Here is a 144,179-nt window from a genome sequence, read left to right on the forward strand (position 1 = left end):
TCATGTTTCTGTAGGAGTGACACTTTAGCTGAAGCAAAGTTGACATTTATAAGGGATAGGCAGAGAAGCCTGGTGTTGTTTTGTCATCTTGTCTACTGTATTTAACTTATTTTACTATCACTATGTCATTGTCTTTTATGCCTCTTAGTGTCTTTAATAAGATCTTTTCTGTTTATCTTATTCCGCCTGAGGAGGCTGCATCGATTTCATTGTGCACATATAAGGAAAATAAAGATAATCTATCACCACAAGTTGTGTGTCTTGCCATGTTGGCAGCATGTAGAGTCAAGAGTTTACAGGAATAAAGGAAAGCATAGCAATTTAGACAAAATATTAATCATTTTTGTCCAGGAGGAACAGGCTATGTATTATCTCTCCTCTAAATTTTGATCATCTCTGGTTTGCCACTGTAACAGACTATACCCACCTGTGCTCTTTTATGGGGCACTGCTAACCTCAGGCTTTCCCATTAACCTATTTCTAATATTGCTCCTCCCTAAACCAGCATCAACCTTGAACTTTTTCCTCAAAGACACACTGAGGTCAATTTAATTCCTCTAAATAGCTAAATCAGAGCTTTTATTTTGAAAAGCAACAAGCATGTGCACCTTATTGTCTGAAATCATTTGAAGAACATTTTAATACTTAATGCTGAGTCATAAAATGATGCAACCTGATGAAACACACAGCACAAGGGAATGTTACAGGATTAACAAGTTGTGCATTTGTTATGAGCACTGTAAAAGTCTTAACCTCAGGCTATAGGTTTTTTTTTTTTCTTCTTCTTCAGTCACCTGCAACAGACTTTGGGATTCCTCAGCCAAGATTTCCTCTTTACAAGGTTGAGACTCCAGGATGCTGTAGGACAGGTCCAATCCAATCCCAGAAATATCCCTGGTCATGTGGTACAGGGCTTCGCTGTGGATGGAGGAAGATTCACTGAGGGCCGTGGCCACTCGGCTGAAGCCCACGCCATTGGTCCATGACTCTGAAAGACATTCATTTTGGAAATAAAGTGGAATGCATATGATTTTGATCAACAGCTCAACGTCTTCACTGAATATCTGGTCATTTTGGTCCACAAGAGGCAACTTCCCACTACAGAACCTGTTTACCAGAAATGATGTATCACTAAAACTCTTAGAGTTGGAGGTGGTACAGCGGCACAATCACAGCAGTGTGCTCTGTTTACTCTGTGAATTCCCGCCAGGGACCAAACACTAAACTGAAACAGGGTGAATTTAGAGCTTCTTGGATGATTCACTTGTATTGACTCAGGTGCATTTTCACATCTTGTCCTTCGCAGCATTCTTTTATTTATCTAGGCAAAGTCAACCAGTGGTAAAATGCCACATTTAATAACGGATGGACTTACTACATCAATTTGATAGTTCTAAATTACAATACAAATTGAGATTTCACACATCAGTGTGATGCACTGGCAGGAGCATGTGCAATACCTCAAACTGTTTTCTTTTTCAAAAACACAACAGCGAACTGCTGTTTAAATGCTCATACATCAATGATCAAATAATGGACTTTTTAGTGTAATCATCTAACAATAATGGGGCATTTAAGTAGCTATTTCAATTGAAGACTTCTATTTAAAAAAGAGCAGAGTGGTCTACTAGAGTCTGGTTGAGGTCCGATATATTAAATATATTAAGCTATTATTTTTCAGTGTTTTAGCTGAAGTGTTGACATCCATAAGATAAGATTTGTGGATTAAAAAAAAACATCTCAGACTTGTCTGTGGTTCCAAGTCCAGAGAAATGGGGAGGGTGGAGAAAGCTTAAAAACTGTAAAAACTGTAGCCAAATCAATCATGCAAGTCATGGAGTGGACCTCCATGATTTCTCAGTCCATGGAGAAATGCTCCCAGTCTGTTTTCGGTCTTTAAAACCAGCTGTCAGGACTTCTAGAACTTTGTGTTGTCACAACAAAGCAGTCATCACCCTCAGTCAGGACCAGCCCACCTGAACCAACTTTGCAGGATTTGGATTTGGTGAAATCTGTTATATTTCATATTGGATCATACAGACATCAATAAATCAATAAAGAGAGGTTCAGATCCTCTCCTCTAATAGGCTAACTGACTGTTGTGAACGAAGCTCCAGACAAGAGGCCTGAGAGAGACGTAAAACTACACTAAGACCTTTCTAGGTTGTTAAATGCTTTGATAGAACTTCTAAATCTAAACACTTTAGAACAACAAAGTTTAAAATGTGGGACCTTTAAGAGAGTGAGCCGTATTATTCATCCCAATCACAAGATCCATTTATGCCACAGTCTCATAATTTCTGTCTCTGTCAACATTTTCAGTTTCCACTCAACATTATTTGGCTCCACTAATATGCAAAGAGGCCCAGAGAAGCTTTGTCTCAACCCGTGCAAATTGATGTGTCAGTCAATCACGAAGTCTGTCTCAAAGCACTTTACAAAGGAAAAGCCTCCGTAGAGCTGAATCCTCAACAATTGATCACCAAACACAAAGAACACAATAAAGCACCAGGAAACAAAAGAAATAAAGTAAACGAGTGAAAGGAAATGTAAAGAAATGTAAAAGTCTTCTTTCTGTATGTGTGGAGGGAAAACAAATACACTAATGGGTTACTTGTTGCTCAGCCACTTCTGTGATTTCTCCAAAAGCTTCCTGTCAGTGCAGCGGTGATAAAACATACATGACTCCTTTATCAATCTGAATGCTGTGTTGTCAGAAGCTGCAACAGATTGCCATTTTTTGTAATAAGGTTAGTGTGTGTGTGTATGTGTGGTTATTTTAGGGATACAGACAGCTGTAGCCATAGTAACGCACCAGGCCACGTGCTGTGCTCTCATTTCAGTACCATGTTCAGACTATCATTTGCTCTCACATCCACACACAGTTGTACAACACTTAAACATTGACTTAAACATGAAACAACTTTAGAGCCATGCAATCTGTCAGCCAGGTCAAGAGGGGAGATAGATCATGTTTTTTTTTTTTTATATAAAGAGAGATTTTCTGTCAACAGTGGTGCTTTTGTATCTTTTAGCTCACTTGACAGCAGTACAGTAGCCTCGAGGTTAGAGAGGCAGGCCTGGAACTGGAAGGTCGCCAGTCTAGTAGGAGGGGAATGAATGAGAAAATCCCTCTTGTATAAAGATTAAGCAGAGAATCGCAGGAAGATTTCTGTTAGATATCTCCAGATTTCAAAGCATAATAGCTAATAAGAGGAAGTCCGACCGAAACAAGAAGAACATCATCTCTCTGACAAGTCAGTCATTGCGCTGTGTTACCTCTCGGAGCGTGCGTACAAATTTGTTTTTTCTTATTTTGTTGTTGGTGTTGTTCTGGAATTACATCCAATAATGTAAAGGGTGTCCCTGCTTTCATTTAATTGGGAGCCAGCAGTGGACACACTTAACTTAGTTCCCTTAAAATGTTGCCTTCAGTCAAAGTCTTCTCCCACCTTGTTTCTCAAAATGATTGTGTAATAGAAAGACTGTCTCTCTTCACACTAATTTCTAATGGCAGCGACAAAGGGCATCTTTCAGGGAGCAGCTAATGGGCAGCAACACAGCACGGAGACTCGATGCTGATGCTTTTATCACATGTTGTCTCAGCTCTGGCTCGCTGACTGTATGGAAGCTTCTGCCAGGACGTGGCTGAACGGACTTTTAACCCCTTCTGGCGTGCTTGCACATTATCAAGCACCCTAAATAGACCAAAATATGAATGTATAATGACGAGGCTTTCAGTACTCTGAAGACAGATCACCGTCTTCTTCCAAAATCACGAAAGATGGAGTTGTTCATGATTTTGAAATCATTTAATAATGATTGATGTCCATATGAAGATATAGTTGTGGTTTCAGAAATGGCCGACAATGTCGGTGTAGTTTTACATCTCTCTCTCACGGAGTTTGAGAAACACCAGGCTGTTTTGTGTTGGTCTGTTGTGATTGGCTGATTGTAGTGATATTATTATATAATAATATTATATTATTATATAAGTGATATGTTGGCTTCCTGATTGTGCATCGTTTGATCACAATCAGGAAAGTTTTCTGCCGAGCAAATTGAAACAATGAAATCACTTCTTGGCGTTGCTGGTGTTATTTTAACAGATAAAAAAAATTGCACAGTTGATTTTGGTGGCCTGGGTTCAAAGGACCTGCGCATTTGTGACATCACAAAGTTATAAAATTTCTGACTTTGTGTTTGATTTTCGAAAGGTCTGTCAGCATTTCTTTTTCAGTTGAATGTTTTCATGCTTTCACAGTATTGATATTGAAATCACTTGCGGTTTATGATTTTACAAACATTGCGTAATGGACTAATGGCTGCTGGGTGAGTTTAACACTAGATGACTGTTTTGATGTTCATCAGCTGAAACCTTTTTTCATTCATTCATTCATTCATTCATTTTCTCTTTTATGTTATGTTCATACAAGCAGGGCTTTGTGACATCACAACTACTATATAGGCCAATCATGGCCCGGTACACAACTCACACAAGTGTGATACGGAGCGCACAATGGACCTTTCAGTAAGGATATTTCCACCTAGCCCACAGAATATTTTCGATAAGAGTTTTATTTAATGTGCAAAGCAAAGTAGATGTTTTTTTTGTTTTTTTTATCCAAAGAATTAGATGATCAGACTCAAGTTATTATGATAGATTATTTTTATGCGTTCAAACTAACTTGGAGGAGGGTCTTAATTTCCCTTCCAACAGCACATTTGGGAGTTTTCACATTTACCATTTGTGTGTGCAACAGCCTGAAGGCCATTATTTTTTATTAACTGACTATCTCTCATCAACAAGGATTCAGTATTATAATGATTTTATTAGACCCTAGGTGCTCCACAGTCATTACTCTGCTACCTTCAACATCTCGTGCCTGTATCATTTCAAAAGGTGTCCCTCTGCGCTGCCAAATGAAATGTTTGGGCACTGCAGCGTTGCTTAACCTGAAGTCGTCCTTTGAGCTGCAGGCACTATAGTCTACAGCGGCGGCTGATTCCTTCAGCCTGTTGTTCAGGGTGGATGAGCATGTCAGTTCAGCAGTGCCCTGCTGCTTCACTAGGGCCAAAAGAGTAATTCATTTCAGGCACAACAGTTTCCTCACCTCACTCACAGTAAAGCACAGCAGCAGTCAGCCTCGTGAACAAACCTGGATTAGCTGCAGAAGGCTTACTGCGAGGGAGCATGTGTCTTTAAGAACTGAATGTTTGAACTGTTCAGACATGGTGAAGTACAGTAGTTCCCATAGGAGACGCCAGCAGAATGAGACTGTTTTCGTCCAGAAGAGTCTCAACACATAATCAAATTAAACTACAGCAGCTTCACATGCAACTGTATACCACCCTGCTGTAAAGAGCTGGCTGCTGACCCCCACAGGGCCTGCTGACACACACACACAGAGGAAACAGGGAAGGGATAATCAACAGGTTACTCTACTGTGGTCCTGTCTAGTATGTCTTTTTTGTTGCTGGGGAAAAGGAGGGACAGGCCACACAAAGACCAAAGAACAGGGTTTCCTGTAGTTTCTGTGTAGCTCACCTGGACGGGTGGAGGAGGGGGATCTGCGGAGAGCCATCGCACCTCAACCCTGAGTGAGTCCGGGTGAGAGACGGGCAGTCAGTCAGCCATGCTGGTTTGCTGTCAGGAGCAGGTGAGAGGAAAACACCAACTCTGACTCACAAGATCAACTCACAGCTCAGTGGACGCTTAGCTCTGCCAGGATAATACTCCACTCCAACTGGCTGACCAGGGAGCAAAACCTCCACAACTCAGCTTATTGTGTACACTCACTCGCTGCTAAGTGTGCACCGCACAGCAGACTCCTGGGTAACACACCAGCTGGCTGAGCCTCACAGAGACAAGTGGAGATTATTGGGCCCTCTAATGTGCATTAATTACTGCACCTTCTGTTGAGGTTTAGCTGCAAACCTGAGGGATCCTAAGGGTTCATGGAGCTTAAGACCAGGGAACAGCTACCTCAGCAAAAATGAAAGTTAAACAATAGGGAGCTTCACCCAAGAAAGAGCGTGAAGAGCACTAGAGAAGATTAAGAAAAACTAACCCAAGTGTTATAAAGGAGGTTGGACAAATGGAAGGGCCCTTTATGGGTTATTGCTTTAAAGCCCATTTATATTTTTGCTCTTCAACGGGAAAAATTACCCAGATATTCACTAATGAAAATTTCTATGTCCAGTTGAGTTCAAATATTCATCCTCGTCCTAATGTTCTTTTTTTGATTTTGAATTAGACCTCTGATATAAGGTGCATACAAGATTCCCTTTTTATTCTAAAAAAAAAACAAAAAACAAAACATCAGCAAATACCTGTACTTCTTCATATGTTTTTTTTTAAAAGAAGGTTGGGCACTATCAGATGTCTAATTGAGGCTTCCTTCAGATATTAAACATTGAACATGAACATTAATCTACTCACCAGTCCAACGTTACAGTGTTGCTCTGTTTATAGTCACACTACAAACAGACTGGTGACCACACTGTCCAAGAGGTCAGAGCTAAAGCGAACCACAAGATGAAGTTTAGTGGTGGCAACATCATCATGCCTTCACAGAAGCTGAGAAGGAGCTCAAAGCCTGATGAGTGAGATCAGGTGGAAGGTGCAGAGTTGGAGGTCTCTCTGAAGGCAACATTAGTGCCTTCAACATGTTTTGGGTGATCGTGGCCAGACAGTGGGGATCAGCAGAGTAATGGGGTGGCATGTGGTCTTTTGACTTGATTGCAGAACACATAGGCTGCTGCATTCTGGACCGCCTGTTAGGGTTTGCGTGAGCACGGTGCCAGAGGAGCATTGCACCAGTCAAGGTGAGAGAAAACCAAGGCCTGGACCAACAGCTGGACCAAGACCTGGGCCAAGAGCTCTGATTGTGTTTAGTGGTGATCAGGTTGACAGTAACTTTGGGATTAGTCGTCAAAAGTATGTAACCTCTGTAGAACTTAGTGATAACATCACTCTTCAGATACACTGAAACATCTAATGCATCACTGTTCACAACAAACATGACTGTCTTTGCCACCACTGTGCTCATTTCTGCTGGTTCAAACTGTCACAACACAAATCCAAGCTGTAGCATACTTACAAGACAGCAAACAAAATGGCAGTGTGATGACCACCCCACTAAAATAAACACACAAAAAACTATTCAAACCCAGATTGTTATTGCAAATGCTTTGTGAAGAAGCAAACAACACATTTTCAGCGTGGCAGATCTGTAAACTGCAATGCTGTGAGAAACTGTGAAAGCAAACATTAGGACGGGGGGGGCAACTTTGAATCCACGGTAATTATACAGCACAGACCTCGAACACACGCCGGCGCTCAATCTCTTATTACCTTTAATCCACAGCATTTCAGGGTTGTCTGCTGCACATTGTGTGTCCTCCCCTTTTAATTGCTTGGCCAACGTGATCACTGACTAATTGTTGCACCTGAAGGTAACTGATGCTAAATACAGATAGAGTGTGAGAGGCAGTGTCATGTTGCACACAAGCAAGTGCGCACATCAGAAGCACACACTCCCCTGCATCCCCATCCTCTGTCAGTAAGGGTATCTGATGTGGCACACTGACCGGCAGCGCCCGCGCACACATGCAGGCACCTGAACACACCTCTGCGCTTGGTCTCTGGTTACGGCCAGTACAGATAAGTTCAGAGTGTTAAATATTAAAGGCTGTAATATTAACGGTTTGGTGGTGTCATCGAGGAAACCGCTAAGAGGTCAGGTTCAGACTACAGGCTGCTCCGTGACCGTGCGCTCCACCATCATGTTTCATAAAAACTTCCACAGCAAGAACTTCTCAAATGTTGACCTGCAGGAGTCACACACATTCAGCTGTAGCTCAAATGAGGACATACAATTGAGGATGTTCAGTTGGTCGTAGCAGGCTCCAGAGAATGAGACGACGTAACCCATGACACAAAGATGAGAGGGTTACAGGATTTTTTCAGCCATATTCTTGCTCTGTATTTTTAGAAGCCTGATCTAGATTTACCGAATCACATTTTAAGCAGGCTTTAGACAGGATCCAACATTCATCTTCCCTCAGATTAAGACAATGACAGTTAGCAGTAAAGTTTCTTTAAGTGCTTAACGTATATGAAACGGAACATGGATCTATTCATTCTCGGCTATCCTCCTATAGTCCAAGCAGATGCTGGGCAAAGCTAAACTGCTGTATTGTATTAACATCAAGATGTGAACTGAGAAGTGATTTATCTGGTCATAAAAACATAAGCATGAGCCTGACACAGTCAATGTGGTTTTACTTTCATGAGCATATTACTATTGTCCCATTTGCTCTGTTTAATCAGATTAGCTTTGTTTTTGTTTTTTTTTTAAGATAATTTGCTCTTTGGCAACAAAAGAAGATCAATTCCGCTCTGAAGTGTGTACATTAAATATAAGCCTACATAGCTGGGAGGTTTTTAGCTTTAGCACAAAGACTAGAAAAAGGGGGAACATTTATCCCATTCAGTGATGACAAATCCAACATTATGATGATTTGCATCCTGCCTGTTAAACCTATACAGAAAAACTGGGTCTATATATACCAAGAGGCCTGATAAACTGGAGCTGTTGAAATAACTAAGAAAGAAATATTCAATCTGTAACAAAAAAACAAAAACAAACAAACAAACAAAAAAAAAAAAAACTTCAGAACTTTCATGCAAACACACGGCAGTGGAGACGATACATAAGAAAGCAAAAAGACAAAAGAGTTAATCAAAATGCCAGGGTAAATTCCCCTTTCAGTACCATGGATAGCTCCACACAGACCGGCTTGCAAAAACATCTCAAAAACTCAATTTTGAATAGAAAAGAATGTCAAAATATAGTAGAATACAATAGAATGATGGCAAGGTAAGGGTGAAAAGTTCAGGTCCATATTTGATTTAACGTATATGTTAGTTGCTCTAATAACCTCCTCTACGACAAGCACTCCTTTGCGGTGTCTTCAGATTGTAAATATAAATACTCGAATAGAAGAACATTTATTCTAACCATCTAAAAACTAGTCAAAGGCACATGTGCATGCAGTGCAACTTCTTGGGCAGCTTCTTGGTAGCAGGAAGCAGCTCAGTTTATGTTTTACAACAAACATCAGTGATAGACTACGAACGAACATAAAAGCCAGCCGGATGAATGGAAACATCTTCTAAAGCTTCATTGTACACTTCACCCTCACACTGGAAATTCAAAGGAGAAGCATTAAATCTGTATCTGCACTCTAAAGGCAGCCATAAATAGTGATGTGCCTCACACCCACACATCATCATCATCGTATACATGCACACATCTCAGCATTTCCATTTCCATACATGTATAGTATGTACACAATCACATGCAGAAATTATACATGTGCACAATGTTTCAGTACTTGAGCGGACCCTCCTTGCCGTCCCCAGTTTTGAGCCTTCAGAACCACAGATTAAAAAAAGCCACAGCTTCACATGGACTAATTAACTCCAGTTAACCTCAACCCAAGTCCAGATCCCAAAATAAACACATTTGGGAAGTGAGGACAGGCCAGATGCCCTCACCCCGAACACATAACACTCAGATAGTTCTCTGCCAAGATGTACAGGAGCCCACTGAGGTACATGTACAGTCCATACAAGAGCAGGCGCGCACAGAGACACACACACACACACACACACATACACAAAGTGATTTCCCCCGTTGTCTGATCTGGTTCATGTCTTCCTGGAAAGGAACCAGAGATAATAGAGACAGAGGGTGAATCGATTGTCACTGCTCCAGTTCACTCCAGTTTCTTCCAGTTTCCTCCCACACCAGCCTCACACACCTGTCACCGCTGAGGAATTCACTCCGTAAAAGCTGCAGAGCACATTTATTCTGGAAACATGTTGCTTCGGTCAGTCGGAGTCAAAAGCAGAAACTTGAAGTGGATTCAAAATTTACTATCAATTAATTCAGCTCTCGGCAGCACGGTGGAATAGTGGTTAGCACTGTTGGCCTGCCCCACAACAAGAAGGTCATTGGTTCAATCCCTGAGCCTGGGGCCTTTTTAGCGGAGTTTGCGTGTTCCCCATGTGCATAAACTCATTGGGAAAGCTTCACTGAGGTGATAAAGTGAGAAGTAGGGCCATTCACTTTACAGAACGGGAGTCTACGCCTGCTTTTATTTACAGACTGTGATTCTGGCCTTCTAACATTTTACACTCTGCCGTACCTGTCTGGAGTACATAAAAATGAAATGATGTCTCCTGTGTTTGCAGGAAGGAAGAGGGAGGGAGGGATTGCTGTTACAGCTTTTGGCATTATAGCATTGCGTACTATAAATTTAGTTGGAAACAAATATTCTTTGAGCTGCTACTTTTAGTCAGTAATTTTGTTCAACACAGTCTAAAGGTAAACCTCCATGTGGTCTATGATGATTAATCCGGTCTACGTTCTGTGATAATACTGTGAAAGTATTGAAAGTATCAGTCCACCGTGAAATGCTCACAGTCTCTATTCAGAAGCTGAGCCTTAAAATCAGCTGTCAGGACTTCTGGGACTTTGTGATGTCACAACAAAACAATCACCGCCCTAATCCCAACACAAGTCTGCTCACTGAGCTGTTGTTAATTAGCTAATACAGCTACACTCAGATGGCTTTAGGTTCTTTTCACAAATATATCTTGCTGTGGATATCAACACTTTAGATAAGACGCAAGACAAGTGTAATTTTTTTATGTTTTTTTCATTTTTGAAATACATTTTCCATAGAGCTTGTTGCCAGGTGGAAACAAGCCATGTAATTTCTTCAATGAGCTCGTAGCTTGTTTGAAAACAAGTGTCTTTCTTTGCGTGTCAGGAAATCTAAAGCGAAAACATTTTTTTCTTTTTTAATGTGCAGTTGGCGTTCACAGCGGCATTAAATAAAGACATATATGAATGTTATGGTTTGGTATGAATTTTAAGGAAACTGCAGGGAGCTCTGCAATCCATGCACTGTACATCTCATTCTATTCATTGAATAGACTCATCTCTTGTCAGATCAGCTCCTCCACAGTTCACAGGCAGATGAATAGCTCACAATTACCTCAGTAACAATATAGAGAGGCTTCCAAGCTGCAGGGAATGAAGAGGTTTATCCATCTAATCCATTTAGACCCTCAACAGCCTGTTCCATCATAACATCTATCTGTTTCGATCCATAACACACTGACATGAAAGAGACTTACACCTCACACCCACTCTGGGAGGAGAGTGAGATCAAATCCGAAGGAGAAGAAGAAAAGAGTGGTGAGTGTGAAATAAAGTGAACGACAAAGTGGAGGAGGAAAGGTTGAGATTGGTTACTATGGGAAAACTGTGGGAGAAGGATTAGAGTCCTGCTCCATCTTGTGGTCAAAGTAAATTATTACAGCTGCTATTCAGCATCCGGCTCGGGCTCACTTTGATCCTCACGTAAAGGTGGAAGGTGCAATTCAGGAGAGAGCAATGTCAGTTATTTCTGAGTTGAACTATAAAATCTGACCAATAAATAACTCCAATGAAAAAAGTGTATTGATTGCACTTGCAACTTTAATTTTTTGATGCCATTATACAGAAAACCTAACATGTTCCAGTCATTTTACTTTCCAGAATCGATGATTTAAAGTGTTTACAGGAACAAAATTTTTATTATAAAAAAAAAAAAAAAGAGAAAAGAAAAAGAAACATAGAAGGCTTTCAATCAATCCAAGCTTAAAAAAATACTGACTGCTGACACTTCTTGTTACTTTTGTCTCCAACTTATGTTACAAATGAAATTAACATTTCTGTACTGAAATGTTTTTCTTTTATTACTTAAATAACAAATGTTATGATTGAATATTTTTGGCATGATGCAAAAAACCCAAGGGAGTTATGTACCTTTTTTGTCTGACAAAAATTGTTCATAAAAATCTTCCCTTGCTTGAAGATGTTATAATATATTATAATAAAAAATCTTTAAGAGATATTTGCAAATTTTCTAATAAGAAGTCAGGACAGCACTGACCAGCATGTGCTAAATGTCACAGGTATGTATGTTTGTAATGCTACAGATGTGTATAAATTAGCATAATTAACCTGGATTTTTATTATATGATTTTGGAATGGCTATCTCATGAGCACCAAATCTTTAAGATATGTAAGAATCCGTCAGTGCAAATAAAATGACATTGCTGCATAGATAATTCATTAGCTTTAATCTCTGGCTAGGAAAATACTATTGTTGCATATTATTCATCATAACCAAGTTCTCAGAATACTAAAGAATTTGCCAACTAATGAACAGTTCTGTAAAAATTCAATAAATAGTGACACCTGTCAAGTTTTAAAATGTGAATGATGCTAAGAACAAGAGAAAAGTGTTTCCTAGGTCGGAAAGGACTTTGAATTGTAATTTTACACTCATAATTCCCCGCAGTAAACCACTTTTCTACTCTCACTTGGCAAAGTCATTCAAGGTCCATCCAGCCTAAAGGCAGGCCTCCATGTGAGTTCAAATCAGCTCTAGCATCTATATTAATACAGTGAAAGTATCAAAAGTATCAGTCCAGGAACTGAGCTGAACTGACCTGCTGACAGGACATCGCAAACCTGAGCATTTACCTGAAGTCTGCTATATCCTCCATCAAATCGATGAGAAAACAGTCAGCCAATGAAGAGGACGAGATTCTCTCTATCTGGCCGAACGACCTGTTGTTACTAGAGCTCCAGAGAGAAGCCTGATGAGATATAAAACTTAAAACTACAAATGTATCCTTTTATGGAAAGCAACCCTTCAGATAAAACATGTAAGTTCAAGGCTGGGGCCTTTAACTGTGATCTATAACAGATTGATGTACTTGGGATGCTCAATTTATGTCACATACGTACAACAGTCCTTTTGACAGAGAACATATTTCCCCAAATTGCAGTCAATGCATTTCAAACCACACAATTATTGTGTAGCTCTAAATGTTTGGAAATGAGAGTAAATATAACTCTGAGAGCAGAAGAAGACTTGATTGTCAAACTGGTGCTAAATTAGGCAAAACTTTTTGTTCTGATGTTCCACAGTATTTACAGTCATCCCACGTCTCAACTATTCCTCTCATCATTCTTCACATCTGAGATGATCTGAAGTCTAAATGATAAAATCTGAACAAGATGACAATGAATTCCTCATCCACCCTAAGTGGACCGCTTCTCCACACCCTGCTTGATTCCCAGCACAAGGTGAACAAACCAGTTGATCTGAACCATCCAGCCTTTCTCCCTGCAAATCTCGATCTGGTCCAGCAGGTGGCGTTGGGCCTCATCCTCCACCCGGCCGACAGTCAACGCCTCACGGATGTACTCAATGTCCTCCTTACTGGTCAACTGGGGCATTCCTGTTCCAGACATAAGTGTGAGTATCAGTGTCTTATTATACCACATTTTTTGTTTGTTTAAAATCGGCAAACACGTTGCTACAAATGTCTTAATGAGCAAGTTTCAAATGAAAATTTCCCTCCCAAAGCTAAAAGCTGGGTAGAACTGTAACAGCCTAAATTCCATTGAAAGAAATGCTAAGGTGCTCATCTCTTCTGCTGTTAAAGGCACAGCATTAAAAAACAAGGCAGGAGGTCGTACCTGTCATCAGCATCATGGAGAAGAGGATGATGAGCAAGTTGGTGTGGTGCCGTAAGGCGAGGTACGCCTTTACACACACGTCCTGGCACAGAAATAAAAGGATGATATGTATATGTATAGAGTGCTGTATTTGCAAACATGCAGAGGAAAAGTATGGGCTGATATAACACATTCTTAAGCTGCCATGTTGGAGTGCTGTCTGGGTGTTGTGTGTGTGGGGATGTATCTGTGTACAGCAGACCCACAAACAGTGTATTCACATGAAAAGAAACAAAGAAAAAAAAAAAATAATAATAAGCTTTTGTGCACCTGGAATTTCTGGAAGTGGGGGCTACTTTTCTTTCCCGACGTTCCCATGACATACAGGAAGTCTGGCGTGAGCACGAAGGGAACCCACTCCTTACTGATTCCCATGAAGCTCTTGTAATTTCCCAGGATGTGACCAAAGTCAATGTGGAAGAGATTCCCTGCAGGGACAAAAGCAGATTTGTATTTGGATTTTCCTGAGGTCTCTGTTTAATGTCCGTTTTGTTTCCGGTAATTAAAGGCTGAACACGGAACAGACTGAGGCTTTGGCGGTTAATGCAGACTGCTGTAAATCACCTTTGATAGCCATGTCAGCCTGAACAAGAACAGTAGCCCAAGAGTCTCCAGGATGAGTTCAACCATAGTAATCCCGTGTTTTTTCCCGCTGCACTGGGATGACTGTAACGCTACATATATGTGCCCAAAGCCAAGGGATTTCATTTTGTCTTGTGAAACAATTTCTAACTTCTCTATAAGTATTTTTTTGTAGTATTATTATAATTGTGTTGTTATTTGATGCAGTCTTTTAAATCCTACAACGTGAACTTCTAAAAGAGAACATGGCAAATCAACGACTTAATTTCATAGCCATGGTTGAAACACGCTGAGTTGGAATTTTGTTCAGTGTTACCAGAGATGAAAATTTCAGTTCATTCTCCTTATAGGGAAAAAATGTAAAGTGAAATAGTTATAACGGGTGAACACGTGATGTCCTTTGTAAAGGGAGATAGCTGCGATGTGTCCTCGCACAGTCAAATGTTGTCATTACCAGATTCAGTGATCATGATGTTATCATTGTGGCGATCCCCGATTCCCAGGACATAGGTGGCCACGCAGTAGCCACCGCAGGAAAACAGGAACCTCTCCACAGCCTGCTGGAACTGCACAGACAGAAAAACTGTTTTGAGCTAATTCTCCATTTTTCTTCTTTTTTTTTTTCACCCTGCTGAAAATGGATCTAAAGGCGGGGCTTCAGAGCTGAAGTCTTCGGTTTGCCGGATTTCATTTATATGTTCTTGAGTAAGGTGTTCATTGGATTGGTTGTCATTTGGTGCTGCTCAAAGCTGTGCAAGTGACAGAAGAAAGCGACAAATTAAAATACAAGACAAAAAGAAAAAAAGAAAGCATTACTGTGTCGCCTTTCCTTTCCTGAACTGAAAGCACTGGGGGTGCAGGTGGTGTAGCTAAAAGTAGTTTGTGTGTGTGTGTGTGTGTGTGATTGTTATGGTGACAGGAAAAACTCTGAGGGTTGCTTCCTTCCTGTCTGTTGCTGCTACTTCCTCTCATGCTTGATAAACTAAGCAACAGCTGGAGACAAAACTGCTCTATCAGCACACTGAGCCTATGACACATTACTCTGTATGACACACAGGTTTACCGCTGATTAAGATGACCACCGGGGTAATGGCGGCTATCATCTCAGTATGGTGCATCCAAACAGGTACAGAGTGGTGTAACTGGATGAAGAATAGGTGTTTGCAGTCCACTCTACCTTGTCTTCACTGATACACTTGTCTCGCAGCCACTGATAAAGGATTTCATCTTTGAAAGCACCGGTGCTGCCAACGACACTCTGCTGGATGTTGGCGATGGTGGTGGCATCCTTCACAATCTCTATCATACCTTCAGAGATGGAAGACAGAGGCTGGGTTAGACATCACAGAAGAGCTGCGCAGTTTGGACACGTTTGCGTTCCACGCCTGTCCAGTTGCGTGACCGACCTATTCTGTTTCCGGTGGAGATGCAGCCGTACGGTAACAGACAGAGATCCAGAGACTCCGTCTCCCAGATGGACTCCATGATCAGCAGGATCTGAAGGACAACAGGAAATTAAGACTTCGCAAAAGTCTTTCTTTTATCTTTTTCTGTCACCTGTGTTTGAAACGTACCTGCAGGATAAGCATATCCTGTCTGAGGTCATCACCGTCTTTGAAGATGATGCCGATTGGGTCTTTGGAGAGAGTGGTGGGGTCGGCCCTTTTAAACTGCAGCCACAATGGCTTCTTCTTAGATGCCATCACTTTACATTGCTCAATCTGTACACACACATATTCATTCTGAAATTCAAGGAATTTTGTTGTTTCTGATGTGAAATCACTGTAGCCACCTTAGCATCAGCACCCCGAGGTCAACTGCTCTCATTTCTGTTTATTTCCCCACTTTCACAGAAGTGGGTTTGTATCTGAGTTCAATCAGGCATCAAATGGATTTAGAGATATTTAAATTAATGAGTGAAACTTGCAGAGATCAAAGTGTAACTCTCGTAGTCTCTGGCCGATCGGTTTTAGCTCAGACATAATCTCTGTACATGCAATGATATTGGAAAACATTCAATGACCAATGAAATTGTTCAAATTAAATTAAACGCATCCATACTAAATTCTTCAGATCAGTCATTTATTTTGCGCTACATGCACACACCCTTATCATGGAAAAAACACACGCGGCAATGCATATGATGCAGCTTTCAAGTTAAAGTCGATCGATCTGGTGAAAAGGCGAAATCTTTCTGTGTAACATAATTCCTGCCATATGCCATTTCCTCCCATATCTCCGACACCTGCGGCTTATAAACAAGTGCGGCCTGTATATGTACAAAACTGTTTTTCTTTTTAAATTTAGCGGGTGCGGCTTATGTTCAGGTGTGCTCTACAGTCCGGAAATTACAGTATATCAGGAGTAGTAGCCAAAGCTGACAACATCGAAGCAGGTGTCTGTGTCATCGTTTCTAAAAGTCCGGAGTGAAAATAGCAAAAGTGATCTTTTTAAAAACTAAGACATAGTCATGTGAGTGTGTCCTTGTGTATGATTTCTTTTTTCTACTGACAGTGTGTTGTCACTCACCATCAGGCCTCCAGCTCTCAATCCAGGATCATAAGGGACTCTGAAACTCTCTGGCAGACCAGAGAGTTGCAGAGTCTCCAGCTTCTGACGCAACTGAAACACCACTGACACACACGCGCACACACACACAGAGAGATAGACACAAATACAAACACACAGTAACACACGTCCACACACAAAAATATACTTCTTCAGTTTCACTCAAGTTTCACTTCCTGAATAATTGAATTTTTTTGGTTGTTACTATTGCACATTATAGAGAATAATTATTTTCTGGAACTGGCCAAAGCGGTGAAATGGAGCTACAGCAGTATGTATGTATGTGTAGCGTATGTCAGCGCCGCCCTCAGCTTAGAGCTGAGATGCCCTGAAGGCTGAGTTCCTCACCTTGTGCTGTGACATCATATTTGTCAGCAGACATGGTCTTCATCTCACGGGTGACTTTCTGTAGAGCCTCAGTCATCTCCACCTGCAGAACATCATTTCAGCTGGTCAGTGACTAAAAAAGCTGTTCAAAGGGTTTTTGCAGACAGCCAGTAAAACTGGCCAAAAGATGACATGAATCCCTTTTCTCTTAGTACAAAACCCCACACAATTGCAAGAGAATCAGGGCCAGCTTGTGCCTTGGAGCGCTTGGTCGGACAGCTTGCACATATTTCTACTCAATATTTAACCAAAACACTCTCACACTCACTCAGTTTTCTACCAGCGGGTGTTGGAGCCAATCCCAACCAACGACCCGGGAGAGGGCGGGGTACACCCCGGACACGTCGTCAGTCCATCCCAGGGCCAACACACAGAGACAGACAGAGACTAACAACCACTCATACTCGTTCATACCTACGGGAAATTTAAAGTAACCACCCAACCTAGACATGCATGTCTTTGGGAGGAACACAGAGAACCCAGAGGAAACCCACACAAGCGTGGGGACAACATGCATATTCCACACAGAGAGGCCCCTTGCTTCTTTTTCTTGCCGAGTGGCAGCAGCGCTAACCACTAACCAATCATGCTGCGCAGAACCAAAACAATAAATGCAAATACTTACAAACACAGCTGAGGCCACACTATCTAAACAATTAAATTTGATATGATTGTGATAAGCCATCAGTCAACAATCTAATAAGGTGTCTTTGCCTCTTGTGGAACTGTCACGCAAATGATAAGTTTGATGTTTGGACTGTGTGGGCAGACTGGCTGCAGCTACTGGAGGCACACTTAAAGCACCACAGCCTGGCCTGCTTGTTCCTTGAGTTGGCGGAGATCCATAGCTCTCCTGTAGCTGATGATGATTTTTCTGAGATTTTGTTAGGCTTCACAAAGGTCAAATTATTTGGGGGTTGGGCTGGCAATGAGGAAACTAGAACTGATCTCACACAGATGTAGTAGCTCCATGAGGAATCAGATTCTGTTCTTTGGCTGTTTATAAGTTTGTTTGATTTTTGTTTTTTTGTTTTTTAGGAAAGTTGGTTTGAAACTATTAATTTAGTCTTCTTCTGGTTATATTTGTTTTAAAACCATCAGTTCGATCTTTTAGTTAATCTCCCACATGATTTGTATTAGTATCATTTATCTAATTCAAATTAAGAACACATTACATCTGGTTCTGTGATTTCTTTCCTCTTACTGAAAATGAGTTGATTTGCCACATGGGAACTTTTTTATTTCATAATTATTCATTTTCAAAAGGAAAGATAAAGTTATGCAGCTTTATAAAACAACATTTGGTGAGTACCTTTGGACAAATTTGTTACTCACCTGTTTCTTGTAATCCTGCAACATGGCCTCTCCACAGCCTCTGAGGTAGGCCTCCAGCAGGACAGCATACCTCTGCTGGTAGTGCATGGACTGGGCAATTTCACTACGCAGGAACCAGAAGAGGAAATGACCAATACGTTTACTCTGTGGCGAGAACCCACAATGAGAAGCGATAGAGAGAGAGAGAGAGAGAGAAAGCCTGAGTTCCTCATGAAGAATTGTATATCACTCCAGGAGACAGATTAATGGGAACAAATATAGAAAAACCACATAAACACAATGGTTGACGATGTAAAAACAGACACAGATGTTAGTCACAGTTACCCTCAGAGCTCTCTTCAGCAGGAACCTCACGAGAGCACTGTCATGATAGGGTTCAAACTTGACCGCCTGCAGAAAACACACAAGAAATATTTATAGGTGTATTTAAAAAAAAAAAACCAAACCCAACAACATTCAAATATAAGCAGGATTTAGAAATGTTAGTTCATATTCATGCACATACACAATTTTGGGAGCACAAAATTGTGTATGCACAGCCTGCCTTCTGAGGTTTTTAAGAAGTCATGTAAAGTCAAGGTTTATTTATAAGGCACATTCAAATACAGCTTTCGTTGAGCCAAGTGCTGTTATGAAATGTATTAAATTCCCAGTCTCTAAAACATGATGTCTCACTCAACCACTGCCAAAAAGAAATTCATTGAGATGGATTTTCATGCGAAGATGAAGTGAGAGATCACTGTGTTTAAAAGAAAAAGGGATTTGTGAGTATTATTTAAGACAAGGTTGGATAAAAACTTTGCTTTTGCAGCTTTATGGCGTTTTGCTACTCCATTAGATTATTTCTCAGAATGTCTGAGGAAACTTGAAGATTGCTGTTTTGGGTATGTAAATGGAACAAAGTGCAAGAAAAATGTTTTGAAGTCTCAGAGATGCGGTCATTGCATTTAGGTTGAAACACTGCGACCAAATATACATTTGTTCCAGTAAGAATTTCACAGGCTGTCCTTAACAGCCTGAGGTCAATTAGGTCCTTGCGTGATGGGCAGTGAAAACACTGAGCTTGTGGGTTTCACACAGGGCTGCAAAAGTCAGACGTTCCCTGAAGCGAGCAGAAATGGGTCCAGCAAGTAAGAAGGTCAGGCAGACAGAGAGCAGACACATGAGTAACCAGCAAGAGCTGATTAGTGGATAATGACAATCCAAGCTAAATGTCATTTAAAAAAATCCTTCTGCTATAATTCGGCCTCCTACACAAACTACACAATGGCGTCGAGTTTTAATCAATAACCTTAAATCTAAAATGTCGAAACCAATGTCCTCATATTTCGTTTTTTCTCTGATAGGTTTTGTGGTTTTTCACACTAAAGTAAACGAACCTCCATTTAAAGTAGAGCAAATGACAGAATGTGCCTAGACTACATGTTGTGAGTCAGTGTGAGTAATTCCTTGTATATGCATATCTTGGAAAATTTACCTAAATGAAACCTGGCGAGATCAAGGAATCTATAGAATACAATGATGCAGTATGTGGAGGAAAGAGTCATTTTCCTATAACACTAAAGGACTCTTTGTTGGCAACAGCTAATAATTCATACCACTCATGCAAAGCTAACCACAGTCAAATATGGAAGCGCGTCAGAAGATGGACATGCTGCATGTGTATGCTGAGCCGCTCCTTTCCACGAGATTGGGGAATAGAGTAACTGTGGCTCAGGTGGAGCAGGTGATTTATTCTTTCTGCTGTGTGAGACAGATGTAATGCGCGTTACATTTAGTCACCAGCCTGTGATGTCAAAAAATATTAATATTAACTTGGGTTAATGTTAACTAAGGAGAGATTCAGAGGAGTACGCTACACTGAGAGAGTTTTTGGTTTGGTTGCTTAAGCCCAAAAATATATTTCCTCATGGAGATTAAGACTTCAAATAAAACACATAACATTTATAAAGCAGCCTGCCACTACAGCCGCCTTGTAAATTATTGAAGCAAATATTGTACAATGTGTCCCTGACACATCAAGTAAATAATAGTATGTTGAGGAAGTAGAGTAAAATTACCTCATGTAAAGGTGAACTTAAGTGCAGCACCTGAGTGGATATACTTGGGAGTAGGATTTTCAGCTGCATGACTTTTGACTAATAGCCATAATAAAAAGAAAAGACTCACTTGTACCAGCTGCAGAAGATACCTGAGTACATCGTCATCTTCCAGAGTCTCCAGCTTTCTGACAGCCATGGAGCGAACCTGAGCATCAGAGTAGTGACAGTCCAGCATCTGCATGGCCAGACCAACATCCAGACCACTGTACGGGAGCAAAAAGATCACAAGAGATGGGACTCTGAGCCCGCTGAGGGCTCATGCTTTTCACAAATGGATGCATAACCTTTACCTGCTGTCCCAGGCACTGCTGCGTTCCAGCAGATGGTGTGTCGTCAAAACATCTTCCTGCTTCCCCCATCTTACTGAGCTCAGTAGTTTAGGATAGGCCCTGAGGACAGGGACAGGTTGTTGAGCAAAAAGAGGAAAAACTGTAAGAATTTAACAGTTGGAGTTCATTTACTTCAAAATAAACAATAATAATTACCTGGGGTCACGCATACACTCCTGTCTGAAGTGCCAGAGCAACTCTTTGTCCTCAGGACTCAGTGGATGCAGAGGGTCGGTCGCCACAATGGCAGCAAACTGCTTCTTCAGATGGTTGGGCATTTCTCTCTGACCTCTCTCCCCTCCCTCAGCTTCCTCGGCCCCAGCCGGGACGTCGCGGCTCACATCTCTGCTCTTTGGCAGCACCACAGGGTAACAGTACTTGTCCAGTAAAATGGCGATGGCCATGGAGGAGGCCTTGTCTGGATTGGTTGCTGAGGTGAGCTTGTCTGCATTGATGCTGCTACTGCTCTCCTCACTCTTCTCCGGCATTTTCCACATATGGAGGATGAACTCACCCTGACGAAGCAGAGAGCGGTGGTCAATCAACAGCAGGTTGACGTAGTAAAGGAGCCGACTCTTGGTTTTTCCTGAAAAACAAGCAAATAGACGGACAGAGATAAATCTCACTCTGCACGCTGTCAAAATGACACCTGTGAAATGTTTGTGAAAAGACCTTACCGTCATAGTTGCCTCCTCCTGCGTTGTCCTGGAAGGAGTTCACCTTGGAGTTTGGAGTCTGAGGTTGCTTCCCACAGACGACCTAAATTATGCAACAGACCACAGAAAGATCAAAGATTCATCATTCTCTTTGACACCAGCGCGTAAAGAATCATTACAAATGATCCTAAAAAAGATTATGTGTGAATTTACCTGCAAGTTGAGGCGTGCCCCCTTTGGCAGGTCCTTGATTTTAATGTTAAACTCCAACCAGCTGTTCCACAGCACTTCCTCGTTGAAGGTTTTGGAGGTGGTCCTCTCCTGAAATATTAAATTCAGGGTTAAAGTATTCTCTCTGTCTATTTCTCTAATGTCTCTCAGATATGATTTTAAAAAATTTGCTTTTGGATTTTAATGGGAATGGATTCCTGAGGTAAAGCACTTTGGAACTTTGCTTTGTGATGGATAAAAGTTCACTCAGCTCATTATTGTGCTACTTCCCTTTCTATATAGTCGTCTGCATTGTCAACGGAAGCATCTGCCTTTCCCCTACAGGATTCAAATTGCACATCAAATATATTCCACAGTTCTGCTTTTCATTTTATCTCACTGAGACAGCTGCATCAGTATTGAGCGACTGCTGATGCAAAGTGAGAATTTGAAGCTAGTTCATATCAAGAAGATTCAACTGGTGAAGCAGACAAAGGAGACATGTTTGTCTGGATGAAATTTAACAGCCCCCACATGTTTAAAATGTTCCCCGTTATGTGCTGGAAAGTTGAATGAACATCCATGTATGTTTTGCTCACCTGGGCCAAAAGCTGCTGGCCATGAAAGATGCTGGCCTCTATGAAGACAATAAACTCTGGGACTTTGGGCAAGGATGGGATGTCGATGCCCAGCACCTTCACTCTGAACTTCCTGTTACAGTCCCACATGGAGACGGTAAAAACCCGCTCGTGGTCTTTCTCGTCGATGGTCAACTGCTCATGGGTGCCTGGAGAAGAAAAGGAAGGAGCAGGCTCAGGAAATTAGCCACTTCACTAAAACTGAAGCGATACAACTGGTTTTAATAACACAGGCTATCTGCCTCAGTTCAAGCCTCATGTTACCTGCTACTCCAGTGCAGTCATCCACCTGGGCCCAGTCCTCCTTCTGGACCAGATCCTGATTAGGATCGGGTGGCGTCTCCAGAACCAGGTGGATCTCTTCACCATTCTTCAGACACTGGCGGATCCAGTTGAAATTCTGGAGTGGTTTATCCCCGTACAGGTACTCCTCCCTGTGTGAGCGCAATACTGAAAAGCTTACTTTCAAAATTTAAAGTGGAAAATAATAACAACTATCGTGCCTAAAAACCCACTTCATCATAATCTTAGTAATTACTCTTTCACTTTTCATGGCAAACTTGATTATATCAACTACATGACTAGGTGTGAAGTGTGATGTTGGAGGGAATGGCAAACCTGCCACAAACACGAAGCACATAGTCGGTCTCACACATGTTTTCGGGGATACCCAGCAAAACTCTCTTATTTGCTGTCTTGGTGAAAAAACTTGCCAGCACCTAAACAAGTTGAAAATAACACAAAAACAGTGAAGAGAAGACATCACAAACACAGAAGAGATGAGAGGTGAACACATAAATATTGCTCATCGCTACATTCCTCTACCTGTGCCGGTGTGTCGTCAATGGAAACCTTGATGGTCTGGCTGGCTGTAGCAATGTGGATCACCACCAGGATATGGCCATTACTGACCTAAGAGGTGGAACAAAGTAGATAAATAGTGTTTATTGAAGCCTGTGTCCACGTTTTCCATATATATTCAATACATTTTTAAGCAGACATCTTGTTTTCTTGCCCTGCAAAGTCATTCTATAAAGAGGTAGACAGCAAAGAGTCTGTGCCACAAACCTTGCTGAGCAGATGCTCAGGCAGCGGCTTGCGGGTCACCCATGGGTCCATGGAGTAGAGCTTTGGATCACGGTCAGACAGCTCAATACGCCGCGGTGTCAGCAGCTTCCTGCGTGTGAACTCCAGCTCATCGTCATGAACGTTACTGACATCTGTCACATCGTAGCCAATCAGGTAGTTCAGGTAGCGCTGGTAGTGCAGTGACTCGTCTGAGGGTTGCGGTCGGGGCACCAGTTGGATCCGTCCCACATCCTTCTTCAGGGCTTTAGAAACACAACAGACACACTCAGACTAACTACTCCATCAGAAAGTAAAAGCCCCTGTCACTCGGTCAGCACCTCTCCAGTAGCGAATGCAGTCAAGCGTCTGGAAGACCTGGTGCTTGTCGTAGATCTCATACAAGTTGCCTTTCTTCTGGTAGAGCAGGATGCAGTGGTCAGGGGAAAACCGCTGGTAGAAGTCAGGACAGAGGTTTGAGGTCACCGCCTTCAGCCACAGCTGAGCTTTCACCTGAGAATGCATAAATATGCGCATCGATAGAGCAGACCGTAACCATAAACCAATGTATGAAATTACGACAACCACCCTGTCTAATGCACTCATGACTGCCAACCTGTTCAACGGTCCAGTTTCCGGCAACCTCCAGCTGCAGACTGTCAGGGCTGTTTCCACCCCGTGCCACAGTGGGCAGGATGAACTCCACAGTGATCTGGTCCATGGAGGTGCCAGAGGACGAGGTGATGGCCTTCTTTCTCCTCCTCCTCCGGATCTCTTCTCGCTGGAATTTAGGCTCGTCGTCACTCAGCTGGATCTGCTGCCCATCCATCACCTAGCTTGATGGGCACGAGAGACAGCATCTACTAGTTGTTCATCATAATTCTGTGATCCTGTTTGAATATCTCATAAACCTACACAATGCAAATTGAGTAATTAGAACTGCATATGCACTGTGACGCTGACGGACAGACACAGATTTGGAATAAAAACCACGTATAAGTCACTGATATACAGTCTTAACCTTTGGGGCAAACACAGAGTCTTTATTCTTGTTTGTAGTAGCACTGCTAGTCACAAGAAACCAGCAGTTTTATTTCTGCCCTCTAACGCACAACTGCAAAGGTGGGAGGTGGTGATTGCACAAAGAGAGGTACTATTTTCACCATTCCTTGATAATTTCCATATGCCCACAGTCAAACCTCCAAATGTCTGCATCTGTCTCTCCAGCAGTTCAAAAACCCAAATACACTATTCCTACAGTAAGAGGGGAAAAAGCACCGGATCCCCAAACACTGAAAACATGAAACTAGATAATGTCTGCTGTAAAGCCACTGATTGATTCACTCCAATTCAACTAGTCGGTTTATGGATTTGTGTGAGCTGGTTGGTCGCAGAATAATATTGAGAATTATAGATGGTGACAGGAAGCTTGTCGTATGAGTAATAGCTTTTGACTGAAATGTCATTGCTCTTCCGAGTAAGTTCAGATTCAGGCTCAGTGACATTTTGCGAGACACATGAGACATTAAAACATAACAAATTGATTGATTTTTGCAAAAGTTGCTCTCATTTGTTTACCTTCTACTGAAGAACTGCGACGGCTGAGAAGCACTGAAAGTAAATGATTTGTCTTTCCAGCATCTAGGGGAACAGCATGTGGCAGCCATGCTAACAGCGATATAACACAGTCGTCACCTTCACTGACTCGATCACAAGATTAATGGCTGGACTTTCTGCTTCTTTCGCATCAGCAGAGGAAGTTTTGAAAAGCAGGAAGCAAAACTCGACTCGGCATGGATGTTGCTAAAACCGCACAGAGAGCTCTTCAGACGACAATCTTACGATCTCCACTGAGTCCGTGTCAGCTCTTAAAACCAAAAACGACCCAGAAAGAGGGGGCATTTCCAACTGTTACCCCCCCCCCCCACCACCACCACCAGCAGCAGCCGGAGCAGGACTGCAGTCTGATCGCGGTGGATGTAACGGTGCAGCTGCCATAATAACGGAGGCGACCGGCGTCTGCGGAGTCAACCAAAAACAAACTTTTTTTTTTTTTTTTTTTTAAATCAATCACTCACCAATGGAGGCAGACGATGAAGGCAACGAAACCGAGAGCTGCGGACCAAAATGTCGGCATTTATGCTACATGAAGAGTCCAGCTACCGGAGGAGAAAAGCCCGGAGGTCCGCGAGCGGAGCGGGGATGGAGGAAATGCGGCGCTTCTTGTCAGAGCGGTTGTTAAACTCACCGGCTCAAAGTCCTGACTCACAACAACAACGCAACATCCGGTTCCCCTTCAAAATAAAACGTGCCAAGAACTCAATGGAAATGGCTCAAGTAGCCTCAAAAGTGCCTTTATTCGTTTTATAGAACCGCAGAATAAGGCAAACTAACAGCAATGTTGATATATTGCTATTGCTATTAATAATAACTATCATCAAAATTATCATGTTGATATTTAAACAGAAAAATAAGATTATTTAAGAGAGTGTTCTTGTTCCTGGACAATTAACAATATTTTACTAACACTCATTAATTTATACAATAAATTATCATTTGAAAGATAAATATTTCAGCTGCCTTGCTGCTTTAATTTGAAAGTACTACTCACTGCAGTCATTCATACCTTGATGTAGTTTTGTCCCGTGTACACTGAGAGGCAGTGAACACATGATTCTGCTGTCAGCTTTTTTATTTTTAATCATCAGCACCAGTAATGACTAGTGCATGCGGATAAACTCACTTCTGTACTGGCGAAAGTACTTTCATAAGATTGCTAATTTTAACTGTAAAAAAAAAAAAATCTAAAGACCCTGTGTAAACCGAATGTGGCATATGTTTGTCATTAAAAGCTGTATAAATTACAAAGAATATGGTCTCTTCTCTTCGTCTGAAACTGAGGAAGCTGGCTCAAAATACCTGTTGTACTAGTTAAACTAAACACATAACCTAGCTGAAATGCATTTGTCTTATGCTGCAACAAGGTGCATACCACTGTCTAGATTCTGCTTGTTTTCAGGCGTAGTTTGTTGTTTATTATTCGCACTCCATCTTTTTTCACTGCATATTGAGAATCCCACGCAAATTCTCAGAACTTGGAAATTGTTTAAAGTTTAGTAAAGCAAATTGAAAGACCTTCCGCACACTGTGAGAAACCTGGGTAATCATTTACTCCTATCACCATCTAATTCCGGTCATTTTGAGTATAACAAAGAGCTAATGAAGTGTTTTGTAATTGTCAGTGGCGCTTTCACTGTAACCCACCCAGTGTTTTATTGTTGTGGTGACCATAATGAAGAAAACAAGCCTGCACCGAACCGACCAATGACGGCGAGGGAAAGAGGAGATTGACGTCGGGCCTGGCCAATGGGGCCACTGATGAGATTGTGTTTATACCCGCCCCCTTTCCCGTACAAGGCGACTGTTACGGTGAGTTCAGGAAAGTTCATTGAAAACATTTATGGCTTTTAAAGCGTTGAACTTGGGAACTGGTAACACAATTTGAGCGATTTAACTTTGAACTTGTCACAGGGGGGATCACGCGAAGCTGACAACGCTTGTGCTTTGCGTTTAAAGCAGTTTTGTTCTCGCCCCGTAAAGCTTCATTGTTGACGTTCGCTGGTTGTTTTGTGGTAACTACCTTTGCGCAACAAGATGGCCTGTCCGTTTTAACGTTTTCTCACTCCGCTCCTCATTAGCACCGCTTACTCGCCAGTTTGAACACAAACTGTAAAGCTTGTGTGAGTTATCGTCGACGGAACTTGCGGAGTTCCAGCAGCACTTTTTGTTTCGTTACAGCAAATAAAGACAGTTTGGAGTTCGGCGTTGCTGCGTGCGAGAACGTTGGGGCTCGAACAGTGTACCGCCGGCGTACGTTGCCGCCGCAGTCCGCTCATTTTGGACGGTTAGCGCGCTGCTTTTGCTACGTTTTTAGCTTCTTCCATCAAATGTGTAATCTCCGTATTGAATGAATGGGCCTCTTGTGCGCATGCGTGTCAGATCTCAAAGTTTATAAACAAGAGGGCGTCACATGACGGAGACGTTATGAAATAGATGGAAATGCACCATGTAGTCATGTTTACATGTCGAGAAGCGACTATTTCGGGTGGTGAGTTTGAATCGGCATCGTCACTAAGCACAGAATTATGAGACTCTAGAGGAGCTTTCACAGTGTGTTTAAACTCTGTGTCACCCTGTATCTTTGCATGTCACCTCAACCTTGTACAGCTCAGTGACACACACACACGCGTTTGTGTGGTCATGAACCCACCTAGAAAATTCTGATTATGCCACCATAGATGTGATAACCGGCAGGGTAAATAGTTAAATATTCATTTATACGTTAAAGATGGTGCATAATTCAGTTCTCCGCATTCTTCAGTGACTGTGGGCATAATGGTGTGGGAGGTGGTGACCCCTGTTCTGCTGTCCAGTGACCCCAGAAATCACACGGCAGAGGAGACAGAGCCTCAGGCTGAACACACAGGTAACACATCTGTGCTGCATTATCACACAACTAACACATCTGACCCCGCTTTTATAGGAAAAAACTGGATCCTACACTACACTGTTGCTTGAGCGGAACACCCTCTTTGGATGCTGGAAGTCTGTGCCCTTCAGACTCATTAGCTCTAGCCCAGGCTGGAGTAACTTTCTTATTGCATAATTATTCATTGCAAACATTAGGAGCTGCTCCAGAGCTATATAAGACATACATGAGTAAACAGAGTAAAACTGGTGGAGTTTCCCTTTAACCATCAGAAAACTGAAATTAATAAACTTATTCCTATCTAGCAATTATTAATAAAGCAACTAGAAATTATAATTGCCATCATGATTATAAGAATAATAGTAGCTGGGAATAAGGATCGTGGACCAAAAGAATACTTTGAAAATATATAAAATCGATTTGAATGATGTTGCTTTTTAGAAAGGTTTGTATTTTAGGGTATATTATGCGATTCAAAAATGTCTGTCACGGTGTCTTTGTTAGTCTAAATCAGTCAATCCCAAACTAAATACGTTTCAACAACAAATTCTGAAAGTGCTCAGATGTGATGTATGATTCCTGCGCAGTGACACACTGTTTGTCTGCACTCACCTTCAGGAGTGATGATGGATACAGATGGCAACCAATCACATGACCTGCTCCACTGTGAGGAACGTCTCCCCTCTTCACCGGGACTCACCAACAGTGACAGTTTCATGGAATATGGTGCATAAGACACATTGAGTTAAACACAGCTAATGAAGTCATGATGGTGCATGTTGTTTGTTTGCGTTTTAAATCAGGCCTAAGATTCAATCAAATATTTGATGAATCAAATATTTCACCTGCTGTTCCTCTCCAATCAGACGACCTGCCGAAACTACAGGAGGCAGAGCCAACAACACTGCCTCTTTACCAGGTGGAAATGGGCGTGTCACACCAGGAGCGACCTGCACACGCACACAACCCGCAGCCTCCTGACACACGCTGGCTGACACAGCTGGCTCACATTGCCACTGGGCCGCAGAGCCCGTTGCTCCGGGAATCTCCTCAGAGCAGGCAGGTGCACTTTGCATCCCTTTGCCCTGGTACCATGTCATTCTAATGGATGAAAAACTACATCACCTCTTAAAACTCAATTCTGTCAGTCTGCTCTTTACTGTCATTTTGTCATGACTGTTGGTAGTTATTGCCATTTCTGTTGAAATTACTGTGTTTGCTATTTCACAGAAAAAAAAAAATTACACTATGATTTTTTGTTGGATTGGCAAACATGTTCATTTACATCTGAAGAGTATGATTTTGTCGCCCAGGGCAACGATGTCGTGACCCATTTAACCTTCAACAAAAAATTCAAAATGCAGCTTGTCTTTGTAGCTTTGGTAGCTTCTCCTTGTCGTTCCTGTCGCTTGAAAATTAAATTATACTTTCAATTACTTGCAGTTGACTGCCAGTGAGAAACAAGCTTACAAAAACTCAAAACATGTATTTTTGCCATACCTGTGGAATGCAGACCTTCTAGCAAATACCAAGAAAACAGAAAAACCAAAAGCTTCTAAACGAGTAATCCATCTGAACTGAATTAGCTAATAACCACGTGTGTTCTGTCATTCTCAGCTCCTCTGTGGCGTGCAAGTCAAGAACCAGCAGTGATCTACATTCCTACGCTCAGCCTCCTCCCTCACCTCTCCCCAGCAGCACCCTGACCCCCCCTAGAGGTCATGGCAGGGAGCGTCGACGCAGCAGGGTAGAACTAATGTTTGAATTTTTTTCATTTCATTTGTCACTCAATATCATTCAAGCAAACATGACATCACAAAGACAATCCGCTGCCACTCCTGTTATTACTGTGTCAGGGTATGAAACATTTGGCTCACAGTGTCCTGATGATGACTATTCTCATTTCCATAGACGAGCAGTGAATGTGGCTCAGGGGTGTCAACTAGATCCTCCCTCTCTGACGAGGAAGACATGGGCTGGAGCTTCTCGTGGCCCCCCACTGCCTGGCACTGTTTTCTCAAAGGTATACACAAACAGACAACCTTCATTATGGTTTTTACTATCTGTTTACCATAAATGTGAGAGCTGCTCTTGTCTTTTGTCAGGGACTCATCTACATTTCCACAGTGGCTGTAATGTTGAGTGGCAGAATGCTGAGGAGATGGATTCTGCTGAAGAGGACTCAAGTGACGAAGAGCAGTCCCGATCTCTAAAGGTCCATTTTTTAACAAGCCTGCAGAGACCCTTTTATCTGGGATGAGCCGATATTTACTGTATAAAATCTGCTGTTCTCTCTCTGACAGAGTTATGGCTCTGAGGGTCTGCAGCTGGTGGAACATTCAGAGATCGTGGTGTCCGGTCAGGCTGTGCTTCAGCTGACCTTTGACCCTGGCACATTTGGGCATGCCCTCATGACTGCCAGGTGCCAACTTGACCACCCCTTCTATGTCAAAAAAAAAGGTTGGTAATTATGAGACATCACTGACGCTGATTAGACAGCCATGACTTCTTCTCATATTCTCCGTCCTCCCACCAGGATGGTCCTCCTTTTACCCAAGCTTGACTGTGGTGCATTATGGGATACCATGCTATGAAATGGAAGTTGGAGATGTGTGCCTGCCTCCAGGACACAGAGATGCCAAACACACAGATGATTCACTGGTCTTTGATGCCTTTAGGAGGTAAAGCAGAGACACATTGTGTTGTTCACCACATTACACAAAAGACACAACCAGTGCAGAAGATTTGGTGTAAAATAAAAGTGGTTATGATTGTGTGACTTCAGTCACGACTTCACTCCTCTGGACTCCTCTGCGGTGTACGTGTTGAGCAGTATGGCCAGACGGCGGCGTGCCTCTCAGTCCAGTGGGGGAGCTGTTTCTCCAGACAGACAGATGACGCAAAGTGCAGGTACTGTGTTTCACATACCTTGATTTAAAGCAAGAACAAGCACTGTTTGCAGTTTTCAAACAAAACATAGAAACATGGTTTGGAGGCCACCGAGGACTGTCAGGTCAAGCTTTTTAAATTACCTTCTGCCTCAGATGAATGTTTGAAACCCGCAGATCTACACAGTTCCAGCCACTCCCCTCATCCAAAGCCAACTAAGAACCAGCATGCTGGGACACAGCGAGGTAGTAGTGCCTCACCCAGTAGGTGCAAGCGGCCAATGAACGCCTTCATGCTGTTTGCTAAGAAGTTCAGGGTAGAGTACACACATATGTACCCTGGCAAGGACAACAGGTATGTACGCCCTGTAATGCGCATTTGTAAAACCATGTTAAACGGAAATTTATGTGATGTGCATGTGTGCGTTTTTTGTAGAGCGATCAGTGTCCTCCTTGGTGAGCACTGGAAGAAAATGCGAAGTGAAGAGCGGCGGGTGTTCACCCTACAGGCCAAGGCTCTGGCTGACGAGCAAAAAAGACTAAACCCCGACTGCTGGAAACGCAAACGCACCAGTTCTGTAAGGGCGCATCAGCACATACACAGAAATGTACAAACCCATTGCTTTCTCCTCTTCTAATGCCTTTTCTTTGCCTAACAGAGTTGTCATGGAAATTAAGGCAACAGAGGAGAGAAGAGGACAACTGGCAGAGCCTGTAGGACAGTCTGACACACACACACACACACACACACACATGTGAAAGTGACAAAAGAGCTACGTGTAACCTAATATTTTTGCTTAAATTTTATATTTTGTTAACAAAGGACTTGCTTTAATCTTCCGAAGTGAGGATTTAATTCACATTCTCGCAAAAAAGGAGCAGCAGCGTCTACTTCTTTCAGAAAATGTCACTTTCCTCTGCCTTGCTTTTAGAAAGTACTGCTTGAGGAATAAATTAGTACATGTTCATACATGAAATGTGGTGGCGCGATGTCATACCAACTTCCAGATAGGAACTATTTCATAACAAAGCTAAGATGCAGATTGAGAGAGTTTTAGCTGCGACTGGAACTGTGACAATACAAAATGAGAGCGCCAGATCACTTTCTCTCTCTATATGCTTGAAACAGGTGGAGGATGTGGCGCCGTAGCATTTTAAATAGAAAATGTAGCTAGTATCCCCAAATTCTTTTTTATATATAAAGAAATATACAAAGTATTATTTTGCCTTTATTACTTCTATTTGCACTCACAAGACAACATATTAAACTTTCACCAATTCATCAAGTAAAATTCAGTTAATTAATGAAGTTAAGTAAACACGTGCACACTGCAAATAAGGGCCCCGCTGTTTATTTTATTGTTTATTTTATGTATAATTTTAGCAAATTGGAATATTTGTTTGGCCTCCATTTCTATCTGATCACTATTTTTAACATGAAAACTTTTTGTCGCTGGGCTGCTGGAGCCAATGCCAGGTCACACTGGGCGAGGGCGGGGTCACCCTGGACAGGTCATCACAGGGCCAACACACAGAGACACACAGAGACCAACAACCACTCACACTCACACTCAGACCTACAGACAGTTTAGAGTCACCAGTTAACCTAAACATGCATGTATGATTATGCTAAATACAGCCACTGTAGTCCTGGCAACAATAAGAACATTCCCCTCTTCTGCGCTCTGCTGTTATTTATGGGGGCTTTTATTTGAGAATCTATGGTAATTAGAAGGTTTTGTCGTAATGGCTCTGAATTCACATGACACTAACCCACCATCAGAACGCATGCAGTAGGGTTACATAAGGATATGAGTTGAATTTATTCGTCATCATGTCCACCGCTGGACTTTGGTTTCTGCCTCAGCAGCTACAGGGGGATGAAAATGATTCTGAATAATGTTATTGCTTTTCATGCTAACATAGGTGTGTGCCAAAAACATTTAAAGATGTGTTCAATTAAAGTTTCTCTGTACATTATCAAAAAAATTTAAATACAGGTGAATGGCGACGAGGGCTCATGCTACTCAAAAAAAAATGACTTCCACTCACACACAAGTTAACTAGACACATTTCAACTGAGACTTTTTCCAGGGTTTGACATAAAGCTGTTTATTCTGTGTCAAAATAGGAAAAGCAGCGGCAGGAATAAGTTCTTAATGTTTAGTGCCAGATAGACAGCCACAGTGGCTCAATGCGCTGCAGTGTAAACGCACATTCAGAAAACATCAATTTGATAACATATTTGCACACACACATTAATCAGCCGAACACACAAATGTATAACGACAAGCACGAATGGCAACAGAAGTGTTGACAGGAGACAAAAAAAAGTGGTGAACTAGACTGGGACAGGTGCACCGCTTTTTAGTGTCCTAAGGAAACACATCTGTCTTTTGTCAGTACCATTTGGTTGCGTTTGGAGTTTTTGTGATGTGGGTTGTCAAATTATTAATGCTTTCTGAATTTTCTTTTGAGTTTTTCTGTTTCCTGAAGTTGCAGTCCATTGAGTCCTGAGTGCTCCCATACAGATGAGATCAAATTCAGGCTAAGCTCACAAGATGAGCAGCATTGTTTTTCTAATCTTTCTGAATGTGTTTATATCCATCCCCTTAAATCTCTGTAAGCTTCGGTCTGAATAACAGAGGAAATCTAAACTGGAGTTTGAGTTTGTCATAGTTAGCGATTATATAATGAAACAGCCCAAGGCCCTCAAAGACTTTTTAGGAATTTGACATTGGTTTTAGACCCAAGCCTGGAGTTTCAGGCAGATGTATAAGCATCTACTGTGTTTGAGACAAAGACAACATCTCTTAGCACTGGGATGAACTAACTAGTCTGCTAATTCAATAAAACCCAGGGCAGAGCAGAAAATGAGTCTTTTTATGAAAATATTTAGCCAAATAATGAGTGCGCACTCAGTATTTGGTGTGCACACAAACACACAAACCCAAAATTAGATAAAAGTAGCTGTATTGACCTTTGTACAGAGTGTGATGGCAGGAATTTGCTTCAGGATTAGGTTTCTACCAAACGTACTTCCAGGATGGGCACTCACACTCTCACTGCATAACGAGGTTTCTTCTTAAAGCACTATATACACTTTATCTTTTGTGACTGCTACAGTATAATGTGTATTGACAAATATTAATATGATTATATATAAAATATATATTTTTGATTTTGACTTCATATATGTTAACCTTTCATGGTTGTGAATTGATTATTTGCCTTTTGTTTGTCTGTACTATATTGTCATGTACAGGCCCATCAGGGGAAACAATGCAATATTACACTATATTATAGTATAAATTAAAGCATGAGCATTAAAACTGTAATCCTCAGCATTTTGTGTCTTCACTTGTTTAGAGTTGATGAAAGAATTAAAGTTTCCTTATTCTATACTTTTTGGGTTTTAGCTGAAGTGTTGCTGTCCATAACAAGATGTTTTGGGGTTTTAGGGTTTTTTAGGGTTTGGGGTTTCTCTTCTGATTAGCTGACTGTTTTGTTGTTTTTTTTCCCCCCCGAGTGATTCACTAATAAAATAAGCAGTTTTTTAGGAAAAACGTAGACAAACCAACTCCTGCAAAGTTGGATGGTGCATCCAGGTGGGCTGCTGTTGGGGGGGGGGGGGGTGAGGACAGAAGTCGTTATAAGGTTACGTCTACCTTCACACAGAGAAAGAAACAAGCTTAAAACATAAAGGTTTGAAACAAGTCTTTAATTTTGTTGGTATGTACATACTGCACCAGTTCATATCTGGAGATAAATGTGTATACATTAAGCTGCTACTTAATCATAAAGCTAAAAAGAGACGGCATTAAAACTATAAACGTGATCAATATTTCCAGGCTAAAATTATCAAATAGGATCCACACAGTTATATATATATATATGTAAATGACTAGAAAATCACCTCTTATAGTAAAATAGAAAATATATAGAGGTACAATATAAACATACAGTAATTTGGCCTTCTGATGTATTCAGGGATATTTACACAGAAACAGCTGTTTCGAATCCCTCTCTGGTTTCACTGTAGCTGCCTCTGTGCTGCATCCCAAGACAGACTGCACAGTCGGAACACAGAAAAGACAGTCAAGCTGCAGTGCCGCTGGAAAGTGATTCAGACTGATTGATTGAGCCTGACGCAGTGGAAACATTTGAACCTCCTCAAAAATAAAAACAGTAACAGCAAGTGGCACGGGAGATGCAAAGAGAACGGCTATCTCAGCTGTTTGTCTTTCTTCACTCACTCACAGCTGATTTACCTCAAGTTGATTAATCTGCTAAAAAACATTTTCCTTCTACGAAAACAGCAGAATGAAGGATTAACTTAGACCAATTCAAGCCTGCAGAGAGTGTCTTGGCTTTGGGTGAGTTATCACTTTAAATTTCATTTTACACTGAACATCAGAGTCTGCTGACATTTCTCCATTTCCTCTCTCTGACCTTTAGGAACGAGACTAACAAGCACAACGAGACAACAAGATACCCTTTAAGAAAATAGATAAAAATCACACAGCATTATTTTGGCCTATTAGTCACACAGTATCAAAACAGATCCAAAGAACAATAACATGTATTACAAAAGGCACGGGGCACCAGAGACCATGGAGCCAGTGGCAACGGGACAAAGACGAGCAGTAAACACTGGCACACACTTTACTGTCACTAGTGAGGCCTCGGAGACCGGCTTGATTAAAACATGATTCTGAAGTCGAGTCTGCGGCAGCCGCTTCATGTGCAGAGCATTAAAGTAGGAAAACTTTGAGTCATGAAAATTTCATTTCTTGTATCTTATGGTTCATCTGTCATGTTTTTTCAGTTGTTCCTTTAATTATGTGTTTCGCCTGTATTTTTATTTTAAATCAATAATTCTGCTTTTCAATGGTAACAAAGGTAGAAAAATAACATGAAAGGAGAGAAACTGAAATAAAAGAATACATGTTGAGAATTTAAGGTTGTTTTTTTTTTCATTGGAAGTAAAAAAAAGAACTTCCATCATTAATTGAGGAAATATTGAGAGTGACATTTTTATGTTATGTTATTATGTATGTGTTATATAGTCTTATACAGTTCAATTTACATTTGGCCTCCTGTCAGACACCACTGCTTAAGGCTTAATGCCAACCAAAAACAGATACACAATTAAGATTATTTGTAGGTTTTTGCTAAAAAAAAAAAAAAAAAAAAGGCAGTGAAGCTTTGGTTCCACTTTTTAATAATCATCGTAAATGTTCACAGGTTTGTCGTTGTCTTACAAGTAATTATACATGTTCACGTTATTTCTAAACTTAAATGATCAACTTTGCTTCAGTTAATCAGATGTTAAGACGTGTGTATTGGTCCAGATGGTCTGCAGCCCTTTTTTATTATATACAATGCAAAGCCTGCTCCTCCAGAAACGGTTTAGTTAATGGCTTATAACTGATCTATCAACGATTATTACACGAGTTATAATGCCATTGCCTAACTGATGAAGCCCTTACAGAAGTCGCCTTTTTAGAAAGTGGTACCTTCTTGTGTCTGTGTCCACAAATGTGTCCCAGCTTGGTCTGCTGTGCATGCAAATGCCAACATTGGCAGTATGGTAAGCAGAGATGATGTGTCAAAAAAGCTGCTTCACAACTTCACTGAGTTTATGAAGCAGATGTGAAATTTGTTGTTCAAAATAATTTTGAACGTACTCACTGAACATACTGCACATGAACGCATCAGCAGGCTCAGTGATCACAGCTGATCACACATCACTCCTTTCACACTGTGTGTGCATGTGCTTATATGATGTGTGCTCTGTGTATGTGGTGTGTGTGTGTGTGCGTGCACGCGTGTCTACATGAGGGACTCCAGGCTCTCTGCAATGTTGGTCTGCCCCAGTGGTACAGAGCCGTTGGTCTCTGGGCTCTGCAGGGCTCTCTGGTCCTCCTGGCTGCTGACCAGACTGAGCACAGCCCGATAGAGATACTGGTACTGTTCCTGTTGGGGGGGGGCAGAAGCTGAGGGGGCTTTTTCTAACTAATGCTGATTTTCACACCACTTTCCCGACTGGTAAAATTTAAGAGATATAAAGGAATTGGAACATTCATTTGTGTTGTGTGTGTCTGTGTGTGCGCGGACACTTACTATGTCATTAAACACCCCGGGCCTCATGAGGTTGGTCATTCGAGCCACCTGGTAGACATCTACTGCTCCCTCCTCCTCCAGCTGGCTGGACAGGGTGGTGAGAGCACAGAACAGCCCTGATGTGGCACCTCCCAACCTACACACACACATGAATACACACACTGACGTAACAATGCAACGTATAGTAAACCATGGCGGCCAGAGTTTAGAACAATGTGCCCTTTGAAAGAAAAAAAGAGAACTGAGGCATGTGACCCGTTGTGCGTGAGCATTGTACTCACGGGTCGTGTACGATTGTAGGGCCGTCTGTGTGTCTGCTGCGCTCTCTCACTGTGCTGACCACATCAAAGCTGTTTCTGATGGGACTGTCAGGATTGGGCCAGCAGGTGGCGCTGTACTGACGCACCTCCAACACGTAGTTGTTCTTGTAGAGAGGAGGGATACGGATGTGGGACCAACACAGTGCAGTGAATGATTGTGGTGTACAAATGTGCAGTGTATGCAAAACGTGTGTGTGTTACCTGAGGAGACTCCACTATGAAGTCCTGAACCAAAAGTCTCTCATCATTGCACAGAGCCATATGCTCCTCCCCCAAGTATGACACACTGAACCCCTCAAAGCTCATTGGTTGGTCTTTACTGGGCCAGTACACACAACGCTCTCCCTCCTCACTCTGTCATGACAACATGGAGGAAGGTGTGTGTGTTTGTGTGCATTAATGTCAGACGTGTAATACACAGCATGCATGAATAGGTACGTGTGCTATACCTGGGTGTGTATGTCGGCCAGACAAACCACTGTGTGCGCGTTGTGTTCCCAGATCATCCTCCAGAAATCAGCCACCGTGCTGCTCAGAGGAGTCTGGCTCACGATGAACTCCTTGCTGTGGTGATGTCCCTGTGTAAACACACCACACACATTTTGGCCGCGTGTGAAAAACAGCACAGAGCCCTTCACTGAAATGCCAATGAACACAGCTGAAAAATGTGTTACCATGACGTAGGAGGCGTTTATGTAGCCTGTGGAGTTTGTTTCTGAGGTGTTCAGACTCACTCTGGATCTCTCCACTGGACAGAAACAGAAAGGCGTGTTTAAATCAAACATCTGACAGATAAAATGCAATTAACCAGTCAAAGCTACATTGATTATTGATTTGAGTCAATAAATGCAGGATTATGTGCATGACTGATTGATTTGACCCACCTTCATGCCCTCATCTAGTCAGCTGATATTCTGCTCTCTAACTGCTTCAGAAAGTGTTTGAGTTCAACAAATGGCAACAAACAAGCTGCAGTTTTTGTCCAGGAGCCTTGGGTTCTAATCCACTTCCAGACGTGCTTACCCGGCATCAGAGCTCTGGCTCTGTTTCTCTCAGCGTTGCCGTCTTTCAGGGCGGTGCTGTAGTCTGCGTGCTTCGCCTGGCGCTGACTGATCAACTGAAACACAACAAACACACTTGTTTTGTTCAGTGTGTAACTGACTGAGGTGTAAAGACCAAGTCACCACCTTCACTTCATGTTTAAACATTGAAGGGAAAAAGAGAAGTATTTTACTTTGAACTGCTTGTCCATGCGCGTCCTGCCTGACACCCCAGGGGTCAGAAGGTCAGAGACGTAGGTGTGGAGGAGGTCAGAGGTCACAGAGGTGTCACGGCTCAAGATGGCCTCCACCAGAGCATCATGGATGAAGACGTACTGCTCCTACAGGAGAGAGACAGATTGTTCTTAATAAGACTGACTAAAAGAACACTGTCAAAGTGTGTGTGTCTTACCTCTGTCTGAACCAGGAAGTTCCTCTGAGTCCGGACGTGTTTTAGGAAACCAAGAACATTGACCGTCCCTTGATCCTGGATCTGCTGCAGCATGCTGTCAATCACTATGTAGGTACCCGTCCTTCCTACACCAGCACTGTGACAGACACACAAACATACACTTCATGTCAGACGCATATGTGTATCCAGCATGTGACATATCTGATATCATAACTCTTTTTACCTGCAGTGCACCAGAACAGGTCCCATCTCTTGTGTCCGGGCCCAGGATGATGCTCTGATGAAGGACAGGACAGGCAGGGTGTATTCTGGGACGCCCATGTCTGGCCACTGTGTGTAGTGGTAATGAAGGACTGTGTGTTCCACTCTCTTCTGGGACACCTGGAGGACGATCATTATCTCTGTCATTCACTTTTATTTCATTAATGCAAAGTTTTAAAATAATAATGTGTGTATGCTGCCACATAGATGGTTCCGTGAATGACAAACACTTCAAAATATATTTGAATATAAACAGACACCTGCAGAAGCAAAAAACTGCAGCTCTAGCTTGCCAAGAGACAATGAGGACATTTCCAAGTTGCACTTTAACGTCAATTGCTGTTGCACCTGTTCTTAGATGATGATGATAATAACGATGTGTGTGTGTGACAGAGAGAGAGAAATGCACCTTGTTTGTGGTGTCTCTGACGGTGAAGGTTCGCAGAGTGTAGTAAGCCCGGGTCTTGCTGCTTTTCAGGGTGATCTGGTATGGTCCATATTCCTCCTGGTTCTCGTCGGGCCAGTACTGCTCACACTTTGTCTGCAGAGTAATGAGAAGGGAGAATGAGGGTAAGGGTTCCCGTCTGTGATGAAGGAAAAGGTCAATATTTCAGCCTTTACAGAGGCTTTCATCAGGAAGCTGTGAGCAAATAATCCTTAGGTAAGCTTCCTGTGTCCTGCTGGATGGAAGCCAGAGAACCCACAGGGAACTCACACTGAGACAATTACATCACATAATTGCAGCCTGGATTAGGTGTAAATGCAATGACTGTGGAGTGCACGTGACCTCCACATGCTGTTTCTGAAATATATATTTTGTGTAACAATATTAACAAACAAGACACATGCTTGCAGGCAGACCTGTTATTGGCTCATCCTATTTGAATCTTGGGAATTGATGCTGACTGCCTGCGCTCTTCATTCATTTATTCAGTTGTCATTTGCATTTACAACACAAGAGATTAGACTAAACACAAGAAGCAGCTGTATCATCTTCTGGTGCTGAGCAGGGGGTTGACAAATAGCACTCAGCGGTATTATGAGAACAGGTCAGGCTACCTGCTTAGCCTGCTAAGAAAAGATGTGATGGAAATAGGAGCAAAAACAGATGCGACACAGCAACAAAGGCTGATGTTGAACTACCAACGTTTTCTATTAATTGGTAGGGAGTAAGTGAAAACTTACATACAGCATCGTTAAAATGTGATATTTTGCACTTCTGGCAGCCACTGTCAGAAGCTGGTGAGGAACACTTTTTGCTTCAAATGCGTAATTTTATTTTGATAAATACCGTGTGAAGTGACAAATAAAGGATCTTGAATTTAAAAGTGCATGTGACCTTATTGCTGGAACTGAAAGTACAATGTAATTGTCTGGAACAAAATTAAAGTAGGTAATCACAAAAAAACATGACTACTCAGACTGTCAGATGTGTTGGATAGGATCAAGTCTTTCAGGTCTTTGTGCTGCAGGTGGTAGCAGAGGGACCCACCCTTCCTTTCTCCTTGAGGTTGGTGATCATGATGATAACGCCGACATTCTGCTGCCAGATCATCCTCCAGAAGTCCTCCCTGCCCGCTCTCAGAGGCCCCTGAGCTGCGATGTAGGCCCTCGTTCTCTCGTAACCCTGCATTGGAAACCACCATTTAGTATTGTGGGTGTACTGAAATGTGTAAGGTGTGTAACAGTTTCCACAAACAGCCACTCACATCAACAAAGTTAGCATTGATGTAGTCTCCACATTTTCCATCTCTGTCCAAGCTGTTGGAGAGCTTCACTCTGCTGTGGTCGTCTGGGAGAGAGAAACACAAGTCAGCGTCACTCTGGGCCTGCTCAGTTACAGTGCATGTCGATGTGAAATAGCAACTTACAGGCCAGGATGTTGATGTATCGGTTCTTGCTTTTGTTGTCGGGGTGATTGGAGCTGTCGGCGGTGATGCCCATGTCCACTGTGCAAGCTTGCACCTCCTGAAGCACAACACAACATGCAGTACAGCACAAGCAGGGATTGGGTTAACTGCTCAGAGGCTACACAAGCTAATGAGCGCAACAAGCACCCTGGATCGGGCAACAAATGCAACCATTTGTTTATTTGTTTCTCTTGGTATATTTTACTGTTCAATAAATTTTATTCATTTATTGATTTAGTTTATAATGTTACAATATAGTGCTAAAGTGGTTATGAATGAAGCTGTGATTAGAATTAAGTAGAGGATCTGTGAATGGAATAAAAGAGGGGGTATGAGGTAATGATGCTACAAGACCTCGATTTGTAAATCATTTTTATTTGCTTAATATGAAGTTCATCAAGTTAATTAAAGTGAATTCAACAATGTACGCTGGTAGCTTGATAGCAATTTGACTGACAAATACTTAAAAAAAAAAAAAAAAAAAAGATTGAAAATATCTTTGTGCATACACTTCCATTAAAGAAGGACACCTAAAGAGGCAAAAAACATCAGCTCTTGCTCTATTAAAAAGATTCCACTTAATATTACGCCTGAAAAACAGATGATTCACTCTACAAAAGGACAACAAAGGGTTAACATGAGGTCAGATATGAGGGACTTTATTTTCAACAAAACTCAAGGTTTTGCAGAGTTAAAAAAAAAGAAGAAAAGAGCACCTCTGCCGGTCAAGAGGGGTGATACTGTAGGTGTCTTACCTCATAGGATTCTTTGACAATCTAATGGAGGGTGGTGAGGATGCAGTAAGCACGACGATGGTGGTGGAGGTGGTGAAAGGAGAGTGGGAAAGGGGGCAAGATGACGGACAGACAGACAGACAAGGAGTCAGTGCAGGTACAGGAATATGGGGCTCAGATACACACAGAGAGGTCATGCTAAGTTGGATATACACTAAACCTTAAAGTAATGAAGCATCATTTTGATCCGTATCACGTGATGCTTCACTACTGTCTTTTTTCCTAAATCCACATTAAGACAGGACAAAAAAAGGTGGAGGCACACAAATACTTATATTATTAATATTATTAATATTCATTAATCCTGCTTATGTGTCTTACCCACATGTTCGTGTTTGGAAACTCAGGTGCCATTCAGATGGAACTAACCCACAAGCAGGTTACTGACATTCATGAGACACTGCTCACTGGCCTGGGCCTAAACTAAACATCTCCATAGAGTCCAGCCCAAATAGTGCAGTGCACAATATTATTGTATGCAAAAATAATGTTTTTGATATAAATATCATCAACTTTCAGTTCTCATATTCCCTTCAGCTCGAATATTGCAATAAACAATATATTTCTATACATATGAAGTATGATTTTTCTGTCTTTCGGCAATATGTTCGGCCCAGCGCAAATAAAGAAATACTTACTATTATATACTAAATTCTTTTCCTTTACTTTAACATGTTAATTTGCTTAAAATAAGCTTTTAATTACTTATATTTTAAAATTGTGAAAATTATACTAATAGCCAAAACATTGCAATGCATTACTGTATAAAACGCAGCTTTCAAAGTTTTATTTGTCACATGCTGAGACAAAAACAATTGTTATTATTATTATTGATCTTAAGTATCATTTATTATTGGTATTATATTTTTGTATTTTTGTATTTTAGTGTAAGAGTTATGGTTAGTACCAAACACTCTTTATGCCAAACATACTGTTGTATAATATGTTGACCATGGAGGTTACACACGGACACTGGGCTACATGATATTTCTGCAGAGCATGATGTTAATAGAGATATGGAGGAGCATTAAGGGGCCATGACAGATGATGCACTGTCCACTACATGGTCCTTTATCCTGGTTACACCTTTGTCAGTAAACCATCTCTTACTGGAGGATTACCCCTGGTTGTTCTTGTTTCCTTCAACAGACATTTTGCCCAAACACACCACTCATCATGAACATTCCTAATACCTCGAACTCCTTGAAGAAGGTGTTGGTGGTGTGGAGCTCCATGACATGTTTCACAAATTGCTTCACTGTCAGTGGCTCGTGACCGTCTGTGGCATAAGAGTCAGAATTCATTAGCACATCATTGAAAAATGAAGTGATAATGTGAAAGTGTGTGGGTGTGTGCTACCTGTGGCCAGCAGCAGGGGTGTAGATGGAGCAGATATGACTTTAGGTGACGCACTGTCATCTGGATAGAAATTAGCTGCTTGGAAACAGTTTCTGTAACACAAACAAATCAGAATTTAAATGAACTACAATGGTAAAACTCTGAAAGTAGATACTGACTTGCGTGTGTGTGGGTGTGTATACCTCCAGTAGATGAGGATGCCCACCAGTACCAACAGACAGAGGATGGTGAGAGTGGAGACGACAGCCAGAGGAACAACCGTCCTCTTCTCCCTCTCCAAGCCCCCAACCAGCCCAACACGGGATTCATGGCTGCTGTTGCTGCCCTCTGAGTGAGAGGGGTGGGGGCGGTGGGTGAGTAGAAGAGAGAAAAGGGGGAGTGAAAGAGGAGTAGGACAAAGGAGGTGCATCGACGAGACAGGGACAGAGAGCATCACCTCATTAGGTCAATGTGGCATGTGTTAGACGTTTACCTGGCGGGACAGAGCATCCTCAGTTGCTGCCCCCACCTTCTGCAACTCACTCTCAAAAATCCCACTGTGACTGCACTGACCGAATCTCATTCAAAACACTGCTCAAGGCTCACCTTTTCAAATCCGCATTTCTTTCTTTTTTTTTTTTTTAAATCAATGTAATGTTTTATTATTATTGTTATTTAATGACAAGCATGGAGTGACATGGCATGGCTGCTGCATCACTCAATTGATGTTTGATTTCTTGATTTTTTTGGAGAAATTTCAGATTTAATTTTGGCAGGAAATATCTCCACTTCTGCGTATGCTGAAGTGGTCGAAAAAAGTTTATCAAAATTATTTCATATCAGAGTTATAATCATATTCAGTCTAGTCATTCAAATTAACGAAAAAGTTGGATACTCGCCCCTTCCTCCTGACTCTTTGTCTGTGTATCACCAGACAGTGTCTGCTCTGGTACTGGGTAGAGCACTATAGCTGTTGTGCCTTTCAACCTCTGTGAGTGTAAAAAAATGGATAAATGCAGCCTTATGTGTTCATTTTCCTAACAGTGTTAAATATAAAAACTGTAGTATAATCAAGGACTATAACCAACTCATGCAAGTGTCTTATGGGAGAAGGAGAACTACAAACTGCGTGACGTTTAATGTTGGTAAAAAAAAAAAGGGGCAATGGGCGGCATTTACCTTCCATTGACTCGTCCATGGCCTTGTCAGAGTCTGTCAGTCTGAAAGGAGGAACCAGCCGTCCAAACAAAGCACTTCTCTCAGAATCAAATAACAACTTGTCTACACTTGACACCTGGAGACTGTCTCCATGTACGCCTGCACTACTCTCCTCTTTCTTTCCTGCCTCTACATCTTGGTCCCTTCTCATACTCTCATTTCTTGTTCCATCTTCATCTCCCTCCAAGTTGCTCTGAAGTGTGGTGTTACTCCTGGCACGTGGGCTGTCAGGACTTGTGTTTTGATCCCCTTCGTATTGTCCATCATGCCCATCCCTGCTCTTTTCTTCACTGCTGTTAAACAGAGTTAACTCCATGGCAGGCCGCTGCAGACCGTCTTTTCTTCCAAATACGTCCCTGTAGCCATCTTTCCTTATATCATCACCTTCCTTTTCAGCTTCATGTTTGACATCCTCTCCTTCATTACTGACTTGCTTTCCTTCTTCATTCTCATCATCCCCTCCCTTTCCAGAACCACTGATGTCCTCAGTCTGAGCATATGCTATCTTTCCAACCACATTATCCCTGTCTTCTTTTTTCAGCATATCACAGTCTGCTGTGCTATTAAGCTGTCCAACACTCTCCTCCTCCACTTTCCTCACTCCGTCATTCCCAGTCTTATTTTTTTCTTCAGCTCCCTCCTCTTGACTTAGATCATTTTCATTCTCTGCCTCTGTTTCAACTATTTTATTTCTTTTTCCACTGGTATGTATTTCAGCAGCCATCTTAGTTGGATTTAATCTACTGTCTTCCCAAGCATTATATAATGGAGTAGAAGAAAGGCCAGTCCTGACAGTAGAGACTAAATCCAGCAAGTCGATATCAATACCAGAGCCTGATCCACTGCCCTCAGTTGGTCTGTCTGATGAGATCAGATCTTTAAAATCCGAAAAAGATGTGACTGAACTAGAGTTGCAATCATTGTGACATCCAGCTGTCCTCACTTCCTCTTCTCTCCTTCCTCCATTGTCAGGGTGCGGGTAGATGTTCAGACCAAATTGAATCATATCATCACTTTGAGGATGAGAACTGTTCGGGTTATTTCCTTCATCAGAGTTTGTATTTGATAAGCTGATGGTCCTCACGCTCTCATCATTCAGCAGAGAATGAGACTCTGTGGCACTTAACTGGTCTTGAAAATGTAAAGTTGTAGAAATCTCCAAGCATTCTACATCTGTTTGTGAGTGGACAATAGCGTGCTCCTCAGAGGATGTGTCGTTATGATCAAAGTTAAAACTGCCCCTGCTCTCTTCAGGAAAGGCAGAAGAAGGACGATAACTGCTGGCGTGCTCACTGAAGGGGTTGACCAAGGATCCTACAGGGTGGGGGACCCGTTCATGAGAAGCATCAGGAGAATGTGTTAGGCCAGAGGAGATGTCAGTGGTTGAGTCGTCAGACCTGGACGAGGGTGTGTTTGCTGCAATAAAAGACATATTCTGACACCAAAGTATTGAAAGAGATCCTTCGAAAACGTGTTTTTCAGGCCAAGGAAGAAGAAACTTAAGCACTGAATTCCAAAATATGGAAAGTTAGGCTGAAGACATGAAGCTCAGATAGATGATAGAAGGTTTGCTCAACATCAGAGCCACAAGTTATTGTGAATCATGTTTCATTAAAGAACAGGGGAGAAAACAACCACCAGGGGGGGCTTGTTGGCCACCGAAAAGAATGCAAACCCAGAATGAAGACAGATGAGCCCCAAAAGTAGATGCTGATGACCAAGCTGGAGTCGATTAAAGTGCTTTAAACAAAAACCAGAATGATATGACCACATCTGGATTCATCAAAGATGTGACAAATGTGAGTCAATCATATATAATTTGTGAGACAAAGGAAGCCACTGATAATCACTCCAATCACTGCACATAATCGCCACCACCATCTTCATTATGACCATCATGCCACTACACAAAATACCACTATGATCACAGAGGACAGCAGTGATTAGCTGAAGCGCAAAGGGCTATTAAAGGAGAAAGGCAATCATCCAACACAATGAAATCCTCCTCCCTACCCACCACCAAGAAGCTCTATTTGAAACCATTCTGTAGATTTTTGGTTCGCTCTTTTCATAAGAAGTCCAAGTTTGATCAATTCTTTTGATATATGACATACATATATTTGCAGGGAGGGAGTGTGATTGTACCGTTGAACATGGGCTGCGTCGTGTGCATCAGGACCCTGAGAATAGAGGTGGTGCTAACCGACTTGTAGACAGAGTTAGCGAGGGTGTTGCTGCCAGTCCCCGCCCGTGCTGTGATCCAGAGGGACGAGTGGGATGAGGAAACCGACGTGACCGTCTCCGGGAGGGGTTTGTTCACAGGGGTGTCCTCGTCTTTAGAGGACAGTGGGGAGACTCTATCCCCTGTGGAACAAAATGAACAGTGACCTAATGCTGCGGGACAGCATGCCACACACACATATGACGCAGCCGAGTGTGGCAATCTGCCTCACATGGAGTATTAGGACATGACGAGGCCACAGCTTGATGTCACCACTCGACGCCTTTGATGTGATCAAATGTCACATGATCTGATGTGCCAGGATGCAATAAGAGATCTCATTTAAAGTGATGTTATGACACATCACATCACACGATACATATGAAAGAATTCCAATTTTGCCACTGAGTAATGCACATGATTACAAATTAAAAATCACAACATTAAACCAAAAGAGGCTACCAAAAAAATTAGAAGCGTAATTTGAGTCATTTTCACATTTTTGAACCTCCATAACAATTTAATTCATGAGATCTGAGTGAATACTAATGATACTTTGTCTCGCCCAGGCTTTTGAGACAGTTATCTGTTTTATACAGCCATCCGGAGCCATTTCTTAAATTATTACAACTCCAAATTAACTTATCTTCGCTCATATAATGTGACAGCAGTATTATTAATTTGAATATTTCATAAATCACAATTGTTATCTTCAAGGTTTATTGGCGACTCTCTTGAATAAAGAATGAAATTAATTACATTTTTATAGTGTTAAAGGTTTTAGAGCATGATATGGCTCAGTTATCTGGATTTATAGCAGTTTTGATGGATTTATGTTTATTTAAATGTTAAGAGGATGGATGGATACATTTTGTGTTTAGTATAACTGAAGTAACAGCTGTCCTCAAGCCCACCCACACAAACAAATACACATAGTTTCCTTTTTATATTTTTTTTTCTGGCCTATTTAATATTTAAATGCTACTTACAATATGTTTTCTAAATAAAAATTAATATAAAGACGGTTGTTTCAATTCTAAATAAACTGTAAAACATTAACACAAAATAGAAAAATTATTCCTCCTCTTTGTGTTTTCTGGAGAACCTGTCAGATCTGACCTGGAATCATCGTAGCAGCAGACTCTGATGCAGCAGAGGAGGTGGTGCTTTCCACTGGAAAGGTGTTGACCGTGTCCTCATAGAAAACATCTGTGACCTGGATTTCCTCAACAGGAGGGGTATAGAAGTCTGACCCTGGAGAGGGGAGGCCACTTTCACCAGCTTGGTCTGGTGGACTGTGATCTCTGGACTGTAAGTGAGAGAGACAGAGGACCAACAAATGCAGACTGTGGGTTCTTACAGGAAGAAACACAATATGGATAGAACACATCAGTCTGGCATTTGGGACTTAGGACCCATGCATCAAATTTAATCAAGCTTCAAATTAAAGTCAAGTGAATTACTTGTGTCAGCACCGACAGTGACGCCTCTTCTGTGATCTGGCGGTGGATGGTCGGCAGGGTCGTAGTCCGAGGAGCTGGAAACAGGAAGCCTGGCTGTTCTGTTATATCAGTTACCCAGATCGCACTATTCCTGTCAAAACCGGCATTAGTGAAAGGCCTGTGTGTTGGGGTCCTCCTGTCCTCGTCAATCCAGTTCTGATCTATATCCTCAGGTTTGGGCCTGTTTCGTCCTGGTTTCTTTTTCAAGCTCTGGTTGGTCCGAGTTTTCTGCAGAACTGCAGACTCAGACTGGGTCTTTTGGGTAGAGTGGGTACTAAACTGAAATGGGAGGTCCTGGTTTGCTTGAGTTTGGTCCGTTGGCTGGTTTTGGAGGAGCCTAGGCTGGTTCTGGTAAACTCTGGTCTGCTCAGCTGGGACCTCCTCCACAGGACTGTGGTCCTCTAAGGACAAATCCAAATGATTTTGGTTCTCAGGCTTCCCCCATCTGGATTTAGATGAGACCTGGCAGGAAGGATAAAGCGTGGCAGGATATCATGGTTTAAGGGTTGTACATGATTATCAGGGACTGACAACTCAAGGGAGGTGTGGTTGTGCTGATTCCCTCTACAATGTTCATATAATCTGATGAGATATATAGTCATCCTCAGTTAATCCTTTCAATTAAACATGCTTAACAGTCCCTCATAACCTTTGGCACCACACTCCAAACACTGAACAATGAGCCTCTTCTGACATAATTACTGTCATTTGCATATTAATTAGCCCGACTGACATGATTTAATAGAGGGTGAGCTTCAGTGCCAAACAATAACTCAGGGCAGACACACAGGCTATCCTACCTCCTTGTTGCCATCAAAATCCTTTGGGCTGTCAGACTCCGAATCACTTTCTATAGAGCCAAGAGATATAGATTTTGTTACAAGTTCATATAGATGAATAAATGTTATTATGTATGCGTGTCTGTGTGTGTGAGTGTACCTGGGTCTTCTAGCGGCATGTCCACTATAATCTGGTCGCTCCACCGTCCTCTGAGTCCATTGGTGCAAACAGCCAGCACCTGTACCACGTAGCTGCTGTTGGCGAGCAGGCTGGGAATGATGGCGCCCTGTGAGGTCACAGCTGAGTTTAAATTACAGACTCGAAACCATTGATACTCATACTATGAATACAGAGTGACAGCAATCAGCAAATCAACTTTTAGTGTTTTATATCTATTTTTCAACATCTGTCATTCATTTGGGGTAAAGATGAGTGTCTTGTCAGTAGCTTCATCACAATTTGTAGTCTGCTGGTCACTGCAAAAACATGTAGACTAAAGTTGAGTATCATGGTGGTATGTTATTAGATCTCTATGATTGTTCTCCTCCAAAACTAAATAATTTTTTTAATACATTTTCTCTCTAAAATAGCAGATTTAGAATCCAATCTTTAGGGCTGCATTTACATCTGGCTGAAAGTTTTAAATTCCCTTCTTTCATTTCACTGTTTCAGTTTTATTTTCCTCTGTATATTATTCAGACAGCCCCAGAGAGAAAGGAAAGCGAGGTCAAAGGGGATTATATGCAGCAAGTTGCAACGGGAAGGCTCTGCTGGCGTCTACTACGGTTACTTAGTCTGTGTTGGGTGTTCTACCAGGTGGGCCACCACATTCCTCATAAGTAAAAAGTTAGAACTTATATAGTAAAATGTTGACTACTTGATGTCTTTTTATCTGCTTAATAGTTATTTGCCTTAAAGCTGATGTTGTATTGACAATATCCTTAATTAATCTTATAGGGAGAACATCTCTAAATATTAGTTTTACGCAAGTCATATCATGCTAATATATATATTTGGAATGAGATGTGTGTCTAATTTTATTATCTCCATTATCAACATTACCATTGTTTAAAAATGGTGCAAATAGTTTCAGCTTTATTTTTATTCTATTATTATTATTTTTTTTATGGGCCACGTTGAACTCTCGATCCTAAATGATCAAGATGACATATTTGCAGATATATATCATTTGAAATCAGTTGTCAATATGAGGAACAAATAAAACATATCAATCCAAACAAAAAAAAACCAAAACAAAACTCAAATAAAAGCTGAAAACGCAATAACAAATTACACACAGATTTATAACAGCCGTTCATATTGAATTTGGTCTGAATATTAATACATGGAGAGTCACATACACACGCGGATACACAGATAAACAACTATTACCAGCCACATTAAGGGATTCTTAGTGACCTGTTAAGAGGCCAAGATCAATAAATCATTTTGATCAATCCAAATTCGAACAGCACTTGCAGGATCCTGGTTAAATCATATGCTTGTGTTCATACCACATCCTGGTCCCCATCGGTCCGATACTCTTGCTTGTTCTGGTCCCGGCCTTGCAACCTCTGGTATGTGACAGTGTACCAGTCGATGGTGGTGTCGTAAACCACACGGGGACGTTCCCACGTCACCACAATGGTGGTGTCGTTCTGGGCGTCGGCCTGAACGTTCTCTGGCTCTGAGCTGCAAGCTAGAGTCATTAGAGAGAGAAAGTGAGAAACACCAATGACAAAACTTAATTATTAGTTCATGTGGATCAAAAAAATGAAAGAGATGAAAAAAAACAAAAAACAAAAAAACAACCATGATAGGCAAAGTCAAATTTAAATCAAATCAACTCATACATCCCTGAGTTCAGAGCTGCTGAAGGTAACGTGATGTTAATTGCATGTATGGAGGAAAATATGAATACATTTAAAAAGGCCAAGTCAGGAGGTGAGTCTGGCAATGAGTGGGGGAATGTTTATGTATGTGTGTAGGTGTGTGTATGGGATCATGAATTTGAGATCCTTCTCTGAATTTCTGAATACTTTATTTCAATTTCAAAAAGAGCAGCAAAATAAATTGCCTGGCTGAGAGAAGCAGGGGCACTGAACTACAAAGTCGAAATCCTTGGCAACCCAAAAGACCCACTTTACTGGAGGGCGACTTTATGGAGATGGAGAGCATCATGAACTATATCTTTGATGATGATGCTACAGGGAAACTAATAGGAGAGCAATATTTTCAGTAATGGAAAAAAAATGATTAATAATATAATTTCTATGGATTTCTGAGAGGGTCCATGAATTTCCTTCACCATGACAGCCAGAATAAGTATTACATTAAACAAGTGAAGAGATTTTGACCATGTGAAAGCAATTCTTTAATTGAAACCAGAGACTGTTTGGATTCTCTTTCTATTTATGCTCAAGAAATAACTCACTCACTCACTCACTCACTCACCCTGTACCGCTTATCCATTTCTGGGTCGCGGGGGGTGCTGGAGCCAATCCCAGCTCACACTGGGTGAGGGCGGGGTCACCAGACCATCACAGGGCCAGACAGACAGAAACCAACAACCACTCGCACTCACATTCAGACCTACAGACAATTTAGTCACCAGTTAACCTAAACATGATGTCTTTGGATGGTGGGAGGAAGTATCAAGAAATAACTGAAATTATTAATTAACGTATTAACTAATAAGAGGAAAGATTCATTCTTCCTGTTATACATAAACTTTATTGTTAAATGGTGACATAATACAGGAATTACTTAACACTGTGGGTGAGGATGGTTTGGGAGGATGAGGGTTATAAATGACGTCATAATGGTTCCTGTTCACCAGAAGTCTGTAAAGAACCTAAAGAATATTTTACATACACCATATCCTTCACAATTACAGAAGGTTCAACTTCCCCCTTTCATTGTGTTTTATTATTAATTTCAATGTTGCGCCTGATCAAGACAGAGCTATTTTGAACTGTTCAATAAATGTTTTGAGGTTTAATCTGATATAAGGTGCTGTAGTTTAGGCTGTAGAGCAGGTTTTTGACTAATTGGAAGGTCTGTTCAATTACAAGCACCTCCAGTCTGCATTTTAAAGTGTCCTTGGGGAAAATATTGAACACCAAAATGGCCCTGATGTATTATCAGTGTGCAGGGAAAATTTGAAGCGTGAAATGCTGAAGGAAGCTTGTAGCATTCAGAAAAATGCATCTTATTTTGCAAACTGTTCACAGACCTTGTATTAGACTGTTGGAATAAATTTAATCAAGTAAAAATGTGCAGTAAAGAGCAAAACATTTGGATAGATAAAGACCGGTAGACTAAGGATAGATAGAAACATCAGATTTAAGGAACCTGAAGTAGAATACAGATTTACATGAACGTAAATGAACTTGACAGTAAGTGAAGCATCAAACTTGTTTGGCTGGTTGTTAGATGACATACTGGGCGTGAGCACGTCCTCCACTCCGGTGTACGAGGCAAACACCTGACCCATGAACTGCTGCTGCTGCTCCCTGAAGTTGTTCTGCAGGTAATCTGTCAGCATCACATAACCAGCCTGCTCCATGGTCATCACCTCACAAAAGGCCTCCAGCTGACAGAGAAAAGACACAGGGTAAACTCAGATTCAGCAAAGAACAAACTCTGTTGCATTTTTACCCCTTTTTCCACAAGTTGCCAAAACAAACCCAAAGCTGAAATATGTTAGAGTGTTTTTGTGTGTGTGTGTCTGTGTCTGTGTGTCTTTAAGAAGCTTGCATTAGTGCCAGGCAGCTGAGTGACAGCCCTGTTCTATTTTTGGTTAGCTATGATGTGTCTGTGTCTTGCCACACCGTTTCAATCATGCAAACACAGCCAAACACAAATGCACACACAAACAAAATGCACACATTCACTTGTGTGACCTTATCCACCCTCCATTATTAATCCACATAATTGACCATTACTGTGCAGATGATTTCATCCTTACCAAAATGTCTTCAGTCTGAAATCAAACTGCAAGTGTCAGTGTGTTGTTATTGCACGGCCACCTTCTTCATTCTTTTTAAAATGATTACAACTATAGTCTAATGTAAATTTACATTTGATTAAGCTTTACAAGTGGCATCATTACAATGTGATTCTTTATTTTATATGCTGTGCACAGATGTTGAAAAGCGCTGACCTGAAACTAGCCAAACAACCAGCAGCACGTACAACATAGATGTTTGTACATTTCATGTTCATACTATAGCCAACACAGACTTATGTTCAGTGACTTAAACATAAGCCACTGCCCCAAAAAAACATTTGAATTTGCCCCCCCCCCAATCTTTTAAAGCACTGCAGAAATATGACTAGAAGTGTATGACATTAAAAATTGAAAATTTGCATCAGAAAGCTTGCAGACTCTCATCAGCCACAATACTGCAGCCATTTGGTTGTAGTTGCTACTGTCAGTGATTTCAAAAGAACCTTTTTCGTGACTGTGAGTGAATGAAAACCAATATGACTCAAGACTCTTCTTTTTTTCTCTCCACAGCCTCGAATCTGATAGAAAGTGTTCTCCATGTTGAAATGTTCACAAAAAGATGACTACTGCTGAGCTACAGTGGACACCTCTGAGATAAAACCTACTGACCTGTGCTTCTGATATGGCTACAGATTGTTTAAAGACAACCCATTCTACCACTTCAGAGCAGGGAGGAGCCGTCAGAGAGCCGTTGTAGATGTAATATTTATCTGTGTTGTTCGGCAGAAGGGAGCGCAGGGTGAAAGCTTCCAGTGACCCGCTCTTACCTGGTAAACAAAAAATCCACTTGTAACCAAAAGGTCACAACAAAATAACAAATATTTTGTTCTTAAAAATTACCTGGAATCAAGCATTTAAAATGTATAATAGTACGTTATGCTTTGTGATGTGATGCTTTGCTTAGTATGCAAGCAAAGCATCCTTTGTTGTGTAATTATGTTTGTGTTGTTTTTGCATGAAACAGCACTGCTTTGATCCACATCACACTTTTCTTGTAAAATCCACCATTTATTTGAACTTATAGGATGTTTAATTAGTAGTTGTGTTGAAATTTTAACACTGACAGAGTACACTGTCTCTTATTTACAATGTATGTGTGGGTTGTGCTGATTAAAGGTCCCATAGTTCACATTTGATCTGACACAGATTAGAATGTAAATTTGTGTTTTTAAGAGCCAACAGCAGCTTCAGTGTGTTTTTACATCACCTCTCTTCAGAGGCTGGACCGATCACAGGCAATGGCTTCCTGTTGTAGCTTTATATAACTCACTGGAAAATGCCAGTGGTGATTGTCACATTAAAAATGACGGTAAAATTCACTTACTCTAAAATGTTCCAAGGAATGTTTCAAGAAATTATTCTGTCTATCTCAGCAATAAAAACGACTCTTTGCTCCTTTAATGTTCATACAGATAAAAAACACAGAAAGAATAAGAATTTTCATGGTGGGTCCAGGTGAGGAGACTTGGGAGTGTGGGTTGAGGGCAGGGACTGCTCTTGTTTCAGCATCAGTTTCTGAGTATAAACTGTGAGCATTTCTCTGCGGACTGAGACCTTTGGGACCTTCAAAGTATTATTACTGAACCTGATTTATAACCATGCTATTCTACCTTTGGACTGTACGGGACCTTAAGACTTAATATTCCCCTGAATGCTGTTATAGTTTGAGTACAATAGGCAATCACACCCAGCTACACCTGCTTTTGTTATGTAGACGTGACTTACCAAATCTGTTGACTGTGTTGACAGCATCCACAACAGGACTAAAGTTCTCATTGTCGTCCAGGCTGATCTGTGGAGAATAGGAGATTCTGTTGTGGGTTTCACAGACAGGGACCAGTCACAGAAGTTTATTTGAGGAGAAACAGATTGTTTCTGGACACTGGCACACAAACTAACTGGCTGACTCACTTCAAAGAGGACAGCCATAGCTGCCACTCTCCCTCCATCCATGATAGCATCATCCAGACTCTGAAAGTCATCTGGATCGTAAGAGTAGATCTGCATCTAAATGAGAGCAAGAAACAACTTAGTTAGATGAGCCCACGCTTTAATTGTAGACAGTAAGTTGACAAAGGGTTGCTTTCTTTACCTCCAAAGGGTATTTCATCCCATTCAGGCTGTGTTCTGACCCATCTGACGTTGCGTTGCAGCGGCCCCAGTGGAAGTTGATTCTACTGACACGAAACCTGGAGCTCAGGCCCCCTCCACTCACAAAGAACTCCCCTTCCACATTAATAGCCACTAAAACACACATATGCCTTGAAATTTTACTTTTATGTTAACCAACCTGTTCAAAAGTGAATGAAAGGTTCAAATAAAATGCTATTTCAACCTTCATTCATTTATCAAGAGAAGAACCAAGAAAATGCAACAGTGGTCAAGGTTGACTCAGTGGAATGTAAAAAGCCTCCCTGTGGGTAGTGAAGGAAATCAAAAACCTAGTTCAAATTGTCTGGCTCCTATGAGCTGTCTGCCCCTGAGCTTATTAATTCCTTTTATTGATGCCTGGATGTACTTCAGAGCTCGGGAGCCTTGTAAACTCAGTATGCAAGATGCACAGAGCTCAGCAAACCATGCAAGGTCCCAGAATTCCCCTCTGCCAAAGCAGGTTTCAATGTAGACCACTTTGATGACAAGATGATGCTGAGCTGTCCCTCTGGTAATGAAAAGTCCATGAGGGCATCTTTTGGAATACCTAAAAAACTTTGATGTCAGCAGCTAATGTCAAGGTGCTGGACTGCAGGGAATTTCTCTCTGTCTGCCATCTGGACCATTTAGCTCTTGGTCTGTGTCTTGTTCACCACTGCCAGGGCTGCTCTGCGGAAGTAAGTGTGTAATGTAGCTAATAATTGGTCATGTTAAATACACCCAACAGATAACCTTCTTTATAAACTTCAGCTCAGAAAAGATAGGGTTATCTCCAGTGACAGCCTCTGTAGAGACCACTCAAACAGATCCACATCACTTCAAAGTTTGGGTAAAGCTCTGAACTGATGCAAGATGGATGAACATGGCTGCTAATTTAAAGGCAGACATGCTGGACGACATCTCAGTAAACAATAATCCGCATGCATTCAGCAGGGCTGGAGTATATTTGAACATCTTTGAAAGGAAACCTGTGGGAGCCTGATGTAGCTGCTCAAGTAATTCAAACTGCAGTGATAGGTTATAGCTTTATTTTTACTGTAGACTGTAAAGCCAAAGCAAAGTCAGGCCAGTGTAATCCTGTCTAATCAGTGAGCAAAACCTTCATCCACTTGCTCGCTTCTCATTTTTGGAGACTAAAACTAAACTAGCTGCCATATATATTGCTTTTGATCCCCAGAGCTTTTTCAGATGATGGCACTAACTGTAATTACGTCTCTGCTCTAATAGCTGTATAGAGGATTTTAGACCATTTGTTTGGCACGCTGGTACAGTAAGGCAAAAACAAAGTAACAACAACAAACAAAGAAACAAATCTAAAGGTTTCAATAGGGGCATCTGTTTTACTTTGGCACTGCTGTGTTTGTCGATTGTCAGTATCAGCGCAACCTCCATGTATTTCTCTCATAAAAGCACAGCAGCTACGCAATAACTGTTAAAATATGCAATTTCCTCTCTGACTTCACAGAGAGACAAGGAGATCGATGTCAGGATCATTAACATAGCATATAGAGGACAAACACATACACAATACAGACACACACACACAGTGCAAGCAATATTGGAAAGATGGTGGTGATAACTCAGACATCAGTTTCATTTGTTTTTCAGTCAAGACTCTGCCTTTCTTCTTGTTTCCTTTCCTTTCATGTCATCCTCATCTCTTCCACCTGCTCCTTCTCTCTCCATATATAAATCTACCTCTCTTGCTCTTTTGGTTGCCCCTTTGCACGAGCTCAGTTTCATATCTGCCTCCTGACATCAGTCTTTCTCCCCTCTCCACATGCTCGCTCTGTGCTGCTGTCTGTCTGGTGGCCTCTGTCTGGATTACTTGCTCTCTCTGTCAGCTGTTCATTCATTGCCTGACGCTTTCACCTTTAAATCCTCCCTGTTTCTCTCCTTCAATAACCTACAGGTTGAGAATTTCTTCCTGCATCTGGAAAGTTGAGCCATTTTTCCACAACCAAGGATTAAGATGCTATATCTTTTAGCTCCAGGATAATGCCTCTGTCATCTCTGTAGGATCTACACCATATAGCATCTTTTTTCTTTGCTGCTGTAATAAGCTGCTGGGATTGAAAAGAAACGTAAAAATCCCCCTGGTTCCTTATCTTTCAATACATGCGAAACAGCTTGCCGATATGACTTTAGCCACTTATATCTAACACAAAACAATTTTGTTTCAGCAAGTCAGCACCTAAGGTTTAGGCTTTATTTATTTATTTTTTTAAATTAAAGTCAAATAAGCCTTCCTTCGCAAAACATTAGGGACCAGTTACTGCAGGTGAGATGCGTTACTAAGAAACATGGACATACCAGTCTTCCCATTGTTGTGGATGGTGCTGGACTCTGCTGTTTGTTGGTCCCAACCCTCTAGTTGCAGGTTTTGGTACTGCAGCCGAACTTGGGTAAACGTCTCGTCGATGTCCACAGGAGACTGCCTGGCATTGTTACAGGATGGGTACTTCTTACCCCAGCTGCGTTGGTTCAGAGTACCTGTACATGAGAGAAATAGTGAGATACTCATAGGAGCAGGACAAAGAGCAGATTTTGCTTCCAATCAGATATAAGCACATCACAACCTTAGCGACAGAACACAGCCTAGACCCTAAACCCACCATTCTCAAAGTTTGCAGTGCGCCCCACTGGTGGGGAATAGAATCATGGCAGGAGGGGCGACAAACTAGAGGAAATTTTCCTTTTCATGCCTATTTTTATTGACAACAAAGATCCTATATTCAAAATCAAACATCTACACACAACCAAAGTAATCATTAATGGCCTACATGTAGCCTAAATCAAAAGAACTTTAGATCGGAGACCGGGAAAAAAACGTGAGCTGGAACCAAATTGGGAAAATAATGATTAAAGTTGGCATGTTAATTGCAGCAGAACAAACACATTTCTACAAAGAGGGGCAACAATAAATTAGAACATTTTAAGATTGCAGTATTTTACTTGCATTAGCATTAGCATTTAGTTGAGGCAATGGGGGCCGGTGGGGCATGAAAACTATCACCTTATCCAAAGCGGGGAATGACAGAAAAAGTTTGAAAATCACTGCCCTAGACTCAAGGAGTAAGTAACCTCTTATAGTCTGTGAGTGGATTGGTTTTAAGTTTAGTGTTTCTTAAACTGTTTTCGAGGGTCCACAAAGCCTAACAGTGCATATAGTTTCTTTTTTATATTTCTGAGTACTATCTGCTGAAACATTATTATATGAATTGGCTCTTTTTACTGTTGATGCATTCAAAACCAAATGTTTTGCCTCATTGTCTCCTCTCAGAGCTACACAGTTAATGTTTTAGGATTAGTAGAAAAACAATTTAAGTGGACACAGACAGACACACATATACACATACACACAATAACAGAAGCTTTTAATGAATATACACGTCTATCAGTCTGGGGATGGTATTTAACATTTCTTCAATAATTCTTTTCCTTAAACTGACTTGCCAACTAAAACACATATGTATTTGAATTAAAGAGAAAAGGATGTTCAAGGACCAATGACGTGATTATATATTTTCACTTTACATCTTCTGTCACCAGAAAACCAATCCCTTCTTCCTGTTTTGTGACTAAAAGTCACCCCAATGGAACAAAACGACACAAATGCTGTTATGATTTATGTATCTTTAAAGGCGTCATATAGCACCTTTGATTTTGACGTGCACAAGACACTGAGAAATACACATAGCTGTTTTCACCATCTGCTAAATTAGTCCAGTTCTAATGGGGGCAGATGGTCAAACTGTGGTCAAACATGACTGGTTGGCCCTCAGGTCACATTTATTCTCGTACTAGTGTGTGTGTACATTGGTAATGCATGAGTGCATGCTTTCTATTTAGTGTACATTTACTGCTATCCTGTGAATGTCTGGATCTGTGTTTGTAAATTGTTTTTGGATACCACAACATGAATCCTATTAGAACTTATTGATAGTGTGTGTGTGTGTGCGTGTGTAGGAGTGTCTATTTATGCAATTTAAACAGCCTGTGCTTTTCACATGAATAATGTAGAAGAATTTTAACAGCATCGGAAAAAGATTTTGCAAGCAAAACGATAAATCCAATCAAAGAAGCAAAAAAAAAAAAAAAAAGAGAGAAAAAAGAAAAGAAAATGCAAAAGTGGTAATTTTTGTATTTTAGTGCTTGTTCATGTAGCATAGCACATACATAACACACACAGTTCACACGTATTATGCTAAAAATCACCCGCTCTGCCTTAAAAATGTCTGTGTGAGTGAATTATTTATGAATGCATGTCTGAATTTACAATTTGTATTTAAAGACCTTTAATGACATGAGCGAATTTATTCATGACTGCATTTCACACACTCGGCATCCGAAGTATGCTTTTTCATTCTACTTGAATATTTTTTGTGTGCGTATAAATGCAGGAGATTCTCATTTACTGCGATGCACTGTTTGCTTGTGCATGTAAAATATTAATTCACAGGTGCCAGATATGTCTACGTACCAATCTGTTCACGTGTGAGCATGAACAGTTCTCATCTTTGCTTGAGTGAATGAGTTCATTTGCTCTGCATCCCTTCATCTGCTCTATCCTCTTGGTCTCACAGAAAGCCCACTACACTACATTCATCCTGCTGATGAATATTTCAGAATTAACATTGACAATCTGACAAATATCACAAGGAATCATTCCACAAAAATGTTAAAATGCATGATGCATTATTAAAAGATAAAAGATAATGGCTGATTTCATTTGCTATTGTGTGTGTGTGTGTGTGTATCAGCGACAGAGGGAGAGAGTGTGTGAATGTGCTTTACAGTACTGAATAAAGGCAATAGGTCAAATGAGTTCAGAGCAGTTGGTTTAACTGTAACTGGTCACACATGACTTAACTGGCATTGGTTTTACATTTCTGAATGTGTACGTCTGCTTGTGTGTATATGTGAGTGATCTTTTTAAGTTCAACTCAGCACTCTCAATTCGCTGCTGCCAGTTTGCAGCTGCAGGTGTGAGGTCACCGACACCAAGCTGTATGCACAAGCTGTTCAGCGTGTTCATGCAGTCTGCAGCTTAACAAACTTTCATAAGTGTGATGTGAAAACAACATAATCTCAACATGAATTAAAGAGAGTATTAAAGAGAGAGAGAATTAGATTTTTTTTTCTTTCTAAGTTTTCACAACCAGGGCTGAGGGCGGGGGGGGGGGGCAGCCCTATATAGAGTCTTTTCACCCAAATTACAATCTGCTTCGCTACCCCCTATGGTATTGGGGAGTGCAGATAAATTTAGTTCCATTACCCGAGATTTACAGATACACTGTCAACAACTGAGACCTCAGATGGCACTTCAGCACAATTTAACACTTTACATTTTACTGAAAATACATTGACTGAATGGGAATTTAAAGTACGAAAGATAATTATGGATGTCTCACAAAATGTGCATTTCAATGGCACAGCAATTTTTAAATATGCATACCATATTGTCAGTTTCACATTTATCTACATCTTCATCTGCATATTAATTACTAATATGAAAGTATGTGTTTGTGTCTGCGTCTGTGTTGGTGAAATGACCACATCTGGCCACTGTAGCCTCATCCATCTGCATCATAACATACACAAACACAGAGTTACTCCTCCGTCTCTATGCTACCATGGCAACAAGTCGCTGACAGGTTGAAGAAAGGAAAGAAAAAAAAATTCCCTTAAGCTAAACGATAGACGCGTGCACACACACACACACACACACACAGTAAGTCTAGCAGTAAAATTTAGATGATTAAATATGGAAATTACATTTCATATCTCTGAGTTCCAATTACTTTTCCACAGTAGTTGCAGAATAGTCTGCTGATGCTGCCAATGTGAGGACGTTGTACCTATTGTTGTCACATCCATCTCTGAGCTTTTTGCCTTTCTCCCTCTCTCTTTCTGAATCTGAATGTTACACCTTTTTAAAAATAAATGTATACAGATAAAATAATACATATTCATTCATCTTTGACTGTTGATCTGTTTCCAGGTTGTGGGGCGTGCTGGAGCCACTACAAGCTCACAGTGGGCAAGAGTTAAGCCTGGACGGTTCACCAGTCCATCGAAGGCCAACACAAAGAGAGGAAAAACCACTCACACTGAGGCCTGGGGGCGATAGAGAGTCACTAAACCTAAACATGCATGTCTTTGGGAGGAAACAGGAGTACCCGGAGGAAACTATGCAAGTACAGGGAGAACATGAAGACCTGCACAGAAAGGCCCCAGGCCTGGGAACTGAACCTGCAACCTTCATGCTGTGAGGCAACAGTGCTAGCCACTATGGCGCCGTGCTGTCCAAATGATAAACAATGAAATACTAATTTCAAGCAGGGCAGTGGTCTGTTAACATCTATTAATGTTGTGTTTTTGTTGTTTGGCATCTTTGCAGGTGTACATCGGGTGAGCTGCAGGAAACCCCAATGTGCACCCCTTTATTTAGAGTGTCTACCTCCAGAACCATTGCCTCCTACACTGCAACATCCTGTAGCTGGACTTCTCAGCCCATGAACCACCCTGTTCGTTGAATGGAGCCTACCCAGCAGCGTCTTTTCACTCTGCAGCCAAAGTGACATCATGTCAAAGAAGTTGTTGACGTGGCTGCATTGTGTTAAAAGGGATCACCAGAGAGTGGAGGGTGAGCTGTGAACACAGCAGTTTACAGGTCAACACAGCATCAGCCATGAGCAGGATGCTAAAGAGTCTGCAGTAAGATGCTCTGTAATTTGAGGCTTTGAATATGCACTATCACACCAAGAACACTTCTATATGTTTTCTCTCTTTAGATACAATTGTGTCTGTAAATTGTAATGTGCTACAAATAATGATCAGACAGCCAGGTGGAGGTAACTGTAGCTTAGATCTACAGATGATCTCTGAAAATCTCTTCTGATGGGAGATTTTCATTCAATTGTAAAAATGGTCAAGAAGAAAAGAACCTAGGGGACTTAAGGGAAATGTAAGTTTACGATTCATCACTTTCAGCTGCTGAGAAAAAAGCCAAATGTTGTCACAGGGCCAGCCCTTCAAGTGGTCAATACAGAAACCATTTATACCTGATGCTGCTGCTCTCACAACACCCTCACTGGGAAGGGGGGGACAGTGGAGGAGAAGGGAGATGAGAGGCGGAGGACAGAGAGGGAGGAGAGGGAGGGGTAAGGAGCAGAGAGGTGGTTAGATGAAGAGAGGAGAGGGGAACAGATAGGATTGAGAGGAGTGGGGGGAGAGAGGAGGAGAGAGGAGAGATAAGGAGAGGAGCAGAGAGGTGGAGAGATGAGAATGTTTGTTTCATGGTGATAGAAAAAAAATGCCTTTTGACACACAGACACGCACAGAGCTGATTTCAGCCTTCAGTGAAAAGGTTGTGTGCGGATGAGAGAGCTAACCGTGGAGACAACACGCAGCATTATTAAATTGAATAATGTAGGCCCTGACTTGACTTTTTTTGGCGACTGTCGGCTCCTGTTTGCATCAGTGCTGGAGAAAAATAGCTGAATATGTATCAAATATTCAAAGCAAAGAATGCTGCTGGTTCATTTTAACCCACAGTGGTTCTTTTGAATCTGCATTATCACGTAATGTGGAGGCGGCTGAATGGTTTAACCTTATCTTATTTATTCATCTACTAAACGTTTGGGCATATAGAAATTTTGAATTTTGGATTTCTTACATTACACACACTTCACTAATGCCTAATATATTTTAAATTTATTGAGAAGGCTACAACAAACAACTGGCTTTGACTTGTCATTGAATATGAATATATATATATATATATATATATATATATATATATAAAAAAAACATTGGACAAGTGGGTCATTGTTCTTTTGGCTTAATAAATAAGGAATTTATTTATTTCAAGCTTCAGCTTTCAGCTTCAATTTGTTTAATGATGGTAAACAAATATATTTTTTCTATAACTAATTTGAACTGTAGTAACACTACTTAGCTGGCACGCTCAAACTTCCCTAGAGTGGCCCTAGTGGCCGTCACTCCCTTACCCTTTTTTTACCTGGGAGAACAACTAGGAAGGCTGTTTTTTTGTTTTTGTTTTTTTACAAGAAACAGGAAACAGGCACTAAATGGGCTCAATCCAATAGAAAATCGTATCACCCTCTCGTTTTAAAACAGTTAAGTGAGAATAAGAATATTAGTACCTCCTATATAACTCCCTTCAAACATCTGTTGGTCTGGCCTGTTTCCAAAGTGACATCAACACTGAAACCAAAACTAGATCCAATGCAGAGAAGTGATCTTTGTTACCTAGTGAGAGAGAGTGTTGCTGAGACAAAGACAGGTCTAGAAGGAGACAGTATCAATCATACTCTGATCAGGTTCGTCAGAGGAGACTCAGATCTGCTGCTGGTCTCATCAGGTGTTGAAGTACACGTGACACACATACACAAAATGATTCTGACTGCGCCATCTCCTTTTCCCTAACTATATCTAATGTGGAAAGGCTGATTACAAATATTTTTCGAAAATACACCTATATTATTGCAATCTATTTGAAAAGGATTGTTGCATGCATAATACTAAGGCTTGTTAGCTTTTTTTATGTTGAACCCAGTTTATACACTTTTTATGTTTAAAAAGGTAAGACAGTTTGGTTCTCTCCAGAATAAACCAGTGTTTTTCTTTAAACCTTCAGAATGTAATGGTGAATTTTACAGCTGAGGTACGACTGTTCTGTCACAGTTGGTATTTCAATCAGTAAAACTCTTTGATTATAACGCAGCAGCAGACTGAGCACAGAAAGCAGAGCTGTTCCTCGCTGTGAAAGGAGACTTCAGTGATCTTTAGATTTCAGAATCAATGTCTCTGAATGCATTCAGGGGCGCGCGCACACACTGACTGACATAATGGAGAGAGCCTGAAGCTGACAAGATCTAAGCTACTAAATGAATCCATTATGTATGGCAAAGAAAGGACTATACACACACACACACACACACACACACATCACTCATTCAGCCAGATCTACTATATGGAAATGACAGACTGTCAGCAGCCACCGTATCTGACAATCAGAGCTGTCAGATTATTCAAAAAGAAAAAGAGAATTAAAAAAAAAAAAGAAGAAACAGCTTGAGGTATGAATCAGTACTCCGGTATGCTCTTCATGTGATCTCTGATGGCTCTGTCTAGACATGAACATGAAAAAAACTCTGGGGCGAGACTCTCAGCATTCAGTTAAATATTAAACACTAGCAGACAGGCTGTGAAGTGATTTAATGGTTATCAATATGTGGAAAAAAAAAGATTAAAGTTCAAAACAAAATAAAACTAACTTGGGAAAAATGCTGAATCATTCTTAATTTCACCATGACCACAATTGAACTTCCTGTTTGTCTAACTGACAGCCAGTCAAAGCTGTTACTCTTGGGCAATGACGAACTTCGTCTCAGAATCAAATCACATGCTCCCTGTGTTTACAGTGATCATCTGGGCGTCTTCACTCAGTCTTTTCTTCATCTTGATTTCCTGATAAAATCAAAAATGTTTAATATTGTTGTCAGTTTTCAATCTGGGCTTCTTCACAGGTGTCATTCAATGATACTCTCTGCAGGACCCAACAGGAAACAGGCAGGTGGTTGATAATGAGCATGAAAGCCTCTGTCATGTGATGTGAGTTGATGGTTGATCAACTCACATCACATGACTCCTGTCAAAAAACAGGCAATTCTAAATATAAAGCGCAAACGAAGTCATTTAAGGAGCAAATCAATTTGAGTTTTGCGTTAGAAACATAACTGAATAATGTCTAATTTTAAAGAGCAAAAAAAAAAAAAGGTTTTTTTACAGGGAACATCATTACATCACAAAACAGAATCTACATTAGGACATGGTTAAACAGCGACTAATAGACAAACTGTGTCCTGCCTGACATCAGGATACAGTACGGAGCAAGTTAGATTCCCTCAATCCAAATATGCGTTCACAAAACTAAACCATAAGCTTCAAAATGGTGATTCACAAACCAACAGGTGATGTCACAGTAGGTTGCCACTTGGTCAGACTGTAGTCTTTTCAGAGTCTCTAATGTCTGCCAATGTGGAGGAATTACAGCAGCTGAACTCATTACACCAGCCACATACTGGTACAAGCATAGCAGACAGAAACTGGGGAGCGCACCTCCGCATCATTACAAGGCTGCAGGAGCAGCCACACAGGCTGAGCAACAACTGGAGCAGAAGAGCAGCCAGCATAAAGTATTTGGTGACTAAGAGAACTTGGTGGGTGGGAAACACGCATGAAAGCAAAAAAAAAAAAAAAAAAAAAAAACACGACAGACGCATGTGATGAAGGAAGGTTGGTTCAGAGACTCAAATAACTGAGATCAAAGCTTCGATGATCTCAGCTTGTCACAGTGTTAAAGGCTCCGCAACAGCTTTTAAACAAGGATGATTCATTAAAATGCTCTAATTAATAATGTGGTAATTAAAAGAACAACAAACACGTGGGGATGTGGTCTTTACAGGGATTAGAAGAAGCCCAGGTCAAGAGCTTCCTGCTGACAAACAGTGACAAATAACACAAACCACATGCCATCTACACGGATGAAGACAGGCTCATCTGACTTTCAAATGACAACAGGCTGATGCTGACTGGGCTCAGTAATCACAAATGATAACTTATCATGCGTGGAATCATGTTGGAATTGGTCTTATTTTCTTGCTAAAAACTTAAAAGCAAATTTTGTTGTAATTGTGAAATCCATTAGGAATCAGCAGGGCCAACCCATCTCACAGGATCCGACAATGAACGCAACAAAGGGACTTGTTCTAGGGTCTGGGAAAGAACACTGACATGTTGTCCTTTTGTAAACCTGTTATGAGAAACATGTCTGCAAAGTCTCTTCCTTCACGCTGCAGACCCAGGGCACCATTATTACTTATTTGGAGTCTTGTTTCTGTCCACCTGATGAATCTAAACCCAACATTCCCTCATCTTTAATTTCACTTCACTAACCTTTGAGGAATATATCTGTCTGGCTGCTAAAGCCATAATATTTGCCAGCGGATAGCTAACTTTGGCTGTCTGGTAAATTTACAAGACCTTGTAAGGGGAGCTGGTGATTAACACAGTATATTTATAGCCAGTAAAACCAAAACAAAGAAGATCTGAAAGACACTAAACTGCGTCATATAGCTGAGGGGAGCTGCGTGGTCAAGTGAGAGCATTCAATTTGTTCATCAGTAAAAACCAGTAGTTTCAAAAATAAAGCTTGTAAATACTTCTCATCAGGTTTGGGCTGGCATCCAATTACAATCAAACATTGATTCAGTCCATCTGCAAAGGAAAGAGTTCATTTATATTTTGTAGTTGTGGCAGCTTATGCTAACTGCCTTGCTGACTTTAGAGTGTACAGAGACAAACTATGAATTTCTGTTCAGGATAGTGGTTCTCCAACTCTTCCAGACCAAGGTTAAGTTTTCCACATCAGCGGTACTGCGGAGAACTTTGTTTTAACTATCAACGTCTGCACACTGCACACACAACACACTGCCTGGCTACAAGCGGTGTTACAAGGTACTATCATTATTACACGTAATGACCAACATCAGGCCTATGTCAACAAATGATTGAAATACAATTGGAAGAGTAAAATGGGCAATTGTAATATCGATATTACATCTGATAAAAGTAAAACGTGTCCCCTCTTCAATGTGCATTATAAGTACCACAATCCTCAGTCATGAGACAAAATTACAAGTAAAACTTAATCATACTGCAGCCACCATTTAGTTAAATCAATTTTCCAAAACTATTTACAATTTGCTCACAGCTAACATGAAGCTACTTAACGGAAAACAGATCATCTTGTCTGATAAGCTGATAAAATCAGAGGGGGGCAGCGAGTTAGGAGCAACCTAAAAGTGTGGCTCCTTCTGCTCTCTACTCGCTGTTCATGGTTTTCATCTGTGTCTCTCTCTTACAGGCAAAGGCATAAGCATGGATCTTTGTCCAGTGGCATAACACGACTGCAGTGTTGCACTATAACTGTGAAACCTAATTATATAATTCAATATTATCATAGCAACAATCGCTGTGACAAAAATCCTGGAAACTGCTATTTTCTTGCTGTTATCTTGCCTTTATAATAAAAAAAAGCTGATATGAGTGATCATACCTGCTTCCTGACCAAATTTGCAATACCAAGTGGAACATGAATTTTGCATATACATAAAGACTTCTTCTGGGTCCCCCCCCCCCCCCCCCCCCCCCAACTGAGCCATCACACCGCCTCTCATGTTATACATATCTGCCTAATGCTAATGAGGGTGCTGTATGAGGAGAAGCTGCATGTACCAACGTTGAAGAGAGACATGCTTCCTGGAAACAAACGCACGATTTAATCAAGAGTGTGATCTGACTCTAAATGTGGACGTATAACCAGTGGGTGTCCATCACAGTCCACCTTTCTATCCAATCAGATCATTTACAACATATAGAAAAGATTTAATGACAGAATTTTATGATCTTACATGGTAGATGTATTCATTTTTTGTTTTTACATCTTGATGTAAAAAAAATTTTTTTAAAGCACTAGGGAGTACTGACTCCTGCATGGCCCCTGGCTTCTTGAGTTGGATCAAGAAGAGAAAGAAGTGGAGAAACAGAAACTGAGAGGAGTGGGAGCAACACAGATATACAGGTATAGATAAAAAGAAATAATACCTGTAATGAATTCAACATTTTTGAATGATCTTCTCTTCTGTCTCTTAATGTTGCGTTGTCTTAATGATGCAGTGACAGGTATGAATACATTTTCCTATCTCTGTATCTGATTGTATTTGGAATTCCATCTCTGATCTCCTCTAGTTTGACTCTTCATATTGGTTTATACCATATATAGCGTCTCATTGCATTTTGCTTGAAAAGGAAACTCTGGATTATCAGACACCATCACTCATACACTCAAACACAAACTCACACACAACAGATGGGGCCTTATGGGGTGTCTTCTAGGCAGAAGGATCCCAGGACCCCCCTGGAGACAAAGAGAGGAATGATGAGGACAGCATGGAGGAGAGGGAGGATCTTTTTCCAGACTTTACAGACTGAACATGTAGGTTTACTTGTAACCACATTTTATAGCTACTAAGCTGTAAATTTCAACAGCGATAAAGGCCAGATTTTATAAAAGTTATGATAAACATGATAAAATTTTAAAGGTCCCACATAGTCAAAAAGTAAATGTCATTGTGTTCTTCAATTATTAATGACGTCTTGGTTCTATATTAATGCAGTCTTAAGTTATTGCTAATGCAAACCATTACTGTGCAGCCAGAGAAAACTCAATTGATTTATCACATAGAGAAGAGCTGACCATGAGTATGTCTAGAAAAGACCTGATAATTTCCCAATATTTAATATTTATAATACTGTAGTGAGTAATAAGAAGGTGTAGCTACACTGATCTGCAGGCATCAGGTTGCAGCATGAAACCAGATCAAAGCTGAAGAAATGATTGAAGAAATTGGGACATTCATGGACACACATAATGGACATACAGAAATACCGGTTGCTTTTCTGTGGTATGTATCTAAAAAAGCTACCCAACAAGTTTCTCCTACCCCTCATTTCCAGGACATACCAACATTTTCCTTCCAGATTTCTATAATGTTGTGTTAGTATTTTGTGTTTGCACCTTAAGACTGTACAGCCTTCTATTCTGTAGACGCTTCCTTTTTCAAAATGGATTCTACAAAATTGTGAACAGTTTTTTCACTGCTCTAAAGCAATTCTTATACTTTGTCTTGGACAGATTGTGGTTTCAGAGCAGTGAAGAAGAACTGATTACTGCTAAATAATAATGTTCAAGCTAAAGTTGGTTGAACATTCGCTGTTCGGAAAATGTCAGCAGTTATAAATTACATGGTGTAGGGTCGTTGCATGGAAATGCATACTCGTAAAAGTCCAATCCCTCAGGATTATCAGGATTGGGGGCATTTCCAATACAACTGTTGGAATCAGGACAAATCTACATATAGTAATATACTGCATTTATTTCCACAGTGTTGACAAAAGCGACCAGGACTGAAATCCCACAGATTATAACTTGTGTGCAGCCTATGTGCACATGGGCTCATACAATTGCATGTTCATTGGTTGGAACTCCATTACTGTGAATCCTCTTAGTTTAAAAGACAAGGAAAAAATGCTTGAAGTGAAAAGAAACTATGTACAAGAAAGTAACTAATTAATATCACTGCTTTTTATTTTTCATTTTGTCCATTAGCTCTATAAATATATATTTTATAGCTCAAAAGCTCCAGCTAAACATCCTTTAATTAGTAAAGTTGTTATTGTTGATTAATGGCTGGTTTGTTGTAAAATATCCGAAGTGGTACATCATGAACCACTTTGAGTAACAACAGTTTGTGTATCGGAAGCACTTTGGAAAGGTGTATTGTGATTTTGATTCATTTAAAAAAATGTCCCTCTCTCCCTCTCTCGTGCTTTCATTAACACTATCCTTTTTATTCGGCTCTTTCTCTCCGTCTCTCACCCTCTCACTCTCCTGCCCCCTCTTTCTTCCCTCTTGTTGCGCCCCCTCCTACTTCTGACCTAACTAAAAAGCTGTGCACAATGCCTCACAATGAAGTGCGTTGCTTTCAAATGTTAATGCTTTTTACTCGCGGCTCAGTGCACAGCACAAGGCAAGAAACAGACCTGGTCAGGAAAACAAGATTGTGTATGTACACACACATAGATGCACAACTTAAGTTACTGGGACTCTAAATTAACAGCAACTGAGCTGCCTTCAGTTGTGATGATGAACTTGGAAACCCAGTGGATAGAAACATTTTTTATAATAGTATGAAAGAAACAAACAGAGAAAAGAAAGGAAGAAAGATACCATTTAAGTGAAGAAGAGTGATGGAGCCCAACTTAATTTCTGTTACAGTCATGCTTTTCATCATTCTTTCCAGTGTATTGTAAAATAATCTATTTCATTCTGACAGTGCGTGTGTTTGCCTGAGAATTGACTGCAAAATTTTGCAGAGGGTGAGAAACACATCATCTGTAAGATGAAATTGTGTCCGCATCTGTTGATATTCATGCTACTTTGTCAAATGCGAGTCAAAAAAACAATAACGTGTCAAGCGTTTATTTCACTGGTTGCTGGAAAAGCAATTTATAAGTTCATGTTGTTGCTCTTCCAAATTGATTGTCTGACTTTATTCTGTGCTGGATTTTAATACATCACTATTGAGATAAGTTTTGCCGGAAAGATGATGGAACAGTCAAACATATTCTTTTATCCCTGGAGGCTGGGATTTGTGGGTGTCTTTGAAACACTACAATGCTTCAGTTATGGTCTGCTGTGACACATTTTACCTACATCAGAAAAATTCTAACTCTTGGGTTTTTGAAACTGGCCTTAACCTTTAGACATCACTTAAAAATATGCATTGCCTAAAAAGTAGAGAGGAAGCTCAAATTCAATGAGGTAAATAAAAGAAAATAAATAAAAATAAAACAAATATGTTTGCCTCAACGCATTTTGTATCCGGTCACGGTTTGGTACTTTGCATCTTTGCAAAAACAAACTTTCCTTTCAAGCGTCTAAGGGCTGGGGATTTAAATCCAAACTCAGGATGTGAGAGGGCCAGACAGCATTGTAACCAACCGTCAGCTCAAAGACATGCTTTGGGAGTAGACACATGCACAGATTAAGCCCCATTCTTACTTCCAACTAATTATAGAACAAGAGCCGAATCACCACCTGATCAGCTGCTGATGGTTTGTGGTGGGACTGGGGAGGAGGGAAGGACCAATTTCAGTAACAATCAGGGTTTTGGCTGTTGGACAACGGGATGGATCTTATTTTGACCATCTTGCACTATCAGTAGTTGACTGCTGCTGCTGCTAAACAGTTAAAAAAAATAAATTTGATATTTAAGTAGTATGTTGTGTCTCTGGACCAAGATTGTGCTGTGGTGATGTATGTGACTAATAAAAAATATGTCTTGACGTTTCTGTAGTTACTGGCTTTCCAAAAGTTTTTCCATCTGATTTTTTAAGTGTATTTATAGCTTTTGAGCTACTGTTCCAGGTGCAACTGAACAAATTGAGACAATCAACTAATCAAGCTGGTTGGTCAGGCAAAGTGGCATGTCAGTCATCGGTAGGTCTCTATTTGGGTGCAGACCAACAGGATGCATCTCTGTGTTTAGCCCAGTCATGACCTGTTGAGCTTGATCACTTGTGCCGACTCCCCCAGACCACTAAGGAGCTAATCTACCCCTCAGGGACCATTACTGCCTTTGTTTCTGTGGGACCACAGATTACCGCAGCAGGGGGCTCCATGCTAAGTTAGCAGATGTCATCGAACCATATGGCCTGAGGCAGCTCAAGGATCTCCCACAGAAAATGTTAATAGTTAATTCCTTCAGTTAATGTGATATTCAGGCTGATACTTAACAGTGTGATGGACAGCTTTGTTTGAGGCAGCAGAGAGAAACTGCCACTGGGACTCTATTTAAACCCTGATTGATGGTTGAACAATAAAGTATAACTCAGTGGAGAAAGTAAAGAGACAGTGCGCATCAATCTTTCTCACTGGGGGAAAAAAAAAAACTACTTATTTATGGGTTTTTAGCGTGAAATGATAATGATAAAAAGGCAACAATCAGCATTCAGCTGAAATCCCTCTGTAAGCAAACACAGTTATGTATCACCTCTGGCTCAGATCGGTATTGATATAAGCACCACAATCAGGTAAACACACTTAATTTTCTTTACCTTCTGCAACATCTTTGAGTACAAAAACAAACCTTTCACCTCTCCACCTTCTGCTGAGTGAAAAAAGGCAGAAAAACACACAATTAATGATTTGGGCATCCCATGAAGACTGAAGAGGATCAATCAGGTCTTGCTTAGCTGAGTAAAAAAAAAAATAAAAAAAAATCAGCTCAGTTATGTTCTTTGCTCCCTTCTTATTTTTTATTATCGGTCATGAATGTATACCAAAAAAGGCTGATGCTTTTGGCGTGTCCATTAATGCCATATTTGTGGCAAAGGTTTTATGTCACATGACAAGTCTTTCACAATTAGGGACAGGAACAGGACAGGAAAATCAAAAACCTCAACTGGCTCATACAGACCTGAGTACGACCAGTCGACGTCTTCAGGGAGTTTCTTCAGCCCTCGGACCAGCGGCTCTCCTGCCACAACTGCAGGAAGGAGACAGAGAGAGAGAGAGCATCGTTTTGAGCATTCATTTACGCACGCAAATGGACAGACTGACAGTTGGAACAAGGGCTTGGACAGCTGCTTTGTGGCATTGACAGATGATAAGTGACAAGTTTTTCCGGTCAGCCATGGTATACATTTCATCACTCTTCCGCCATTTTGAAGAGAAAATGACCTCTCCTCTGTGACTGAAAGGAGCCCAACATGTGTACACTCTTAAATGTGAGGTCACTGCTCTGAGATTTCAACGTAACAAAAATGGAAACCAACACTGTTTTGTATTTCATTTTGATTTTCAGAGTTTATTCCCCCTCTGGCAATATTTCTTAATGTAAATGGTGTAAATGATTTCTTAGGAATACCAACAAGTTTGAGCTGGAGCAGAAAAGCAGCAATGATGATGCACTCTAAAGGTAACTCCTTATACAGCCATTTAAAGAGGTGGGATCCAGTAATTTGGTACCCACAGAGCTGTGAAACCCCACAAATATTGCATTTATGCTTCAGCATAAGTGCATAATTCAGCATAATTGATCACTCTGAACTTTAAAGAGCTCTGCCATGCTGACCAACATTTTGTTCCAATAAGGAATAAGTCCTCACGATACTAGGGGTCTTAACAGGCAGAGGTCCCCAGAATATGAGTAGCCTGATTCGTATACGTCCACAGTACATGTACACACTTCTATTTGTTACCAGTAGACCACTTTACTGGGTGCAGGAGGCATTGCAGGACCATTAACCAATTTCATTGGTTTCGGCACACACACCCCATCCATTTCATGGTAGTAATTTTCTTTCAGGACAGTAAAGGATATAATGATGGATGAAGTCAGGTGGAGGAGTCTTGTCTCTGTATGTGTGTGTGTGTGTGTGTGCTTCTGCTCACCTAATTCTTGCACTAACTGTGTATTCACTAGCTGTTCTATGTTCCTTTGTGTCCATCCACTCCTACTCCATGACATCTTAAAGTGATTAACACATAAACATATATGCACAACTCTCTCTTACCTGCGAAAGACGATGTAGAACTACAAAGAGATGGGTTTCTGTTCTTAAAACCATAATACAACGTATTATATCAATTTAGCGAGCAAAGTGAGGCAATAGCAGTAATATTATTAAGCGTTAATTCATATATCCAAATATCCCAACATTTCTACGCTACTAAACCAAATTTTTCTAATTGAACTTTGACCTCTGAAGAGTAGCAAATTTAATCCTCAACATTTTGAGTTTTTTTGAATGAATGTAAGTGTGTTTCGTAACAGTGAACCTGTAAAGCACTTTAATGACAAACAGATGGCTGGATACTTCACGTGCCATCAAAACCAGCAGGCACAACTACTGTGCTGCCCCCCAGATAGTGAGCAAAGATGAACAGGGGTCACTAATACAGATTAAAGTATATTAAACAAAACAAAAACAAAACATGATTGAGATCTTAGCGTCTAATCTAAACTAATAAAAAAAATGAAGGGCCAACCAATACAACCTTCATAATTTGATATTTTTGTTGCATTTACAGATATTGCAAATGTGTCCAACTACATTAAAGCCCTGTGTTAAGTCAGATTTAGGTCATGGACAACTATTACCATACCCTTAACAACAAATCTATCCATGTGGCGCAGATGAACTCGGCTTAATCCTATTGTTTACTGTACACAGCAGCAAGATGAAATGCTGGGTAACTTACTGTTCATATGCCAGGGCTTGCACTTGTTCATAATGTTTTTATCGGACTCTAGCATGCAATGCAGAGCATTCACTGCAAAAACAAACGCGTCCTGTGTCATCTGTAAAATCTTCCACATCAATGAATATTCAACAAACCTTGAAGCAGATACAGCCACAGGGGGACTTTAATGTTGTACTTCACACTTGTGTAACACAATTTTGCCTCTTTCTCATTTTCCCATGAGAGGCTGCTGCTACAAGTAAAAAAAAAAAAAAAAAACACCTATTTTTTTTCTACTTTTGGTGGTTGCATGGAGCTCTCTATCAAACAGCTAAATGAAAAACCATGTGCTTATAGGGCTTTAAAGGTTTGACAATTGACTCAAATACTAGGCCTTAAATTAAATTAAATTAAATTAAATTAAACAGCACATAATCACAGCTGATTAATAATGTTCATTCCTGGACTCCTGGGAATATGAGAATAAAAGGCATAAAAATGCATTTTAGAAATAAGTGGGAATGTGAATGAGATGAATGAATAAAATAATAAGAAATCCTTTTAAACCTACAGGAGTGTACATGCTTCTAAATATATATCTTACCCCATGAAACCGTCATGAGCTGATGTTATTTTTTTCCTCTGAAACTGGAGAGCCAGTGCATAGATTTATCCATGTTTAAAACTCGCTTTAGTGGATAAACTCCAGAACAAAGCTAGGTAAGATTTGGATCAGTCTGACCCTTTGACTGGCACATAGCTGCTTAAATTCTGTCTGTTTATTGGATTGAATTTCATCTGTCATCTTTGCTACTGATGTCTAGAGTCATGTCTCTATATTGGTCACAGCCAATCAGTGACTCATCCAGAAGCCCAGCTTTAAATTGCTGTTATGGCCGAAGTCTCTGGGAATAATCCTGTATTTTTATGATGTCAGAGTGAGGAGAAGTTGGTCTGAGTTTATTGTTGTGACAGAATAAAGAAAGAGAGACATGGACAATGAGCATTCGAAGCTCAGAGCCCATTTTTCATCATCATTACTCAAAAGAATGAGCAAAATCATGATCAAATCAAGATATGAAGGCCTGTTTTTTGCTCATTTTTCTTGATGGATGAGCTATTGTCTCCATTACACTGAACAGTATTTATTAAGTGGCTTATAAAATTTGCTGAAATTGTGCTGCTTCTGAATATGTGGAGATTTGGTGAAGTAAAACTGGTATTTTATAAGGAAACTTATAATGTAGAGGATTGTTCCTTAGATAGAGGGTTCCAAATTAAAACGTTGGAAAACAACTATGAAATTAGACAACTAGGGTTGTGCATTTTTCGAGCTTCACATTCAGACTATCCCAAAGGTATGCATCAATCACCATCATTTCTTTGATTTTATTCATGGTAATGCTGTTTTCTTTGGAGGCTAATTGGTGACATGATATCATCTGTGTGTTTGCAGCAACATCACAACTACTTTCAATTTTAAAGCAAAATATTTGAGACTCAGGTGGTCTTTTTCAAATACAGGATGAAGGATTTCATCAGATGTCTGGATCTTTGTTTATCAGAGACAAAAGATGGGTAAATGTTTGTTCAGTTCCCAGCTACTCTGAGATGTCCTGTGTTCACTGAACTGTGTTGGTGAATCACTGTTTCTAAATGTGAAACCGCTTTATGCAGTGTTAGGATCTGCTGATATGTTTGTTGCGGAGAGGAGGCAATAATTCAACTCCAGGGTAGAACCTCCTGAAGTACTGACGGTGAATGAATCCATGAGACAACCTCTCCCATGGCCCCACATATGTATTTTACAGTGTCTTAATGGAGAAATTATGTGTTATTAGGAAACAAGCTAAATTACATGTAGCACCTTAAGTCAAACTGACCTAAAAATCTGTGTTATGTGAGTGGGTCACGTAAAAACAGAAAGGCTTGAGAGATGTACACCAATCAGCACTGAGTGAGTCAGACCTCTCTTTGTAAACTCAGTTTATTTGATAATCACATTCATGTTGGCACAGAGAGCGCAACGAATGAAAGCCAGGAAGAGTGAAGAAAGGATTAGACTGGGGATGTCGCATCAATAATGGCTTCATTAACATCACACTATGAAGGATTTTAATCTAATTTGCCCTTGGCAACTCAGTTCAACACACACAAACCCACACACAGGCACAGCTCCACACACACAGATCCGCAAACGCTTGCTCAAACATTCACATGCACATAAAACACTTTTTAAAATCGCATTAAAAATGTTGTTTCCATTTGAGAGGGAAATTAAACCAATTTGTATTATTATTTTTGCTGAATCAGCAAATTTGCACCATTAAAATTAATTTTCATTTATTGTACGAATAGCCACTGAATATTCTTGTAGTGGAGATATCGTTATTAGGTCTGAATTTTAAATGATGAGAAAAAAGGATAGGATTGCAGGTATACATCCCAACCAACTGATTCAGTCTGTGTTGCATCACTGTCCTGCTATCATGAGGCATATTTACAAAAGCCAAGCCTGACTGATACCTGTTGTACTTGCTTTAGGTGGATCAGCTGATGCATCCCGACGGGACGATCAAGGAAAGGTATCTTTGAGACACCTCAGTGAGGCTGCACTCACAGGAAAGAGTCAAATTGTGGGTTATTTTACAATGACACATTGCTCCTCTTGGTGAACCAGTGTCTCAGAAGCTTTTTACATACAAATATCTGGGAGTAGACCTGGACAACAATTTGGATTGGTCCCCTGACACAAATCCACTCTATAGGAAGGGGCAGAACCACCTCTTTGTCTTAAAGAGGCTCAGATCCTTACACATACGCAGAAAGAGGCTGCAGATTATTTATCAGTCCAGAGTGGCAAGTTCGATGCTGCGATCTGCTGGGGACAGCATAAAATAAAAGGATGCAAGGCAGCTGGACAAACTGGTGGAAAGCTGGATTTGTGATTGGAACTAGATGAGACTCACTGGGGGCTGTGGGGGAGCATTGCATGCAGAGGAAGAGAAGGACCATCTTAAAATACTGAGACCACCCACTTCATAACATCCTAATGGATCAGAGAAACCAGAGCAGTAGACAGTTAATCCTTGTACAAAGCAGCATGGACAGATACAGATTCATTCATTCTGCCATCAGACTTTACAACTCCTTCACTATTAGAAGATGTGATGCCGAACAGCAGAAATTTTCACTCCAGGGATTAATAAAAGATTCAGATTTTACAGATTATTAGTGGAAGGAACTGGAAGTAGAAGATGAGTGAGTGAATACCCATTGTACAACATTAACACAGTGACATTCAGTGCCAGTTACATTTACACTGAGGTTCAAACGTGAATTATTCTCTGTGATCTTTCCTCCTCTAACCAGCTCAATACTTTCTGCTCTCTCACAGGAGCCAATTGGGAGCTAGCATGTGGTGGGCGGAGCACAAGACCTGATCCAAAAAAAAAATTAACCTTCAACAAGATATTATATCCATAATACGTTTTTCTAATCTTTTACACTGGTGAACACTTCAAGAATCAAAAACAATAAAGTTTAGTATTCTATATAAGACAGTGACGAAGAACCAGGGCTATTATTTCATTCAGTCATCATTCATTTCTAATAGTCTTTGAAGATGACATCTGATGTGTATGCATGAATACTTTCTTTAATTCACATCTTCCTCACTTGATCTTGTTCTACTTTTATATCACTAGGAGAGCTTACCACGCCATAGATTTACAGTAATATAACAATTCCTATTTTTAAGCCAAACAAATAAATAAATAAATAAAACATAAGGACAGCTGCTACTTTCAGGTGGACAGTGCATACAGGCAAGTATCACATCTCTGCATCAGTGGCGGGCTCGTAGTAAGAGCTCAAGAGACACAGACAGTAGCTGTCAGTCATCAGAGGGGAGGGAGGCGATGAGCCAGTACTGAACAGGCCAGCAGCCAGGAGCAGAGAGACACTGGTGCTCAGCTTGAAGAGCACAGTGGACAGTGATGGGGCTTCATTGCTTCGTGCTGGCCATGCATGAAGCTTGCAGCTGAATCACTGTATTATTCCATCCATCTGCACTCAATCTGCTTTACCCAATTTCCCAGGAGGCTTAGAGGCCCTGACATTAAAGGTTTAGGCGACTGCTGCTGCAACAAGAAATGTCTATGGATGGTGTTTTATTCATATTGGTAAAGGTCAACAGACTTGCGGTTTTCCAACAATACTCTGCTGCATTCTCGTACACCTGTCACCTGAATCAAGGAGGGCTGCAGACTGACACAGTAAACGTGGCTCACGGTTATGAAGCTGGAACAAAATTATGCTTCAACCGTATGTGAACTATGCCCCACGTTTTAGCAGCAGCCAGAATGATTCTGCGCCTGTCAGACTGGGACAGAATAATGAGGCAAAATGAAATGCCAAATGAGGATGTGTGTCAGCCAGACACCTGATACTGCTGGAGTGGAGCATAATTTACTGCGCAAGCACTGCTCATAAACACATTGACCAAAAATGAAGACCATTACTGCACACTTGTCATTCAGGTGGATGTTAAAATCCCTATCATGGAGCTTACAGTTATTTCAGGCATCTCACAATAAAAGTGATATCTGAGCTTAGCTAAGTATTCCACTTAAATCATGGAGTAGGTCATTTAATACATTGACTGGCACAATGTACACACAGATGAGATGTTCAGTCATATTTAGAATAGCAATGAAAAGCTTTCCTAAAAATGAAAATTAAAAAGTTCTGAAAATCTGCAGAGAAAGTGTTTCCACCTTTACCCTGTATCAGAGGTTGTGCACATGGAGATTAACAAGCCATTAAATCTTCATAGAAAGAAATGGCTCAGTATTGTGACTTAATCAAGGAGGACTTACTAAACCTGATTATATTAAACTATGATGAAATGTTACATATTTGTGAAGTATTTGTTGATTAAATAGGTTTAGTTTGGTTTCAGAGCTTGTGTTTTCATCCACCACTATCACATTTAAGCTTCATGTTATGGTTTATTCGCCTATTTATCTGTTTCCATTGCTGTTTGTCACATTTCCCACTTCAGCCAAGTGTAAAACAAACAATGTTTGTTAGTGATTGTTTGGAGCTGGTAATGTTCAAATAGAATCGTGTTGTCTTTTCGAAGCTGAACTTCATAACCCTCCCACATTTCCTATCATCAATATCTCAATTTGAAGAAATAATAATTAGATGCTCACATGAAAATCACAACTCCTCTGCTCTCAACAGCCTAGTGTGTCTCCTCAGATCCACTTATATCATTCAATCAGGTTCAGCTCATTCCAGCAATGATTTTGTGATGAATGCTTACCTTTGGTCCTTAACTTCTTTAGTTTTTATTTACTTATTTGTTTACTTTCAATGGCCTTCAGAGACTGGACATGAATCCCTTTCCTTCCATCAATGAAAGACAAATGGGCAAAGAAGCACAGCTACAAGTCCAGAAGTAGCTTATCTTTGAATTTTTGAATTACACGCATCAGCCCTATATGGTATTTTGACATGGAGATGCTGAGAACTGACTTGGTGTTATTAGTGTTGGGATAAGGGAGCTGTTCCCAACTGAACACTGATGAATAGCCTCATGTTGGATTACATGACTCTTGGGGCTGATTTACCCAGCATCCCTGATGCTAGGGAATTGTTCATCAGGTGCTTTTTCTCCACCACAAACTGATTTTTAACAGCAAATGTGATTACTGTGTTTTTCATTAAATGAAGCTTTGAGCGCCTTCAGGGACGAAACGCCTGTGTTCAACAAATAGAGGAAGTGTGTGTGGATTTATGCTGAGAGGTATTCATTCATCTATTTTAACATGACATGTTTACATACAGAATTAAAGCATGAGGTTTAATGCTATATTAAACAAAAATTGACTCTGTGTATGGGTGTTGAGGTTTTATTGATTCTTAATGCAGCGGATCATAATGAAGCTTGACACTGCAACACGAAAATGTAATGCAAATGCATCACCAAATGTAATTTGGATTCAAGGTAGCTGGTCTTCATGAAGATCATGGGAAAGCAATCAATTTTCTTTGCTATGGGATCATTTGATTTGGTTTCTTAGGTTTGTGAAGTATAAATTGCAGACTGTGTGAATCTGGTTTGATTGTTTTACTGCAGTTCCGGGGTCACTGATGGTGGTGACCATTGACTGCATGTAAAAGTGGACAGACTCCTGGTCTGTGAATTGGATCTACTATTTAAGTGTGTTAAACCTGCATTCTATCTAACAACCATCAGGGGGTGACTCCATTGCTTGTAAAAAGAAGTTAGATTGTAGTGAAATCTACTAGGAAATGTTCCCTCTCAGTTCATTTATTTGCTCAGCATATGTTTTCCGAATGAGTTTATGCACTCAGTCTCCAGTTTCAAGTCTTCAATATAAAATGATGTTCATTTTTTAAATGACTGTTCCATTTAGAAGAAAATGGACCATAAAGCAAGGGATGGATTACGATCAGAGCGTGACTCCAGTTTGCTTGACAGACTGTACGGCCCAATCAAGATAGAGTAGAGAGCAGGCCAGAATCCAGCCCTCACTCCTCCTCAGCCCACCTTCTCCTCCAGATATGGTTTCCAAAAAAATCTAAATGATGGTAGACAAATTTATAAACTGGAGACTTAGAAGAAGAAGAAAATCATGGGCATGTTAATAATGTTAAACATTGTTCTACGAAGCCAAGGTTGTGCAGACATTGTAATTGCTGTAGGTTGGAGCATGAAAATCATTTATCTACAGCAGTATAAAAATAATAAGCAATTTTACATCCCGCAAATCTTAAATGAATATTCACTGAACGTTGGCCCCTATGAATAAACTAAAAAAGCATGGGTTGTGAATCTCTTTTTTATTGCACGGAAAGCAAATATGGTCACATTGACTACAGTGCTGTTTTTCTAACAGCGCTCAGTGAATGTTGCATCCATGAAGCTCCCTGCAGCACGAGTAAAACTTGTACAGACAAAACTATCTACAGTTGAACATCTTTTGTTAGGTGAAAGGACCCAGACAACAACTGGCATGTCTGATCACACATGAACACAGCAAACGTGTCACCTGTTAACTTCAGAGTCACACATACATGCTGAGAAAATCACACACACACAGTGGCACATATCTGCAGAGGTTAAGCTATAACTTACATAGCATTCAGCTGGTTGAGGTTAAATCAGTATGCTTGGCTTCTCCCTCGTTCACTGTCTCACTGTTTCTGCTGCAGAACCATTAATGATGGTGACACACAATCAAGAAAGAAGAATGAGAAGGGATCTAAAACTTCCTTATAGGGAATATTTCCAGCAACAACTTTTTCAGCATTAACTTTTCCATATGAACTGAAGTTTTCAGGAATTCTTAATGGTCCGTTTGTGTCCTGATGGTGAACTGCAGCATGAGAGCGACGTCTCAGATTCATCTCTGCAGTCCAGTGGCACAGTCTATGAGTTAACGAGATTAGACTCCATATTAAATGGAGGATATTGTTTCTGAAGGCTAAACAAACCCATCGTTGTTCCGCAGGGACTGAACAGTATTAAAGCTGCAATATAAAACCTTATCAGTCAAGCCTGTCACTGGAATCTGTGTGTGTCTTTGTGTCTGAGTGTGTAATAAGTGTGTGGAGTGCCATGCTCTCCAGTTGTTCTAGAGGTGACAAGGGAGTTAGTGTGAGCTAGTGTGTGTGTTAGCTTGGGTATGTGTATTTTGAGGTGACTGTGAGAAAATGGGGCCCTGCATTGGAGGTGGTAATGCAGCTGAACAGCTGGTAGGGTTAAAAAACACACATACATACACATACACACACAGAAACACACAAAAAGTGTAAGATAACACCACACTATGCACGGCCAGCCAGATGGGGCATCGCAAATTTCCTCTGCAGCCCTGTGGCTCCATAGGTGTCTAATAAAACCAAACTCCTCTGACAGCCTCTCAAAAACAACTAAAGAGGCTCTTCAGTTTAGTTAGTTCTCTTTGGTAAAGAGTTCTTCACTAAAGAACAAAAGGTTTTATATGTTTCCAGGCAATAGATCAAAGTGTTGATAACTCCATCATTCCTCAAAGGGGGAATTGAGGTTAGCTACAGTTAGGTAGCACACGCATGAAGCTGACGCCGTTCTGGTACTTGTGTTCTTGAAACACAACACTCCAGTTCACCGCATGTATGAAATGAACCAATGGGCTGATTGTGCCACAGCTTCCTCACACATACCAAACTACAGACAAAGATGAGTAACAGCAATTTAGATTAGTAACCCCCTCAGCGACAGCACGTGTCAGCATGTGGTCAGCAGGCTAAAGAATGTCAATTTTGCCTACTTGTATTTCATCTGCAGTTTGAAGGTGCAGACTTTATGTGAACATAAGTCAGCAAGGCACAGGCTGCACAGTGTCTGTTCAATGGCTTTGTTTTCATTTCAATACCCAAAATCAGGTACACCGAGTACACAGCAAAAGTGAGAAAATTAAGAGAAATGTTTGAATCGCATGCACACTGTGGAGAAAAATAGAGTAGGCACGAGCAGCAGACACGCAATCAGTGTGAACATGTCAGCACACACACACACAAGGCAGGCAGCCTGTTCCTGTCCAAAGACTACTGAGCTGTAAAAAAAAAATCTACATGGAAATAACTTGTTATTTTTCATGTCTTCTTTAGGATACATGGGCAGTAATGCAGCTAGGCAGTTTTAAAATGCATGCAGCTGCTGCCAGTATTTACTTTAATTAGCTATAACTCTGTTTATTGAAAACTATAATTAAATTTACAGTGATAACACATTAAAGCATGAATTAATAAATGATCTTTAATGTCCTATGGAATACTGCGAGACATGACATCACCCAGACAACTATGATTATGTTGCTAGGTCAGTGTTTCATACTTCCACCGAACATAATACAGCAGAGCGTTTGTTGCTTTTCCATTTCCTTGGGCTGAAGTCAAATGTAAATGTTGCTATACCAGTATAAATACAGTTTTCCTTGGTGCCTTTTGCTCTTATACCTTCACTTCCTTCCGTTTCTGAGCTCTCCAATTACACTCAAATCCCCCCGAGCTCCAGTTTAAAGGCCAGGTGTTAAGAGGATGGTGGAGCGTATTTCCGTGACAGTTTAACCCTTGAATTGAGAGTATTTATGATCAACTGCAAGCGATGCTTGCTCTGCAGGGGACTGACCTCAAATGTTTGCTCTGAGCGAAAGATCAAACTAAACAGGATGTTTTCAAAAAGGCATGAATAAAAGGTGCACAGAAACACCGATGCTCAAACACAAGCAGACAGACACAAACAGATTCATATAATGACACACAGAGACCAATATATCTGATACCAGATGAATGAGTGGTAGCTAATGAACTCAGGGGACTCCTAATTGAAACACTATGCGTGTGTTTAATGTTAAATCACCATCTCTCTCACTCCACATTGGTTGCCGTGTTATTTCTGAGCATTGCAGGCAGCAAGTTCTGGTTAACCACTGAGCATGTATGATTGTACATGTTCATATCAGCTGTAAGGGAACTGTGTGTGTGTGTGTGTGTGTGCGTCCGTGTGCATGTGTCACTAATCTGCCTGCACAGTTAGAGCAGTGAAATGCACCATTCCCATCTGCTTGGTATAAATTGAGAAAATACTGGACTGTGTGTGTGTGTGTGTACTGTATGTGATTAGTAATCCTGTAGCAGTTCAGTGAAGCACAGCTGCAAATGAATATAGTAGCTTCTGGTGAATAAAATAAGATCTTCTATTACATGTTTTACATTGCTGAAAGTCTGAACACTTGCGTATGAAAAGAGCAGCGCATGAAGTCCACTGTTGTCCAAATCTGTACAACTGTGCATCAGGGTTTTCCATGCTGACTTTAATACTAAAAGTTGTGAGGCAAACACAGAATGGTTGAGTTGTAATAACACAATTCACAAGAATGATTTTAAAAACCTGCTCATCTGCGAGTCTTGCGCTGTGAATGATTGACTCCCATTGAAAAGTCCAGTCAACGCGTTTTACATCGGCATTCACATTCACTCAGCAGAGTTTCCATGGCAACAGTTCACAGCGTCATGACAACAGAAGAGCCTCACGATGGCTTGTGGAACACCCTGACTTCCTGTCGGCTTCTTGCACAGACTCTCTCTATTGCCATGGATACAAAACCATCCCCTTGCCTCTCTAGCTTTCATTGCAGGGTCACACCCCCAATTCCTCACTTGTCTGGCAGGCAACAGACTCATTCACACACACACAAAGGATAATCAAACAAAAAAAAAAGAAAAGACACTCACAGGTCTAAAAACATAATTCTCACACAAAAATACTTTGACACAATTGTATTTGCACCGGTGCAGTGGTGTTGTTTTAAAGTGTCTGGATGCACCTTGAAGGGGTAAGCCCACCCAAAGATTTCCATTGAAATGTGTGTATAACTGGTGGGTGGTGAACTGCATGGGGGTGAGGGTTAATCAACTTCCACCCAAACAATTAGTCACAGTTGCAGCCACCTGATGAACTTTCCCACTGGGAAAAGGAAGTCCGTCCTGTGTTGGATCGAGTCCATCAAATCAAACAACCATCTATTTCATCAAACCTATTGGTTATCTCTCCTGCTTAACTTCATCACTACCCAAATGAACAAATCTACCTGCTGCTCATGAGATGAAAACTCTTCAGCTGTCTTTATTTCTCTGTTTGATCCACAGAATAAAAGCTCACATTTTCTAAGCATGTCCCTGGTTTTTCACAGTGAATTCTCACATACAAAGAAAACTTTAAATTGACAAACTTGACTTCAATAGTTGCTCCTGGTTTCTGTCCAACTGGCTCGATGACTTGGTTTGGTAGTGGTTTGGTAAATTCAAATGAAGTCTAAACTCATTTTCCCGCAGCGCCACAACACTGAGGGAATATAAACATACATTTTAGTGCAAGTGTGGACAATTATGACAATAATCCTTAATTATTAAATTTAAAGAGTAAAAGCTAAACTCCCGAGAAGCTTTTAAAATGGTCAGTCATTGATTAACCAATTAACTAACTGTTGCCATTACCAGACAACATTTTCAGTAATAGTAGGCAGTAAAAAGGTTTGACCAGTTTTTAAACAAACAGACTTTATCAACATAACATGTTAACCCTTAAAGAGCCATTGAAAGATACTCATCTAGCTGCTTTTGGACATGTGAATGCTGAATACAACCTAGTGAAGGCTCAGGGTGTGGGAGATGGAGGAGGCAGAGACTAATCAGCAAGCTATTGTCACCACCAGCTGAAACCTATATTTCTCAGTCTCCAAAGCAGATAGAGACATGAAATAAAAACATTTGAGACTTTGAGCCTTTGGGTTTTATTGTAAATCATTGTATTTACCCTTATGTACAACACACAGGCAGTAATATGAAAGATGTTGAACTGATCTGACAGTCAAAGGACAAATGTGCTTATTTTCAAGCCAATACAGTCAGAAGCGTTTAGGTCTCAAATGTTTTGCTATTGGTTTGACTTTTATTTTTTGTTTGTATCTGCTTCAGGAGGCGAGGAATAAAGCTTTGAGTCATAGTTATATTTTCTGAAAACCTGATATTTTGAGGGTTGTTTTCACACAAAAGGATAGCTCAGATCTTTATGTGTAATGGGATGTGTATTTGTTTTCTTCTCTGAGATTATATAAACACACATGTAATAATCTGACACCATTTGTAACATCACGCAAAAGAACAAGGCAACATCACGGGACGCACCGTGCTGCTGTGATCTGTCTGGCCTCCGATGTAGGTCTGTAGATGTTACACAAAGCCTCCGAATCAATGTCTGCAGAATTTGCAGGACAACAGGCACATGGGTGAAACACAGCAGCACCACGACAGAGAGAACAATACATCACAACAGAGCAACCCTACAGCTGTGACGCACTGTGGAGGGAATATCTTCAGTTATTAATCATCTTCTGCTCCATAATATAGAGACATATGAATGTAGTTCCATAAGCAGCTAATGTGCCAAGATGTGTCCAGCTCTTATAGTCTGATTCTCACTTCAGCACTTCCTCAACTTTACTCAAATATCTTTTAATGGCCTAAGAGTTCCCGAATATATTGCCTGTATGCGTGTATATGTGAAGGTCCTCATAAGATCATGTGTTGTAGCTGAGTCCTCTCCCTCTCTGGTAGCCTCAGTCTTTGGTGCCAGCCTTCTAAAAACACAACAGTGGGTTTTTTATGCAGGCACTGACAGAGACAGACGGCCATTGTCAGCTGCTGTAACTTCAGACAGGTCTCCTCAACTGGAGAGACTATAGAGAGAGCATTGGCATTTTGTGGTTTCAATGACTTAGTTTCACTTTTCCTCTCCTTTTCACCTTTTGTTCTCTATGATCCTGCCACCCTAATCTTCCACCTCATACTCCTTTGTTGGTTGTTGCCTGCTACTTCCCAAATCCTTTCTCTAGTCATTCGTCTATAGAAACCACAATCTCTATGATTTCATATGTATATATTACAGGAGATATAATAGGCAAATCACACATTGTGTATCACGATCAGAAATATCTCCAATTTTGCCTAAACCTTCAACTGAGTACACGAGTCAATGCACACATTTTATACCATGTAACAATACAATGTCTTATTTTGCTAAATCACTTTAAGGAATTGCTATTATTCATTGTTTATTTTAGTAACTGATCAAATGAGATGATAATAGAAAGACTTCACGTTTCTGTTCTGGATATCTATAGGAACTCATAAAACCTGATACCAGAGGTTATAAGAAGAACTGCAGGTTTTGTCATTTTTCTGTTGGCTTCATTTTTACGGCAGTGGGCATCCTTACTTGACCTGGTACCAGATAATCATGTTCCCTTAACTGTGTAGAAAATGGTTTAGGTGTCTGTTGCACTGCAATGCTCCATTTCTGGTCTGTGATGTCATTTTCAACTGCAAATTCTGTGATAGAGGCGTGATATTGCATTCATTCATTCATCTTCTACCGCTTATTTGTTTCCAGGTCGGGGGGATGCTGGAGTCTATCACAGCTCATATTGAGCGAGCAAGCACCCACCAATCACCACTGAGAGGAGCAACTGTAGTAACTACCTCGCAAACTTTTGAGTGACACAAGTGTTTCACTGAGCTGAATTTCCTGTCCAGGCAGCTCAGAATCAAAGAGATCCAGCTGTCCTTGTGGCACAGACCAGTTCTAAAATAACTGTGACCGTACGCTGCCACAGTGGGAGCAGACTGCAGATAAGTGGATTAAAGAATAAGAGCACTTATGTATAAAATGCCTTAGATGGAGAGGCCAGATGAAAAAGCCGAGTGAGAGAGGGAGAGATAGAGTGAGACAGAGGGAAGATAGACAAAACACTACAGCAGAAAGCAGCTGATCAATTATTAAGTATAACATCTGTGGTTTTTAACATTGGCAATACTCTGGTGATGATAACAGTGAAACCCACTTCTATTAGCATACACAGATTAGGTTCAAGCATGGTTAAAAATAAGATTTATGACGAAGATAAGTTTGCATAGCACAAATAAAGGGGGGAAAAAAAAAAACAAAATTCTAAAAACTGCTTCAGTGTGATGATTTGCAATTCATATTAGGCAATTCTAGATACGACTAGTCAAAAAAAGAAATCTGATTATATTTTTTCAGCTAAAACTAGACAGTTAAGAAGGCTTTGGAAAATCTTGCTAACAAGATTTATTTCCCTCAGTGAAGATTTTTATTTGGCTGGTTTACAGAGCTTGACTCCATCATGCTGTGCGAGAGTGTGTGTTTGTGCTCATCCACACATAAGCTCATATTAAGCATGAAGCTAGAAGGAAGGAGTAACATAATTTTATCTCATGTACTATATACAGTCACAAAATAAAAGAGCAGAGAATTGAGAGAATGAAATGAACAGTGATGGTATGCAGGGTGTTAGTGAACACAAGCATTGACTGGGAAACATGGTGCTCCATTGTTACTCAGTTGACAGACTGGTCTCACACTGGTGTTGCGCCAGAGGATTTCAGGATGAGTTTCTAACTCTGCTAAAATGTTGCTTTTTATGCAGCCTTACAGTGACAGCCAGCAGGAACCTAAGTAATATGATATTTCATCCACATTAAAACACTTAGTTCAGAGGTTCATCATCTAGGACCACCAGTCCACACAAAACGGCTGATCTCTGTTTGATTCTTTGTCGATGTCCTTCTTTAAATAAATTCCAAGTTTCCTATATTAGGTTATATTTATCCGGGCCAATGGATGGAAGTGACTTGTGGAGCTGGTGGAACAGTACTGGAGGAGAGGCTGGGAGGCATGCTGTGACCCCATGGGGTGTCGAGGTTTTGATGGTCACTCACTGAGTAAGGTCTACACATTGACATTCTGCCTCGCATCATAGGGGCTACAAAAAGGAAAAGGCATCAAGTTCTAAATAGAAGCTGCTGAAAGATCTTCTAGATGGCTGTGTTTCAGGAGGAGACATATGTGGGCCAATGCTGCTGGGATACAAGCCAGAACCTGATCAACTGGCTAGGTCTCTTAGCAAGCTTGTGAAAGACCGAAATATCCCAAAGAGCTCAGGAGCATCACTGATGATGTGTCCCATCGCATCCTAGGATCGATACTTTCCTCATCCAGTCACTGCTGTCTCTCACCACAGGATCCTGGTATATAAAAACTTATTTACCCCTATGGCCACCACATAGTGCGCTTCAGACTGCTACAGGTTTTGAATCTGTGTAACAGGGATCTTGTCATATCACAGCCCTGAGATTATGGGGCATTTCAGCAGAGAAAAGCTCAGATCCTTGAGCCTAGTTTCAGGTTGGCGAATCGTTCCAAACTCAGATTGAATGATAATGTGACTGCAGTGTACAGCTCAGGCAGCATAAAAATAGAAATCAATCAGAGGTGATACAAATCTTGATTCCTCAACTCACCAGTGGATTCAAAGTCAGTTGTCGTGAGTCACTGCCAATTGACTCCCATGTTAAAATGTCCCAACTTTACAGCTGAAATAAAAAATTTTAGAGCCTGGCACCTAAAATTGTTTTACTCTTCACAGCTACTTTCCTTCTTCATGACAACTGTTTAAAGGTGAAATTTAGTATAATTCACTTGTTTACATGTTTAAATCATGCACAACAGAAGATGTGACTGCTTTGAGTGGCAGGCTGGCAGTACCGTTGATAACACAACCTCTCAACCATGTTTGTGGAGTTTGAGCCTTTTGGAGGATGTTTTACTTGATGGTTATTTGATTAAGTTTGTGGTCCTGTTTTTTAGATGAGTGAAATTCTATAATTTTCTATTTTTAGATATTTTATATTTTTAGCACTAATTAGAATGTGTCTTTGGTCAACACACCTGGCTTGTTAGATTAATCTGTTAACTAGCTGGTTCGGTTAGGCTAGGCTGCAAGCAGGACACCCAGCTGTGCTTAGCATGCAATGGCAGCGTATGTCAGTTATCAAATATCACCAGTTATGCCATTACCCACCAAAGTCTTACCCCATGTCTTTTGCCTGTTTTTGAATTTGCAAGGAGTTAAGACACTGCCAAGATGGCATGAAGGAACCTATGGGTGATGTCACACAACTGATCGTTAACATTTATTTACAGTATACTGTTGAGACTTTAAGAAAAGGGAAGTTCAATTGTAAGAAAATTTTTGGGATACATTTAATGACATAATTTTCCGTATCTGACACTTTCATCCATACTATGTATCTGACTGTCGATCATTGTGCTTTCTTGATATTATCCGTGGATTTACTCATGCAGTATGCCAGAATGTGTGTGCCAGTATTTTGTAGCCAATTACTATTACACCATCAGTCATCCTATAATGCCACCGGATGAAACCCCTCTGGTTCAAATACTCTGAGAGCACTGGGTGGCCAGATGGCATCTCACAAGGAGAACATATGACGACTAACCTCACATTAAAACATGTCACATTAGCTGTTATATTGTCTATGCTGGTATGTTCCCCATTGTCTTCTTGAGGTTGTACTACTTATATGAAATAAAGATTTTTGTTCATCATTACAGAGATTTCAGTAAGATTTGAACAAACTTATAAGTTGACACTGAGGTGTAAAGGAGTGGTGAAACAAACATACAACTGCAGTTAATGGTGTCTCTAAACTCCAGAATAGATTCAACTGAGCTGCTGAATGATCAATGTCAGCTGTGTCACTCCATCTAGCCAATCACCACTCCCCTTCACAGTGCATTTGGTACCACTTCCAATTCAATCACTGTGACTAAACAACTCACTGAAAGTACTGACAGTGACGCAAAGCATACTTGCCATTTAAAGCAACAAGATAAACCTGGCAGCACGCTGATGCAACAAAACCTCCTGAAAACCTAATAGTGAGTCATCTGATGTGGTCTAATAGGAATGTAAGTGCATCACTACTGAACAAGAAACGACCAACAAATTCAAGCAATTATAGTAAGAAAGCATCAGATGCAATTTCCTGTTTGGGAAGCTGGTCTGCAGTCAAGACTTATGAACAGAATAAGAAGAATACACACAAAAATGTCATGCTGAACTGAATCTGAGTAGTTCTTTAACCAGCAGAAAGCTCTGAGGATTTTGTGTATACATTTATTCAACATGAAAAACACTGGATGCATCGGTGCAAGAACACATTCCACTTCCTACATAGCAGCACATATGGAACAATAGTCAGCAGGTGAACAACTGCTGAGAAGTCAGATGTGGCATGTATAATGTATAGACGGGCCCATGCTGTTGAAAAGCATATGATATAGTGAAGGATTCCAGTTTGTGGCAGAACAAAGCCACAAAGAGTCCACTCAAATCACCAAAGCAATTTGTATGCAAGTGTTTGCATGAAGGAGACATGACTGAGAAGGCCAAGCAGGAAAATGTGTTGGTGTGAGATTTTGAGGGGTGTCCAGGCATATTGTGAGACAGATGGCTGGAGGATGATCTGGTTCCTTTCCCTGAAGGAAACAATCTTTCTCTCTGTATGTAAACAACAACAGAAAGAGCATATTTCATATGAACATTGAAAAGAGCTGTAACATCCTTCAAAAGATGGTTTCCTGCAGTACATATTTACTTTGACTGCTTCCCTCCACAGCAGAGCCAAGCTTTGACTGGTCAAAAGAGCCTCAAGATGTCTCTAAAAGAGAACGCTAATCCCTTAATAAATCCACCAAACCAGGTAGGCCCACTTTAGGAGCACAGTACAGAAGAGTTAGGGTTAGGATTATGGTTTTTTTCCTTTTGTTCCGGGGACAGTTGATGAAGGGTTGAGGGCAAGGATAGCTGTGTTTATGAGAAATGAGACATTCATTTCAGTAGTGGCATTGCTGTGTAGGAAACGAGGTGGAAGACATGAGCAGAACTCTAAAATCTATCATCATTTGTTTCCATTTCTGTACCAAGACAAAAAAAAAACAAAACAAAACACAACATATCATGGGCACATCTGAGTTAATGTGATCACACATCAAATGGACACAGGTTTGTTTTCAAGACACAAAAATATTAGTTTCAGCCTCCTGAAAGTGAATGTAATGGAACTCACTACAGTAAGTTTTTTTTTTTAAGTCATTAGGTTTCAGTGCTCGACATTTAAGTGGGAATTTGATCATTCAAAAGCAAAAATCCAAACATTACCCGAGCTGGACTGAAAAGGACTGGACATCTTTCAGAGTGGTCAACAGATTTCAGTTTTTACCTCAATGTCAGGGAGAAAGGCTTTATTTCTAGACAACCTTAGCTTAGAACAGATCATCATGTACATATGGGTCTGCTCAAAGTTAAATTTTTTATTTTACTTTCGAGTCCAACATGAATTTTACCATTAATTATGAAGATGTGAGGTCTACAGATTGGGGCTCATCAGCGCTCTCTGGAGGTGAAAGCACGCAAATGCTTTACTCTTTTAAACCAGCTCACTCACATCGGTATTTCTGTGCTATTCTTGCTTTAATCAGCTGACCATTATCAGCTGCAATGATTCATCAAGTGCCGCTCTGCCTCTCTAATGTGAATTCATCTATTTGATTATAACATAGACATGAATTTTCTTTTTACCAAAGAGAATTGTGTGTGCTCTAAACGAATCATACATAGAAGACATAATGACGGATCAACCTCCCAACACACAACACTAACATCATCTTTAGCACTGCACTAGAGGTGAAACCTTTTTCTCCCAGATGTTGCTGGTCTGGTTGTAAAAAGCTGAAGGGATGTCACGAAAGTCTGGACTGACCTGATTGGGAGAGGTAACAGGTGAAAACTGTCTTGTTTTGATGAAACCTGAAGTGACGAGACTGACTGAAATGTGTGTGAATGCATGTTATTTATTTTAGTTTCTCTTGGGAGTCAATGCATGAAAAGTAAAGTTTTTTTCTTACTTCTTCATCCATGACTCACTTACTCAAAGTAGGACTAAGTTGTTCTCTTGGATGCCTGTGTGAGGATGTGGGATTTGGAATCTGCTTTGCCAACACTTATTTTTTTCAACATACCAGTTCAATCAAAGCAGCCAACACACTGTATATTAAATAATAACGGGGCGATTCACTTGCCTTGATTTAAATTTCCTTAAGCCAAATTGTTTACACAAGAGAAGCTATGGTTCATATAAAATGGACACTCTGCATCCAAGATGAAAAACACACGCACTTAAACACTTGAACTTGTAGGAGGAATGGCAGCCTTTGAATGAAGCACGGTAAAGGTCTTAAAATTCAGGACCATGTCCCCACAGAGACAGAGGCACTGAATATCCGACCAGTCTTCTGTAGGAAACGCGCAGGGGGAAACGCTTTAATAAAAATAAGTTCAAAAGCTCAGAAAACAATCGAGCACCGTCACTGTGCACAACACTGCATCTGAATTCCACTCCAACTTGTGTCGGGAAAACTGGTCCAAAATGTTCTTACCATGCTCTCAGAATTCCCTGCATGCAGCTGCTGCAGAGAAAACAACATCTGAGTGGTGGCGGTGAGAGCATTTTGCAGGAACAAATGTCCACATCGAAAGTGCGCGTTTTAACAAATGTCATGCAGATGAAACATTCATGCCTTTCTGCAGATTAGGAAACGCAGGCTGGAGTGAGCAGAATCTCCCAAAAGGAATAATTGACTCAGTCTTTGCCAGCATCGCATGTCACATGAAGCCACCGCACTCATTTTTCTTTCTCTCTTCCTCAGTTTCTTACCTATTTGGCTGAGCAGCAGCAGCCGGGGAATGATCATCTCGGTCCGGGGAACTGCCGCCTCCATGGTGTCGGCGTGAGGACTCAACGCAAAGAGGCAGACTGCTGGGTTGAAGAAGGACGGACGGACTGACGGCGGCTCGAGTGCGTAAAAGATGCGCTACCAGGTCATCGTTCCTCCTCCTCCGCTGCCTCTGTGCGGGGCCGGCGGGGGCCGAATGCTCAGGCTGCTTTGGCTCGGTTCGGCTCCGCTCGGCTCGGATGGCTTCGGTTTGAGGAGTGCGGTCTCGCGGGCTGGTCGGGATGATTAGGGGCGAGCACTCGCGCGTATCGCAATAAGAGGCGGGTTGGACGCGCGCGCCTCCCAGTGCCCTTAATGGAGATGAGTGTGTCAGTAATGTTGGGATATTACTGCAGGGGCACGGTGCTCTGGACTCATGACATGATCCTCTGCTAACTCTACACCTGAATGTAATCTACACTGTACAATCTAGTGCTGGTGATGCATGAGTATCCGTGCTACAGTCCATTTGTCACCTCATCTCCAGCTGTGTTAGTGCAATCACGTCAAATATCTCTACCACACAGCAGCATCTGGCGCTTTGGTTTGTAATCACACGTACTCCTTCACAATCAAGGGCTTCACACCGAAGAACCTTAGATTTCAAACATGGTCATGATCCCACAGAGAGAATGACAGGCTTGGCAGCATCTGATCTGACCATTAGACAAGCTTGATGGGAAATAAGACTAACAAAAAACATGTGAAGTCCTGACAGGTGAAGAAGACAGAGGTAACATAAGTAAAGTGTAACTTGGTATACTGTAGCTCTAATCTGCTGAGCACAACAAACAGCCAAAAGGTTTTTTATCTTGTTATATTTTGACAAGGTGTCATTTGAGTTAGTGAAGAAACCTGAGTGTGTGTTTCGTGTAAAGCAAAAAGGTCTTCAGTCTGCTGAGCACAAGAAGCATCACATAATGAGGCCAGAATGTCGATCCAACTGAGCCAGGACTGTCCCACAGCAGAAGCAGGGTGTATTTGTGATGGTTGGCCTCCAAGATTCCCATGAAGTACACAATGGCATAATGGTGTGTATCTTGCAGAAAAGAATGAGTGTAGTTCCACAAGCAACAGGCTTCAATAGTGCAGTAACACACTGTTGTGGAAGCTCATAAATGTTTGTGAGGATGAGTGCGTGTGGGACGAGCTTCATTCACACAATAACATGCTGCTCTCGTTACTCTGTGTGCATTAATTAGCATAAATTAAGAGAGATAATCCTCTTTAATTCAGGCGGGAGCCTTGTCTCACTTGTTGGACCAACATTTTTTCGGATGCTTGTTACAATATCCTCTCTGCCTCTGTGCTTCCAGGACATAAACCTCTGTGTGTTGTGTCCATGCATGTTTGCAGGTGTGTTACAGAATGATTGAATGAGTGTGGCCTGTGGAATAACATGATGATTTTAATATCTGTGTAATTACAGACAAAAATAGAAAGAAATGAGAAAAATTAATTCTACTGGGGAAAATGCTCGCCTATTGTCTCTTATATAATACAAAAAGACACACACTAGAATAGAAGCACAATTTCATGAACGCACACAATTCTTAGACCTGAAGCCAAATGATACAACATGCATGTAAAAAGAGGAAAAACTAAAGTAACATAATCTCTAAGAAACACGGCTGGTGTGTGTTGTGACAGGTGTACAGACGCGAGCTGTGCAATTTGCCTCCTGCAAAATACCCAGAGCTTTTTTCAGATCCTGTTACTGTTGAAAGCTGATTCTGTTTTCACTGCACGCTGGCAGCTATGGATTATGGATTACGTGTTTGCTCTCTTTTTCCTCTCTCTGGCTGTGCATTCATACCGAGAGCGGGACAAAGTCAACAGCTCAGCTGGAGTTCATGTGGGTCAACCACTGTAATGTCCCAAGTCCTGCTCTATCTGTCACAATCTCAGACGAAACTGGTTTTAATGAAGCTGGGGGGAAAATGCACACTGGCATTTAAATGTTAAACTGGTTCTTCTATTCACTTCATTATCTCTACAACATATTGAATAAACCAGCCATTTCTGGAGTGACAAAATCAGAATGACAAATTCCAAGGTCATGCGTACCAGCACTATGATTGTTAACTCATGTAACTTCTAAAATTACAATCAACCAACCAATCTTCAGAGTTCAGACAATCTAATCATAATCTGGTTGCCAAGAAGATAAAGAGTGAGGAGCTAGGAGACCTCTGGTGAGAGGTTCAACTGAAGAAGTCATCAGTGGAAGGGACAATGTGGAAAAAATATGTCAGATTGTCCTTAAAAAAAATAAAATTTTTTGGTTTTTTTAACTATATCCACCTCACATTTTGTTTGTGTGTGTCTAAACCGCCGTTGCCATGACAGAGGATGTTGTTTGCCAGTTGACAGTGATATTGAAATCGAGCGGTGGTAACTGGAGGTCAATATCCTGGACACCATTGGGCTGACAATACCGTTCAGTGTGTGTGTGTGTGTGTGTGTGTGAGTGAGTGAGAGAGAGATGCCATCAGTGGTAGATGACTGCCATGGGGCAATTTAGCTCTCTTTGTGTAGCTTATTAGTCCTACACTTGAATGGTATTCAGCCAAACATAGTAATTAATTATTGTTTGTGTGCATCGATGTGAATGCCTTTCTGTATTGCCTGTTGTGTTTTCATATTAGCATGTATACACTGCTGTCAAGGACGCTCTCGTACATATTACCGGTGTTTTCTCATTAGCTAACAGATTATCCCACCTACAAAATGTTCCTGCAGAGGGACTCTCCTCCCTAATCAATCTCTTATTCTTGTACATCTTTTTCCTTTAAAGGTCATCTCTTTTTTGAAGGAAAGGAGATCACTGGAAATCAAGAAGCCAGGAATCTGACATGTTGTGGACAGTTGGGTAACATCAGGACTGTAATTTTCCATTTGCTTCATTCATTGTGCAAAACACTGAGAGCTGCCTCTTTGTATCTATGCTTATACGTGTAAGACTAAAATTCAGCAAGAGTGTGTATCTTCAAGTGCGTGTTTTGACTGTAATCTGACATTTGCTTCCCTGGCATACTACAGATCTTACCATCATTTGGCTGCTCACACATATGAGCCACTCTCTACTCATCATGTGAAGTATTATCCCATGTTACAACATTTTACATTATTGATGTCTTAATCACAACTTCTGTAATTACCTTTTACATTTTTAAATGGCTAGCATTTTGCACTTGTCTTCGCTGAAGTTTTGATATCCATAAGAATATATGTTTGTGGTCTCAAGAACCAAAATCTTTCTCAGACACTCTCTCTGGAGCTTCACTAAAAATAGGTCAGCCGGCCAATCAGAGGAGACGATCTGAGCCTGTTTTCTGACAGATCGAAGGAAATTATAGCAGAGTTTAGGTATACACTCAGAGAAACCAAGTCTGGCAAGCTTGGATGATAGGTGCAGATGGGCAGGTCATGGGGGCGTAGCTCCATTTGTTTTGTTTTATTGTGCCATCACAAAGTTTCAAAAGTCCCGACAGCTGGTTTAAAGGCTCAGTTTCTGAATAAGGACTGTGCACATTTGTCTTTGGACTGAGATCTTTGCTATTTTCACAGTATTAACAAAGAACCAAAATGCAAAGATTTAGAATCAAATTATAAAGGACCTTGACATATTCTGGAGAAAAAGATGATGTCTTGGCATCAGAAATTCTGTACAATATGACTGTTTTTAGTATGTTATCAAATGGAAGGACAGAGCAGGAAATCCAAATCAAAGTGACATTAACGTTATCCTCTCATTAGCCTTACTCCAATGTGACAGGATCAATGTATTGACCTGAGAGCCTTTATGAGTCATTACAGAATGTTTTCACAAAAACTTGAGAAAGCCCATTAAAGCGCACTGTGATACTGCAGCCAAAGCAGATCAGTTGTGACAGATAATGTCTGCTGCAGCTGAGACATCTCAAAAGGTATCTGTAGCTGATAGTATGCTTTGTGTGGAAAAAATGTTGCTACATCATTGACTGAAAGATTTTAATGAATTTGGAACGTGTGCAAGTAGTAAGAAAGCAGTTGTAACCAACAGAAACCAGAACCAGCAGAGGCCAGAAGAATGGACCAAGAAATTAGTAAAATGCTGTTGGTAGAATTTAACTATTAAAAGCCATATGGACATGGAAATCCATATCTCTGTGTTATGACATTGGTGGAAGTCCAGTGATAGGCAAGAAATGGACCATGGTTTTTGCACCTCTTCTAGAGATTCAGACTCTGTTAATCCCTTGCAACTACATTACCAACTATACCCATTTCCTGTCAAGGACTGTCACCCTCCAGTTGATGCCCTCTCTGAACTGGCAGGTCAACAGGTGACAGCTCAAGTCGCATATGTATGCTCAATAAGTAACATCAGGGTTATCAGGTCCCTTTTTTGGTGTTTGAATGAAAATGAACCAGTGACACAAAGCCACTCTATTCATCTTTTTATAGCATTTAAGTTACTGCAAGTTTGGAAATAGCTACCTGTAGGCTACTCATGCTAGAGAGTCAAAATTAGAAGTATTTCTCTTGCCGTCTTTTGGGTGAATGGGAAAGGGCAACACAATTCTGTTGCAATCTGGCCATCTTCTTGGTTTTCGTTACCTCCACAAATATCTCCTGTCAGCTGCTGTTGACAATATTGCAGAGGGCAGGGGCAAGTAAATGCCAGTTTAAAAATGACACTGGCAATGGCACCCTTGCTAGCTAGTGTAAAAAGAAAATAAGAGCCTCAAATAGAAGTGGACTGTAATTTGAAGAGCTATTAAAGCCTAATGGGGCAAAGCAAGGTATAAGAGCTGTGTGGAGGGTGGCGCTGGCTCAACACTCACAATTAATCTGCAAACTAAAAATACACTCTGTATTGAATATGTAATATATGTAAGTAACAATGGGACAACTATTTTCTTCAACAAGATATTGAATCTCAACAAAATAAGCATGGATGTTGAGAAGTGAAAAAATGCTTGGCAGGAGAATGTACCTCAGAAAACTAGCCAATTTTAAGGGTCAAAGTTACTGTGAAAGATTATCAATTATTAAAAATAACATCAAGGACAACAGATTTAGTTCATGGAAATGTGCTGTGTGAGCAAAAGCAGCTGGTTAAAGACATTCACACTGGCTGAGGTGTGACGTACATGTTGATCCACACTCTCCTTCTACCCTCCTGTCATGTTGATATGAGTGTTTACAAACTATACAACTTGTGTGCCTGATATGAGCTATGACCTGAGTTAGGGTTAGAACTTATTGGGCCGCAGTAATTTCATGAAGATTTGATGCAGAGAGAGTGCAGAGATAAAAAAAGAAAGACTAATAATAACACTTTGATCTTGGTTGCTAAAGTGGAATAAAATTTAAATTTAGCGACTAAAAGCTCATTTACTCTTCCCTATACAAAAATTTTTGATCAGACATTAAGCTCCAACCACCACCTATACCTCCGGGTTAACAGGTGAGAGCAGACAAATAAGGAAGAAACATCAGAGAGAGTCAACCACAAATTTGAACTTCAGTCATACCCAGACTCAGGTTAGAACTATTAAAACCAGAATCAGAGAACCGCAAACATAACAGAGCAGTTGGCTTAGTTAGCACCTTTTATTTGTTTATGTTGCTAAACATTGAGAAGTGGTATCTAGCTTTGATGCAGCAAACAAGTGGAACCAAATGCCAATGGAGGTTAAATCAGCACCAAATGTCGATACTTTCAAATCCAGCTTAAAAACATTTTTTTTCTTGTGCACTTATGCATGAAATCTGCACCGTACTTCTCATAACTTATCCAGACAGCTACATAGGAGGCTGCATTTGAAGACCAAGTACATCGCCATTGGCGCAAATAAACTTTCCCATTTCAAAGGCTGCTTCTTATTCAACAGAATGTCTTCATTTACTAGAGAAACAAGGGATGCAATGGGTGGACCATTCACAGACCAACCTTCCCCAAAATTCATTGTGCGGAGTAATGAATATAGTAACATATATACACACACACCAAAAAACATCAACAGATAGCCAGAGGATTACACTTTTAAATAAGTGCTGGGTTTTAGCTAAATGTGCTATCTAAAAATCCAGATGTAAAAAAACAAACAAACAAACAAACAAAACATGGGCCTTGAAACCTCAGCTTTTTGTGAAAAAAAAAAAAAAAAAAAAAAAAATGTCCTGTCAAGGTTGCCAGGCAACCAGCCACACTCTGCGACACAACGGTAAGGGTACGAATAGCTGATGATGCAAAGAGAAAATCTGTATCCTCCGGACGGTCCCTTTTCGGCTCAGCCTTTGCAGTCTGCAGGCCAAACCTTCATCACATATGTCCTACAAAGGGTGCAGCTACAATGCAAACGGTTGAGCTCATGGAAACTCTCAATCCCTGTACTGAAAAGGTTAATCACTTTAATCAAGTTGCACACGGAGCCAGTGCACCACATCAATTTTTTATTTGTACAACAAATGAACTTGGCCTTGCAGAGATTGGGTGAATTTATGCTGTCATGTCAAAAAAAAAATGTTTCAAAATCCTGCTCTGACAGGATAACTTTGGTCTTAAATTTCCATACTGAAGCACAATAAAACGAAAAACTCATTAACTGAGGAGAAAAAAAACCCCAAAACTTATGGGGTAGTGGTGTAGGTCAGCAAATGGTGCGTAGCATAAAAAGTGAATGGAGCAGTTTTTGAAGCAGCCAAAGAGTCACACTCAAGACACAGGCACGCTGTCACACACACTCACACACACACACACACACACACACACACGGATGGCAAACACTTACTTTGCTAAGAAGAGGGCATGAGCCTCAGCCCTGCATCAGAGTGCTTGTTTTTTTAATTCCTTTTAGTCTGCACAAGCACACAAACTGAGATGGATTTGTGCTGGGAGCCATGGCAACCAGTGTGGCTATTCTCTGTCACTGTGGCTGAGGAAGGGGGAAAAGAGAAACAGAGAGTGAGAAAGTTGATCAACATCACACGTTTCTATTCTGCCATTAGTTGCTAGAAACCTAAACACACAAACAAAAAGCTTAATTATACATTCATCATACAGTTTATTGAGAAACAGTTCAAAGAGCTGCTTTTAACCAGTGAATCTGTTTTCTTTTCTACTATGTAAAGTGTCTTTGAGTGACCTGAAATGCGCTACTTAAATACAAGGTATTATTATATTTAAGACATTTTACTGATAATTATTAACGGGCCACCACAGAAAATGAATCACACACACAATCAAAATAATCTTGATCTGTGTGAAACAGGAGTGAAAGCCATCATGCAAAAATCTGACTTTTAGACTCCAGTTGGTGCTGCAGGGGTCGAAACTGCTGTATTCACTATCTTTTAATCTATGTTGTATCATTTTCTTTTGATCATTTAGCCCATGAAATGTTAAACACTACTGAAAAATTCCCTTCACAGTTCTCGCGAAGACTTTCCCAAAGTAAAATAACCTCACGCAGAAATGTCACACTTGCCATATATGTCCCTATATCAAGACTGCTGAGTTCATGGCCAATATGAAATACCAAGAGTAACATTTTTAACATTCAAGTATATTAAGATCAGAGTCAGAGACCAGCAAACAAATTTGTTTATGTTGTTTGCTGACTAAACATTGAGAATTGAGAATTGAGTGGAGCAAGTGGAACAAACTGTCTTTGTGTAGGAAATGAGCTACATAAATAAACATAATTTGCCTTGCCTTGTCTTGATTATAGACATACATACATAAACACACACTTACGGGTTCAGCATGAAGGTAAATATATTAAATTGTAGCACGTTATTGTGATTATCATGTTTCTGATACAGTTTAACCCCTGAGCAAATGTTGAAAACAGGAAAAGCTGCCATTTTAAACAGTTGAAAGGCTGCAATGCGATGCAATGGTAATGTGTAGAAATATGAACGCTATAACTCATTAGCTCATAATAAATCAATTCCTGTCACCTGCTGCGCCCTTCCAGTGGAATTTATCATGGCGGTCCAAAGAAAGCCGTCACACATCTTCAACAAGACGTCGCACTGTGTTTAGAAACGGCCCATGTGGAGTCACTGCAGTTTACTTTGGCCTTACTTATTTTCGTTAACATCTTTTAACTCACGTCACCGAAGAAATTTCAAAGCTGTAGACCCAACTCCAATTATTGAGAAAAAGCGCCATCACCTGGCACCCTTAGCCTGTCGCGCCTCTACGTCATCACGCAGCGACACGGAAGTGGTGTGCGCGTCCTTCACTCTGCTCATCGCTGCTGGAGGCGAACTCGTTACAGAAGTGTTGTGTTTGTAGAGAAGTGGCAGTATTACGGTGATTTTCGGTTTTGATGGACTGACAGGGGTCGACAGGAGAAGAAAGAGATCCCCTCGGGCTTTCGAACCTTTCGATCAGTACGTTAACCCTCTGTTTTTAGAAAAATTAAAGCTATTGGAAGATTATTATTTGCAGTCTAATATCAAACTACTGGATTCGGACTGATAAGATTAATTTGTAAACAGATAAACAGTTTCAAAGGTGATGTAAATGATGTCAAAAATATTGCTGTAATAATGATAGGTAGAAAATCAAAGGTTTTTGCATTTCTGTGTGTTTTACCTAATTGTTGTTCACTTTTCTTACAGCATCAGCTCCTGCAGCGCCTCTTTTAAATCACTGCTTTCATCTGTAGTCGTGTAATCGAGACACAATGACTGCTCCAACATCATCAGAGAGGAAGGCATGCTGGGCGGCTAGGGACCAACTGTGGAAATGTCTGGATGACAATGATGACAAAGCAGCATGCTGCAAGAACCTCCAGAGCGAATTTGAGGCAAAATGCCCTGCTCAGTGGGTAAACTATCCCCTCTTGTTAATTTAGGCCACTATGGCCAGTGTAATATGAGGTCCTCATTTAGCACAGACCATTAGTTTACAAAGAAAGACCTTGGCACTGAACAGTGCATTAAAGTGTACCACTTAAATGCCACTGCTAAAACTAAGCATAAGCAAGCAGATAGCTGTTTGCAGTTTTAATTAAGTATTTCAGGATAATTTCCTTATGCTCTCCTTCTTCCCTGACAGGTGAAATATTTCATAAAGAGGAGAGACTTTTTGAAATACAAGGAGAAGATGCAGACGGAGGGTTTCACACCAGCTGAGGGCCCCAAGCAGCCATCATAACAAGTGACGATTTGCGAATTGACTGACTTTTGTCTTAATCAGACATGCGGCAGTGGTGCAGGACTTGGAGAGTCAGTTTTCCAACTTGATTGGGGACAGAGCACCTGCATTACCTCTCATTATTTATTTGTGCAGAGAGATAAGCTGCTCCAGGACACAATACATAAAAATTGGAAATGGCAGTGTGATCAAGTGTGCGTCCTCTGATATTTGTGCCGTCAGCTCATTTTAATCAACACAGCTCATCTGAGACACTTTGTAACCCAAATATCAGAAACCAGTTCTGACATTGTCCATGATTATTTTTCTCTGAACATTTATTGAAAAGTAAACCTTTGTTTTTTTAGCAGCCATTGTGCCCAGGGCAGAGAGGGCACATAAAACAATTCTTGTACATTACCAGTTTTTACTAGTTAGAACTAGTCTTCAGTCTTCACAAATTAAATTAAACAAGAATGAAATCTATGGTTTACTGATTGCTTTTTTGTTCTTTTCAGTCCTCAAATCTATGACCAATGTGAAAAATAAAATCAACTCAGTGGTTTTAGTGGTTTTATTTGTATATGTTGTATCACCCTAACTCTAGTCTGCATCTGAGTTGGATATTAATGAGACAAAGTGTAACACATAATTTAGGAATATTACAGCTCATTTGGAAACAGGAAAAGGCACTTCATCTTTATATTACAATCCTGTAGGTATTTACAAAGAAGTGTGGCCCCTGGGTCAAGGGTCACTGCTGCAACACCATTGAGATGTATGAAATCTTCAGCAGAACTGAATAAATTACAAAAGAAAAACATAGGCTTCTGATTCTGCCTAAGGCCTATATTCATAATGCAGTGATATAAAAAAAATCCACAAATTACATTTAAAATTTGTGTAAAAATATAAAGCATCTTCTTTACTTTTTTTGCACAGTACAGTGAATGTGCAAATCTTTTCACCCACAGACGACAGTGACTGGGATTTGACAGTTGATTGAAGGAATTACTGCACCACACAACCCTGTGGTCGCTCACTCGTTCTCTCTTCCTTAAATGCTTTGGATGATGCATTCAAAATATCAGCTTACATCTCAGGAGAAAAGGCACAACTCCAAGGTGACAAAACACTAAAAACAAATACGGTCATCCTGTTGCTTCAGTAATACATTTCAAAAAATATAATTTATATGAATTATTGTAGCTACTGATACTTGATAAAGGTCCCATTTTGTATACAGGTAGATGTTCCTGTATATTAATACTGTGAAAATATCAGCCCACAGAGAAACGCTCACAGTGTGTATTCAGAAACTGAGCCTTAAGACCACCTGTCAGGACTTTTGGGACTTTGTGGTGTCACTGCTCTTAACACTGCCCCCCATCCAAACTTACAGGATTTGGTTCCTTTCCCCCAAATCAGCAGTATTTTTCACTCGGAAAATGGTCAGCCAATCAGAAAAGAGGCACAGATGTGACACAGACATGACTTCAAACTTCAAAATGATACACAGGTTAAGTGTAAAATATGGGACCTTGTAACACCAAGTGTAACTGCAGACTAATATACAACTTCATTTTCATAATTCAACATCATTACATTGGCACAATCCAAGACCTCAGCTTTTAAAGTATTCTCAGATTTCATGACTTCATTATCTCAAACTGAGGTTTTCTGATGGGTTCAACAGGACAGCAAAAGCAACATCTGACATTCAGACTGAAGACAAAGAAAGTAATGATAGAAACCACAGTGAGGGCCTTGTTTGTTGTCAGGAGATCTTTGTGTCTACACTCCCATGCCTTCGCACTCAGTACACTACTATTTTCTGTGATTTAAAGAGAACAGCAGTGAACTGAGGTCCTTGGCTACTTAGAGGTTACATCAAGGCACTAACACTGTCAGCGTTGGAGGTCTGAGCCCTACAAGAGACAGTCATGCTAATGTTGTGGTATAGGATCTGGTAAACAGCTATAGCTGTACTGTAAGGTGCTTGGAGTATATATGGTCAACAAATATCAACATGTTCACAGCATAATAGAGCATAAAATCAGCTTTGGTAAAGACATCAGTCAGATATTAGGAGAAGAGCAAGAGGTCTAATTTTTCAAACCAATGCATATAGCAGCTAGGAACATCTATGGGCACCAAATAAGCTTTACATTTGTTAAATTTTCACTTAATAAGAAGGTTTCTGTCCCATATTTCAGGCAATACAGAGACAGGGTTCAGCTGAAAGGTGTGATAGTAGCTCCATGGATACAGTACATTAGCAGCCACAATAAAAGCCTCTTTTTATGCATTTATCTTGTTTTTCATACAGCAGTCAACTCTTTTGCTTTCCACACTGTGAAGTATAATATCAACAGAAACTAACCAGACCATCATGTCGCATTGTATGAGATCTGGTTAAAGAGCAGTACATTTAAGTGCAGCAGAAGTTCAGCAAGTGTGCAGTAAAAAGAGGCTCATCCACAATGGCCATGTAGCTTATTTCTATCATAAAATACCAACTAATCCACCGGCGAAGGTATGATGTGGTTCTAAAAATGCTTTCCAGGCAGCTTCTAAAAACCTAACTTATCATTTTTTCTATCATAAGTAAAAAACAAAACATCGGTCCAAATATGTTTGTAGCTTTTCATAATATTTTCTGTGATTTTGTCTCCATGAAACTTTGTGAATGGAGTTCTCAAAAACATTCCTTACACTGAGCTCTTATGGTAAATAAAAATACAAGTCTAACTTGTAAATATAAGCAATAGGTGTTTTTTTGTTGTTGATTTTTTCTTCTTCTTCTTCTTCTCTCCTTCCTCCTTTAGGGACAGTCTGATAACTCTAGACTATGAGCAAGACCATCCTTTTGGCATGCTGTGTGTTGCCTCTCCACAGGAAAAACATTTGGCCATTCTCTCTCCCTCTTTCTGTCTCTCACTGTTTTATCCCCTCTTCTTCTCATTGGCTCCATTAAGACCGGTGGTTATAAGCTCCCGGTAGCATTCCTGGCCACTGCCCAAGCTGGGAATTCAGTCAGGTTGAAGAGGGGAACACCCCATGTGGTTATGGCCAACATTACCACAGCCACCCCAATGAGGTTCACCCCAAAGCCGGCCTTCACCTGAAGAAGAGAGGGAAATAAAAGATATGAATACAAAAACAAAGGGAAAAAAGAAGCCTAAAGGGAACCTGCCAGGTTTTCAGAATGAGCTTTAGCTTTTTCAGTTTCCCAAGCCTGAGTTAAGTCTAGAGTTAAGAGCTAGAAATGAAGAAATAAAATAAATCTTCAACTGTCTGATTATGAAAATAGCCTTTGAGCCGTTTGATGTTGCAGGTGCAGAAAGAACATGTGACATTGCGCGAGTGGGTGTCTGTTTGTGTGTTTGTGTGTGTGAGTGTGTCGTACCATGTCACTGATCTTCACGTGGCCGTAACTGAAGACAATAGCATTGGGGGGGTTCCCAACTGGAAGCATGACCCCGAATGAGACGCACATGGTGGATGGGATCAAAGTGTGGAGGGGGTTGATAAGCAGAGTCTCAGACTGGAAGGAAGGGAGGGAGGGGTGAGGATGAGCAAAAGGAAGAAGGAAAGAGAATTGATGGTGAGGGATGATAAGTAAGACATCGGTGAAGGAGAGGGGAGAACAAGATGGGAGGGGCATGGTCAGGTGAGCAGTAAAAGGTCAAATGGGAACTATTGCATCATCAGAGAGAAATTAAGCTACACTAACCCATGAGTGGTAATAATGGCTCCTTGCTAACACGTGCACATCAAACTGATGCTCCGTGGGGGCAGCCTGAGAGTAGGAACTAATAGTACACATGGCAATGGTAAGAATGGCCTTAATGTTGCATAAGCAACCTTTTGAGAAGAAGATGAGAAGAATTGTTTATCATCCTTTAAAGCCCCTGGTTCAAAATCATTAGTAAAATCAAATATAGTTTCTGATTCAGCTCAACTGTGTGATGCTGAGGCAGGCATTAGTTTTGTTATATGACTTCTGCACCACTGTGTGCTACATGGTGACTTTCCCCGTCATTTAATTCTCTGCATCCAATGCAGATGTTGTGCTCATAATAGTCTGCTAGTCATATTCAAATATTTATCCTTTAAGCACATATTCTAGTTTTCCTCATGTTCTCCCTGTTATTTTTTAAGGCCATTAACAGGGCTGGGTGCCTGTTCTGTGTGTGAGCTGAGTGTATGCCGTACCAGTGCAGATAAAATGGGTAAAAAGACGGTGAGAGTTGCTGGGTTGGAGGCGAACTCTGTGACCGCAGACACCAGCAGGCAGGCCAACAGGGTGACAGCCCAGGGAGGAAGACCACTCATGGGCTCCAGCTGTCTGCCAATCCATACCGACAGGCCCGACACCTGCACACACATCACACATACGTATGGACAAAACACCCTCATCTGCATGCTCAAAGAGGCAGAGATACAATACAGTTGAAACTAGGGGTATAGCTGCTTCTACTTCTTTTTCATCTTCGTGAAATTTGGACCTGATAAAATCAAGTCCTATTCTGAACTTTTCACCTAACTTCCAAACCCGAACCCCTGATCTTCATAAGAAAACACAAAGATAATCTTGATCATAATGTGTCCCAGCCATTAACTGATCCTAAAATCCTACATTGCTGAAACACACCAGACACACAACACACCATGCACGCACACACAGAGCACCTTGCAACCAGCAGCCAGGGCATAGCCTCCTCCCACCAGGATGACGATTTCCCATGGCATCAGCCTCTGGAAGTCCTTCCAGGTGATCATGGGAGCCAGGGGGTCGGACTCTGAGTCATCTAACCATTTCACAACACAGAAAAATGTCAGTATAGCAGGGATGCTAATGCTCGATTGACATGCAAATCATAGGAAAGACTTAAGAATCTTAAGAATTTTTCTACAAAAATATTGTGTTTTTTCAAAGAGTTTAATATCTATTTGTGTCTGCTAATGTTTGGTAATTATTACATTGTATTGTTTAAATTATATTTTTTGTACTTTTCAACAGAAGTTCCCAGGAGCACAAAAGAAACATTTATGAAAGCCAAGAAAGCCAAGAATCGTTTGTTGTTTTGTTTTGTTTTTTTTTTACCAATTTTCACAAGATTAAATTAGATATCTTGAAAAAAACAGCTTCTCAAATTTATTTTTCTATTTATTTATTTTTTTTTTAGCTAACCAAAATTGACAGTGCTTCCTATAGCTTCCTATTGACCTGAGGAGATCAATCTAACTGAGTAGGTTGTGTAAATGAAAAATGGTACTGACCTGTGTCCCTACAGCTGGAGGAGGAGGAGAAGGGTCTTCTGGCAGGGATGAGGAAGAGCAGGAAGCCAAGAAGCACAGATACTGTTGCATCAGTCCTGTAACCTTTCCTGAAAACATAGCGTGCAAATGGCAAAACAAAAGTTCATCTATAGATTTAAAAGTCTCTATAGTCCAAAGGTAGATGTCCACGTCTTCTCTGATAATAAATCAGGTCTGGTTCTGTATTAATACGGTTAAGGTATCAAAGGTCTCAATTCACAGACAAATAATCAATCTGTATTCAGAAACTGATCCTTAAAAACTGCTGTCAGGACCTCTGTATCTTTGTGATGTCACAACAGTGCTGACCCTAAGCCTAACCTTCACTCACACCCCCAAGCTCTGCCCATCCCACCGTCAAACCCTTCAGGATTTGGTTCCTCTGAGTGTTTACCTGAAATCTGCTACATTTGTATTTGATCGGTCAGAAAATAGGCATCCAATCAGCAGAGAGGTTCAGATCCTCTCTGCTGATTGGTGGACTGACAGTTCTAGACAGTACCAACTACTTTTCTCCTTGTAGATATAAACACTTGACATAAAATAAGTGGTTCAGAAGGGATTAATATACAATGTAAAACGGGGTAATCCTTCACATGATAAGTACACAGTGTGTGTGTAAGACGATAAGATTTGTCATGGAACCTTTGAGCGTTTGAGTTTCTTTTCTTATTGGCTGACCGAGCACCTACACTTTCAGAGGGGAGCCTGGGAGAGGAGATTTAAAACTACACGTGGGCGGCTTTTAGTTCTCAAAACAATCAAACCAACCAAAACACTGAAAAAGTGCGAAATATGGGACCTCAATTTAATGTATTCAGCTGTTCAGACCAGTTGTGTCTCCATGCATACAAAGCGCAGTGACTGTAATACAGAGTGTCTTCACACATTTAAGTTTATGTACAATGTGTGTCTATTAATTGTGTATTTAGCACTGAGAAACTTGATCACTGATCAGTGTCTGATCTCTAACGCACGTAAGTCTTAGCAACACAATTTCCCGTTGTGTGTTGCAACAGAGTGGCTACTTACTTCTCAAAGAGAGACGTCCAGCCGGGGACGAAACCTGGCTCTCTGGTGAACCACAGCAGAGTCATCAGGATGAAGAAAACACCTGTCACCACCTCTGGGTAGCTGGACGCACATACACAAATATAGAAACCACAAACAGACTGAGCCACAATTACATGAGTTATAGCATAAAGGTCCTAACAGTGTAATATCTGATTGTTTGACACGCACAGACAGTATACACACATATTTTTACATGACATGCTTAATCCCAAACTAATCTGAACCTTAAGACCAAATAGTAGCTCTCAAATAGTTATTTGGAGCAGTGAGGACCAGACCGCAAAACTTCAAAACTGAAACTGGTCCCTTCAAAGACATCAACACACGCCCACAGGTCACTGAGCTTTTAAATGTATATTATTACACACAATTGCCATGGCATATGTGTTTGAATGATACATTAAGCTTTTCAAAAGAATATGATCTTAAAATTTTGACTTTTTCCAGGAAATTCTGTAGCTAAAACCTCCTGCAGGTGATCTTCCCTCCTGGAGTGTTGATGGATATATATTATTATGATTATTTCCCACAGAAAACATCCCAAAAACCCTGCAGCTACATCCATTAAGGAACACACACAAATACACTAACAGAAACATTTTACACACCTAATGGGCCCCAGCTTTGCGTACTCCTCGTGGATTCTCCTCTCTGACAGCATCTCTCTCTTGGTTTTACGTTTCTTACTCAGCGAGCATGTTTCCCTGAAGCTGAAAACACAACAACATCACCCACACATCAGCCTGACACACCCTCTCAATCCACAGGACGCCAAATGGCCCTGCGACACAACTTTGCACTGCAGACAAGGGGATTATCTTGAGTCTATAATGATAAGATGGTACGAAGCGGACGCACAGACTCATAATTACACATGAATACGTCTATTAGCTGAAAGACTTACAGCACTGGGCAACAAATGTCAAGGACAACATCAAAACGCTCACTTGCAGCCGAGGAAGAGGAAGTGCAGCCACAGCCAGGTGAGCACCAGCATGATGATGGCGATGGGGAAGCTGAAGATGAACCATGTACCAAAGTTTATCACCTTTGCATCTGGATAACGGCTGGAGAGAGAGAGAGACAAAGTGAGACAGAGTGAGTTTAGGGAGTCTGGGCGTGTGCGTGTGTGTTGGCTTTTTAAATCATGCCCTTTAATACTGAATCCAAGAAATGACAGCAGGAAGAAAAGAGGCTGATGTGACGGGATGTATGCACCTTCAGTAATGTGATACAACAGTCGCACTCACCAACTACTGAAGTTTAGTGGCTAAACATTGTGACTCCTCACAGCTCTGCTACTGATACAAATGAAACCTTGTTGGGTTAAAAATAACCATTTGAACCCCATCACCTTCGGCCTTGACCACGTATGGATTTATACGTTTGCTCTCACTGAGAGCTGCTGTCATTCCCATCTTATCTGTACAGCAGCTGACTGTGTACGCTGATAAGAGTTCGGTCAGTGTGAGCGAGACCTGCAGTGTTAAGGGAAGAGGACAATCACTGCAGTTACAGTGGCCATTTTGACTGATCTGCTTTAATTTGTCTTCATTTTATTTGAAGGAAAATCAATACAGGATAAAGGCCGTTAACTGAGCTAACCTAATCAGGAGAAGATAAAAGGCACTGCATTGGATTAAGGCAACAGTCATAAAGATTTGATTGGCTAAAGTTTTTAATTGTCGACAAATCATTCATTAATACTTCACAGATCAGTTATAAACTTTGAGGAGATTTATTAGGATGCTAGATTATGGAAAGATGCCTACATATTATTTTTCCCCTCAGTGAGAGCTTTCGTTTGAGGGCAACATTAATCAGACTTCAGAAAGAAAACACAGAATTCCTGCTAAATGATTCAAATCTGGCCCAACATTGAAGCCGTTCAAAGTGAGGATGCTTTGATACCAGAAACTTTCTACAGAAATTCAGAAAGTCATCTGTCTGTCTGATTTAATTACAGGTATTTTTTTTTTTTTTTTACCCATGCAGGCTTAGAGACAATGAAGGATGGAGTGACCAGAACTCATTCATTGAAGGGAGCTTTCAGAAACAAAAGAACGACAGGCTAAAGACTGACGGATGTTGAATGTCACCAACTTGACCACGGAAAGAACAACTTCTGCTGAAATCTTGTGTGACTTTAGTTCTTCTAAATAGAGTTCCACTGTATTGCTTTTAGATGTTCTAACATTCGAGGGGGGATAAGCTGCATGATGACTCTGTGGAGTGGTTCATCTAAACTGCACCTTCAGCTGTAACAGTCTTCGCTGCTGTGTCATCCAGAGCGGCACGGGTGGTAAAGTGTGTTTGCTCAGACGTGCTTCACTGAACGCTGCGATGTACAGACACTAATCAGGGTAAAGGTGACATTCAGAGCTAGACAAAAGTAGAACTGTATCAGTAAATAAAAGATGAGATGGATCGTCTATAACTATGAGACGGAAATTACAGTCAAGCTTCTCTTAAGGAGCTCCCTTGGTTGCCTTAAAAGCCAATGAAAAAAAGGGAATGAATAGGTATCCTTGCATGTATGTAAGGCAAATTCAACAAGGTTAAGATTTTTAGCCTTGATGCCTGAGGCTGACTGAAGATTAAGTGCTGTACTTGACTTGGTTTATGTCTCTCTTGCATTGAATAAGACTTGAGGCTAGAGACTGAGAAACAAAACAAAACAAACTCATTCAGAAAACATTTAAAGTGAGAAATAGCCCACACCCATTTTTATATATGGTTGGTCATATGAACCTACATTTCTGAGCGTGAAGATAAAACCCAGTAATATGAGCATTAAATACTCTGAATAAATGACTTAATATCACAGCTGCTGGGAGGATTTCCACTTTGGTGGAAGTATATGAGCAGCTGATGGCTCCGAAGTGATGGAGGCATCAGCAAAACTAAATAAAACTACCAATTGAATGAAATATGACCTGGTTTTGAGTTTATGACTAGATGCAAACATAACTGATGAGGCTGTTCACATGATGCAGAACAAGCTGAAGAAGAACAACGGAAGGTAGATCACTGAGTGCCAATTCATATATTTCCCTTCATCCACAAGGGCAAGCATGTCCGCGGTGTCAAGCTGTTTGTCTGGCTTTGACATACTAGCAAGGACTTGACCTACTGATCTAAACACACCACACTGAGTCCACCTGTTCCCCTTCTCAGATATTCACGCGCTATTTGATTCATTTGACTTAAAAATTGATTTATTTAAAATGAAGGCAGAATTTTTTTGATACATTTTAATATTTTCGGCTTGAACTATTTGCTGCTCCAGGTTAACGTTGGGCTTACCACTGGTGCCATACACACACACACAGAATCAAAAGCTGACCTTTGTCCAACAAGCTGCGACATGAAGGAGGCCATTCTGCTAGGCTTAGCGCTGGTGCTGGAGGAAATCGGCTCTGTTTGGACTATAGGAGCTGATTAGTTTGATCTCAGAGCCTGTATGCATCACAGACACTGAGTTAACTTGAAGTATTTGAGCCTGAGCAGCACCATGACCAGGAAATCAGCCAAGCGGTAAATGTGCTTGACAATTAACATTGATTTCTGCAGGCGTCCCAAGCTGAAGTGGTACCAAAAATATCTCCGTGGTACCAGAACAAAAAAGTTTTCAAAAGCTGGCTTGAGATCTATTTTTACTGATGAACGGTGGATGTATTTTAACTAATTCCACAAGTGCGCATGTACCTACGTGTTAAACTGCTCAGCAAAGATGAGATTGGTTGACGTGCCAGTGATGGTGATAAGTCCTCCGATGGTGGCGGCGTAGGTGATGCTGAGCGACAGGCATTTACAGATCATGTGATCCCTCTTGGTGGGGTACTGGGAGTCTCTCCTGGCCTTGACCCTCTTCACGTTTGGGATTTCGATGGCAACCTAAATGAGAGTGTCCCTGACGTTAATTCATGGTTAAGGCGGAAGCGAAGGGGAGGGGGGTTTCTCGCTCTCATTTCCAGCCTTATTAACCATCACCTGAGGCAGGTGTCCGTTGGTGGGTCTGTTGAAGCCATGGTTGGAAACTGGCTTCAGACCCAAGCCATTTACCTCTGCAGTCTGTACCTGAAGAAAGAGAAAAACTTCACTGAGAGCTCAAACATTTTTCCACTTCACTGCTCATGATCTAACCATTGTGAATCCCTCACCTCACTCAGTGTAGAAAGCTCCTGCTTGGTGCAGTCACTGAGAAGGAGGAGAAAAGGTAAAGGTGATGAGAATGAACACATGCACGTGCATAATACTGCTGTTACAGATGTTACAAATCACATTCTGTCCGACTGGGTTGCTGGTTGGTTTGACATACTAACTTTTTGCCAATGCTCATGGGAAAAGTTTTGCGTTGCCTGTGACTCCATTAGGGAGTAAAGTAAGTGTGTGTGTGTTCATTAGAAAGGTCTACATTCACTCCAGGACATGCACTGAAGTTAACAGGTCAGGTTTGTGTTGGTACACACGTCGGCGATTATGATTTGCAAGAAGAAAATTTGGGGTATAATTGAGAAGAAAAAAAAGAGAAAAAAACAAAACAAAACAAAAAACACGTTTAGTTCCCCCCCCCACACACACACACACACACAGACACACACTGTTTATGTGAACAATTAAGGGCTAATCTATAAATTATAACAGCTACTATTATTGTGAGTGTTAGGCAATTCAGGGAAAACAATAAACTGTGAATAGTCTGCTTCAGGGGGAGAGGGGCTGTTTATTTATCCCTGAATCTGGGATTGTCTTTAAATATATTTAGTCCCATAAAAAAAAAACCCACATGTACCTGTCGTCACGATAAAGCAGCTCCAACTGGTTCTTGTCCAGGTTATCCTCTTTGTCTGAAACAGCTGCAGAACATTCATCATCTCAGTGGAAATAAATTAGACTTTATAAGCTTTAAACTAAACACATTACTGTGTTACATTACATCAGTTATCTACGCAGTCTGGCCTGAGAGTTGGTGCAGGCAATGCCATAATTATGTATTGCATGACCAAGTCTATGCTCCCACGAGAGGCATACCAGTGTAATCCTCAACGGGGTCGGTGGTTTCTGAGTCATTGTGGCTGTCGGCCAGACCAGTGCAGATGAGCTGCTGAAGGACAGCCTCAGCAATGGGCATCACCATGGCTGTGGTGGACGTGTTGCTGAGCCACATGGACAGAAACACGGTGCAGCACATGAAGCCCAGCACCAGCCTGGATGAGAGAGAAAGATAGAGGCTGACCTGTCTGACTTTTTGTTCTGACATTTACGTTATACTGAGTCAGTATACTGAATCCATGCAGTGTGTTGCTCACATGCCAGGCTTGGCCCCTGCGATCATCACCATGCGCAGAGCAATGCGTTTGTGTAGATTCCACTTCTCTATGGAGGCTGCGAGGCATATGACTCCCATCAGCAGCAGCGTGGTGTCTTTACAGTACTCAGCTGCCACCTGAACACACGCACACATGAATGAAGTAGATCTGAAGGGACAGGCAGGAAGGGTGAGGCCGTTTGCTTTTCCCTCCTTCACCCACTTCCCTACTTCACCCTCCTCTGTTTGGATCAACACGTACAGTTTGCCAATTGTTCTTTTTAATCTGCTCTATTTCCCACCTGCACGGTTCACAGCCTTACAACATTGTATAAGCCCATGTCTACTCACCTCTTACCTAAAACCAGCTGGACTTCTTTCTCTTTCAAACACAACTTCATTACCCCTTGTCCTTGTCATTTCCATTTAATGAAGATAAAAAATAACTTGTGTTAAACCAGCCAGTTCAGCTATTAACATACCCTCTATTGGATGTTTTGAAAGCGGTTGTGTTGATAATTCTATATCTGAAAATAACAAATCTTAATTTAATTTTTCTAGCCTATAAGAGCATGAAATCTAAGTTAATAGCATCAGAAACAAAAAACAAAACCCGAACGGATGCCCAAATGTAGGAAGGCAATCCTCATATTCAAGAAGTTTCAGGTATTTCTTCATTGAAATTAAACTAGTTAGGCTGCTTCTTAATAGTTGCTTTGCAGTGAGAATATAAGATGTTACTGAAGCAAACTGGAGAATAAACGATAGAACAGTTTGCTGCTGACTCACTGCAGGCTGAGGGCTTCACAGAGGGGAGACAAGGACAGATGCTGCAAATGTCCTGTCTCCTATCACCAGTTGTTTCTCAGCTCATCAGAGACTGAAGCACGTTTGGAAATCCAGCAAATGAGTTCTCATTTAAAGTTACCACCGACAATCGAATCTCATCCAGTCCATTAAGTCTTTGATTTGATGAGAAACTTGAGTATCTTTAACCTGATGCCTTGACAACCTGTGTTTGCCCTGATGCTGCTGCAGCATCCACAATGTTCCCTGCGTGCAGCCTGCCAGCCAGCCGTGACTCATGTGGGAAACTGGGAAGACTGGGAGAACCACAACAGACTGGAAATGTTGCATAATGCTCACTGCTGGCATATTTACAGAACACCATCTCAAAAGGCTTACAGCAGTATTAACAGGCAGCTTTGTCACCCTTTGTCAATGCGATTTGGTCACATGAGCCGTTCAACTCACTTTTTATGTAATGCTGATAAGAGAGGTAAGAAGAGAGGGGCTGAGTTTAATGGAGAGGAAAACTGAGACTGGTTTTACTGGTATAAAACCACACAAACGTTAACAGGGTGAGCATCAGACAGGCTGGCAGTGATTGGAAAAGTAAATATGTGAATATATGTACTAAGATATCGCACTGAGCAACATCAGTTGGATAATACTGATGAGTTCAAGGTTAATGGGTTTGTCTCTATTTGTTCCATAGAGCCAATAAAACTGCTAAATAAGACTTTTACAGCTGACTAACATGGCCTCTGGTTCACACTGACACATCGTACGACAAGTAACTGCGCAGCCAAATCCCGAATGGAAACATGCAAGAAACCCGTAAAAAACACACAAGAGGGGCGAGTTCAGTGCAGTTCATAATACATAAAGCCCTTTCACCCATTTCCCCTCTGATCTGGATTAATGTACATCCACGTATACAGCAAACCGATCAGCTGACTCTCACTACCGGCACAGCGGACACAAAGCAACACCCCGATATCTCAGCATTCCCCTTAAGTCCCTACACAGTTTTACCGCCTGCCACAAGTGACTCTCTCCTTTAGCGTGCCAAGCATTTGCATTTCCACTGAGAGCCGCAGTTTCCCTTCAGGCATTTATCTTTCCCGAAGCCAAAAGTAAAGATTGACCCTTCTTACTGAACAGCTGTTGTCTAAAGTACCCTCAGTAGTCAAGAGTCTGCACTTCAGAATTACAAGGAATAATTCTGTTATTTCCTGATCGAATTCTGACAGAATCAGTCTGAAAGTACCGGTGTTTGTTAAAGTGGTGTCAGTAGTGAAGAATATCCTGCCAAACAAAATGTGTCAGTATCATAAGCATTTGTTTATCACAGTTTATTGTCTCCATTAATCTAAAAGGCAATGGAGGAAACTTCTTGAGTTCTTGTGTAGGCGAAGCTGAATTCTTTATCTGCTGTTGAAGACTGAAGGTAAAATATTTGGCAGTGATAGAATGTAACAGCATCATGCAGATGTCAGTCACTCTAATATCATTTTGGAATGCTATCAAGTATAAAGAGCATTAATTTACCCCGGATAATGTTTCTGAATTTTACTGATGAGCTCACTGATAGTGAGAAGGGCAGCAACAGGTTTACAGGTTTTATTTATCAAAGAGGTTCTAATATGTAACCAAACTGTAACACTGATGACAAAAACAAGCATATGAACACTTATTTCAAGAGAAAAGCACAAAATTAAAGGGTAAACTTGAACTTTAGCGATCAGGACGATCTAAGGTATCCTGATTAATTCAGAGTCTGATAACTAAAACAAAAAAAAAAAAAAATACTATCAACTGTACAGAGTCTCACCTCGCTGGACTTGAGTACCCCGAAGAGTGGGTAGAGGAAGGCTGGGACCAGAGCAGCAGCACCCAGGGGAACAGCCTCTGACACCCAGTAGACTGCCGTCACCATCAGCACATATGCACAGCATGCTTCCTACAAAAAAGGACAATGAACGCAGAATGGATATCACCTGTGGTATCAGTCCTCTTTGTTTGTTTACAGATAGTGGTCCATTCCTTTCATTTCAGACTGTGAATGACTTGATGATGAATGATCTTAAAAAAAATGTTCACATAATACGAAATAGTAACATTTTAAATGTCATTCAGGTTCAGTAGGTATGCAGGTATTTCTCAAAAAAGTGGCACATATAAACAAAAAAAAAAAAAGAACTGGGCTTATTGACAAGGTACACAGCTCTATCACTTGAGCCAAAGCATAAATCCTCCTGGTCCGAGAGTCCAGGACAAATGGAAGCTGTTCACTCACATTTTTACTTGACTTGTAACAACATGACAGACAGGTCTAACGTTTAACGAGTGATGAACACAAAAACTCATTCCACAGACTAAAAGGTACTTTTCAAATGACAGGCGTTTCATAAAAATATGCTGGAGTCAAGTCAAGTCCATTTTTATTGACGTTATTGAAAGGCACTTGTCGATATAAAAACTATCAATAATATAATACAAAATTGCTTTGTACTCAGAATCCAGTTGGGCTGCACCTGCATGTACACTCATTAACATACACACACACACACACACACACACTGATGTTGTGTTAATCTGGCTGTAGTTATATAATATCGACATTGCGGTCCTTCACGCTGCTCTGTCGCAATCCCAGTGAGTTTTGCGACAGGTTCCCCAACCTTCAAAATAAAGAGGGATCTTGTGACATTTAAGACCTTGTGGAAATCACTTAAAATAAACATTGGTCTGGGGCTTTAACTGCATTTTTGCCTGGGGGAATAAAAGAAAAAAAAAAAAAGGTGTGAAATGTGTTCTTCCTGCACATTTTCTCCCTGTTTTTCTAAATAATATCCAAAGCCCACCCACATTATCTTTACACAATAGCAGTTCCCGCCATTGACACATGCTGTGTGAGCTTGCAGTGCTTTTGCGTAAGCAGAACAGCGAGTAGAACATCTTACGCTAACAGGTCGGTTAATCTCAAATTAATAAACCTAGAGGGGGAGAATTAGCTGCAGGTGCTCCAGCATCAAGCCAGTCCAGACCTGCTCAGACCTCAGAGCAAAACGGAATCAGGACTTCGGAGAAACACTCAGTCAGTCAGGACTACTTTCATGGAACTGTGACTTTGCTGACAACAGCAAACAGCAAACACTTACTGCTGTAAGTCTGTGCAGAAAAAGATGCACTCAGAACAGCAAAGGCAGTCATAGCATCATAAAAGAAAAAAAAAAAAAAAAAAACATGGAGGAGCCTGTAGGATCTGTAGGAGATGCTCTAATAGTTGCAATTAGGGATGTTAAAGGTACGCTAAAGTCATGGTTCGGTTTGTACCTCGGTTTTCAATCATTCACGTGAATACACACAAATACACGTACCGTTACACACCTCCAGATCTTCTGCATACGACACATCTGACAAACCAATGACATAACAGTTCCTTTGTCAAATCTGAATCTGCCTCGATGAGCATCTTTGGTCCAACAAACAGAAATATTCAATTACTTTCTCAAGGTTTTTGTCATCTTTTGCCTCATGCGATCTGCTTGTCTTTGTATTCCCCTGAAATCTGAGTTAATGTGACTATATACTTCAGATTGTCCAGAAGTCTGCCTGCATTCCCACCATGACAAAAAGAAAATCCCGGGGATTTCAAACTACAATGTCTGGAAGCATTTCTAAAAGTTGCACATCATACTACACATACAACAAGGATGCAATTTGAAAGTAAAAAGTTGTCACTGTGGCTTTAGACTAAAGCCACAACTCTTCTGTTGATGCTTAGCTGTAGATTTACAGGAGCTTGGCAGGGGAGAGAGGCATTTCCAGGCAATAGGCACAGCTGCTGGATTAGGCTGGGAACAGAAAGAGGTGTTCGGGTTCATAATTAGAGGGGCTCCACTCAGAAAATGCTAAAAAGAAATCCCAACTATATGAGGACTGAACATATTATTAAAAAAATAATAATGCCCGACTGTGCATTCAACAGCAGGTTTCATAAGCACATCACACTCACACACACAAATTCACAGTCAGGAAACATGAGGTAACTGAGGAGGCTGCCTGATAACGGGATTAAAGCATCGCTCAGCTTTGACCGTTGCTCTGAATGAAAAGAGGAAAAGAGAGGTGGCATCAGGGAAGAGATAAACCAAGACAAACAGGGATGAACAAATAAACACTGAGTGACAGAGACGGCCTGATTCATCAGTCATTGATTCTCGATTATCAGCCTACTTATCAGGGGACAGTTGCCACACAAAGACACCAGCATCAATCAGATCCCTAAACAATTACCCAGGCTCCTTTTTTCTCTGCTCTGTTGGGCAAGTTAAAGCCAAAGTGCTGGGTAAGCAGAGAGGCGATGACGTGACCTCTGTGCTAACCAGACTTTATACTCAGACGTGTCATGGAGCTGGGGTCAATACACGGCGGTCTCCTGATGGAGCTGGTGCTGTTTCTGTGCACGACGCAGATTAACAAGTGACCAATATTCATTAGAAATGACATCACACTGCAAGGCGACACAATGAAAACTGTTTCTTATGATCCTCAGCTCCTTTAAGGTTGATCGACACTTTCAGGTGAATATTTGAGCAATAGTTGCTGTGGCAACAAGAACAAAAACTTTAAATACAAGTAAAAAGTTCACTTGATTCTAGGAGCTGGCTGATGAAGGTGATGCTGGAGAGCATCTCAGCAGGTTCCACTGCAGGAACACCGCCAAGGCTAAGAGAGGTTGGAGCCATACAGGCGCCTTCTGGAACAATCATATCTTTCTTTAGATTTTGTATTACGTATCATTACTGTCAGTCGTAAAAGGAACTTTTCGGAAAAAGAAAAATGCCCTTTGGTTGCAAACTGTCATTTTTAAAACCATCCATTAGCCATCCTGACCCCGCAGAGATGATCTGTGAAACTCTTTGGAGCTACCATTGTATGAGTGGTAACTAAACACATTTTTATGGGATGCACTGGTGAGCCCCATCAAATTTAATTTTTAACAATGCATTGGATTTTTTATTTGATGTAATTCTTGGTTATTTCAAGACTCTGAAGAGGAAATTCTACAGTGCAAAAAAATGCCAACTAAAGAGCCACACGTATGATTTTGATGATACTTATTTCATAGATTATCCTTTCGGGCGATTTTCATGTTGTGTGCTAATTAGCAGCAGCGTGTTTGTCATGAGGTCAACTTGTAAATATTTGACAGTGTTAACTAACCAACACTGTGATGGATCCTAATGTCCGGTATCTGCATGAGCTCAAATCTTGATTCAGCCAAGAGGGAAGCTTCCCTGGAACCCTGGGATATTGTTTGTTTTTTGTTTTTTTTTGTTTTGTTTTGTTGACCAGCTGACAGGCCAGTTTCTGTCTCCACATGTAACAACCAAACACATTGATTGACTCATCAGCTGCCTGTTATCTGTGCTCAGCTCAGGCTATGGAGATGATTGGTGCTGAGAAAAACACAGTTGCTTCAAGACTACTGATATACAGATTAGGTCACAGCTGCTCCGGACTGAACCAATCAGCTGAGGTCTAAAATAACTGATAACACACACAACAGATAGTCACACAAAGTCAACTTAGTTTGGTTTATTGGAGGGCATTAGAGTGTTTATATATTATTTATATTTTACTTTGACCGATTTTTAATTGCAGATGTGTGCAATTACTCTGCATTATTATATTAAAATGTTTAAAAGAAATTAAACATAGGTTCATGAAACAGAGAGGAAGGTGGGCATTTTAAACTCGTCTAATGGCACATAATATGTGCAATAAATGAAATATGTGAAATACATGGATCTGCCCATCCATGCATGATTTCTGACAGTAGCTCTCTCACATTCACATATGTAACAATTCATGTAACAAATTCTGGAGACTAATGAGTCAACAGTTGTGCTAGCAGCATGCTAAACTGCCAATGTTAATGTTTCCCATTTAGCTCGTTCGAACGCTAACTTTGGCAGGGTCATTCCCACGGCGACACTCGTATCAGAAATGTCCCTGCACTGATACCAAGCGTTACAGGAAGTACAGCCTCTAATGACGACTGTCACAGGACAGTGGAGAAGAATGCATTCGTGCTGTGAGTGATGTTGTGCAATGCTTTTTGCAGTTCAAACTTGTGCAAAGTTGAAAGTTTAAAAATGAATCACGCCGGCATCACATCCACATAGAGTCAGTGTCATACGGCTATCAACTACTAATGAATGGAGTCCATATCGGAAGGTGCCTACGGTCAGTAGTAAGGAAGGAGCAATGGTATCGAAACTTCCTGAAATGTTAGCACAAAGTATGGCTGAGGCTGAAGGGATGTCATTTACTTCTGGAAAACCAGGGAATGGGATTGAAATTTTGACCCATCAGACGGCAAAAGGTAAATTTCTGGACATTTCATGACATCCATTCACTGGAGCACTTTTATCCAAAACTGCAAATATGAACTTCATGGTGGGGCTGGAGGAAAAGTCAACTAAGCCACTAGGACTCATCCTCAGGGGAACATGGATATATCACCTTTTCTGTCACACCATCAAATAGCTGTTGCGATAATGCAGCCTGGATCAAAGTGGACTAAACAAAAGCATCTCTGCCAACCCCAGAGCCACGCTGTAAACACAGCTGAGACTCCACCCTATAGGGAACATTTGTCGGATCCACCTTTGACTTCTTCGGGATGCCAAATGGCACAACCTTGACACTGCGTGATATTATTCATGTCAGCCATTGGCTGTGCCTTTCTGTCGCTGACCTGGCCTGACTGCATCCAGCAGATGTTCTGTCCTGCAGCAGCTGGACACAGTACCACTCCAAACACACACGCACACTGTCACTCTGAACTCCTGTCACATTCCGCGGACACTCTGGGGTCCCTGGTGTGGTAAGAAAGCCACGTGGGGCCAAAATCCAGCATAGTGGTAGGTTATATAACTTAATTGCTTGGATTGTTTCTTTCTTTTTCTTTGCAGTGAAGTTTCTTTTCTTTTGTTCTTTCTTGGCCTCATCCTGTGCCGCCTGCTCCTGCCAAAAAACCCCACACCAGCCCTGACATAACAGCAAGGCTCCAGGGTGTCAGAGCTGACCGACAACGTGACAGCACATAACACTCGTTCGGAATATTAATGCTGCTTTAGGACACACAAACACCTGTCACACAGAGGAGCTCGTGTATAACACATCACACTTTGGATAGCTGCCTCCTAATTTTCAGAGTGATGGAAAACTACACGGAGTATTAGTTAGGTGTTAATATTAACCATGTGTTCATGCGCACGTGACTGCATTGTTATTTATTAGAACCAGGACCAAAGCAAACTGACCTGTCGAGTTCAGTTTAAACTAAAAGCGCATGAATTCATTTAAATGAGAGGTGTGTCACAATTAAACTATCCTAAAATACACAGATTTTATATGGTGATGGCTGACATTTCACTTTGTAGGACTTCAGTTCATCTTGTTGCTTTTCTACTCATCCTCATGTGTATTGTTCTTTCTGTGCTACAAAAAGTGAGAGGCCACACGTGATAAACACCTTCATTCATCACAGATATGGCGATAAATTCATTCATCTAAATTCATTATATAACAATGCTGTTGTAAAAATTGCCAAAGAATAAACAACCAATATAACTGATAATACAAATATTTTTAAGTTTTTGGTTCACATTGTTTAAATGCAATGTGGGTCATATAAGAGCAAATAAGAACAAGTTGTAAATCCAGTTAAACAGTCTTTTTCTTGGAGTATCTTTCCTTCCAGGTGGTTTAACAAATCTCTGAGGATTCTGAGAACGGGCTAAAAACTCACTCTGGGGGTTTCACTAATATTTGGCTGATCCTTTTAAGAAAAGATGATGCTCATTCAACTCTGCTTATGTAAATCACTTAGAGCCAAGCTTACACTGAAACAATCTGAAAGGTGAATTCGTCTTTTAATCTTTGTCACTGGTGCCAAATAAACCAGTCAAGCATTTCACAGAACACGAAAACAACTCTGGGAGGCAAAATCAGAGGTCTGACCATCATCACAATGATCATCATATAATGACTATAATGTAATAATCCGCAGTCTTAAACAAGTTCTGACACAAAACGGCAAGTGACGCTTCACACTACAAACTCCACCACCAACAACATCTTTGTGAGTTTAGTTTGGCTGAGCCTCAGTGTCACGCTGCGTCAAAACTGAAATCAACACGTGAGTGTCTCTCTTCACAGACAGGAACTTCTCTGTGCCTTAGCATCGCAGTGACAAATGTCCAAACAGATTCGATCTCTGCAGAATTGAGGTAATCCTATTGTTTGATGTGCAGATTCATTCTACTGAGGATTTTTCAGTCATGAGCTACAACACTCAGGGAAAAAAAAAAAAAAGAGGGAGAAACAACTCATGAGCTTAAATGAGAACGAAGATGTTCTCTCTCTCTCTTCCTGATCTCCATCTCATCAACATGTCGAGACATCTCCTCTCCACACTCACAGCTCAGCTGATGATCGGGACAGCTCAGGACAAGCATTCATCAAAACAGAGGACAGAGTGGCTTTTGACTGGTGCGCACACAGACACACACAGACACACACCAAAATCCCATCAAGACACAACTGCAGTTAGCAGCAGCCAGAAGGGACATCAATACATCAGCTGGAGGTTTTGTTTACTGCTATTTTCTAGGTATTTATCACGCTTCAACTATGTTTTTGTTGTTTTCTCCTTTGCAACTGAAGTTGATGTTAAAATAAAAAGCAGCATATATTGAATTGTATAACAACGTATGCTATAGTAATTGTTATAATTGTTAGATATGCCTCTTGCTCTTAGGTGCTGCTGTCATGTCACCACAGTTACTTGTTTAACTTTCTAATTTACACATGGAGATTTATCATCTTTAATGCTCCTGTTGCCTTTCTGGAAACCTCACTGACTTTATCACCTTATTTTTCACTCGGAACAGTCAGAAATTTCCGTTTGAATTGGAATACTTTAGATTTTCCTCTCTGGTTTATTGTTCTCCTCTAACATCAGGTTCCCGTGATGAAAAGCTCCGTGTGTTCCTCAGTGCTGTACTCACGCTGGTGGGGTGGATGAGCGGTAAGGGCAGCAGAGACAGCGGAATGAACACAACGACGATCAGCTTCCTCGCCCTCCACAGCTTCCTGAACAGATCCATCCTGGCTGCGGCCTCCAGCCTCATGGGTGAGTCGGGGCTCTGGATCGGACAGGCCTCAACTCAGTAGAAGGTCACCGGCCGGAGGAGGCTGAAACCGCCACTGACCTCGAGGAAGAGCTCTAGGAAGGAGGAGGAGGAGGGAAGCCGATTCCTTGGAGTGCGCAAAGTTCCTTTTTGGTTGTGCGCTTTTACGCACAGAGTGCGCGCGGTGGCCGGACCTGCGTGTGTCCCCGTGCGGAGGCTGGACTGAACTTTACTCCCGCCGTGCGTTGGGCCCGCTTCCCCTCTGCTCCTCCGCGTGTCGGCTGCTCTCACAAGCTCCAGGTGAGGCCGCTGGAACATTTAAGGACCTGGATAGGTATGCTAATTAACTCACGAAGCCCCGCCCACAGTGGCTGTGTCCCCACCAATCATAGTTGCAGAGGGCGTCGGGTGCGCGTGTGCATGGGTCAAAATGTCTTAAAGTCAAAACATGACTTTTAACAGATGGTGGACTTTTACTAGTATATCAGTAAGATATACTACTGTGCAGTAATCAGCACAAAAGAATAGCACATATGGTAAACTATGAAGTCAGAACAGCAAATAGTGATGATCATGAAATCATTTTAATTTAATTAATTAATTTAAGATTATATGTGTGTGCAGCAGAAAAATTGACACATTAAGGTCCGAGAGCGGAACCACTGCTGTGGGGCAGCAGTCACACGCTGCCCCCAAGAGGAGAGAGGGACTCAGTGCGAGAAGGAGCCCTTTCTTTACATATTCATCACCAAGGTCCTTAAACCTCCCACAGCAGGAGGCCAACATACAGACTAGATCAATTTTGAATTGTATCACAGCATGATTTTTTTTTTATTTCGTATTCAAAGTCTGGCAGATGAGATGTTTATAAGTTTTTGACAAAAATGACACACACACACACACTCACAAAACTCTGTACTCCACATTCTCCACAAGGTGTGCTTGAATTTTAGTTTAGGGGAGAAGGAACGGCTCAACCCGCTTGAATTTGTGAGAAACAAATCTGTTCGGGTAAATAAGGCTCTTAAAACACTTTGAACTAGCAACAAGGAGGATTACATTGTTATGTCTGTGTCATTTCTCAGGAAATCAGACTTGATTTCAGTGCCATGTGCAGCTCAAGCGCTCCCTGTTGCAGAAGTCGGCTCAGCAGTGCCTCCTTCACGTAGGAGCAGCACTAGATGTCACGAGGTCATATTTATCGGGATTAATGTGAGCCTTGTATTTAAAAACAACCAAATGTTTCTGTTGGTGGGCCAGACCCGGTTAACAAGGTGTGTACCCAAACACCTCTGCAGTGATGTCACAGTGCGCTGACACACCCACACCTGTGCGCCACTGCAGTAAGTTTACCGCAACACAAAGCATGATGCAAGACTCTGCACTTGCCACTGCAGCTGCCGTTTTCCCAACCAAGACGCCATCATTCAAACACTAGATGCATTTCTGCATGACTGAGCACCCGTCAGTGCTCAGTCTGGTCCACCTAAAAACAGAGTGGGTGTCAGGTGCATTGTTGAGACAGTGGAAAGTGATTGAGCAACACAAACCTGGTTTGAAATCAGCCATGCAGCATCTCACAATTAAGAGCAAAATGACGTAGAGGTTGGCTTTCAGCATAGATGGACGCATAAAGCACACACACACACACACACACATAAACACACACACAAGCAAACAGGGTTTCTCAGTGATCACCTCAACCAGATCTGTCCCACATAGTGAAACTAAACTCATTGTGATTTGTGTCGTTACTTCCTGGCAGGGCATTGATTCACTCAGCTCTTCCTTTACCCTCAGCGCACACACAGCTGCTATGTGTGCGTGTGTGTGGGAAGAGGAGATCACACCTAAAACACTCCAGTGATTAACTGAGTGACCAGTACAGCACTCACAAGCGTGTTTGTTGTGTCCTTAAATTACCACAATACGGACACACCATGAGCCCATTTATGCAATGGACTTGCTTACTTGCTTGCATTTTAAAAACAGAGCTTAAAGCACACACATACAGAGAAACAGCAAAATTTGATTCTAATCAGGGTAATCACTGCTTTCAGGGTTATCAGCTCTCTCTGTAGTGTCAGTAGACCAAACACAATACAGTACAATAAATTCTCTATGAATGACTCATCATGCGTTCAAACGAGTCTCAGCTCTATGATTCTTTCTAGTCAGCTGTCATCATCCAAATGTGTTCACGCCCCCCGAGTTACAAAACACCTTGACTTGAAGGAATGGCACATTTGAGAGGTGTATTTTGAGCCCCGTGGAATGTCCTCACATGACAAATGTTCACATACATGAGCAGTTTCAACTCACCAAACAACCAAACAGCTTTTCCTCTATTGTGTAATGAGGATTAATTCTTAGCAAGGAGACGTTTATGGGGATTATCCACACAGAAATTAGATTTATTCAAATTATGATGAGTGAAGAAAGGGAATTTAAAAATGTAAGTTTTAAGTGTTGTTGAAGTGACCACACACATATACACACACACACACACACACACACACACACACACACACAGACCAACACACACACATACATCCTCATAGCACACTCATTGATGTAATTTACAGAGCGTAGCTCGACAAGTCAAATTAATTATTCATTCATTTTGTGTGTGTGTGTGGGTTTCTCCTCTTCATCAGACCTTATGTAACCCAATCTCTGTTGCTAATTCTCTCTAAACCTCTTTTAGTCCTAAACTGTGGAAAACGTGTCAATGGCTTCACACAAGTGTTTCCTTGCCTTCATGTATGTATGTATGTGTGTGTGTGTGTGTGTGTGTGTGTGTGTGTGTGTGTCCATGTAATACTAAGAAAGAAACAGGGACGATAACACTGTCTGTCTGTTGTCACACTTACTGACACTGTTTACCTTCCTTGTCCCCGTCAGAAGTGAAGTTTGTAGTAGGCCGTTGTGTCTGGACAGACGGGTCATCCCGAGGTGACGGTAATATTTCCATCATTCAGCATTTACATCTCTTCTCCTGCTCCAACTTCTGGTTTTGACTGGACTTTCAACGGTCTCGTTTGGATTTCTTGCGTTGTCATCTGCAGAGATTAATTTGCTGCGTGTGTCTTGCTGTGGCTGTATAAGGCAAAATTTTTACTTATATGAGATTAAATAATTACACAATAGCAGTAACTGCTGAGTTAGGTGGTGAGATTGTTTCTTATTTAATCCCATCACAGAAATGTCTTCAAAGTGCTGTGAAGCCCACCTCTGTACAGTGTCATCCATTCATCCTGAGAAAGACGATATTAAGAGACATAATTCTGATGTCCTGGGTGAACACAAGTGAATGTGCATATACTATTACAGTATCAGTCTGTGTGTGTATGTGTGTGTCTGTGTATGTATGCAGATGTATATGAGTATATGAGGGTGCATGTATCTGTGTGTGTATGTGTGTGTCTGTGTATGTATGCAGATGTATATGAGTATATGAGGGTGCATGTATCTGTGTGTGTATGTGTGTGTATGTGTGTGTCTGTGTATGTATGCAGATGTATATGAGTGTGTATGCTACAGTTCATATAGACTAAGGAGGAGCTGTCCAGCCAGCTGTGGTGCTGACTGCTGTTAGTCATCCTTGGCTCTTTAGTTAAACTCAGATGTACCATCTGAAGTCACTGCTGACAACGTTATGTTATTTCACTAACTCCACTCATTACATTTTCTATAATATAAAATTATATAGTGTGACATGGTGCACAGTGGCAGCACGGCCACAGCAGCATAGTGGTTAGCACTCATGGCAAGAAGGTTATGGGTTCAATTCGTAGGCCTGGGGCCTTTCTCTCTGCATGTTCTCCCCGTGCCTGCGTGGGTTTCCTCCCACCGTCCAAAGACTTCATGTTTGGGTTAACTGGTGGCTCTAAACTGTCTGTAGGTCTGAGAGTGAGTGTGAGTGGTTGTTGGTCTCTGTCTGTCTCTGTGTGTTGGCCCTGTGATGGACTGGTGACCTGTCCAGGGTGACCCCGCCCCCGCCCAGTGTGAGCTGGGATCGGCTCCAGCACCCCCCATGACCCGGAAACAGATAAGCGGTGGAAGATGAATGAATGAATAAACACAGTATGGAGTTGGTGCAGGTTGAGTTGAAATCGTTGAAGTAATACATAACAGCCACAGGATGATGCTGTTTCCCTCTGCAGGTTAAGGGTTAGAGTGAGCTGTGCTCAGTGTGTCACTATTGTGAACAACAAATTATTTTAGAGAAGCAGAATGAGGAAACGGTTAGGTTGTTTTCTCACGTGGATAACTGGATAAACATTAAACATTAAATGTGAAGAAACACGAAAATGAGCAGGAGAGTTTGTTCATGTTTCTTATTAAATGTATTTCTTTTATTTAGGGCGCAGCTAAAATCAGATTTCTTTCTACTTTTTGTAAACTTTTTAGTGCAATGTTTTTGTCGCACTCTGCCAGTCATCTTTGTTGTTGCTAATGGACCAGAGGAAGCCGTTTCTCTCTGGATTACGGCTTAGAGATCTGAAATGTAAATAGAAATGTTGCGCCAGATTGCAGTGAACTCTGACCTCAGATTAGGAATCACATCCAAAACGCATGAGACATGCACCCAACCACAGGCAGGCAAACACACACATACTGACACACACCACAGATTGGGAATCACATCTAAATCCACCTTAGTCTCATGTTGTCCAGCTCTCCACATCACTTTCAATCCTTTACCCTTTTTCTGAACTCAAACAGCAATTTGTATTTTTTACGTTTTTATTCCAATATTTTATGCTTACCCTTTCAGATATTGAGCTGCAGATCAAATTAATTTACTTTTAAGCCTTATAAATTCATTTTTTTGCTCCAGGATATGAAATGGTTTGTTTTCACGAGATATAACACAAAACCCCATCGGCGGAGTTTATGTCTTTAGAAGACATCATCTCCTGTCCTCTTTTTGACCCTTCTTGGAACAGTACTGACTAATCGCTTTCTCACTAGTTATCGACTCTTACCTCCGCCAGTTCCCGCAGCGTGGATCAGATGGAAGATCAGACAATCTACAGGGGTCCCGGAGACTTGCAGCGCGTCAGTGCACGTTCGCATGTTTATCTGTCTGACTGCTTATTTCTAATCTGCCACTGCTGCTCACCTCCTAAATTAACACCAAAGCTGCAGGGAGTCGCCCAAAGCTTGGTCTTCACTTAAACCCTCAAAGAACAGATTTGCAACCAGTTCACTGTTTCCTTCTTGAGAGTTGAGCCGGAACCTTTGGGTGCTGATTAGTGATGGTTCAAATATACGCAGTCTCGTTTTCTCTGGTGTCGTTTCCTTCCTCCTGGTTTTGTTCATGTTTCCCTCGTCTCTACAGCTTCTGTCATGACCCAGTTTCCCCCCCAAAGATCAATAACTTTTCATCTCTCACACTTGGAGTGGCATTTAGAGGCTACACTCAAATTCTCAACCTCTCAAAGTCAATCAGACAGTGAGGATGGCACTTTTAATTGGCACAATTATTTCCCTGCTAGTCCAGCCTTCCATGCCTGATCTGACCGAACTGCCCCTCAAATCCCCGCTGTCATGTTTGACCTCTTCTTCTCTCTCTTAGATGTGGGAAGCGCCAACAAAAATCTGAGTCCGATCCCCGAAAATGCCACATATGCTATTAGAAGAAATCAACACTTGATAAAATGGCGAATATTTTTGTAGGAGAAGCATGACTCCAATCAGCCCTTCAATTTTCAGTGCCCCGCTGTGCGGCAGTAAGACCCTGAGAGTTGTTTACTGTTGGTGATGACATCCTGACTGTGAAAGCTGCGTTACGTGCAGTGCGGATGCTGTGAAAGTAGCTGGCCCACTGTTCGGAGTAGACAGGTCTGTGGAAGCACCGACTTGAACGTAGCTCCGAATACAAATATGAGCTCATTAGGGAGGTTGTGCTTGAAAAAAACAGTTTCACCCTATTTTGCCGAATTTGTTTCCGATCCGTACGCATTCGTACATAATTGACCGGGGCTGAAGCCTCGAGGGGGGTTTCTGTGCAGGATCTAGTAGCTGGCGACATCTGGCAACAGCTGGCTCCTCGCAAAATATCTAACCAGCTATAAATAGCAGGACACGGTTTGGTTGTTGTGTCTGTCTGCCCTGTGATGAACCTGTCAAATGTAACATGCAGACCAACATCTACATCACTCATCACGTGTAAACGCAAATCTGCAGTAACCGATTTGGGGAGCGAGTGCCAAGTGCAGAGCATAAGTTTGAACACAGCAACGGTAACAGATTAGCACAGCTGATACAGCTAACCTGCAGACTGTTGCTTATATATATTCCCAGCAGACACATAGCACCATGAGCACTCATTTGGAGTCATGCTTAACTACCTGATAACGTAAGTCTAATATTAATTTTCCTTTAAGCTCTATTTTTGCTCTCCACCACCCTGACTTTAAATGATGCCAATCATTAAAAAAAAAATCATCATCATCAGTAAAACGGCTGTATTTAGTTTCCCTCTGCTCCCTTTGCAGTGGTTTGACGTATTAATACAAAAGATCTAAAACTGAGAGTGTGCAGAGGCAGAGACAAAAATATGTTAGATGATGAGATCGCACAAGCTCATTGTGTAACTATAAAATGGCACTCCATTCTCAAGTAGCGACAAAAGCGTTATCTCCAAAAACGAATCATTTCCTTGGACTGCGATGATGATCTCAATCCAGGATTTGTTTGTCAAGCTCTTTGCAGAAAAGACCCAGTGTCAACACACAGATCCATCAGCCTCCAAAAAAAAAAAAAAGATTTACTGCAGCTTCATGTTCATATGCTTGGTTACCATTGTACAGGAAAACTGAAGTTTAATCAAAGTGTCAGTGGAATAAACAGAATAGAAGCTTACCAGGCGCTGCCTGCAATCCTGTGTCAGACTCAGGGCCAATCAGAGCCGCCTTTGACTTGGCCCAGCCTCATTATCCCCCCGATTTCTCACAAGAGTTTCTCCAGATCTCCATCATCTGAGCTGCTGCTGCAGATTAGTTGAAGCCTGGTGAGAGGGGCTGGCTCGTCCTTCACTAACCTCCTGTGAGAGGCCGGCCTCTCGTCCTGCAAAAACACACGCTAATAATTCTGATTATAAAATGATTTATTTCCATCAAGAAACTCTTACACATTTTGAGACTCGCAAATAAACAAATATAAGCAAAAAAAAAAAAAAACCACGAGAAGAATGTGGGTATGGTTGAATATGTGCTTGTCAGTGTGCTGTTTGTATTATATAATGGTATTCAATGTGCCCTAAGATGTCGCATTAGGGATTAGGCTGATAGTGACAGAGCTGCAGATTGCTGCTGCCTCTGTCACTTTCTTTGTGTGTGTTTGTTTAGTAGCGCACGCACTAACTTTTAACATGCCTCGAAGTTAGCGTGCTGCACACGCGTCTATTTTTATTACTCATTTTTGTTTCCTCTGTCCGGCCGATGAGCTGTCAGATGAGCTAACCCTAACCCTAACCCTGTTTTGAAGGGATGCCCCGTTGTTTTTGTAGTACAGGAAATTAGCCGTTGCCTGTTATATTCCTCAGGCTTTCAGAGCCTCCGTTGTCCAAAAGGAGAAGCAGTTCATTTCTTTTGAACTGATTTCAATACATTAAAGCTGGTGCTGAAATTTTATTTGCTATCAAACAAGGCACAGTCATAAATACAAACCCACACGTTAAAGCCACTATGCATTTTTGAGACTATTGGCTTTAAGAGTCCATATTTTTTACTTTCCCACTATGTTTTATTTGAAGTGTCGCTATTCACAGTGAGATACCGCGTAATCAAATCAAAAATTTACTGCTATAGCGCCAAATCAAAGTTATATCAAGGCATTTTACACACAGAGCAGGTCTAGATCAAACTCTTTATGTAGTTGTTAAAGAGACCCAACAAATCCCTCGAAGAGCAAGCGGAGGGGGGACTCAGTAGAAGGATGGAGAGAGAACAAGAACAGGAGGAGAGAAGATGCCATGAAAAAAACAAACAAAACGCACAGAAAACATTCTGTGACTGCAGCCTGGTATTTCTAAATGTGCACTAGTAAATATTAGCAGAGGTTACAGTGAGCAGTAGTGTGTAATGATAACCAAAGGTAACTCTGGGGAACGTGGAGCAGAGATGATTCAGCAGCTGTAGGACAGAAGGGACAAAATGTTGTGGGAATGTTGTAATGTACATGCGAGGAGGACAGAGAGAGAAGAAAGAGTGAAGAGAAGAGAAGAGAAAGTCAACATGGGTGGGGGGTGTATTCATCTATACTAATATACTCATCGTGCTGAAACCAGGTTTCAGTGATACAGAATAAATCCCACATATGATCAGTGATCAGATCATTAACTCACAGGGAACTGGATGATAGTGATCAAATATTCAGTTCAGTTTTGCATATCCTCTCTCAGCTTCTCTCTGTAGCTAACAGGTCTGTGATCCAAAATATAACTGATTTCCGGTAAATGCTCCAAATATTTGATGGTTGGCAAGGCTGGAAACTTTCGTTTTGTTGTGACATCACAAAGTTCCAGAGGTCCTGGCCAGGGTCGGGTTGGGGTCAGGTTTCTGAATACTGACTGACCACTGAGACTATTTATACTTTTACTGTATAAATGTCCAACCTCGACCTGCTTTATTCTCAAAAACCGTACCGACATCACGTATTAGGAAAGATTTACTCTGCAGTGACAAAATAGCAGATTATTGTCAAGAACTTAACTCCTGTTATTTTACAGTCCAGGCCCAATTACAGGAAAGAAAAGAGCAGCTCTGAGAATGTTGCTGTAGTTGGTTGAATTTGTGCTGAGTTGACCGCTGACTAGCAGATCGGCGTTTGTGAAGGGACTTGTTCCATTAACACCCCAGTGAATTCATAACACGTATGCACGTATGCTCACCTGTTCTCTAAAGGTTTAAAGGTTTTTCCTATACATGATGATTTTAAATGACCTTCCTCATCATCATCATTCGGGATATTAACCCTAAATGCCGAGCTGTTCTTCCTCGGGGGTGAAGGGGTATCCCGCCTTTGTTGTTATCTCAGACAAGCAGCATGTTTTACCTGTTTTTTGTTGTCTTCTCCGTATCGGTCCGGCTGCTTCTTTCATCATTCTCACACGTGCTATCCAGCGCCACCTAGTGAGCATACAACCACACACAGATATGCCAGGAAACACTGCGTGTCTGTCATCATCACCAGCCCACCATGTCTGACTGCCACACCAAGTAACCACACCTTGTTTCTCTTTGTCTTTGTCTTCTCCCAGTTTCGTACCATGAGCTGGTCCCATAGAGTTTCCTCCACTCAGAGACAGTCTCATTTGTTTTCACTCGTTAAACCTATAGGATGTTTTATAATTAATGTGACAATGATTTATTTATGTTAAACAATGCTTCTGGTAGCATACTAAGATAAAAATCTATTATTGATTCGACTCTGTACGACAGTCAGCGGTAAATATTGCCTGACCAAAGTCTACTAAGAATGAATTTAGGAAAAGACACACAATAACTACAACAACACATACTGAAGCCTAAAGCACAGGGAAGAGGAGTGAGGGAGTTATGTATTGATAATATTACGATAATAACTTCCTAAAGTCAGGACCTTTGGGATTTTACTTACAGCATGAACTCTTGATATAAAGTTTGTTGAATACTGTATAAGGCCCCATAATGAGGAGCTGTGCATCCCAATCATAACAGCAGTAAACCATGACCTCTTTACGATTACGGCTTTTACATAATGAATACATGTGTGCTGCCAAAGATGTAAATTTCAAATTAGAGTGAACATGAAAATAAATTTAACAAATGAAAAAACATAAAATATCACTTTACAGATTAGAAACGGAAAGAAAATGTGTCTCAACATCCATGTTTTACGGTGAGTTTCAGTTAGGACTTTCCGGGAAATGCTCCTGTTGGCTTTTTGAATAAGCTGTGCACTGAGACTATTTTCCAGCCTCAATGAAAGACCTGACTCCTGAAATTTGCTTCCTGTGTTCCAGTCCCACTTTCTGATTTACACTGATAGGACGGCTGTATTTTTATTGTAAAAACCCTGTCTAGTGCAGCTATAATTTCATGGCTTAAAATAAAATCTTGGATCAGTCTTTTGAAGCCTTCCTGTGTCCACTTTGGCAAAGCTGTGGCTGTAAATAATGTTGTATGCGGCAGCAGAGCCCACCATGGACCCATTTAGTGGCCAAACACTTGATCAACGGCAGTTTTCTCCAACTAAAAGTGCCGGATCTCGCTTCATCCTGTTTCTATTTTCCATATCATTTCACATCTCAACGTCTTTCCTTCCAATTGTTTTTTTTTTTCCCTCTCTTACTCTTTAATCGCTCGTCATCTCTACCTCTTTTCTATTTCCATTTCTTCCTCCTATTTTCGGTTCCAGATGCATGAATAATTCATGACTTTGCGTGGCCTTTTGGACTGCAGCGCTATCATCCAGAGCTGCCAGGGTCATCATATTACACCTGAGCATTCACCTGCGACACGTACGGTCGCACGTGGGCATGCATGAAAACAAATTCACGTACAGCTGCAACACAAATGGGATGGGACACACACTAAGAGAGGGAGAGGGAAGTGAAGTCACGTTTTCCATCACATGGATGGGTCATGATAAATTTATTAAGCAGAAAATCTATAGTGTATTGTCGGTCAATGCAGACCAACTAACACTAGCCACTAAAAACACACAACCTTGATGTGATTGAATATGTAACTTCCTGATCTGAAGTCAGATGCTCCATAAAAGGACTCCAAGGCCTCAGCACCTACAGCTTCAGTTCATAGTCAGTCACTGCACAATACCGATGACAACCTATGACACAACATTCCTGGGACCTGAGAAAATTGCACTGCGGAACGCAAAGAAACGAGAAGAAAGTGAGTTGTGGCATTGTGGTGAGGTTTGCTCTCAGCCTATAATGTTAGCCTTCTTGCGAGTTTAGTTTGTCCCGCTCGGGTACAGGGGGGGGAAATATTTACTGAAAATCAGCTTAGCCCTGTGGATGGACTACTGGCTCATTTCCCAGACGTCAGCGACCGCTGCAAAGCTTGAGCTTTAGGTTACTTCACAAGGCTACACTAAAATGTGTGAGGATAAATATTCTACTCGTGGATATAAACCACTCACTTCATTTCATAAAATGCAGGGAAAGAAGGATAATACAATTATTCTCTGTCAACATTGATTATTTCTGTGTGGAAAAAATGGCTCCCTTCAGCACAGGGTGCAACATTAGTGTGAATAATGTCAATGAGGGATCTTTGTCTGGAGCAAAGCCAAACTGTTTCAGTCTGACTTTAAACGAACGCCGGAATAACACAGGCGGTTTGTAAAAGGCACAGGGTTACTGAAAATATCTGTCATGGAGAGTTGAACCAAATTGGCTTTATCCTATATCTTTCTTATCCTCTTCTTACCATGTTAAACTGTGCCTGGGACTTATAGCTCTGTGGGAGTCACTGCTAAAGCTGGATTTATGCCACATGTAGGTGAGTGACCCAGGGATTCTTTCGAATCCCACCTCCCTGTGGGAACTGAATGAACGTTTCAAAGTTTAAAAGTTCGATCCATAGTTAATTTAGTGTCGGATGTACTGTTTAGGAGACATAAAAAAAATAAAAATAAAAAAATCAACATGGCTGAAAAGGTTTGGGGCTTTTTTGTTTGTTTGTCAAATTAGAAATGAACTGGAGTTCTTGTTTATTATAGCATCACTCTCAGGTCGACTGTAATCATGTTTAATGGGACACCTCAGTACGTATAGTGACAAATTGAATGTCTCCTTAACTGAGGCCTAGTCTGGCACTCACCTGGCACTCATGCCTGTTTCTGTCTTCTTCAGAGTGCTTTGGTTCCTCCCACGCTTCTGAGCCATAACATGTTCAGCTAACTCAGACCCTAATCCATCAGCTCAAAAAGAAGTCATGTAAACTATTCTAAATAATTCCGTTCCTCCTGGATTCTTCCTGTGTTGTGGCAGTACCAAGATCCTGGCTAGCTTGCAGGACATTTAAAGTCTTCTTGGGTGACCTCTGGTGGCCAGAGGGCACCCAAACCGGCCAATTAGATCACATATTAAGTTTGGGCGGATCTGCTTCACAGAATGTACTCAAGTCACAGTACTGAGTATAGATCAGCTGGCATTTTTTGGCAGTGCTGAGTGCCCAGCAGATTGAAATGGAAGCCATTATAGGACCTGTGTAGGCAGCTGGATTGATTGAAAATTGGAGTGCTACTCTGTCCGTTGTGATTTCCTCCTGTAATGTTCTGCTGAGTTTTCAGTTTGGGCGACTACAATCGTTCAAACCGCTTTTAGCCGTGTGGCGTAATTCTAACCTCCAGCGTGTGACCTCCCATGTGGCAGTGATCCAGTGGTGAATATTGATCAGTGTGGAATGGATTTCCTGGAAACTTCTAAGTGGCACCTTCAACTACTTCCATAGTCAAAAAACTGAACCATCACTGAAAGAGAAGCAGGGTGAGAGGGGCATGGAGGGGAAAAAGGCGGCAACCAGGTATGTCAAGACTTAAGGCTTCATGAGTTACAGCTCAGCACAGCTCAGCGAATGAGTTACTGTTATGCAAGAGCTCAGTCAGCCCAGCTGGAGATCAGAGAGAGAGAGAGAGAGAGAGGGAGAGGGAGAGAGCGCGGTGGACCGAGTGAGAGAGCTGAGGGACAGAGAGGAGGAGGCTGGGGAGAAAACGACAGCAAGTGAGCAGAGAGCAGGCAGATTACAGCTGGATGTGCCATATATACACACATAGACACATGAGCACAGACACACTCCCTCACTTCATCTCTTCTCTCTCATACCTCCATGCAGCACGACAGCATTATGAGCAGCAACATCGAGGTGGCTCTCCTCACTCCACCAAGTGAGTGAGGCAAGAAAGAAGGAGGGAAGAAGGAGACAGGTAAGACGGACGGGGAAGAAAACGAACTGGGGAGAAAAACCAGAAGGAAGTACAGCAAAGAGGAAGGAACAGAAGAAGGAAGGCAGGAAGCTGCAAACTTTCCTCAAAGGGATATCTCCTCTTCATTTTGAGCCATGAGGCTGTGAATTCCGTCTCCACACCTCTCCTTCGTTAACTGATCCCATGGCTCTGGAAGAGGGACCCAGCACCCACCTCTGGACACTGCTCTGCCCTCTGCTCTGTGCACTCGTCCTGGCTACAGGCTCCACAACTGCCACCGAAGGCTCGCAGAACTCCACGACCACGCCGCTGCTGGAGGACTGGACCGGCACGACAGCCCAGCTGCAGCCAGGCCTGCAGACTGAAGCCACGACGGACGCGCAGACCGAAGTAACGACAGGGGCTCTGACAGAAACACAGACTCAGAGCAGCACCAGAAACTACACAGGTTAGTACGTCTGGCGATCAGCCATCCCCTCCTTTTCTACTTCATGGCTCCACAGCTGAGTGCACAGCGGCAGAAATCCATTCCACCATTTATTAAGATGCTCGTATCTATTGGCCATTTTGTATGACCAAAAAAGCTCCAGATTATTTCCATGATCAATCGACTAATTGATCATGAAATCACAGAGCCTCAAACTGAGTCCAGAGGGTGAAAAAGTAGTTCTTATACTACGGTAAGGCTAAAAATAACTTAAACTGTTTGAAAGGGATCTTCACATTGCTCAACTAATTGATTCATAAACTCATCAGCTCAGCTGTAGTTATCCCTTTGATGCTAATCATTTCCCATTAAAGGTGTGTGGGAGAAATTTGAGTTTTTACGCCTCAAATTGCTCTCTTGGAGACAAAATCAAAGATCATTCTGTATTCCAGTGAGTGCTTGAATATAAGGACCTCTGGTGTTACTCACTGTTTATATAACTCATTCTACTTCCTGCCCTCAGCGGTAATTTGCTGCTGCTCAAACTCCATAGCATTCAAGCATATTTACATATAAATATGTTTTTGATTCAGATGCTGTATCATTCAAAGTCCACACATGGAGAGCAAATGCTTCAGAGTAGTGCATACTGACTGTCCATTTTCTAGAGCGCCTTCACTTGGCAGATCCAACAGGTGGATCCTTTGTGGCCCAACCTATTCCAAGTCACAAACACCACCCAGGTCACTTCAGGCCTGACCTTCATCGGATGTGTCCCCTGAATCGAGACTGAGTTGCATAAAGCTTAGCAGCTGTTTTTGCTCTTGCTGAGAACTTAAGCCATCATTGGTTCATAATATCAGATGCTCAACAGACTCAATATCAGACAGTGACGAGATGAGCCAACCAGTCCAGGCTGGCTTTTTAGCACGCTCATTTCAGTAGAGCAAAATAAGTAGTTGAAATACGCAGAAGATAAGTGAGTGTAGTTTGTCCCTGAACTCACCGTGCTTGTTTTAGACTGATGAGTATACTGTAAAGTTGGTAATGCTAACTTTAGCCAGGTAGCAGGAGCAAAACTTAAAAGCAGCTCCTGTAACCTGGACCTCACCTTATCCCTAATGCTCACCCTTGACCTATCCTTAGCCTTGCAAAGTATTGTTCCCGTGTTAAAAATAGAATTCCTTAGTTTGTCCAGCATCACTTTGCCTGTGAAACGTCTTTGAAAAGTACTTGAAGTGTCTTGAACCCCGGTGTTTTCGTGAACTTGCAGTTTCTTGCTTGAGCACCCATTCAAGAGACTTGCTCGCTCTGAAAACCTCCATTCTGGCTCAGAGTTCACACACCGTGAAAGAGTTTTCCCGACACAAGAAAGGACCTGTTGATTGAAGGGGACAGTTTGATCTGTACAAGCAAACGTGTCTCAGTCGAGCTGCTGTGACCTGGTGATGAAGAATCTGTGTATGGGTGTTGATCAGCCAGTTTGATACATGTGTGCAAAATGTGAGCACATGTGGGCCAAATAGCTCAGGACAGTTTTTGCTGGCTCACGTATTTCTTCAAAAGACTGTGTGAAAATTTTGGCCTTCGCTTTAGGGTGAGAGTTGGACTTTGAGAACAGCTGAGATCATACAGTAGTATTTACATCTTGGCCCTGAATTCTGTCCATATGTAACGGCCATACATACGTTTCACTTTTATCTGCATGGCTTAAATACAGATGAGTGTGTGTGTGTGTGTGTGTGTGTGTGGTGGCAGGTGATGCAGTTAAAGACGCTTTGTTATGCCCAGACTGGAGCGGCTCAGCCTGCAGAGAAAGCTGCAGCGCCGCTCGCATGATTTCACCTCTACTGGAGCATAAGCTGCCTTTCTCTTTTCCTCCACTCCCTCTGTCCATTTCCTCGCTCTCTTTTCCTTTTACCTCTGCTTATATGTCACTCTCTCACCTCCCACTTTTTTATTTTCCAGCCTCCGTTCCCTCATGTTGCTTTTTGTGTGAGCTGCCTTTTCGCCTCTATCATTTTCTATCTTTATCGTTCTGTTTTTCTCTTCTCTCTCAGTGTGAGTCACTCATCTTTTTCCCCTCCTTTATTTCACTCCACTCGCTCTTTCTCCTTTTCTACAATTTAATCTTTCGTCCTTCGCTCGGCCCCTCTCACTCACACAGCTCATATCCTCACGTGTATGCAGGAATAGCCTATAGCAGATGACAAATGCACGTGTCTAATACACACATAATTCACACACACATACACACATATCAGAAATGAACGAACTGGATCCCAACAACAACAATCTTCTTAAAGGTTTAGAGAGTAAAAAAACACAGTTGCTCGTTTCATAACAGCAGCCCTGTGTCTGACAGAGCAGGAATCAGCATTTTATACTTTAACAACACACACTCAGAAAAACACACAGGTGATCAGCTGGCCTGCCACATCACACCACATGCATGAATGAAGCCAAAACCATAGCATTTATGTGAGAGAGCTTCCAAAATCCTGTAGGTGTGATTAACATCAGCACTCTCAAAGGAAATGTGTGTGTGTGTGTTTACCATCTTCCCATCATATATTAAGCCCATTTCACTCCTGGCTTCAGGTCTGGAATACATCAGCACCACTTTGTTTGCTTTGTGAACATTTTAGTTTCAGCTTTTGAATGTAAAATCACACACACACACACACACACACACACACACACATATATATATATAAATACCTCTATAACCAAATGGAGGTAACCAAATATAACCAGTTAAATATAGAAAGGTTTTGTGGGGAGCTTTCAGACAAGGAAGATTTCTAAAGCCTTTATTTATAAAGACTTCCTCTCATGGACACCGCAGCCCTAAAGCAAAACCAAAAATCTTCATCTCAAGTGATTTTAATTATGCTACATACAACAAATGTGCTACAATGTACAGTTAAGTTCTCACCTTTAGCATACAATGTATTCATTACGTGCATTACATACATTAATTGTATCAATTAGCTGATAGAATCATTTGGGTTTTTGAGTTTGTTTGGTTTTTGTTTTGTTTACTTTTTTTTTTTTTTTCAGCCAAATAATCCACTACTTTTAGCTGGTTCAACCTTGAAACTACAAATGATTCACAGTTGATAATACATAGTACATCTTGAAATCATACACCTTTAAATCCGGTTTCTTCTTGTTCTAAATTAGTTGAGATACACAGCAGTGTAAAATTTTCCCCGTGAATATGCTTCTTGTATCAATTCATTACAGGCTTGGTAGAGTCTCATTACAGCTCGAGCTGGACCTGAATGCACTGCCGCCAGGGCACTGGATCAAGCCTGAGCTTTCAAACTTCATCAATACAAGGAGGGAGTCATTATGCCACCATCCCCGGAAGACAATTCATTAGAATGATTAACGTCTTCATTTTACATCAGAGTACATTTACATACACTTAACCTGTTCTGCAGGTCATCATACCCATTGGATTCAGATCAGTTCACTCTATTCTGTTCTTATTAACAATATCCTGTCTGTGTATCTGTGTGTGTGTGTGTGTGTGTGTGTGTGTGTGTGTGTGTGTGTGTGTGTGCTGAACTCTCCGAAAAACATATTTGGTAAAAACCTGTCCAATCTTTTGACAGTATGCAGATATTATGCTTATCATTGCACCACTTGAGCTTCTAAAACAGACAGCTAATTTATTAATCACATAGATGCTGAAACAAAAACACCAAAATTTAATGCATTGAGCTAACTGGTGAATTTTCTTGGGGTTCAAAGCCTTTCAGGAAATGTAGTTGACACTAATGAGGAAGTGTGTGCTCAACATCTCAGCCCAATGAAAACCAAATGCAAAAGGCTACAGAAAAGCTCCAAGTCAGTGAACTTCACTATCGTAGCAGTAGCAATACTAAGTGGTGTTCTACTTGTGGGAAGTTTTCTCGTGCTGAGTCGAGGTCTGAGAGCGCCTCGTCGATCGCCGCAGGACGGGCTGAAGAGCTGCAGCGGTGCCGTTCTGATCAACTTCTTAGCAAGCTTCTGGTGAGCAGTGTTTTGTTTCAGCCTTATAAAAACACTAAGCCTTGACATTAACACGATAACACAACCTATTAACCTTCGACGGAGTAAGTGAGATTTAATGTTAGTGTTAATCCCCAAATGAGGCCTATATCACTTACTTAGTAGGCATTCTGCCTCTTAATCTGACCAAGCAGGAGTTTACAGACAATCCTTACCGTCTCTGAATTTATATAGAAGTATGTTTTGAAGAATTGTGCTTTTGCTTTCAAAGAGATGCTAAATTAAGTGGGGATTGAAATTTCACTACAGCACATTAGATAGATAGGAATTTGGGCATGTTGCAAATTTGTGACAGTCAGAGTTAACGGATTATGTTGTGTGTCAAAATGCGATACACAGACTTCCCATGAAGCAAAAATCTGTTTTGCTACATTCCTGGAAAATACAACATTTGGGAATTATAGAAATACAAAGGTCAAAAGAAACTAAACACTTGACCTTCCCAGTGGTTAAGTATTCTGAAATAATTCTTATCCTTGAACACAATGTTATACCAATGTTCGGTTTTAAATACAGCATCTACTTCATGATGACAGTAAGCAGCTTTTCCTTCACTCTGAGTCTCTTTAGATAAGATCGTCAGCCAAAAGCCTGAAACGTAAATATGCAGCCTTACAATGCCTTTAATCTGATTAACTGTCAGGCAAAGCCAATTACCTTTGTCTATTCCCGGCTATTTCTGGTGCAAGAAATCCTGTTAATGACACGCCAACACACAGGAATACAGATGCACACAGTCGCTGGGAGCAGGTAGAGTGCAGTGTCGTTTCAAGCCAATTACTTCGCTTTTTTTTTTTTTTTTTTTTTTTTTACAAAACACTGGAGTGAAGTATTCATTTGGCCAAACGAAGCAGCATTTCATTGAACCACACAAAGAATTTCTGCAGGGACACTACATACCAGGACACACACACACACAGAGAGCCATGGGTATTTCTGTCAGCAACGCACACACACTTCCGTCACTCCTGAGCCCTGCGGACTCAGCGAGCTACAGGCCAAGAGTTACTTCTGTCTCCTGCCTGTCAATCCAATATGGCTGCTGGCAGCGACTCAACTTCATTATTACCTTCCCACGGCCGAAAACTTGCACCACTAAGTGAACAAAGACACTGAGGGAGAGTCTGAAATGAGCCCCCTCTTTCCCCAGAAGGTTGCCACAGGATGGCAACAACTAAAGAGCAGGAGGAAGGAAAGCAAAGACGTTGCAAAGATAAACACACAACTTAAAAAAAAAAAAACTAGTTTTAACTGGTTTTTGGAGCACCAAATCAAGCAAAACTGTAATAATATTATAATGGTATAAAAGGTAGAGCTGCCGCTTAAACTAAAGGTGGGGCAGGGGGATTGGAGGTTTGAGAGGCAACCTTACGGAAAGTCAATTTTATACTTTGGCTTTTGTGAAGATTAAGCTCACAAAATGTGAATGACTTAGGGAGCTTTAGATCTTCTGGTTGCTGGGTTTCGTCAAGCCAGCTGTTCCCAGATTTTATGCTAAAATAATCCACCTTTCAGCAACAAAACAAATAAACCCTATTTACCAATTATCTTGAAGTTGGAGAAGGAAGTAAGTATTTTATTCATTATTTTTTTAGGTTTAGGATTCCTACAATCCTGCTGTGTCCACTTCTGATTCTTTTTCTTTGATTTTCACATTGTCAGGGTGAGTTATAGTGGATTTGTACCAGTTAAAACTAAGTGACAGCCTCCGTAGCTGAGCACGCAATGACAGAAAGTGGAAATGAAGACCTCTTGTCTCTTTGCAATCTTAATTTTGATGAACACTTGATGTTTGAATGTGCTGGCTTTCCACTAACAATAATTGGATTTGGATTTGTTTGTTTTCATGGCGTCTATCAAGTAGAAGGTTTCGAGGCCGTTGTTGGTTCCCTTTGGCATCATAAAAAATGTGACTACAAGTGTGCGTGATGACTTTATGTCCATGAATGTTTTATTGGTGTTTAAAGAACACAGTAGGCATTTGGGACACTGAGCCAAACACTCATGCCTTTATGTGGCTGGACAGGAGCACTCACTGCACAGGCTGAGCAGCAGCCAGGGGGATTAGGTAATCAGTTGTGATACCACGCATCAGTGAGGTGCCACAGAAATAGATATGCCGATGGAGAGGACAGAGCCATGTTTGTTTGTTTGAGGTCAGATGACATAAAGAACAACTGAAGAAGAATGGAGACAAGGATAAATGAGATGGAGCAAGTCAGCCGTCAGCCAAGAATGCCATCTCCCATCAGCCTCATCTCCGACTTTTACTGCCTGGTAATATCCGACTCGGATGAAGTGTATTTTTAACCATTGATTATCCAGGGAGAACTGAACCGGCACAGCGGAGGGAGCGGCTTTCCCTCGTTCTAGGTTGTTTTATGTACTTTATCTGTTGTCAGAGGAAAACTTTACTTCATGAAAAGTCCTTAAAATATAAACAGTTGGTGTTCATTTAAGATATGTCTCCCTAGTGCCAAGCAAAAAAAGTGCATTATGCAAGTATGCTGCAGACACAGTGGCTGCTACAAACGGCTTGCTCAGCACTTTAGATCCGAGGATGCTAGCGTCATATTTTTATTTGAACAGCCGATCAAATTAGCATTTATCAAATTAGCATTTATCAGGCAGGGCCTGATAAGCAATGTTTCCAGCCACAGCAGGTTTTTATGAAAAAGCAATGAAGCCAGTGAGCATTTGCCCCAAGATATGAATTC

The 144,179-nt window shown here is 41.1% G+C and overlaps 5 protein-coding genes across 8 annotated transcripts; 2 read left to right on the forward strand and 3 right to left on the reverse strand.

Annotated features, from left to right (window-relative positions):
- Positions 1-11,647: 11,647 nt before the first annotated feature.
- On the reverse strand, positions 11,648-28,749 carry pik3cg (phosphatidylinositol-4,5-bisphosphate 3-kinase, catalytic subunit gamma). Of its 4 annotated transcripts, none has more exons than XM_029494982.1 (24): positions 28,629-28,749; positions 24,144-24,363; positions 23,869-24,040; positions 23,531-23,793; positions 23,288-23,374; positions 23,081-23,181; positions 22,727-22,896; positions 22,424-22,611; positions 21,828-21,935; positions 21,636-21,717; positions 21,115-21,544; positions 20,920-21,018; positions 20,697-20,832; positions 18,852-18,917; positions 18,528-18,671; positions 17,154-17,235; positions 16,767-16,870; positions 15,812-15,958; positions 15,644-15,734; positions 15,415-15,545; positions 14,692-14,803; positions 13,926-14,083; positions 13,617-13,698; positions 11,648-13,375 (listed from the first exon to the last, which is right to left on the reverse strand). In XM_029494982.1, exons 2-24 carry the CDS (start codon positions 24,354-24,356, stop codon positions 13,176-13,178), a joined length of 3,366 nt encoding a protein of 1,121 aa, XP_029350842.1. In that variant the 5' UTR covers positions 24,357-24,363; positions 28,629-28,749; the 3' UTR covers positions 11,648-13,175. The 4 variants fall into 4 exon arrangements, with proteins under 4 accessions (XP_029350842.1, XP_029350840.1, XP_029350843.1 ...); XM_029494980.1 differs by lacking the exon at positions 28,629-28,749 and adding an exon at positions 25,606-25,747; XM_029494983.1 differs by lacking the exon at positions 28,629-28,749 and adding an exon at positions 25,606-25,735 and having other exon boundaries at positions 24,144-24,359.
- LOC115036691 (HMG box-containing protein 1-like) lies at positions 27,112-34,262 on the forward strand. The gene is made up of 13 exons (XM_029494984.1): positions 27,112-27,635; positions 27,909-28,013; positions 28,635-28,742; positions 28,883-29,075; positions 29,634-29,763; positions 29,928-30,039; positions 30,122-30,231; positions 30,320-30,476; positions 30,553-30,697; positions 30,802-30,926; positions 31,082-31,259; positions 31,341-31,482; positions 31,564-34,262. Exons 1-13 carry the CDS (start codon positions 27,581-27,583, stop codon positions 31,579-31,581), a joined length of 1,578 nt encoding a protein of 525 aa, XP_029350844.1. The 5' UTR covers positions 27,112-27,580; the 3' UTR covers positions 31,582-34,262.
- A 2,477-nt stretch (positions 34,263-36,739) lies between these two features.
- On the reverse strand, positions 36,740-93,190 carry LOC115037212 (receptor-type tyrosine-protein phosphatase zeta-like). The gene is made up of 32 exons (XM_029495710.1): positions 93,127-93,190; positions 72,122-72,190; positions 57,303-57,482; positions 54,931-55,082; positions 54,750-54,845; positions 54,564-54,630; positions 53,448-53,605; positions 52,271-52,421; positions 50,341-50,525; positions 48,986-49,112; positions 48,847-48,896; positions 48,008-48,508; positions 47,664-47,853; positions 46,469-46,687; positions 43,309-43,453; positions 43,127-43,218; positions 42,961-43,046; positions 41,729-41,749; positions 40,935-41,031; positions 40,773-40,855; positions 40,556-40,690; positions 39,473-39,604; positions 39,026-39,183; positions 38,803-38,938; positions 38,585-38,731; positions 38,374-38,467; positions 38,025-38,098; positions 37,800-37,928; positions 37,552-37,704; positions 37,312-37,454; positions 37,031-37,166; positions 36,740-36,883 (listed from the first exon to the last, which is right to left on the reverse strand). Exons 1-32 carry the CDS (start codon positions 93,188-93,190, stop codon positions 36,740-36,742), a joined length of 4,314 nt encoding a protein of 1,437 aa, XP_029351570.1.
- An 8,244-nt stretch (positions 93,191-101,434) lies between these two features.
- coa6 (cytochrome c oxidase assembly factor 6) lies at positions 101,435-102,887 on the forward strand. Its single transcript, XM_029494865.1, has 3 exons — positions 101,435-101,575; positions 101,807-102,015; positions 102,246-102,887. Exons 2-3 carry the CDS (start codon positions 101,872-101,874, stop codon positions 102,342-102,344), a joined length of 243 nt encoding a protein of 80 aa, XP_029350725.1. The 5' UTR covers positions 101,435-101,575; positions 101,807-101,871; the 3' UTR covers positions 102,345-102,887.
- A 14-nt stretch (positions 102,888-102,901) lies between these two features.
- slc13a4 (solute carrier family 13 member 4) lies at positions 102,902-124,297 on the reverse strand. The gene is made up of 16 exons (XM_029494864.1): positions 123,906-124,297; positions 116,651-116,779; positions 114,035-114,171; positions 113,757-113,932; positions 113,518-113,581; positions 112,886-112,922; positions 112,716-112,802; positions 112,435-112,619; positions 109,670-109,789; positions 109,331-109,432; positions 108,681-108,782; positions 107,610-107,716; positions 107,019-107,137; positions 106,542-106,703; positions 105,733-105,870; positions 102,902-105,447 (listed from the first exon to the last, which is right to left on the reverse strand). Exons 1-16 carry the CDS (start codon positions 124,026-124,028, stop codon positions 105,310-105,312), a joined length of 1,926 nt encoding a protein of 641 aa, XP_029350724.1. The 5' UTR covers positions 124,029-124,297; the 3' UTR covers positions 102,902-105,309.
- Positions 124,298-144,179: the final 19,882 nt, after the last annotated feature.

Source organism: Echeneis naucrates, chromosome 23 (assembly GCF_900963305.1).
Source record: "Echeneis naucrates chromosome 23, fEcheNa1.1, whole genome shotgun sequence".
NCBI lineage: Eukaryota > Metazoa > Chordata > Actinopteri > Carangiformes > Echeneidae > Echeneis > Echeneis naucrates.

What these genes read in the sequence shown, in the direction of transcription:
- pik3cg (XM_029494982.1), bottom strand. Translation starts at nt 24,356, where the DNA reads ATGGATGGGCAGCAGATCCAGCTGAGTGACGACGAGCCTAAATTCCAG. An exon ending in GCCAGCAGCTTTTGGCCCAG is followed by an intron (nt 21,936 to 22,423) that starts GTGAGCAAAACA and finishes TTAATATTTCAG; the next exon opens with GAGAGGACCACCTCCAAAAC. An exon ending in CCCACTTCCAGAAATTCCAG is followed by an intron (nt 13,699 to 13,925) that starts GTGCACAAAAGC and finishes TTTCTGTGCCAG; the next exon opens with GACGTGTGTGTAAAGGCGTA.
- LOC115036691 (XM_029494984.1), top strand. Translation starts at nt 27,581, where the DNA reads ATGGAAATGCACCATGTAGTCATGTTTACATGTCGAGAAGCGACTATT. An exon ending in GCCTCAGGCTGAACACACAG is followed by an intron (nt 28,014 to 28,634) that starts GTAACACATCTG and finishes ACTCACCTTCAG; the next exon opens with GAGTGATGATGGATACAGAT. An exon ending in TACCCTGGCAAGGACAACAG is followed by an intron (nt 31,260 to 31,340) that starts GTATGTACGCCC and finishes CGTTTTTTGTAG; the next exon opens with AGCGATCAGTGTCCTCCTTG.
- LOC115037212 (XM_029495710.1), bottom strand. Translation starts at nt 93,190, where the DNA reads ATGGAGGCGGCAGTTCCCCGGACCGAGATGATCATTCCCCGGCTGCTG. An exon ending in GGAGGACGTGCTCACGCCCA is followed by an intron (nt 50,526 to 52,270) that starts GTATGTCATCTA and finishes TAATGACTCTAG; the next exon opens with CTTGCAGCTCAGAGCCAGAG. An exon ending in TCAATGCTAACTTTGTTGAT is followed by an intron (nt 40,691 to 40,772) that starts GTGAGTGGCTGT and finishes TTTCCAATGCAG; the next exon opens with GGTTACGAGAGAACGAGGGC.
- coa6 (XM_029494865.1), top strand. Translation starts at nt 101,872, where the DNA reads ATGACTGCTCCAACATCATCAGAGAGGAAGGCATGCTGGGCGGCTAGG. An exon ending in CAAAATGCCCTGCTCAGTGG is followed by an intron (nt 102,016 to 102,245) that starts GTAAACTATCCC and finishes CTTCCCTGACAG; the next exon opens with GTGAAATATTTCATAAAGAG.
- slc13a4 (XM_029494864.1), bottom strand. Translation starts at nt 124,028, where the DNA reads ATGAGGCTGGAGGCCGCAGCCAGGATGGATCTGTTCAGGAAGCTGTGG. An exon ending in CCCTGGCTGCTGGTTGCAAG is followed by an intron (nt 106,704 to 107,018) that starts GTGCTCTGTGTG and finishes ATGTGTGTGCAG; the next exon opens with GTGTCGGGCCTGTCGGTATG. An exon ending in TACCCATTTTATCTGCACTG is followed by an intron (nt 105,871 to 106,541) that starts GTACGGCATACA and finishes CCTTCCTTCCAG; the next exon opens with TCTGAGACTCTGCTTATCAA.